Below are 144,179 nucleotides of genomic sequence, written 5' to 3'. Positions count from 1 at the left end.
TTGCAAAAAAAAACACATCCATATATAAATTTTTCGCAAAATTTTTTGTTCTACATGTCTTTGATAAAAAAAAAATGTTTGGGTAAAAAAAAAATGGTTTGGGTAAAAGTTATAGCGTTTACAAACTATGGTACAAAAATGTGAATTTCCGCTTTTTGAAGCAGCTCTGACTTTCTGAGCACCTGTCATGTTTCCTGAGGTTCTACAATGCCCAGACAGTACAAACACCCCACAAATGACCCCATTTCGGAAAGTAGACACCCTAAGGTATTCACTGATGGGCATAGTGAGTTCATAGAACTTTTTATTTTTTGTCACAAGTTAGCAGAAAATGATGATTTATTTTTTATTTTATTTTTTTCTTACAAAGTCTCATATTCCACTAACTTGTGACAAAAAATTAAAAATTCTAGGAACTCGCCATGCCCCTCACGGAATACCCTGAGGTGTCTTCTTTCAAAAATGGGGTCACTTGTGGGGTAGTTATACTGCCCTGGCATTTTAGGGGCCCATATGCGTGAGAAGTAGTTTGCAATCAAAATCTGTAAAAAATGGCCTGCGAAATCCGAAAGGTGCTCTTTGGAATGTGTGCCCCTTTGCCCACCTAGGCTGCAAAAAAGTGTCTCACATCTGGTATCGCCGTACTCAGGAGAAGTTGGGGTATGTGTTTTGGGGTGTCATTTTACATATACCCATGCTGGGTGAGCATGGAGAAATATCTTGGTCAAATGCCAACTTTGTATAAAAAAATGGGAAATGTTGTCTTTTGCCAAGATATTTCTCTCACCCAGCATGGGTATATGTAAAATGACACCCCAAAACACATTCCCCAACTTCTCCTGAGTACGGCGATACCAGATGTGTCACACTTTTTTGCAGCCTAGGTGGGCAAAGGGGCACACATTCCAAAGAGCACCTTTCAGATTTCAATTAATTTTTTACAGATTTTGATTGCAAACTACTTCTCACACATTCGAGTTCCTAGAATTTTTTATTTTTTGTCACAAGTTAGCGGAATATGAGACTTTGTAAGAAAAAGAAAAAAAAAATAATTCATCATTTTCCGCTAACTTGTGACAAAAAATAAAAAATTCTAGGCACTCACTATGCCCCTCACGGAATACCTTAGGGTGTCTTCTTTCCAAAATGTGGTCACTTGTGGGGTAGTTATACTGCCCTGGCATTCTAGGGGCCCTAATGTGTGCGAAGTAGTTTGAAATCAAAATGTGTAAAAAATGACCTGTAAAATCCTAAAGGTGCTCTTTGGAATGTGTGCCCCTTTGCCCACCTAGGCGGCAAAAAAGTTTCACACATGTGGTATCGCCGTACTCAGGAGAAGTTGGGGAATGTGTTTTGGGGTGTCATTTTACATATACCCATGCTGGGTGAGAGAAATATCTTGGCAAAAGACAACTTTTCCCATTTTTTTATACAAAGTTGGCATTTGACCAAGATATTTCTCTCACCCAGCATGGTTATATGTAAAATGACACCCCAAAACACATTCCCCAACTTCTCCTGAGTACGGCGATACCACATGTGTGACACTTTTTTGCAGCCTAGATGCGCAAAGCGGCCCAAATTCCTTTTAGGAGGGCATTTTTAGACATTTGGATCCCAGACTTCTTCTCACGCTTTAGGGCCCCTAAAAAGCCAGGGCAGTATAAATACCCCACATGTGACCCTATTTTGGAAAGAAGACACCCCAAGGTATTCAATGAGGGGCATGGCGAGTTCATAGAATTTTTTTTTTGGGCACAAGTTAGCGGAAATTGATTTTCTTTTTGTTTTTTCTCACAAAGTCTCCCTTTCCGCTAACTTGGGACAAAAATTTAAATCTTTCATGGACTCAATATGCCCCTCACGGAATACCTTAGGGTGTCTTCTTTCCGAAATGGGTTCACATGTGGGGTATTTATACTGCCCTGGCATTTTAGGGGCCCTAAAGCGTGAGAAGAAGTCTGGAATATAAATGTCTAAAAAATTTTACGCATTTGGATTCCGTGAGGGGTATGGTGAGTTCATGTGAGATTTTATTTTTTTACACAAGTTAGTGGAATATGAGACTTTGTAAGAAAAAAAATAAAAATAAAAATTTCCGCTAACTTGGGCCAAAAAAATGTCTGAATGGAGCCTTACAGGGGGGGTGATCACCCATATAGACTCCCTGATCACCCCCCTGTCATTGATCACCTCCCTGTCATTGATCACCCCCCTGTAAGGCTCCATTCAGACGTCCGTATGATTTTTACGGATCCACGGATACATGGATCGGATCCGCAAAACACATACGGACGTCTGAATGGAGCCTTACAGGGGGGTGATCACCTCATATCCACTCCCTGATCACCCCCCTGTCATTGATCAGTATGTGTTTTGCGGATCCGATCCATGTATCCGTGGATCCGTAAAAATCATACGGACGTCTGAATGGAGCCTTACAGGGGGGTGATCAATGACGGGGGTGATCAGGGAGTCTATATGGGTGATCAGGGGTTAATAAGGAGTTAATAAGTGACGGGGGGGGGGTGTAGTGTAGTGTTTTGTGGTACTTTACACAGCTACCTGGGTCCTCTGGTGGTCGATCCAAACAAAAGGGACCACCAGAGGACCAGGTAGCAGGTATATTAGACGCTGTTATCAAAACAGCGTCTTATATACCTGTTAGGGGTTAAAAAAAATCACATCTCCAGCCTGCCAGCGAACGATCGCCGCTGGCAGGCTGGAGATCCACTCGCTTACCTTCTGTTCCTGTGAACGCGCGCGCCTGTGTGCGCGCGCTCACAGGAAATCTCGGCTATCGCGAGATGACGCACGGATGCGTCCAGGAGGAATGAATCAACCACCTTCCGGACGCATCCGTGCGTTAGGCGGTCCGGAGGTGGTTAAAGGGGTATTCCCATCACAGAGAATGGGGCTTATTGCTATGATAGGCCCCATTGTCCTGAGCGCTGCAGTCGCCATAGCCTTGGGTGGCCGCCTGCTTCTTATAGCAGGCACCCACGGCTCATGTCCGCAATTGGCAGTAATGCCGATTGCGCACATTTAACCCCTCAGATGCCGTGGTCAATCCTGACCACGGCATCTGAGCACGCTGAAAACCAAAAGCGCGCGCTTCCGGTGGTGCTCTGGCTCCCCCGTGCGGCGATCGGAGGAGCCGGAGCTTGTGTGCAGCGGCCCCTGTCTCTGTGACTGACCGGAGGCTGCTGCATAGTGTTTCCTGTGGAGACCTTGCCTGTAATAGGCTCCATAGGAAAGTAGTCAAATCATCGTAGAGTCCAATGCAAGTGCCTGATAATAACAGATTACATCCCTATTGCCCTATGGGATCTATAAGAAGTGGGAAAAAAAAGAAGAAGTTTTTAAAAATTAAAAAACCATAAAAATTCTAATCACCCCCCTTTTCCCAAAATAAAAATAAAATAACTAATTTTTTTTTTTTTAAATACACATGGGTGTCGCCCATAATATAAAATATATTCCCCATACAGCAAACAGCAAAGCAAAACAAAAAGGGTCCAAATGGCTGATTCACCGTTTTTGGTCGTTTCATTTTCTACAATTTTTTTTTTTATAAAAAGTGATCAAAAAGTCATAGACACCCCAAAATGGTATCAATGAAAAGTTCAGATCACCCCACAAAAAGTGACGCCCTATATACTCCGTACACGTAATTACAAAAAAAAGTTATAGGGGTCAAAATATTGCGACAAAAAGATAAAAAATGATTTTTTTCCCACTTTTTAATTTTTTTCCATCAAAACGCAAGAAAAACTATACATATAAGGTATCGCCGGATTCGTACTGACCTGTAGAATAAAAGTAACTAGTCATTTTTATCGTATATTAAACGTCGTAAATACAAATACAAAAGACAAATACAAAAGTTATGGCTCTGGGAAGGCAGGGAGGGCAGAACGATAACACCCCGAAAAAAATTTCCGGGTGAAAGGGTTAAGAAAAAAAGGCTTTCATCCAGCAGACACACGCTGAAGATCCGTCCCTCACACTACCCGGCATGGGGGGGGGTTCCCGTCTCCAGCAGTCCGGCAAGTTTGAATTTGTGCTGTGGAGGTGAGCTGCCGGTGGAGGTGAGCTGCCGGTGGAAGTGAGCTGCCGGTGGAGGTGAGCGGCCAGAGAGATGTCAGCTGGCGACGCACAGAGCTCTCGCACAGCCCACGGCTGATGACACGAGACACACAGATTTATTAGTGTGTTTTCTAGGACTGGGCCCCATGAGGTCACAAGGAGAGATGGGTAAACCCTGTTAGAACATCTATAAGCACCGGCTGTGCTAGTTTCACCCCACAGTATGTCGGTGGAATCCCCCGTCCTCGCCTGCGTAGTACTAATCAGGTCGCATAGCATTATATTGACTTATGATGCTATGTAACCCTTAGAGGTCTGGAGTGTACTGGATATCACTGACATATTGCTGTCAGTGTTATCCAATACATTCCAGGACTGTAAGGGTTATTGTCACGGCAGGTGGGGATAAGAGGAACACCAAGTAAACAAACAGGTAAACAGACTAGGCCCCAAAGCTAGGGAGGAGAGAATGGTAACCTCCTAACAATCCCTGAGCCTCTCCCTGACTGCTGACAGTATGCGCAAGTCCTGATGGTGAACAAACTCATACGCTGGAACCTAAGCCCTGCTGACACTGAAGCAAACCCTAACTTAGGGAGCGGGGAATTAGACAGCCGGTACCTTCCACCGTGAAGTGACCAGCGTCTCCCTGAGACCTAGAAGCAACAAACGCACAAAGGAGAGAACAGGAGGACTTAACTTGAGACGAGCGGGAAGTAGAGGATCCACAAACAACCAGTCTAGAACTCCAGAAGGAAAATATCAACCGCAAAGTCAGCAGTAAGAGGTGGACTTAAATAGAGCCTCTTAAAAAGCAGCAGAACCTGTCGAGAGGTGGGAACCTGCCCACAACAACAAACAGAAAGGAAACACAGAAAGACCTGTCAGATAGACTCACGTGCTGCAAGTCTATCCGATCTTCTCAGATCCCTCACAGGGCAGGCAGTGACGGTTACAAAGCATCATAAATCACTGTAATGCTATGCGGCCCCGGCAGTGCTGGGAGGTCAGGACGAAGCTCCTGCAGGATCTAGAACAGGACGGCGATGTCGGTGCGCGGCTCCTCACTGACACAGGGGTGATGGCCGGACGGTTAGCTGCTCCTTTCTGGTCTAAAGACGTGGTGAAGTTAAAAAGATGGATAATGAAACTAAAGCAGCCTATAAGGGGTTTAGCACAGGCTAGTTCAGCTGCCAGAGGAGGTCTCCTACCTTTGCCACACCTCTGCTTGCTGGTAGTGAATGGAAACCTACAAGGTTGACATTCGCAGACTGAATGTCCATGTCCGGCCACAGTGACACAGTGAGCAACAGTAGAATATGGGCAATCGTTCCTCCCTCTGAGAGTAAACAAAGGTTTTCATTCACTGACAGGCAAGCAGAGGTGTTGAGAATAAAGAGTAAAGCTCCTGAAGTATTATATTTTTATCTGCTGTATTAGATTTTTTCTAAATGTGTCCCCAGCGCACTGTCGTGCTGGCCCCGTCCACACGTGATGCCTGCTGATGTGGTCACTGGTCGCAGTGGCGCCTCTCTGACGGAGTGCAGTGGGGATTGTTTATTTTAACCCATTCTGTGTCACATATAGAAGAATATTGGTTTGAAACCCCCTTTAAAAATAATAAACTCCTTAAAGCGTTTGTATACACTCACACTTACCTGATCCCCAGTGCGGGGTCCCGGCTCGTTTGCTCCCCAGCCCCCGTTGTTCGTCTTGAGTCCCTTCATGAAAACTTTCTGTTTGGACCCACTACAGCCAATAACTGATCACTGCTTCCCTTGCATTAAGGTAAATGGTCATGTGATGCAAGGGCAGCAGATCTCCACTGTAGCCAGCAATTGGCTGCAGCAGCATCAAGATAAAAATTTTCATGGAGAAGCCCATTTTTTGGGAAGACTACAGAAGTCATGTGGGTGAGAGTAGGTGGGGGGTGTAATGAAGGACTGTGAGCCTCAAGATTGATGTGGTTAGAATAACTAATCAAAAGGAAGGACAAATGGGCAACTAAGACTCGTCTTTTTATATTTTTTTATTTTTTTATTATACCATAATTATATGCATTTAAAATTTGTCGACTAAAAATATCATTTGGCTCCTAAATTTTTCAGGTTAGGAGCCAATGGCTCCTTGATATTATTTGTTTAGTCTGGAGCCCTGCTCTCCCCGCTCTGTTCTCATTGTAGGTGCGGGTCCTACCGATTTGCCCCCATTGTCTGTGATGGGAATACACCATTAATACATCTGTCCCGTTGGACGTCCTTCGTACCATCTAGATGACCTGCCTCCGCCATCTCTTTCTTAGGTATTACATCCCAGTCAGTCAGACTCTCCACCGCTCCTCTCAGTTGTGAGCATAATCGGCTCTACCGATGTGATGATGAGGCCAAATTAAGGATCCTCACAGGGAGGTGGATGCTCCATAAAATGACCTTCAGTTTTATTTCATCACTAGCTGAAGGACCCGGCTTCGCTCGGGTATATTTAATAAATTTCATTTAAAAGGGTTCTGCACTTTGTTTAAACTGATGACCTATCCACTGGATAGATCATCAGCATCTGATCGGCAGGGGTCCGCCACCCGGAAACCCCGCCAATCAGCTGTTTGAGAAGGCAGCGGCGCACCAGCAGTGTCGCGGCCTTCTCACTGTTTACCGCAGGCCCAGTGGCGTCACTACTAGTATCACTGGCCTGGTTGCGGCTAAGCTCCGTTCCCTTGAATAAGTGGTACAAGTTGTGACATCACTTGGCCAGCGGTAAACATTGAGAAGGCCGCGGCGCTGCTGGCTGATTTGCATACCAAATAAACTGGATTTTCAGAGGATAAAAACATCTATTGCTGGAACAAAGGCACATCTGGAAAAAAGGTACTAAGTGCTATAAGGCCCTGGCTTTACTTCAATAGCAATTATCCTGGTGACAGATTTCCTTTTAAGCTCTCCTACAGCAGTGAAGAAAAATGGCTGGGTTGTTATGGAAACCTGGAGTAAAACTGTGTATGTGGAGGCTGGAGGACCTGCGAGCTTCTATTGGCTGATAATGGTCATGTGACCAAGCTTCTATTGGCTAATGAATTTTTTGGGAGTATCTCAGGAACTAGAGAGCTGAGACCTGGTCTAAAACCTTCCCGGACACCTGATGTACCTGTGTGCCAAATTTTGTGATTGTAAATGCGACGGTGTGGATTCCTTTAGCGGACATACACACACACATACGCTCAGCTTTATATATTAGATGCGTGTCTATATACCAGGAGCATATCATAATGGCTTTAGACCAAAAAGGAGTGAAATTATTACAAAAGTTCTCACAGAAGTAAAGACAAAATTCTCAGCCTTGGGGTTAGAACATTCTAATCTAACGATAATGTGAAAATGTCAACTTCAGCATGAGAATAATGGAGTATGAGAAAGAAGGAGGGGAAGAGCCCACTGTGAGGAGAGAGGAGCAAAATGGAGGAAGTATCATTTCCTTCACACAGTCTTAGTTATGCCTCACATTTAGGTAAGAACCATGTGCTCTCTGGCTTTGTACTCCCCCAGGTCTTATATCATACAAGGCCTACCATTACACATCCCAAATAGTTCTTTTCTCCCAGTCGACTCCTCAGCAGCTCACCTAAGAGAAAGCCTCAGATAAAAAGGGAGGCTTTCTTGAGGGGGAGTCTCGTAAGAAGGATTGACCCAGGCAAAAAAGGTTCACATATCTGAACAACAGGAATAAGAAAGATAAAGGGAATCTGGGTCGATGGAGCCATAAAAAAGGGGGCAGAGGGAAGTCATTTCTCGTTAAACCTCCTATTGACAGAACCTCTACTCCAAAACAATGATGCCAGAAGCGTAGGGTGAGACTTTCACACTGCTTTGAAAAATGGAGGAAAATTGCAGCTTCAGAGTTGGTAATAAAGGTATTAGAGGAAGGTTACAGAACTGAATTCCTCGCTTCTCCACCAAGAAAGTTCCTCATCACAAATCCCCCTCTCACCTGCAGAGCAATATGAGGAGCAGAGTAGAAGACTTTAGATGCAGTCTGTCCAGTATTCAAAGAACATAGTACATAAGGCTGAAAAAAGACATCTGTCCATCCAGTTCGTTCTGTTATCCTGCAAGATGATCCAGAGGAAGGCAAAAAAAAACTGTGAGGTAGAAGCCAATTTTCCTCACTTTAGGGGGAAAAATTCCTTCCCGACTCCAATCAGACATCAGAATAACTCCCTGGATCAACGACCAATAATAATATTATAACACTCCAGAAATACATCCAGGCCCCTCCTGAACTCTTTTAGTGAACTCACCATCACCACCTCCTCAGGCAGAGAGTTCCATAGTCTCACTGCTCTTACCATAAAGAATCTTCTATGTTTGTGTACAAACCTTCCTTCCTCCAGATGCAGAGGATGTTTCCTCGTCACAGTCCTGGGGATAAATAGATGATCGGAGAGATCTCTGTATTGACCCCTGATATATTTATACATAGTTTAGAGTTGTTTCGATACCAAAATTTTGATTCGGTTTCTATACCATAAAAAAGTATTGTGATACTCGATACCATTCGATACCATGTGAAAAAAATAAAACGCCAAAAAAAGCTGCGTGCGTTCCGCATTTTATGTAATTTGCATATTCAGGCTTTGTTTACTAATAAACAAACACCATAGGGTGACAAGGTATGCACAAGAAAACTTTGAGTGTTGTACAAAGTCATAGGCACAACACTATTTTTGGGCGTATCGGGAATAGTTTCATTCCCCGGATCCAGTCATCATGCAGCCACGGATGCAGATTTACTCAAGTGAAGGTGCCTGGAGCTCCACAGAGGATTGGATATGCGGATGCTAAAAGGATTTTCCCTCGGCGCAAGAACGAACCGGCCAATGGGGGTTATTAGCAATCTTTAAATCTTTATTGGTTCACAGCGCGTTTCCGGATAACTTCCCCTTCTTCAGGTGAATACAATAGTATTCATGTCAGCAAGTTTATATACACACACATACAAAAACGCCCCAAACAGAGGTCAGGGCAGGGAATTTACCACATAATACACTATGTCTAGAACAGGGCCTAAAATACTTTTTGTCTGTATATTTTTATTTATTGATCTTGAAACTGGCTAAAAACACGGGAGCCATGACACTGATTGTCCAATACCGGCGGGGATCACTTGATCGCAAGTGCCGGGAGTCACATGTCACGTTACTGAAAAAACTGACCTGCCTGCGACATGCAAAGTCCCCACACCGCGTATTGGGTATGGCCTTGGGAAGGGGCGGTGGGAGGGAGAAAGCCTCCCGGAGTCTGGATGGAGCGGAGAGCCATGTGACCGCATACAGCTGACCACGTGACAAGCTTCGGGAAGGCTCCGGAGCTGGGGCGTTATGGCTCCCAAGGTGACGTATGTACAGGGCGGGACCGGTCGTCATGTGGCCGCGGTTGTCGGTCACATGACCCTATCCAAGTGAGTGGAAGCCAGAGGTTGCCTGGGTGTTCGGGACGCCAGCCGACCAGAGAGCTACTCAGGGTAATTTAGATTATGGAATTAGATAACTGCATAAGAAAGAATACTAAAGTATAAAAGTAAATAAATTGATAATTAGTTGGTTCCATGAGACAAGAATAATAAATAAAATACAAGTTGGTAGATCGAACATTAATAAACTATTAATATTAATAAGAATTCATATAATTTGATAAAACCTGAATAATTTCCCTATTCACACCTAAGCTAAAAACAGAAATTAATTTAATTCTTAAAAACAGATTGATATAAATAATACAGAAAACATAAGTGTAGAAGTTGTGCCAATCGGATGTTGTTAAAAACCTTATTTTCTTGGGAGAGCTTTTGCCGTACAATTGGGACCACGAGGAATCTACTAAGATTGCCCATCAAATAGTTTAAAAGAATTTAAAATAATTAAGGAATAATCGAAAAGATGTTACTGAATTTAATATAGGCGAATCAAAGCACAGGGTGCTGGAATCTTACTTTACCTTATTTCGCATGGGTGGGTAGTAAAGAAAAGCCCTATAGTGCCATTTTTTACCTGTCTAATAATTACCTTGAATGTTAACCAAAGGGGGCCCGCGCTTTCCTGGGCTGGTACAGTAAAGAGATAGAGAGCCCTACAGGTGGTACATAATATTGTGAAGGTGTCCCAGCACCACTATAACAGATTAAATTTTCACAGGTTCATTTCAAACGCCTCGCTAAGACCACTGGGATTTAGGCAATTTAGCCTAAAAATCCAGAACATTTCATGTCTTTTCAAGGTTTGGCTAATATTCCGACAGTCTTTCCAATCTTTGCAGGTTTTAAAGTAACACCTATTGAAAAGATCCCCTCATGGTGTTCTGCGGCATGTCGAGAGACACTATGCTGAAGGAATTTCTTCTTTATATTTGACCTGTGCTTATTACCGTATTTTTCGCCCTATAAGACGCACCGGTCCATAAGACGCACCTAGGTTTTTGGGGAGGAAAATGAGAAAAAAATATTTTTAACCAAAAGGTGTGCTTTTGGGGGGTTTGGAACTAATGGTGGTCTGTGGATGGCACTATTTCTGGGGATCTGTGGATGGCGCTGTTATGTGGGGATCTGTGGATGGCGCTGTTATGTGGGGATCTGTGGATGGCACTGTTATGTGGGGATCTGTGAAGGGCACTGTTATAGGGGGATCTGTGGATGACGCACTGTTATGGGGGGATCTGTGGATGACGGAAACTGTTATGGGGGATCTGTGGATGACGGAAACTGTTATGGGGGGATCTGTGGATGACGGACACTGTTATGGGGGGATCTGTGGATGACGGACACTGTTATGGGGGGATCTGTGGATGACGGACACTGTTATGGGGGGATCTGTGGATGACGGACACTGTTATGGGGGGATCTGTGGATGACGGTGTCACGGCGGACGTGCACTCAGTAAAACAGATAACGCACCAACCAGGCTCTGGACGAGAGACAGGGGAAGGGTCACCTCCTAGCTCACCCCTGACCTCTTTCCCTTCACTGCTCAGCCCACATGCAGACCTTGAAGGTAGGTGTGATGTGTCCTCCAGCCTGGGCTGACAAAACCCTCAATTCCCTGAGATGGTGAAGTGGGGAAATAGGAGCAGCCTGCTCGCACAGAACCTGGATGGGATAGATGACACAAACAACCAAACAAGAAATGACACTTATCTTCCAGAGCAGGAACAGACAGCCAACCTTCCCTCCAAGCTTCCCAGACCACAATGATTAGTATAATCCGCTCAGGGCACTGGGCAGGTGAGCTATTTAAACTAATGACTCCACCCAGTGCACCTGATGAGAGGCGGATCCAGCACGTCACCAAAACAACACTAAACTCGTGCTGCTATCCTGGCCGACCTCCGCACATCGTCAGAGTGGGGCATGACAGACGGACACTGTTATGGGGGGGATCTGTGGATGACGGACACTGTTATGGGGGATCTGTGGATGACGGACACTGTTATGGGGGGGGATCTGTGACGGACACTGTTATGGGGGGATCTGTGGCTTGCACTGTTACAGGGGGGATCTGTGGCTGGCACTGTTACAGGGGGGGATCTGTGGCTGGCACTATTACAGGGGGGATCTGTGGATGGCACTGTTAGAGGGGGGATCTGTGGGTGGCACTGTTATGGGGGATCTGTGGGTGGCACTGTTATATATATGCCATCCACAGACCCCCCCACCCCATAACAGTGCCATCCACAGACCCCCCAGCCCATAACAGTGCCATCCACAGACCCCCCACCCCTTAACTGTGCCATCCATGGATGTTCCCTATAAAACTGTCATCCACAGATCTCCCCCCGCTCTAGTATACAAATATAAAATGTCTTATTCAATTAAAAGTGATTAAACATGCCCCCTCACTCCTAATTAGGGATCGACTGATATTGAATTTTTTAGGGCCGATACCGATAATTTGTGAACTTTCAGGCCGATAGCTGATAATTTATACCGATATTCATATACAGGAGGCAGGAGCTGCAGAATCACATAGCCGGCTCCCGACCTCCTATGAGCGGTAGCTGCGATCCGCGGCACCTGAGGGGTTAACCGAGGATCGCAGCTACAGCTCATAGAGGTCGGGAGCCGGCTATGTGATCCTGCAGCTACCGCCTCCTGTTCAATTTGAATGAATGAGAGATTTCTCTTCATTGGTGGCGCAGTGGCCACAGCCCCTCCCCTTCTCTTGTCCCCTGTCCTCCCATTGGCTGCAGCGGCAGCAGCAGCACAGGGGGAGGGAGACACTGCTTCTTTCTCCCCTGTGCTGCTGAGGGAACACGGAGAGCGCTGTCAGCAGCGCGATCTGTGTTACCCATAAGTTATTGGAATATCGGCAAAATAAATGCCGATACCGATAACAGTCAAAATCCTCAATATCGGCCGATAATATCGGTAAAACCGATAATCGGTCGATCCCTACTCCTAATATTACTGTACATCCTAACAGCTTCTGTACAATGCAGGCAGGCCGGACGGCCAGAGCGTCACTCACTGACGTCACTTGCCTGCGCTGCCTGCTTCATTCATAAAGTAGGCGGTGCAGGCACGTGACATCAGGGAGTTACGCTGCCGCCCGCCCGGCCTGCCTTCTACAGAAGCTGGTAGGATGTACGGTAATATTAGGAGTGAATATTAGCACTGGAGCGGCGGGGCTATAGTACAGTGACTGAACCGCCCCACTGCTATTGCTGGCTCCCAGCTCCTCCTCCCAGTCCCTCCCCGCTCGCTCGTACATCGCAGCCTGCGATGTAAAACTGTCAGCATTCGCCCCATAAGACGCAGGGGCATTTCCCCCCCCCCCATTATTGGGGGGAAAAAGTGCGTCTTATTATTATTATTTTTATTATTATTATTTATTATTTAAGCGCCATTCATTCCATAGCGCTGTACATATGATAAGCGGTGCACATACATAACACAGACAATTGCACTAATCATAAACAAGATGAGTTACAAACTGGTACAGAAGGAGAGAGGGCCCTGCCCGTGAGGGGTTACAATCTACATGGTATGGGAGAAGGACACAGTAGGTGCGGGTTGAGTTGGTCATGGCGGTATAGAGGCAGCAGGGTCATTGGTTGTAGGCTTGTCTGAAGAGGTGGGTTTTCAGGTTTCTTTTGAAGGATTCCACTGTAGGAGAGAGTCTGATATGTTGGGGTAGCGAGTTCCAGAGTATGGGGGATGCACGGGAGAAATCTTGGAGTCGATTGTGGGAAGAGGCGATAAGAGGAGAGGAGAGAAGGAGGTCTTGTGAGTATCGGAGAGTGCGTGTGGGGATGTATCGGGAAAGTAGCTCAGAGATGTAGGGAGGGGACAGGTTATGGACGGCCTTGTATGTGTTTGTCAGTACTTTGAAGTGGATTCGTTGGGCAATGGGGAGCCAGTGAAGGGATTGGCAGAGGGGAGAGGCAGAGGAGTAATAAGGTGAGAGGTGGATTAGTCGGGCAGCGGAGTTGAGGATAGATTGGAGGGGTGCGAGGGTGCTAGATGGAAGGCCACAGAGGAGAATGTTGCAGTAGTCTAGGCGGGAGATAATGAGGGCATGTACGAGCATTTTCGCAGATTCGAAGTTAAGGAAAGCACGGATGCGGGAGATGTTTTTGAGTTGGAGGCGGCAGGTGGTGGAAAGGGCTTGGATGTGCAGTCGGAAGGAAAGGGCAGAATCTAAGGTCACTCCAAGGCAGCGGGCTTTTTTGACTGGGGATAATGTGCAGCCATTGATCGTGATAGATAGGTCTGTTGGGGGGGTTGAACAAGATGGGGGAAAGATTATGAATTCTGTCTTATCCATGTTAAGTTTAAGAAAGCGAGAGGCGAAGAAGGATGATATAGAAGATAGACATTGTGGGATTCTTGATAGTAAGGTGGTGATGTCTGGACCAGAAAGGTAGATTTGTGTGTCATCAGCATAGGAGTGATACTGAAAACCATGGGACTCTATGAGCTGTCCCAGGCAAAAAGTGTAGATTGAGAAGAGCAGGGGTCTTAGGACAAAGCCTTGCGGGACACCAACAGAGAGGGCATGAGACGAGGAGGTGGTGCGGGAGTGGGAGACGCTAAACGTCCGGTCTGTGAGGTATGATGTGATCCAGGAGAGAGCCAGGTCAGTGATGCCAAGAGATGAGAGAGTTTGCAACAGAAGGGTGTGGTCAACAGTGTCGAAGGCAGAGGACAGGTCAAGGAGAAGGTCTTATGGGGCGAAAAATACGGTAAGTCTATGTCTCAATGTCTGTATAGTACGGCCCACTTACTGCAACCCACATGGGCATTCCAATAGATAGACAACGTTTTGAGAACCGCAATCAAGATGGTCTTTGATCGGGAAGGAGACTCCGGTGGGATTACTACAGAAGGTGGAGGACCGGCTTATGGTGAAACAACAAAGGCATCTGGGTAAATTACATCTGAAGCTGCCTCCAGTTTCACGGATTTTACTTTCCCTCACAGCCCCTGTTTTGATGCATTTATTAGTTGATTTTAATTTCCTGGGTGCCAGAATAGTTTTTAGGGTTTTAGCCCTTCTAAATGTCAGGGGTAGTCAGGCTGGTATGGTATTTTTCAAATTGCCAATATATGCCAATATCTTGATAGTATGCCTCTAATGATATTGTGGTTATTACCATATGAGAAACTTATCCTACCAGGGTCTTCATCTCCCTCAACGGCTATTGACTTGGAGGTGGACTCATCTATCACCATTCATGCGATCTCCCCAACCCAATCTATGAGACCTACCAATAGTAACCACAAGAATCATCATAATCCGCCCACTCCATCTCAGGGGGATCAGTCAAGCAATACTTTCATATCCACCATCGATCCGGCTTCTTTTTTTTTCCCTTCCCCCAATCCTAACACCTACCACGTTATATCCAATTCTAAAGAGCCCAAATACAGTGACAGTCACCTAGGCCCAAGGCAAACAAAAAGAAAAAATGTAGAAGAGGATGCAGAGGAGGTAAAAATAAAAACAAAAACCCTAAGGAAAAAGTAGACGTATCAAGCAATGGTTTTCAAGAAACAAAAATATTTAATTTATCTACATATAAACTTACTCTCAGAGAACTCTTGCTCCTATCTAAGGGCCTCTCCTTCTGCCCTTTGGCTGACACTGGTGGTTTTGATCTTTCCCTAGATCTTCATAACTTCATTAGGAAACTAACCCTAAGAAGGCATCTCAAAATAATAGAAAAATCTAGAACTAGCGGAAAAATGCCGGATCAAGCGGGTATAATTGGAAAAACCCCACCCCCATATACGCATACAGGTTTAAAACCACCCTCTACCTATTACCCTGTTCAACACAAAGGGAATTTTATTGAGACTTTTTATAGTATGGTGATGGATGAGTTCAGCAGCATCCATCCATATCCTGTCCTGAATGAAAACTTTAGTAAAAAAGAGAGGGAAGCTATGAAAAGACTTCAAGATAATACCAACATTGTAATAGGCAATTCAGATAAGGGGGGAGGAATTATCATTCAAGATAGGGTGGATTATATTCAGGAAGCCAATCGAATTTTGTCAGACATGGAGTATTATTTACTACTGGAGACTTACCCTTCAGCCCAGTATAAATTGGAATTCAGGGCCCTAATAGAATTATTGGACAAAAAAGAAAAATAATTATTTTTAATACCTGATCCAACAATGGCCTTATTTTACCATCTGCCTAAGATCCATAAATATAACCTAAATCCACCAGGCCGACCAATTATTTCTGGTATCTCCTCTCTCACCTGTAATTTATCCCAATATGTGGATGTCCTTTTACAAAAATATTTGGTGACCCTACGCTCATACCTAAGAGACTCTACGTCTCTAATTCAGGCCTTGACGGAAATAGAGTGGAGAGACACGTACCGATGGGTCACCTTGGATGTCACAGCGTTGTACTCCAACATTTCTCATGAATTGGGTATCGATTGTATAAAGTGGTACCTTGATAATGATCCTGAGATACCAGAGGAACAAAAGTTGTTTGTATTTGATAGCATTAGATTTATCCTTACACACAACGTGTTTACTTTTGGGGACACACTCTATTTACAGAAGAGGGGTACCGCAATGGGGACGAAATTTGCGCCAAGTCTGGCTAATCTATTCATGGGGCATTTTGAAGATAATTGCATTTATGGATCCAAAAGCTGGACAGAAAACATTATTTTTAATCGAAAGTATATCAATGATTTGATATTCATACTGAAGGGTGAAGACACCACTATCACCACCTAAATAAGACCGATTGGGGAATCCACTTATCCGGCACTTATAGTACGCAAACTATAGAATACTTGGACCTTGAATTAAGTTCAAAGGGCCGAGAAATAACCACCTAGACCTTCTTCAAGACAGTAAACAGCAAAAGCTACCTGAACTACTCCAGAACACACTATAAAAAATGGAAGATAAACATTTCATTCAGCCAGTTTAAAAGAATTAGGCGTAATTGCACCTCGGACGAGGACTTTGGAGCTCAGAGTGAAATCATCTGAACTAGGTTTCTCCAAAAAGGATACCCTTCGAAGGTAGGAGAGGCTGCGTATACGAAAGCGAGTAGCTTAACCCAGGATGAGTGCCTCAGTAAAACCAACAGAAGTCAAGCAAATGCCAAGGAAAGGAACTTTAAAATGAATTTCGTGGCAACATATGGTAATAACCACAATATCATTAGAGGCATACTATCAAAGTATTGGCATATATTGGCTAATGACCCCCATTTGAGGAAGACCATACCAGCCCGACCACCCTTGACATGTAGAAGGGCTAAAACCCTAAAAACTATTCTGGCACCCAGGAAATGAAAATCAACTAATAAATGCATCAAAACAGGGGCTGTGAGGGAAAGTAAAATCCACTAAACTGGAGGCAGCTTTAGATGTAATTGACCCAGATGCCTTTGTTGTTCCACCATAAGCCGTTCCTCCACCTTCTGTAGTAATCCCACCGGAGTCTCCTGCCCGATCAGGGACCATCTTGATTGCGGGTCTCAAAACGTCATCTATCTATTGGACTGCCCATTTGGGTTGCAGTATGTGGGCCGCACTATACAGACATTGAGACATAGGCTTAATAAGCACTGGTCAAATATAAAGAAGAAATTCCTTCAGCATAGTGTCTCTCGACATGCCGCAGAACACCATGAGGGGACCTTTTCAATAGGTGTTACTTATTGATTCAAAAGATTGTCGAAATATTAGCCAAATCTTGAAAAGACATGAAATGTTCTGGATTTTTAAGCTAAATTGCCTAAATCCCAGTGGTCTTAATGAAGCGTTTGAAATGAACCTGTGAAAATTCAATCTGTCATAGTGGTGCTGGGACACCTTCACAATATTATGTACCACCCATAGGGCTCTCTATCTCTTTACTGTTCCAGCCCAGGAAAGCGCGGGATCCCTTTGGTTAACATCCAAGGCCATTAATTAGACAGGTAAAAAAATGGCACTATAGGGCTTTTCTTTAATACCAACCGATGTGAAATAAGGTAAAGTAAGATTCCAGCACTTTGTGCTTTGATTTGCCTATATTAAATTCAGTAACATCTATTCAATTATTCCTTAATTATTTTAAATTCTTTTAAACTATTTGATGGGCAATCTTAGTAGATTCCTCTTGGTCCCAATTGTACGGCAAAAAGCTCTCACAAGAAAATAAGGTTTTTAACAACATCCGATTGGCACAACTTCTACACTTATGTATTCTGCATTATTTATATCAATCTGTTTTTATGAATGTTTTATTATATGTTTTTAGCTTAGGTGTGAATAGGGAAATTATTCAGGTTTTATCAAATTATATGAATTGTTTTTAATATTAATCGTTTATTAATGTTCGATCTACCAACTTGTATTTTATTTATTATTCTTGTCTTATGGAACCAACTAATTATAAATGTATTTATTTTGTAAGTATTCTTTCTTATGCAGTTATCTAATTCCACAATCTAAATTACCCTGAGTAGCTCTCTGGTCGGCTGGCGTCCCAATCACCCAGGTAACCTCTGGCTTCCACTCACTTGGATAGGGTCATGTAACCGGCACCCGCGGCCACATGACGACCGATCCCGCCCTCTACATGCCTCACCCTGGGAGCCACAATGCCCCAGCTCCGGAGCCTTCCCGTAGCTAGCTACGTGGTCGGCTGTATGCGGTCATGTGGCTCCCCGCTCCGTCCAGATTCCGGGAGGCTTGGTGTGGAGACTTTGCATGGCGCAGGCAGGTCCGACGTCCGTTTCCTCAGTAACGTGACACGTGACTCCCGACACTTGCGATCATGTGACCCCCGCTGGTATTAGATAGTCAGTGTCATGGCTCCCGTATATAAACTTGCTGACATAAATACTATTGCATTCACCTGAAGAAGGGGTAGCTATCCCCGAAACGCGCTGTGAACCAATAAAGATTTAAAGATTGCTATAAACCCCCATTGGCCGATTCGTCCATGCGCCGAGGGATAATCCTTTTAGCATCCGCATTTTATGGAATGTCCGGCCCATAATAGAACAGTCTGATCCTATTTTTTGGGGGGACAAGGTGACAAAAAAAAATGGCGAATCGCGCAGTTGGAATTTTTTTGGGTTACGGCGCTCACCGAATAGGACTTTTTAAAAATATTTTAATAGTTTGGACTTTTCAGACGTCCCGATATGTAATATGTTTATTTATTTATTGGTTATATATTTTATATGTAAAATTGGGAAAGGGGGTGATTTATACTGATTTGATGTTTTTTTATTTATTTTATAACTATTTTCGCCTAAGGGGCCAGAACCTTGGATCTTTTAATCCCTTGTCCAATTCATCCTGATAGAGCTCTATCAGGGTGAATAGGACTTCGCACTCTCCCTGCTGCCCTGGGCTCTGTGCACACAGCAGCAGGGAGCTGACTATGGCAGTCAGGGCTTCAGTAGCGTCCTGGCTGCCATGGTAACTGATCGGAGCCCCAGGATAACACTGCTGGATTCCGATCGGAACTGCCACTGCCACCAATGAGGAGGAGGGGAGGGGACCCTGTGGTCACTGCCACCAATGATTTTAAAACTGGGGGGTTGGGGGGTCGCATTGCGCCACCAATGATTTTAATACTGGGGGGTTGAGGTGAGGGGGCGCCCTGCGCCACCAATGGTTTTAATACTGGGGGGTTGAGGTGAGGGGGCGCCCTGCACCACCAATGATTTTAATACTGGGGAGGAGGGGGGAGGACGTACTGCGCCATCAATGATAATATAATTAACATATAATAGAGGAGGCGGGTGCGGGACCTGAGGGGTTAACTGCCGCTAATCGCAGCTCCCCGCCAGCACCTGGATTTGTATTAAACATATTTACTCTCTCCTCATTGGTGGCAGCAGCAGCAGCGACACAGGGGGGAGGGAGAGACTGCTTCCTTCTCCCCTGTGCTGCTGAGGAGAACACTGAGCATGCAGGTTTCTGCAGCTTAGTGTCATGCCCCACTCTGACGATGTGCGGAGGTTGGCCAGGATAGCAACACGAAGTTAGTGTTTGTTTTGGTGCCGTGTTGGATCCGCCTCTCATCAGGTGCACTGGGTGGAGTCATTAGTTTAAATGGCACTCCAGCCAAGTGATCTGAGCGGATTATACTAATCATTGTGGTCTGGGAAGCTAGGAGGGAAGGTTGGCTGTCTGTTCCTGCTCTGGAAGATAAGTGTCATTTCTAGTTTGGTTGTTTTGTGTCATCTTTCCCATCCAGGTTCTGTGCGAGCAGGCTGGTCCTATTTCCCCACTTCACCATCTCAGGAAATTCAGGGTTTTGTCAGCCCAGGCTGGAGGACACATCACACCTACCTTCAAGGTCTGTATGTGGGCTGAGCAGTGCAGCGAAAGAGGTCAGGGATTAGCTAGGAGGTGACCCTTCCCCTGTCTCTCGTCCAGAGCCTGGTTGGTGCGCTATCTGTTATTCGGAGTGCACGCCCGCCGTGACACTTAGTTTGCTGTTCACAAAAATTCCTAAGTTCTTTCCCATGTCAGTGTTACCCAGTGTTTTACCATTTAGTATGTACGGGTGACTTGCATTATTCCTTCCCATGTGCATAACCTTACATTTGTCAGTGTTAAACCTCATCTGCCACTTCTCTGCCCAAGTCTCCAATCTATCCAGATCCATCTGTAGCAGTATACTGATCTCTGTAGTATATATACAGTGTACTGTCCTCTGTAGTAGATTTGTATATATACACAGTATACTGTCCTCTGTGGTATATCTATACAATATACTGTCCTCTGTAGTGTATATATACAGTATACTGTCTCCTGTAGTGTATATATACAGTATACTGTCTCCTATAGTATGTGTATATACAGTATACTGTCTGTAGTGTGTGTGTATATATATATATATATATATATATATAAATCCAGAAAAACAGACGGCACTCCAATGGATAAAAGTAAGTGAACCTTTATTCACCCTGGGTGAATAAAGGTTCACTTACTTTTATCCATTGGAGTGCCGCCCGTTTTTCTGGATTTATACATTGGGGTGAGAAGTCTTTTCCCCTTGGGACGTGCACCCTAACTTCGTCTGAGTTTGTACCAGTGCCGCCATTTTCCTTGAACTATATATATATATACAGACGTGGACAAAATTGTTGGTACCCTTTGGTCAATGAAAGAAAAAGTCACAATGGTCACAGAAATAACTTTAATCTGACAAAAGTAATAATAAATTAAAATTCTATAAATGTTAACCAATGAAAGTCAGACATTGTTTTTCAACCATGCTTCAACAGAATTATGTAAAAAAATAAACTCATGAAACAGGCATGGACAAAAATGATGGTACCCCTAACTTAATATTTTGTTGCGCAACCTTTTGAGGCAATCACTGCAATCAAACGCTTCCTGTAACTGTCAATGAGACATCTGCACCTCTCAGCAGGTATTTTGGCCCACTCCTCATGAGCAAACTGCTCCAGTTGTGTCCGGTTTGAAGGGTGCCTTTTCCAGACTGCATGTTTCAGCTCCTTCCAAAGATGCTCAATAGGATTGAGGTCAGGGCTCATAGAAGGCCACTTTAGAATAGTCCAATTTTTTCCTCTTAGCCATTCTTGGGTGTTTTTAGCGGTGTGTTTTGGGTCATTGTCCTGTTGCAAGACCCATGACCTGCGACTGAGACCAAGCTTTCTGACACTGGCTAGTACATTTCTCTCTAGAATTCCTTGATAGTCTTGAGATTTCATTGTACCCTGCACAGATTCAAGACACCCTGTGCCAGACGCAGCAAAGCAGCCCCAGAACATAACAGAGCCTCCTCCATGTTTCACAGTAGGGACAGTGTTCTTTTCTTGATATGCTTCATTTTTTCGTCTGTGAACATACAGCTGATGTGCCTTGGCAAAAACTTCGATTTTTGTCTCATCTGTCCACAGGACATTCTCCCAGAAGCTTTGTGGCTTGTCAACATGTAGTTTGGCATATTCCAGTCTTGCTTTTTTATGATTCGTTTTCAACAATGGTGTCCTCCTTGGTCGTCTCCCATGTAGTCCACTTTGGCTCAAACAACGACGGATGGTGCGATCTGACACTGATGTTCCTTGAGCATGAAGTTCACCTTGAATCTCTTTAGAAGTCTTTCTAGGCTCTTTTGTTACCATTCGGATTATCCGTCTCTTAGATTTGTCATCAATTTTCCTCCTGCGGCCACGTCCAGGGAGGTTGGCTACAGTCCCATGGATCTTAAACTTATGAATAATATGTGCAACTGTACTCACAGGAACATCTAGTTGCTTGGAGATGGTCTTATAGCCTTTACCTTTAACATGCTTGTCTATAATTTTCTTTCTGATCTCTTGAGACAGCTCTTTCCTTTGCTTCCTCTGGTCCATGTCGAGTGTGGTACACACCATATCACCAAACAACACAGTGATTACCTGGAGCCATATATATAGGCCCAATGGCTGATTACAAGGTTGTAGACACCTGTGATGCTAATTAGTGGACACACCTTGAATTAACATGTCCCTTTGGTCACATTATGTTCTGTGTTTTCTAGGGGTACCATCATTTTTGTCCATGCCTGTTTCATGAGTTTATTTTTTTACATAATTCTGTTGAAGCATGGTTGAAAAACAATGTCTGACTTTCATTGGTTAACATTTATAGAATTTTAATTTATTATTACTTTTGTCAGATTAAAGTTATTTCTGTGACCATTGTGACTTTTTCTTTCATTGACCAAAGGGTACCAACAATTTTGTCCACGTCTGTATATATATATATATATATATAAAAATGAAAAAATTGGACTGCACTCCAGGCGTGTCTTCAGAAAAATCTGTTTAATCACCCATAAATGGCAAAGCGACGTTTCGGCTCCAACTGAGCCTTTCTCAATATATATACAGTCAGGTCCATAAATATTGGGACATGGACACAATTCAAACATTTTTGGCTCTATACACCACCACAATGGATGTGAAATGAAACAAACAAGATGTGCTTTACCTGCAGACTGTCAGCTTTAATTTGAGGTATTTACATCCAAATCAGGTGAACGGTGCAGGAATTACAGCAGTTTGCATATGTGCCTCCCACTTGTTAAGGAACCAAAAGTAATGGGACAGAATAATAATCATAAATCAAACTTTCACTTTTTAATACTTGGTTGCAAATCCTTTGCAGTCAATTACAGCCTGAAGTTTGGAATCACTAATAAATACAAGAGAAGCAGTTCTATTGGCCGCCATACATGCCCACGCCATGACACTACCACCACCATGCTTCACTGATGAGGTGGTATGCTTAGGATCATGAGCAGTACCTTTCCTTCTCCATACTCTTCTCTTCCCATCACTCTGGTACAAGTTGATCTTGCTCTCATCTGTCCATAGGATGTTGTTCCAGAACTGTAAAGGCTTTTTTAGATGTCGTTTGGCAAACTCTAATCTGGCCTTTCTGTTTTTGAGGCTCACCAATGGTTTACATCCTGTTGTGAACCTTCTGTATTCACTCTGGTGAAGTCTTCTCTTGATTGTTGACACACATACACCTACCTCCTGGAGAGTGTTCTTGATCTGGCCAACTGTTGTGAAGGGTGTTTTCTTCACCAGGGAAAGAACTCTTCGGTCATCCACCACAGTTGTTTTCCGTGGTCTTCCGGGTCTTTTGGTGTTGCTGAGCTCACCGGTGCGTTCCTTTTTTTTAAGAATGTTCCAAACAGTTGTTTTGGCCACGCCTAATGTTTTTGCTATCTCTCTGTGATGGGTTTGTTTTGTTTTTTCAGCCTAATGATGGCTTCACTGATAGTGACAGCTCTTTGGATCTCATCTTGAGAGTTGACGGCAACAGATTCCAAATGCAAATAGCAGACTGGAAATGAACTCTGGACCTTTTATCTGCTCATTGTAATTAAGATAATGAGGGAATAACACACACCGGCCATGGAACAGCTGAGAAGCCAATTGTCCCATTACTTCTGGTCCCTTAACTAGTGGGAGGCACAGATGCAAACTGTTGTAATTCCTGCACCGTTCACCTGATTTGGATGTAAATACCCTCAAATTGAAGCTGACACTCTGCAGGTAAAGCACATCTTGTTTGTTTCATTTCAAATCCATTGTGGTGGTGTATAGAGCCAAACATTTTAGAATTGTGTCGGTCCCAATATTTATGGACCTGACTGTATATCAGGGTGGATTTGATTTAAATCAAACTGATTTAAATCGCGATTTAAAGGGAACCTGTCACCAGTTTTATGGTGTCCTAACTAAGGGCAACATAAATAAGTGACTGATTCTTTTAGCAAAATGCTGGGTCACTTTCTTTAATTGACTCAGTCAATCTGCCAACATCTTGTATTGAAAAGCTCCAGCTGATAATGATGAGTCCTGAATATTCATGAGCTCCTGACTCTCCCCGCCTACCTGCTGCTGATTGACAGTTTGTTTCCATATGAATCAGCAGCAGGTGGGCAGGGGAGTGGATATAGCTCTGAATTAAATATACGCTGGACTCAATGACATCACGCAGGACTCGAATCAGCTCGTTAGCATGCGGCATCTCTGTGTGTATATTATGAGGTAACCACCTGTCACACCAGTAAGTGAATACATCTAAGGTACTTTTTAGTAGTTAATGATTGTATATAATTAGTTAGATTATAATCAAATGTCCACATGACAGGTTTCCTTTAAATCACGATTTAAATCATAGTTTTCTACATAAAGACTAATTCTTGCTGGTATAACTTATAATATGCAAGTAGATGAAGATTTTTAGAATAACAATTTTTCATATTAGTTTGATTAGGTTGATTCTGTATTCATAGGTTTGTAGAAGTTAGGATTAAAGGGGTTCTGCACTTTGTTTTAAATGATGATCTATCCTCTGGATAGATCATCAGCTTCTGATCGGCAGGGGACCATTCCCTTAACTCTGACCTCCAGAGCAGCCTGCCTCTAGGTTGGCCAGAGGTCCGGTTTTAGGCCGGACAGTCCGGCTTCAGACTCCAGGTCCTGGACGGACACAGGGATGTTCTTTTGAACAGCTCACTCTCATACTGCAGCACTGTGCTGTCTGAGCATAAGCTGCAGGGAGAAAGTTGCCCTCCCTCGATCCCCTGCAGCTGACAGAAGTTGATTTTTGCCTTCATTTTTCAATCCCCGTCAGCTGCGAAGTGGGTGGGGAGCGTGGCTTAGTGGGACCTGAGGGCCAGGTTTTAAGTCTGTCTTTTGAGGGTTGCCTGAATGGACAACTTACCTGACCCCTGAACTGTCACCTCCACAGCACTCCGCTCCCTTAACAGTGTCATCCACAGTGCCCTGCCCCTTTTAAAGCTGACCTGCAGCAGTGAAGAAAAATGGCCGGGTTGTTATGGAAACCTGGTGTAAAAGTGTGTGTATGTGGAGACTAAGGACCTGCAAGCTTCTATTGGCTGATAAGGGACATGTGTATGGCAGTTGGGATATGAAGAGAAAGACCTGCAGTCTTCTATTGGCTAATGTAGGTCATGTGATGTGCCATATTTGCATTTTTGGGGAATATCTCAGGAACGGTACATGCTAGAGAGCTGTGACCTCCACAAGATTTCTTTCCAGGTAGCAAGGGATGTGTATACCAAGTTTCATTGAAATTGATGGTTGCGTTTTTGAGTGATAGTGGAACATACTTTCATACATACATACACATAAACGTCCTTCTTTGTATATATGGATAAGGGTCTGGCTGTGACATTACTTAATTCTCTTAGGATACGGGGGTCTATGCCATCTGGTACCGTCGATTTGTCTATTTTAATCTTTTTAAGACATCGCTGTACTTCTTCCTGGGTCAGACAGGGCACTTTTAATGGGGAACTTACTTTTACATTCTGCATTTCATCTTCTTCAGTGAATACAGTGGAGAAAAAAATATTTAATAGCTTACTAATATTTAATATCTCATTGCTTTCTGCCCCCCCCCCCCTTCCCTCATTACTCTGTAAAGGGCCGACACCTTCAGATTTATACTTTTTACCATTTATATAATTGAAGAACATTTTATGGTTAGTTTTACTCTCTTTGGCAATGAATCTCTGTCTCTAGTTTGGCTGCTTTTATTTGTCTTTTATATATTCTATTTTTCTTTATAGTTTTTCAATGCTTCCTCGCTACCCTCCTGTTTTTAGTTATTTTAAATGCAGGAGCAGGGATTCTACTCAAATCTATTTCTGGTGAAAAAGCCAAATAGGAGTCACAGGACAATAATAAATCTAAAAAAATGTAACGGGATCAGATACAGAAAATTCAAAATGGAAAAAATAAGATCAGCCATTCCAATGATATTCGAGGAGGCAATGATGGTGACATTAGATTTGAAGTATGAGTATTGTGATATCCCAATTCATCCAGACCACTAAAAGATTTCAAGATTTTGCAATGAAAAACAAGGGAAGGATACTACACTAGCAATTTACATGCCTGCCCTTTTGGGATTTTATCCTCCCCGAGGCTCTTCACAAAGGTGATGTCAGATCTGATTGCGTTCTGTTATGATAAGTCCATAGTTAGATGACCTATTGATTTTAGAGAATGACAAACAGGACTTTCACAGGCAGTTACCATTTGTATTGAAGAACCTACAGAAGTTGGGTTGGATGATCAACTTCCAAAAGTCATCACTGACCCTTTTACAAGGAAGGAACCATAGAGGGTCACATCTATTATTCCTGTTCCTGCCTGGTTGGAAGAGGGTCTCATCAGCGTAGAGCTGCCGTGGAGGACTCATGAAAAGAAAATTACCAGTAACTGTCATCCAGTTGTTCATTTAAGTGTCTCTCTCCATCCACAGGAGTACACAATAGTGAAGAAGACATTGGGGGACTGTGTGACTCCCATCATCCATCTCCAGGAGTCAGGAGGGCCGAGCAGGACCCCTCACCCCATCACAGAGCCTCCCCCTCACCCCCTGATACATGAGCAGAAGATCCTAGAACTCGCCAAAAAGATGTTGGAGCTGCTGACTGGAGAGGTGACGCTGCTGGGAATGCTGGGAAATTCTCCAGTAACAGCACTGGAGGGGTCTGGGTGATGACGGTGTCATTGTGTTGTCAGGTTCCTAAAAGGTGTCAGGATGTCACTGTCTATTTCTCCATGGAGGAGTGGGAGTATATAGAAGGACACAAGGATCTGTACAAGGAGGCCATGATGGAGGAGCACCAGCCTCTTATATCACAAGGTAAGAGCCATCATGTGCAGTGTATACACGTGTGTGCAGTGTATACATGTGTGTGATGTGTGTGCAGTGATATACAGGTGTCTTGTAAGGGAATGTTTTAATGTGAATTTGACCATTTGAAAATATTTAGGCTTAAGTAGGTTAAGTGATAAAAATATTTACAAAGTGTGATTAAATATATAAATATGAAAAGAGACAAATCACATACAGAATAGTTAATGTAAACAATAATTAATCACCTCGCTGCAGTACAATGGGAGGGGGGGGACTCCTGTCGTAGCACATGGCCAACACCCCATGGTTATACAAGAGAGAGATAGTAACCTACAACATCCTACCTGGATAATGTTCTCGGCGGAGTTCCAGTTATTTGTCTGTGTGCACAAAAAATGTATACATTTCAGCCCCTCCTCCTAAGGATGTCCAGTGTGCAGTATGTATGTCTCTAAGATAACTCAGTAATGCAGTCTTCTCAGCATAATGGAGGGTTTGTATATGTTATCTAACTATCCTTAATGCAATATATTACAAGGATTATAGAAGGTAATAATAAAAGGGGACAGAACAAATCAGTACTTTATTATGCATGTAAAATACCCTTACAACACAGGGGAGAACCCTACTTTTTAGATAAACAGGGAGCTCAGAGTCTCCTGCCTCCATACACTGCACTGCCAGGAGCTTAGATACACACGGAGCTCAGGGTTTTCCCATCAGTTCAGCTTTATGAGGGTCTGAGTTATGAGGATGAGTTTTACTTTTTCTCGTCCTCATTAGGGGGACATGGGACTCACTGATTAACCTTTTTATTCCTTTTTTTTTTTCAGGAGGGATAAAGAAAATCAGCCATACGACCCTTCTCCTGAATGAGCCACCAAGGATGGACAGTAAGGAGATCAGCAGAAGAATATTAGACCTCACCTTGGAGATCATCTCCCTGCTGAGCGGAGAGGTAAAGTTTTCTAGATTTCTCTCCTCTTTATTGTATTCTGTAACAAGTCAGACATCGGGAAGGAGAATCCATCATAGGGAGTGACTGGAAGAGTCCGGGGCCCTGGAGAACGGCCTCCAGACCTTCCAAGTTATGGAGAACTTGAAGATCAGCCCTCAATATGGTGAGTGATGTATCATGTGACCAGTGACTAATAGTCATGTTTTGGAAATATGAGGAGGTAAGTAGGCACGATTGTCCCTGGAGGAAAGGGCCGGAGGAGAACACATGGCCCGTGAAGGGTTTATTCCCTAAGTGTCTCTCTCCATCCACAGGAGTACACAATAGTGAAGAAGACATCGGGGGACTGTGTGACTCCCATCATCCATCTCCAGGAGTCAGGAGAGCGGAGCAGGACCCTTCCCCCCATCACAGAGCCTCCCCCTCACCCCCTGATACATGAGCAGAAGATCCTAGAGCTCACCCACAAGATGATGGAGCTGCTGACTGGAGAGGTGACACTGCTGGGAATGCTGGGATATTCTCCAGTAACCGCACTGAAGGGGTCTGGGTGATGACGGTGTCATTGTGTTGTCAGGTTCCTATAAGGTGTCAGGATGTCACTGTCTATTTCTCCATGGAGGAGTGGGAGTATATAGAAGGACACAAGGATCTGTACAAGGAGGCCATGATGGAGGAGCACCAGCCTCTTATATCACAAGGTAAGAGCCGTCATGTGCAGTGTATACACGTGTGTGCAGTGACACGTAATGGAGGAGCACCAGCCTCTTATATCACAAGGTAACAGTCGTCATGTGCAGTGTATACATGTGTGTGCAGTGAGATGTAATGGAGGACCAGTTACTAGAGAAGGGGGATAGGAGGATCCATTGTCTGTCTCTTCCAAAGGTGTCTTTACTGTAATGTGCTAGGGATTCCACAACTGGCGTTCTAGGTCTTCCACCCTGGAGCTGTGGACTTCATCTTCCTGCAGTGGGTCAGAATCTAAGGTAGTTGTCAGATGCTCACCTGTGCGTGCTCCAGCAGTGAGCCTGGCCTCTCTGTTGTGGTGCAGCCGGAGTTGTTTTGTTCCTTTAGCAGGGATGCAGAGCCAATCAGGCTCGGTGCCGGTGTCACATGCTTCCTGAGGTGGGCCATTTTAACAGTCGGTTGCTGGCAACAGGTGCCTGTGATTGGTCTTCTAAGCCTCACTGGTGTGTGTTGTACTACTGTCTAGATCCCTGGCATTCTGATTTTTACATTGTCCCTGACCTTGCTTCTGATTGCTGAATATTTCCTCTGAGGTTCTCTGCTGGCTCTGACCACATCTGGTATTTGACTCTGTGTTTGTTTCTTGTTTGTGCTGTGATGTATCTCTCCAGTTTGGACTGATTTTAACTTACTTTTGGATTCTGATCCAGTCTGGTTTTGACCTCTTTTGACTTCTGGTTTTGACCTCTTTCTGTCTGACTACTCTTTTACCCCACTAGGTTTAGGCTCCTGCAGTTAGGTAAGTTAGGGACCGTTGCCGAGTTGTGGGCTGCTAGTTAGGGTAGATCTTGCAAGTAGGTAGGTAGGGACAGGGCCGGTGCAAGGATTTTTGACAACGCAAGCAAAGCTACATTTTGGCGCCCTCCTCCCCCCCCCTCAGCTCAGCTGGCCCTGGTCCCGTCTGCATCAGCTGGTTTCTCCTCTGTGTGGTCCTGGTATCTTCGCTCTGCTTCAGATAATCGCTGGTTTGAGAACCGTATTTTTCACCCTATAGGAGGCACTGGCCCATAAGACGCACCTAGGTTTTAGAGCAGGATAATAAGAAAAAAATATTTTCCATTTCACCTTAGGTCAGACCAGCATTCAGACCCTTAATGTTAATCAGGCCTCAGATCAGACCCCCATTGCCTCTGATTAGCCTCCCATGTCAGCCATCAGCCCCCCATGTCACATTTATCCCCCTCAAGGCCTCCATGTCACATTTCTCCCCTTCCATGTCACATTTCTCACCCCTCTATGTCACATTTCTCCCCCTCCATGTCAAATCACCTATGTCACATCAGCCCTCACATTTGTTCCCCTCCATCCATGTTGTCACTTTTCTCCCCCCTCCATCCATGTTGCCACACTTATCCCCCTCCATCCATGTTGCCACATTTCCCCACCTCCGTCCATGTTGCCACATTTCTCCCCCTTCATCCATGTTGTCACATTTCTCCCCCCTCTATCCATGTTGTTACAATTCTCCCCCTCCATCCATGTTGTCAAATTTCTCCCCCTCCATCCATGCACAACCGCCATTAGTGCCCCTCACAGTGAAGAAACATTATGGCGTCAGGGATCTCATGGAGGTAAGATGTTGATCGCATTTGCATGACTGAAGCGATAAGATGTGATTAAGCTACCTGAGGAAAGCTAACAGAGACATCGGCAGAGTGGTGTCTCATTACGGAAGGAGACAGGCTTCCTTGTCAGACAAATGGGTGGCAGGCATCTCCTTACCAAAATCTGAGTCAAGGTGGGTAGAAAGTGTAACCTGGTAATACAATGATTTTGCCTTTCATTTTTCTGAGAGTATACAGGACGGATGTTGTTTTTTTTATTTCTTAAAAATAATGGCAGCTTTGCATCTTCCATCAATAAATAATTTGCCTGAAGGCAGTGAAATCCACTAAGTGGTGTGGCAGCGGCTGCACCACCAGCAGCTTCGCCAGGTGGATGTTCAGTTTGCACACAAGTGGATCACTGGGCACATACGGTTGTTACGCGCTCACACTTTATGTTATGGATGACTGACGATGAAGCAGCGAACAGGAAGGAGCAGTTGTTTGAGCAGGAGAAGCAATAGCCGATGATGTTTTTGATGATGACAACAACACTGTACTGCTTGTAGATGTGGCCTGGCTACTAGAATGATGATTGAGAGAAGGAGGACTGTCTTGCTTACATTGGTGGCCAGTGTTCTAGCCACATCTTATTTGGGCCTGCTGAGCTTGCTCACTGCAATGGTTTTGGTAGCTGGCACCAATGTTTCGAAAAATTCCCACACGGGAGATGGCCATGCAGAGTCACCACCATCCAAGCTTGACCTACAACTGCAGGTACATCGCCTTCTTCCGCCATATTTTATAGAAGCAAATGGTCATTTGGACAGTCTACTACAACAGATAGTAATTGTGACGAAGGAATATAAGTCAGGTGGTACATTAGCCTGTGCAAAATTGAATTTTTGTTATAAATTTAGTTTTTTTAGAAAAAACTATTTGTGGAATTGGAAAGATACTGCAGTATAACTGTGACATAGATAGAAAAACCATGTCACGTACACTAGGCTGACCGAGGAATGGAATCTTTGTAAATCAATTTTGAGAAATTTTTAAAGAAAAACTACAATGTCTGCCATCACTGTGCAGAAACATTCCCACAAAGTAGTTACCCAAACAGAGCCACCATCAGCAACACTAACATTTCTGCCACCAGCTTGCCCTACTTCTGACAGCTTTTGAACCTGTACCCACAGCAGCGGCATCGCCTTCTCCCGAGCATCAGTTTTGTAGTAAAAAGTTTGTGATTGGACGTAGTAAACTACAATATAACAGTGAGTGACACAGAATGTAATGTCCGGTACACTAGTCTGTGATTAATGGAATTTTTGTGATAACATTTTGAAAAAACTTTTAGAACAGTGAAGCCAAACACAGCTGGTCCACTTGTATTTTTTCTAATAACATTTTCAACAATTTCTTTTTAAAAAATGCCAAGTTGGAGACAGTCTGCAGCAAAAATAAATGCTGAAACTTAAAGAATCGGTGCAACAGCTTTCTGGAAAAAAATTGTAGTTGGACAATGTCCAGTGCAATGATGTTGACAAAAAAATCAGCAGCCAGTACATGGCTCCTGCACACCAGAAAAAAGGCATACTACAACAAAGCAAGCACAGGATTGCCCATGGCTGGAGGCAGCAAAGCAACACACAGAACCCTATATGACCCTTTTACTGTCACCAGCTAAAAACTCTCTCTATAAATGAATGAAATCAATCCATCTAAGTAAATATCTAAATGATTTCCCATCAGACCCTGAACTCGCTGATAACTTTTTTCCTTGTTTGTGATCATAGTACCTATGGGAGAGCCCCCCAGGGCAGGGACTCTCCCAGGGTCTTGTGATCCTCTCTATTAATCACCCCTGCTCTGCTGTGCTCACTACTGTACTGTGAAATGTAAAATGTTGGATGCCATTTTGAGCAATTTTATGAATCAAATTTGTAGAAGATGAATTTGTAGATTATTAAATTCATTCACGAAGTCTCCCACTAACGGGTGTTGCCCGCCCAAGAGCATATCACTCCCTCTCTTAATGCCTTGCACTGGCTCCCCGTCCAACAACGGGTGATGTTCAAGATTGGATGCTTCATGCATAGGGTATTCCATGGTGTGGGGCCCTTGTACCTACAACGTAAATTTGCTAGGAAATTGGTCTCTGGAATAGGTGCCTTATCCTCTAGGCCTTTGCGGCCTATGGTAAAGTGTCATGCCTTCTTCTTTTTCCTGCCTTGTTGAATCAGCCAGCTAAGCGCATCGAGGCCCTAAGAGTAAGACTGCGTGTACACAAGACTATACATCATCATCATCATGAATTTTGCCTATATGGAGGCAATACATTTTAATGCATTACAGAGACAGCATTAAAACTGAAGTGTTCCAACGAATCGACTTTAGATCTCTGATCCAAAGCTTGATTCACTCAACTCTAATTATCAGGAAGCTCTTATGTCATATGTGATTATTGTACAGACACAGACGTCACAGTGATGGCCACCTGCACTCACAGGACACTTCATTAGCTCCACCTTCCTAATTCTTGATAGGACCCTTGTTCCCCTTAGAACATCCTGAATTCTTAGTGTAATGGACCCAACAAGGTGCTGGAGACCTTTATTACAGGTTCTGATTGATGACCTCATTATGTCTATTCCACTGCATCCTACAGATGTCTATAAACCTGAGGTCTGGTGACTGTGCAGCCCCTAGGTCAAACAGACCGCATTGTCGTGTCCTTGAATTCAGCCTGAGACGTGCGCTTTACAGAACGTCATGACATATCATCTTGTTAAATGTAGATTGTGGCCATGATTAAATTGTTGATAACAATGTTAAAGAGGATCTCCCAAGATTTCACAATACAAACTGCTTGTAGTATTAAACAGATCTCTTAGACCTGATGAGGCCGGTGTACTTGTTTTGAAATTCCATGTCAGAATGCTAATATTAAAGTGAGAAAGTAAGATCGCTCATGAGTCCTATATTCACAAGCTGTACTCAGTCTCCAGTGTTCTCACATATCTCACAAATGCGCAGTATAGGCTGCAGTCCCCATAGCTGTGTAGTAAAGAAAAGCAGCAGATGCAATTAGAAGCTGTAATTTTACACTGAATCTCATGCTGGAAGACGGGCACATTCTCACTAAAGAGCGAGAGAGTCTGAAGCTTGTTCTGAGCATTGTGAGATTTCAGCAGCAGCAGACGAGGATGTACACTTAAAAGAGCTTGTGAATTAAGCTTTAGGTGGGTATTATGACATGGATTCTTCTAGTGAGGACATCAGCATCATGAGGTCTAAGATCTATTTATAATCATTACAGTTTGTGTTGAGGAACGTGGTGATGGATGCTTGTCTGTCATATATGTGTTGACAAAGTGCGAGGCTGGTGTCCAGACATGGGCTGTTCAAATTTAGAGTTTTATCAAATCTTGACTTACTGTATATAATAAAAGTTGTGATCAGGTGTAAACCAAAATCTTCGACTCTATCAGGACATCAGAAAATGTTATAGAAAGCTTTATAAGATGGAATAACAAATGCAGTTTTTGGGGCATTTTTTTTCCCACAATGAGTGAAATGAATTGATTTTACTGCTCCTTCCTGCTGGATCCACTTCCAGCCTAATAGGAAATTTATAAGTTTGTATTCTTAATAGTTTGGTAAAATATAAAACCGAAAATTTCAATTTTTATATTAACAGAAATTCCCAGTAAGAGTTCTGAGGAAAACTTCATGTTGTTACGAAATTATAAAGTAGAAGATGAAGATATAATGCAGCGCTCTTCAGGAGAAAACCTTAATGTTCATCCAGGACTTCACAGTACAGAATTATCATATAACGGGGAACCTTTTACTGAACAATCGCACGTTGTTATCACAGGTACAGCTCAGAAAGGTGGTAAAAGACTTCAGTGTGGTAAACAGTTCACAAAAAGCTTGGACCTCTCTACACAAAAAAGAACTCACACAGAGGAGAAGCCATACTCCTGTTCAGAATGTGGGAAGTGCTTTACATATAAATCTAATTTTATTATTCATGAGAGAATTCACACAGGAGAGAAACCATATCCATGTTCATACTGTGTGAAATGTTTCACACAGAAATCAGATCTTGTTAAACATGAGAGACGTCACACAGGAGAGAGGCTATTTTCATGTTCAGAATGTGGAAATACTTTTATACAAAAATCAGATCTTGTTAACCATGAGAGAATTCACACAGGAGAGAAGCCATATTCATGTTCAGAATGTAAAAAATGTTTTACACTGAAATCAAGTCTTGTTAAACATCAGAGATTTCACACAGGAGACAAACCATATTCATGTTCAGAATGCGGGAAGTGTTTTATACAGAAATCACATCTTATTACACATGAGAGAAGTCACACAGGAGAGAAGCCATATTCATGTTCAGAATGTGGAAAATGTTTTACCCAAAAATCAGATCTTGTTAATCATCATAGATTTCACACAGGAGACAAACCATATTCATGTTCAGAATGTGGGAAATGTTTTACACAGAAATCACATCTTATTACACATGAGAGAAGTCACACAGGAGACAAACCATATTCATGTTCAGAATGTGGGAAATGTTTTACACAAAAATCAGCCCTTGTTAAACATCATAGATTTCACACAGGAGACAAACCATATTCATGTTCAGAATGTGGGAAATGTTTTACACAGAAATCTCATCTTATTACACATGAGAGAAATCACACAGGAGAGAAGCCATTTTCATGTTCAGAATGTGGCAAATGTTTTACACAGAAATCTCATCTTATTGCACATCAGCGAAGTCACACGGGAGAGAAGCCATATTCATGTTCAGAATGTGGTAAATGTTTTACACAAAAATCAGATCTTGTAAAACATCAGAAATTTCACACAGGAGAGAAGCCATATTTATGTCCAGAATGTGGGAAATGTTTTATACAAAAATCAGCCCTTGTTAATCATCAGAGATTTCACACAGGAGAGAAGCCATATTCATGTTCAGAATGTGGGAAATGTTTTACACACAAATCGGATCTTGTTAAACATGAGAGAAGTCACACAGGAGAGAAGCCATATTCATGTTCAGAATGTGGGAAATGTTTTACGCAGAAATCTCATCTTATTACACATCAGAGAAGTCACACAGGAGAAAAGTCATATTCATGTTTAGAATGTGGAAAATGTTTTAGACAAAAATCTGATGTTGTTAAACATCAGAGAGTTCACACAGGAGAGAAGCCATATTCATGTTCAGAATGTGGGAAATGTTTTACACACAAATCAGATCTTGTTAAACATGAGACCAGTCACACAGGAGAGAAGCCATATTTATGTTCAGAATGTGGGAAATGTTTTACACAGAAAGCACATCTTATTACACATGAGAGAAGCCACACAGGAGAGAAGCCATATTCATGTACAGAATGTGAAAAATGTTTTACACAGAAAGTACATCTTATTACACATAAGAGAAGCCACACAGGAGAGAAGCCATATTCATGTTCAGAATGTGGAAAATGTTTTACACACAAATCAGTCCTTGTTAAACATCATAGATTTCACACAGGAGACAAACCATATTCATGTTCAGAATGTGGGAAATGTTTTACACAGAAATCACATCTTGTTACACATGAGAGAAGTCACATAGGAGGGAAGCCGTATTCATGTTGAGAATGTGGGGAATTTTTTAGAAGTAAATCACATCTTGTTATTCATGAGAGAATTCACACAAGAGACACACTATATTGATGTTCAGAATGTAGGAAATGTTTTACACAAAAATCAGGTCTCGTTAACCATGAGAAAAGTCACAAAGGAGAGAAACCATTTTCACATATTTTAACATATCAATTTATTGATGGACCTTAAACAGCCAATAAGAATATTTTTTATTTTTGGTTACAATTATTCTGGGTCTCCCAGATGACCAAATTAATATTTCTCTGATGTAAACTGTGACTGAGATCCACAAAGGAAAAGTGTTGTGGATATAAGGAAGAGAAGAAGAGCTTTGTTTACTTCCAGAGCAGTGAAGATGAATTGTCCCCATGATGCTTCTTATCGCTGTATTCACACCTCCACCCACACTGCGGGAGAGTCCAGAGTGACATGGGGAGAAGTAACAATGCTCCATGGAATTGTTTTAAAAGTAATGGACTCTCCAGACATTTTGGGGAGATCAATCCTTTCTTCTGTCCTGTGGAAGAAAGATGTTTTAGTTAGCACTTGTCCACTAATATGCTGCAGTCTCTGCTTAGCTCACACAGGCTGCGGGCTCTTCCTTCTATGTCCTGACCACATTATATTAACCAAATAATATTAAATGCTAATGAACAGAAAAGGAACATATCCAGTCATGATCCTCAGCCTGTGGGTTTGCATCAGAGTCTGCTTTTCAATGAGCAGGTACGCACTAAAGTGTCTTCCATGGCACAGAAGAAAAGATGGGTTTTCTAAAAAAAAAAAAAAACAGGAGAACCCTTATAAAGATAAAAGGAAATCTTATATTTGTGCCAGGAAATGTTGATGAATTATTGATATTTTGTATGTCTTAGATAAGTACTGGCCGGTAGGTCGCCTGCTCATTTATGCTCTGCTTGATGAAGATCTAATGCATGTAATACAATTTCTTTTTTAACAACATATTGTATTAGATTTTTCTTCTTTTTAACAACATATTTTATTAGATTTTCTCAATACAATTCCGACCCAGGGTGTGAGAAGTAATAAAAGTATAAGAAAAGTATGTAAAATATACAACTGCACAAGAGCAACATCGTTATACAGCTATATGGTCACAATATAATCAAACTATTTATTTCTGGGGGATTCACAGTTTTTATTTCAGGTTGTATATGTCACGTAGTGATGTTGGAGGGAACACCACACCGACCACAGGATGGAAGGGAAAAGCAACTAGGCCTCAAAGCTAGGGAAAGGAAAACAAACAGACACCACCTATGGAAACCCTAATCCTTGCCCTGACTCCTATCCGTATGAACAGACCTTGAGGGTAGGAATGTTCATACACTGGAACCTAAGACCCTGGAAACCCTGAATCGCCCTAGTCTGGGCTTGAGACGGTCTGTTCCTTCCAATATGAAAGAATCAGCGTCTCCCTGTGGCCTAGTAACAAAAGACAGAGGGGAAACCACAAAATATGAAAGGGAAGTAACACTTAACTTCTGAAGTACCGTATTTTTCGCCCTATAAGGCCCATAAGACGCACCTTGGTTTTTGAGGAGGGAAATAAACAAAATATTCTGAACCAAAAGGTGTGCTTTTGGTGGGTTTTCAACTAATGGTGGTCTGTGGATGGCACTGTTATGGGGGATCTGTTATTGGCACTGTTATAGGGGCATCTGTGAATGGCATGACACTTCTATGGGAGGGAATCTGTTCATAACACATATATAGCACCTTATGCTATGTGTCATCCACAGATCCCACCCATAACAGTGTCCCTGTATAGTGAATGACCCCCAATACAGGGGGTGGGGGTCAGCATCTGGTTTTGTAATGGCAGCGGGGCCCGGTGCAGTCACTGTATTCTATTACACCGGGCCACGCTCTCTGTAGTAATCATATCTAACCTGTAGGCACTGTTAAACTATAGAAATCATGTGCAATCCAGCTTGTAGTACTTACTACAATCTTCCGTAGCACGCAGGAGACCCGGCGACAACGTAACTCACTACGTCACACGCCTGGGAGGAGCAGGCGTGTGACGTAGTAAGTTATGCTGACGCGCGCCCGGCTTCCTGCCTGCTACAGAAGATTGTAGTAAGTACTACAGGCTGGATTGCGCATGATTTCTATAGTTTAACAGTGCCTACAGGTTAGATATGATTACTACAGAGAGCCGGGCCCAGTGTAATAGAATACAGTAACTGCACCGGGCCCCGCTGCCATTACAAAACCAGATGCCGGCCCCCAGCCTCTTCTCCCTCCCTGCTGATACACCCGCTGGCTGCGCTCTGCAGCATCATGGCAGAGGTGTAGCAGTTTAAAATTGCAGGATTCGCCCCATAAGACGCACTGACATTTTGCCCCCACTTTTTTGGGGGAAAAGTGCGTCTTATGGGACGAAAAATACGGTAAATGGACGAGCAGGAACTCAGAAGAGGACAACACACCAGCACTTCCAAAACCAAACTGAAGCTATCAACCGCATAGCATGATGGGTGAAGGCACACTAAATAGAGGAGTTGTAATGACCACTAAGCTACAGCTGAGACAAGAGTTGTGGTCATTACCAGCAACAACACTGAAAACAAGTAAACCAAAGAGGTTGTCAGATAACATCACGTGCAGCCAATCTCTTCCAGAAAACATCTGATAAATCCTGTATAGGAAGATGTATAGTTTCTTGACCAAACGCTGGTGCTGGGCTTTAATCTGGAGCACTGTGCATGTACACTGCAGGATTAAAGTATCTGCTTCTACAATTTAGCCAGGAGCAGGCCCTGTCTTTGCCCGTCACTGACAGCCGAAGACCAGGAGGAGTAGACGGAATTGATTTATTACCGTTTCCGCCGTCTCCTTTCCTTACTACATAGCGTTTAATGAGTTCAGTTTCACATCTACTGCAGCAATTCCGGCAGGCTGTTCCTGCATAGAAGAGCCTGCTTGAGTTCTCTGAATCCGGCACTGCCCAATGCAACCATAATGTCCGCTGGCCCCATTAACTATAGTGGGGTCCGGCAGATATGCAGAGAATTGGCTGGACATAAACCGCTGCACACTGCAGTATTTGTCCGGCCGATTCCTGGCATTCTCTGCGAGAACTGGCAGCCATGTCACCCTGTAACAGATGTGAAAGTAGCCTAAGCCACATTTTTCATTTTCCAAGTATCAAAATATGAAGCAAAATCTTCCACAGACAACATGACTATAGTAATGTAGCCAAAATATAAGATTACATAATAACAGCTGTTAGAAAAAATCGATAGAGTCGATCCATGTAGATAAGGGTAGAAACAAAAAGAAAGGGGAAGACCAAAGAAGGGAAGGGGGGGGGGGGGGAGAGGAAATAAGAAGCTAGGAGTTCTCTCCCTCGTTATAAGCGGAGCTCTTCATGGTGGAGATCCCAACAGGACCAAGTCTGTAGGAACTTGTCCACAATTCCCCTTGACAAAGCCATATAATATTCTAAAGAGCGAATATCCTGGATACGGGAGCAATATTCCGCCTTAGACGGGGGAGTGGTTCTTTTCCAAAAGAGGGCTATCAAACCCTTTGCTGCAGTGAGAAGATGCAGGAGCAGCCCGGAGTTATGACCCCTCATATCCGTAGGTGGGCCATTCAACAAGTATGAAACCTCACTGAATGCCCTCACTGAATGCCCTAAAACGTCCAGCAGTACAGAAGCTACCATCCTCCAAAAGGGTATTACCAGGGGACACGTCCAGAATATGTGGTATATAGAAGCCCCGTTGCTGAGCATCTCCAGCAAACATTAGGGATATTCCTATTTAAGGCATGCAGCACCTCTGGTGTGTGATACCAGTGCATCAGTAATTTTATTTGAGTTTCTTTATAAGTTATGCAAGATGAGCTAGTGAAAGCTCTTGACCATATCACCTGCCAGAGGTTTATCGGGATTTCCCTATCCAGCCATTTCTACCATTTTAACATATTTAAGTGCTTTCCCCCTTGTAAGTAAGTCTGGGTGAGAAGCAGATCATATACACTCACCTAAAGAATTATTAGGAACACCTGTTCTATTTCTCATTAATGCGATTATCTAGTCAACCAATCACATGGCAGTTGCTTCAATGCATGTAGGGTTGTGGTCCTGGTCAAGACAATCTCCTGAACTCCAAACTGAATGTCAGAATGGGAAAGAAAGGTGGGCTACAACAGCAGAAGACCCCACCGGGTACCACTCATCTCCACTACAAATAGGAAAAAGAGGCTACAATTTGCACAAGCTCACCAAAATTGGACTGTTGAAGACTGGAAAAATGTTGCCTGATCTGATGAGTCTGGATTTCTGTTGAGACATTCAAATGGTAGAGTCCGAATTTGGCGTAAACAGAATGAGAACATGTATCCATCATGCCTTGTTACCACTGTGCAGGCTGGTGGTGGTGGTGTAATGGTGTGGGGGATGTTTTCTGGGCACACTTTAGGCCCCTTAGTGCCAATTGGCCATCGTTTAAATGCCACGGGCTACCTGAGCATTGTTTCTGACCATGTCCATCCCTTCATGACCACCATGTACCCATCCTCTGATGGCTACTTCCAGCAGGATAATGCACCATGTCACAAAGCTCGAATCATTTCAAATTGGTTTCTTGAACATGACAAAGAGTTCACTGTACTAAAATGGCCCCCACAGTCACCAGATCTCAACCCAATAGAGCATCTTTGGGATGTGGTGGAACGGGAGCTTCGTGGCCTGGATGTGCATCCCTCAAATCTCCATCAACTGCAAGATGCTATCCTATCAATATGGGCCAATATTTCTAAAGAATGCCATCAGCACCTTGTTGAATCAATGCCACGTAGAATTAAGGCAGTTCTGAAGGCAAAAGGGAGTCCAACACCGTATTAGTATGGTGCTCCTAATAATTCTTTAGGTGAGTGTATATCTGAGATGAGACCTCTAACTGATGGGCCACGGACGCACAATTTCTCAAAAGAGGTGAGTGGGGATATTGATCCGGAGGTGGTGAATGAATGGCAGAAATGTGCTATTTGGTTGTAGTGATAGTTGGAGGAGGAGGGTAGGTTATATTTAGTTTGTAAATCTGCAAAGGATAAAAGGCCGTTTGTTAGGGGATTACGTAAATCATGGAGACGGAAGAGTCCACTCCTGATCCAGGGGTTAGCCATATTTAATTTGTTACTATTACCTAAATGCAGAGTAAATAAAAACGGTGTAAGAGAGGAGTTTAATGTAGAGAGGCCGAATACAATCCTACAGGTCAGCCATAGGTTTCTAGTGAATGTCATTGGGCTTAGCAGTCTCTGGGGTGTTATGTCCCCCGGACGTCCCCAGATCATAGCTCCCATATGAATTGGGGCTAACCGAAGCCTCTCTATTTCTGTCCATTTATTGAAGGAATTTAAGGTAGTCCAGGAGGCTAGGTGTCTGAGATGTGTGGCCTGATAGTATAGGGCTATATCAGGTAGGGACAGGCCGCCCTGAGATTTCTTCGAGGTCAGTACAGATTTAGCTATACGGTTTTGTATGAATTCCAGAGTTTCCCACAAACTCTGGAATTTGGGGCTCATAATCCTCAGGGGGTGTGGTCCATAGGGGATCACTGGGGGGGGGGGGCCTACTTCATCTCTCCTGGGGTGTCTCCTTGAGGGTCCCTCATCACCGAATGACAATGATGATGGAGTAGAGGAATGTGGCATCCTCTTCTCCCTCACTTGCAGACTCCGTTTCAGAAGCAAGGCTGGAGTATGCTTCATTAGTGGAGTGCATTCTCTGGGATGTGACATTTTTATATTTGTATTGGTGTATGTAAAATGAAAAGTGTTAGGGGGGTGTATTAGTAGTGATTTAACACATGAGGGGGCTTGTAATAAATTGAATTAAAATAAAATTTATGATAAAGGAAAAAAGAGAAAGAAAGAAAACATAAAAGATAAGTGAAAGAATAAGATAAAAAATATAGAAAAAAAGTCTCCCAAAAAAAATTAAAAAGGCACTAAACCTGAGCAGACACAGTCAGTAATTGACAGTACTAACTGGTGCTCAGCAGGTGCAGGTGCAGGTTTAAAAATCTAAACTAGTACTAACTAAAATTGACATATATATATATATATATATATATATATATATATACACAGTTGCTAGAAAAAGTATGTGAACCCTTTGGATTGATATGGATTTCTGCACAAATTGGTCATAAAATGTGATCTGATCTTCATCTAAGTCACAACAACAGACAATCACAGTCTGCTTAAACTAATAACACACAAAGAATTAAATGTTACCATGTTTTTATTGAACACATCATGTAAACATTCACAGTGCAGGTGGAAAAAGTATGTGAACCCCTAGACTAATGACATCTCCAAGAGCTAATTGGAGTAAGGTGTCAGCCAACTGGAGTCCAATCAATGAGTCGAGATTGGAGGTGTTGGTTACAGCTGTCCTGCCCTATAAAAAACACACACCAGTTCTGGGTTTGCTTTTCACAAGAAGCATTGCCTGATGTGAATGATGCCTCGCTCTAAAGAGCTCTCAGAAGACCTACGATTAAGAATTGTTCACTTGCATAAAGCTGGAAGGGGTTATAAAAGTATCTCCAAAAGCCTTGCTGTTCATCAGTCCACGGTAAGACAAATTGTCTATAAATGGAGTACGTTCAGCACTGCTGCTACTCTCCTTAGGAGTGGCCGTCCTGTAAAGATGACTGCAAGAGCACAGCGCAGACTGCTCAATGAGGTGAAGAAGAATCCTAGAGTGTCAGCTAAAGACTTACAAAAGTCTCTGGCATATGCTAACATCCTGTTAGCGAATCTACGAGAAAACACTAAACAAGAATGGATTTCATAGGAGGATACCACAGAGGAAGCCACTGCTGTCCAAAAAAACATTGCTGCTCGTTTACAGTTTGCACAAGAGCACCTGGATGTTCCACAGCAGTACTGGCAAAATATTCTGTGGACAGATGAAACCAAAGTTGAGTTTGGAAGAAACACACAACACTATGTGTGGAGAAAAAGAGGCACAGCACACCAACATAAAAACCTCATCCCAACTGTGAAGTATGGTGGTGGGGGCATCATGGTTTGGGGCTGCTTTGCTGCGTCAGGGCCTGGACGGATTGCTATCATCGAAGGGAAAATGAATTCCCAAGTTTATCAAGACATTTTGCATGAGAACTTAAGGCCATCTGTCCACCAGCTGAAGCTTGACAGAAGATGGGTGTTGCAACAGGACAACGACCCAAAGCATAGAAGTAACTCAGCAACAGAATGGCTTAAACAGAAAAAAATACGCCTTCTGGAGTGGCCCAGTCAGAGTCCTGACCTCAACCCGATTGAGATGCTGTGGCATGACCTCAAGAAAGCGGTTCACACCAGACATCCCAAGAATATTGCCGAACTGAAACAGTTCTGTAAAGCGGAATGGTCAAGAATTACTCCTGACCGTTGTGCACGTCTGATCTGCAACTACAGGAAACGTTTGGTTGAAGTTATTGCTGCCAAAGGAGGTTCAACCAGTTATTAAATCCAAGGGTTCACATACTTTTTCCACCTGCACTGTGAATGTTTACATGGTGTGTTCAATAAAAACATGGTAACATTTAATTTTTAGTGTGTTATTAGTTTAAGCAGACTGTGATTGTCTATTGTTGTGACTTAGATGAAGATCAGATCACATTTTATGACCAATTTGTGCAGAAATCCATATCATTCCAAAGGGTTCACATACTTTTTCTTGCAACTGTATATATATATATATATATATATATATATATATACATATGGAGTTTTTATCTATTCCTTCATTGCTTGACAGCAAGAAAAGGTATAAACGAGAGACTAAACGCTGTATTACTCTAGAGCAGGCATCTCAAACTGCGGCCCTCCAGCTGTTGCAAAACTACAACTCCCAGCATGCCCGGACAGCCTACAGGTATCAGCCTACAGCAGGGCATTGTGAGAGTTGTAGTTTTAATACAGCTGGAGGGCCGCAGTTTGAGATGCCTGCTCTAGAGTTACATTCTACAATTTGGTAGAGTATGTAAAGACCAACCGTATCCCTAGAGGTATGCGTGTACAACCACAGCCATCAATGTTTACCCATGACCCAGATTTTCGTGCAAAATATGAACAGATCTCAAATAAGTATGCACATGACCTAATGTTATTGAATTCATGCACAAGGATTTATCTACCACTCTGTCTAATACTGAATTATTTATGTGAATAAGGATTATTAAAATGTAACGTTTACTAGGTCATTTAAAATAGAAAATTACTAATGGGTGAAAAACAACAATTATTACTCGCGCATCTTACGTTCACGCTCCAGTGACGGAATTAAGGACGGTACATTGTCCTTGTAACGTGGATCCAGCAGCGTGGCCACCCAGTAATCAGCACTAGTTAGAATGTGGGCAACTCGGCGGCCGTTGCGGAGACACTGCAGCATGTAATCGCTCATGTGTGCCAGGCTGCCCAGAGGCAACGACAAGCTGTCCTCTGTGGCAGGTGTATCGTCTGTGTCCTATGTATCCCCCCAGCCACGCACCAGTGATGGCCATGAGCTGGTTTGGGTGCCACCCTGCTGTGAACATGGTTCCTCCTTCTCCATCTCCTCCTTCTCATCCTCCAAAACTGTGTCCTGGCCGGACAATTGTGTACCTGGCGTTTGTGGGTGCAGGAACCCACCCTTGGAGCCACTTGTGAATGATTGGCCGGAAACCCTATGAAATGATCCCTCTTCCTCATCCTCCTCCTCCTGTGCCACATCTTCTTCCATCATCGCCAGAAACATTTTTTCAAGGAGGCATAGAAGTGGGATAGTAACGCTGAGAATGGCGTCATCGCAATGGCCATGTTGGTGGAGTACTCAAAACAGCGCAACAAGGAACACAGGTCTCGCATGTATAAGCTCAGTGGCCACTTCCATCTGAGAACATCCTGCTTAAAGCCTCGCAATGGCGAAGTACTGCTGATGAATTGTTAGGTGTCATTTTTGGTCTCATGATGGTAAAATGTGAACAGCATGATGAGGAGGACTGTTTAAATACTAATTCTTATTGAACCAGGACATTTATTAGGCGATTCATGGATCAAACACCTTTTGTGTATTTTGCCATTAAGCTCCTTGTTAGAGAACAGCAAGTTGTGCAAAAAGTCCTGAAAACACTGAACAGTTGGACATGTGCATTCAAAGGTTTAGAGAAGGTCACATTAAGTTCTCCAGTAAAGGTTAGAGGGCATTTAAGGTTCATCCTGATATTTCACCCACAAGCCAAGTGAGTGGTGTCCATAGTGTGAGCAATGTAGTGTGTGAATACAAGCGAATAGTTATTTAAATAATAGCTGGATAGATTTAGGGATAGTGAGAATATAGAGAGTTCAGGGAGGGAGTCATTCACACTGTGACACAGACAACCTATCTGTGCAAGAGAAACGTGAGCATTGAGTGACGGCACATTCTGTATTTAGCGCAGTGTCAGCTAAAACTGGATTTTTCTTTTTTATTGACCAAAACCTGCATTTTGTACAGCAGACAATCACCCCACGGCATTTTGGTGCGTATTTGAGAAAACTTACATTTCAATATTGCATTTTCTAAGACAATTCAATTTCTTGCATCACTCTCTGTACAACCACCATTTATGTGTGTATTTAAATAAAAACATCCACTGGAATATTGCATGTAGGACGGGAAAAGAATTTCTTGCATCACAGACGGCAGTTTGGTGTGTAGCTGATGAGGATATGTTTGGCAACAGGAAATGAAGGAGGACGGATAATGGAGGAAAAACCACATCACCCACCAGTAATGTCAGTGGCGGTGGCGGCACTGTCAGACTCGGCACCAGCCTCCCAGTCAGTATTAACCAGTGACTCCACTAACTGTTGGGCGACTGTTATTATGGATAAAGGAGATGCGAATGTGGAAAGGGCGACTGAGCCATCAACTACACCATCTGACAACAGGATGATGTCACCTCTGACAGTGACGTCACCCTCATTTTTGCCTCTTCCTACTATTCAGACTTCACTGACATCTCATCTCACTGCCCCCGTCCACTAGTAACGTGTCAGCTCCGTCCAGGATCTGCCCCTCCTAAAGGGATGCATTTTGAAAGACCATTAAAAAAAAAGCTGCTTCTTTATTTCTGAACCACGATCATGATCACTGTATTTGTATAAAGTTTGTGTAACAACTTCCTTGTTAATAGATGGAAAAGGTCCTTTTGGGGGTAAGGAACATAGTCACTTCTATGTAAGTAAGCTAAATCCCAGAAAAGGACCTCAGCAGGAAAAGGACCTAGTACATAATGGATGGAATCGGTCCTTTTGGGTTACGGGAAATAGTCACTTCAATGTGAGTCGGCTAAATCCTATCCCTAAAAAGGACCTCAGGCTCAGGAATATGAATCCTACAAACTCCATAATAGAGGGAAAGGGTCCTTTTCGAGTACGGGAAACAGTCACTTCAATGTGAGTCGGCTAAATCCTATCCTTGAAAAGGACCTCAGCAGTATGAATCCTTCCTAGTACATAATATATAGAAAAAGTCCTTTTGGGGTACGGGAAATAGTCACTTCAATGTTTTGTCTTGTTGGAGCACCCATTTCAAGGGCATTTCCTCTTCAGCATAAGGCAGCATGACCTCTTCCAGTATTCTGATAGATTCAAACTGATCCATGATCCCTGGTCTGCGATAAATAGGCCCAACACCGTAGTCTGAGAACATCCCCATATCATGATGCTTGCCCACCATGCTTCACTGTCTTCACCGTGTACTGGGGCTGGAATTCAGTGTTTGGGGGTCGTCTGACAAACTGTCTCCGGCCACTAGACCCAAACAGAACAACCTTTCCTTCATCAGTCCACAGAATGTCTCTTTAGGCCGTCACTGTGCTGTTTGGCAGATTGTAACCTCTTCAGCACATGTCTCCAGCAGTGGGACTGTGCGGGGGCTTCTTGCAGATCACTCGGCGTCACATCGGCGTCTTCTCATTGTAACAGGACTCACAGGGAACTTTACACCTTCTTTCATCTTCCTGGAGCTGATTATTGGTTGAGTCCTTGCCATTTTGGCTATTCTTCTATCCATTCGAATGGTAGTTTTTTGCTTTCTTCTACGTCTTTCAGGTTTTAGTTGCCATTTTACAGCATTTGCGATCATTTTAGCTGAGCAGCCTATCATTTTCTGCACTTCTTTATATGTTTTCCCCTCTCCAATCAACTTTTTAATCAAGGTACGCTGTTCTTCTGAACAATGTCTGGAACGACCCATTTTCCTCCGAATTTCAGAGAGAAATGCACTGTAACCGGCATGTACAACATTTGCTGCCTTCCTTTCTTAAATAAGGGCAATAATTGCCACCTGTTTTTCATAGAATGAACCTCACTCATTGAACTCCACACTGCTATTATTTTGAACATGCCCCTTTCAATTAGTGATTGAATTACAGAGAATCGGCAGCATGCATGTCATGACTGTTGGGTCAGTTGGGTTTCTATTACTCTACTACACCTGCTAGTAAATATTTTGCCATGGAGAAATATAATTTCTACCAAAAACAGTGATTGCTCAGGTTAGTGATGTCTGACTGCTATTATTTTGAACACAACTGTACGTGCTCAGAGCACCAGTGCCGCTCTAGATCCGTCATGGCCACCGCTGCATCTCCCCGTTACTCTGATCAAAATATCCGGTTACAGGGAGAGCAGACAATAGCAGGCCGGGACTGGGACGAGCCCTCTTGGGTCTGGTCACCGTTACGGCCTGCGATTGGCTGCTCCCTGTCACCAAATCCCCCGTCACTGGATGTTTTGATCTGAGCGACAGGGAGATGCAGCCGCGGTCATGCAGGGATCCGCAGCGATGTGGGTGCCACTGAGCAGGTAGGTATAATCCATACAAGGGGCCCGGGCATTGGCGGGGATATTTTCAATATCGGAACCCCTTTAACTTCTATGAAAGTACAGAGATCACATGACCAGATGTTTCTGCAAAGCGCTTTACCATGAATATGACAGGACCGGACAATTCTGCAGATACAAGTGCTCAGAAGTCACATGATAGTTTTTTCATTGTTTATTGTAAAGATTTGTCAGAAATAAAAATAAACATAAAAGAGGCTTATTCTACGATAGTCACCTATAGAACGTTACTGTATACTGTAACACTGCGTCCACGTAGAAGATGTTACTATAGTTACTGAGCAGGTCCTGAGAGACAGGGGGACAGTCATTGAGAAGCAACTAAATCCCAACACAGTTCAGTAACCAGATCAACGAGGCAGAAGAAGAGGTCCCTACAGATGATGGGAAACAGACAGCTCCTGTAGAGTCGGCCATCTCCTATCACTGCTGAGGACCAGGTCCTTATGGAGGAGAGGATTTAGTCACAACCGTCCAGAACTCCTAGAGAAGAGACCAGGACCTGCCCAGTATCTGCTGCACTGCCAGAGCTGAAGGACCTGGGGTGACGTCACCGTCATGTGATCAGTGCAGGGGGCGGGGCTCAGCAGTAAAGAAGATATTAGGTGTAGAAGGACTTGGGAATGATGTCAGCGTCATGTGATCAGTGCAGGGGGCGGGGCTCAATAATGGAGGGATTAGAAGTTGAAGGTCCTGTGATGACATCACTATCACGTGATCAAAGTAGGGGGCGGGGCTCAGCAAAATGGATCAGATGACAGTGACATCACCCCAGGTCCTAGAATACCGGAAACCTCCATCTCCTCCAGTTCTCTCCTCTTCTCATAAAGGCGCCTGCAGTACTAGAAGCCTCCAGCTCCTCCAGGTCTCTCCTCTTCTCCTGAATGACCACCAAGGATGGACAGGAAGGAGATCAGCAGAAGAATATTAGACCTCACCTTGGAGATCATCTCCCTGCTGAGCGGAGAGGTAAACTTTTCTAGATTTCTCTCCTCTGTATTGTATTCTGTAACAAGTCAGACATCGGGAAGGAGAATCCATCATAGGAAGTGATAGGAAGGGTCCGGGGTCCTGGAGAACGGCCTCCAGACCTTCCAAGTGATGGAGAACCTGAAGATCAGCCCCCAGTATGGTGAGTGATGTATCATGTGACCAGTGACCAATAGTCATGTTGTAGGAGCCATGAGAAGGTAAGTAGGCACGTTGTACCAGGAGGAGAGGGCCGGAGGAGAGCACATGGCCCCTGAAGGGTTTATTCCCTAAGTGTCTCTCTCCATCCACAGGCGTACACAATAGTGAAGAAGACATCGGGGGACTGTGTGACTCCCATCATCCATCTCCAGGAGTCAGGAGGGCGGAGCAGGACTCCTCACCCCATCACAGAGCCTCCCCCTCACCCCCTGATACATGAGCAGAAGATCCTAGAGCTCACCCACAAGATGATGGAGCTGCTGACTGGAGAGGTGACACTGCTGGGAATGCTGGGAAATTCTCCAGTAACAGCACTGGAGGGGTCTGGGTGATGACAGTGTCATTGTGTTGTCAGGTTCCTATAAGGTGTCAGGACGTCACTGTCTATTTCTCCATGGAGGAGTGGGAGTATATAGAAGGACACAAGGATCTGTACAAGGAGGCCATGATGGAGGAGCACCAGCCTCTTATATCACAAGGTAAGACCCGTCATGTGCAGTGTATACACGTGTGTGCAGTGACATGTAATGCAGGAGCACCAGCCTCTTATATCACAAGGTAAGAGCCGTCATGTGCAGTGTATACACGTGTGTGCAGTGACATGTAATGGAGGAGCACCAGCCTCTTATATCACAGGGTAAGAGCCGTCATGTGCAGTGTATACACGTGTGTGCAGTGACATGTAATGGAGGAGCACCAGCCTCTTATATCACAAGGTAAGAGCCGTCATGTGCAGTGTATACACGTGTGTGCAGTGACATGTAATGGAGGAGCACCAGCCTCTTATATCACAGGGTAAGACCCGTCATGTGCAGTGTGTACACGTGTGTGCAGTGACATGTAATGGAGGAGCACCAGCCTCTTATATCACAGGGTAAGACCCGTCATGTGCAGTGTGTACACGTGTGTGCAGTGACATGTAATGGAGGAGCACCAGCCTCTTATATCACAAGGTAAGAGCCGTCATGTGCAGTGTATACACGTGTGTGCAGTGACATGTAATGGAGGAGCTCCAGCCTCTTATATCACAAGGTAAGAGCCGTCATGTGCAGTGTTTACACGTGTGTGCAGTGACATGTAATGGAGGAGCACCAGGCTCTTATATCACAAGGTAAGAGCCGTCATGTGCAGTGTATACACGTGTGTGCTGTGACATGTAATGGAGGAGCACCAGGCTCTTATATCACAAGGTAAGAGCCGTCATGTCCAGTGTATACACGTGTGTGCAGTGACATGTAATGGAGGAGCACCAGCCTCTTATATCACAAGGTAAGAGCCGTCATGTGCAGTGTATACACGTGTGTGCAGTGACATGTAATGGAGGAGCACCAGCCTCTTATATCACAAGGTAAGACCCATCATGTGCAGTGTATACACGTGTGTGTGCAGTTACATGTAATGGAGGAGCACCAGCCTCTTATATCACAAGGTAAGAGCCGTCATGTGCAGTGTGTACACGTGTGTGCAGTGACATGTAATGGAGGAGCACCAGCCTCTTATATCACAAGGTAAGAGCCGTCATGTGCAGTGTATACATGTGTGTGCAGTGACATGTAATGGAGGAGCACCAGCCTCTTATATCACAAGGTAAGAGCCGTCATGTGCAGTGTATACACGTGTGTGCAGTGACATGTAATGGAGGAGCTCCAGCCTCTTATATCACATTTTCAGCATCTGGTCAGTAATCTATCATTATTGTTAATGCAAAAAGAAAACAGGAGTGGATGTAAAACAGAGATGACACGTGAATGGAATATTTGGATGTCTTCTGTGTTTTGTACACGCTCCTGCTTTTGGCTACCAAATCATAAGCCAATTCTGATGGGACCACACAGGCCTTACAGCTGCTACACAGAGAGGATCCGTTGTGGGTCTTAGTTTTCCTTCCTTCTGACAGATCACAAGAAGGGTCAAATAAATGATGATGTCCGCCAGGCCGAAAGGCAAGATAGTGTCGGAGTCATGAAGTAGGGAGGGTGGGAACAGCAAAAGAAGTCCACAGAGTGGACCTATGAAATAGTGGTGAGCTATAAGCATCAGGAGGAGGCCACAGAGTGGCCCAATGACACAGTCTGAAGGTGGCAGCAGTATGAGGAGGCCTACGAGTGGCACATTGACAGTGTGGAGGTGGCGGCAGCAGCAGCATTAGGAGGAGGCCACAGAGTGGCAAGGTGACATAGTGTGGATAAGGCAGCAGCATCAGGATGCCAGATACTGGCAAGGTGACAGAGTGGGGCGGTGGGTGGCTTTACCAGTACCTTCTGATAAAGGTAGGTGAAAGAAGGAGCGCTTGGCATCAGATGTGTGGCATCAGGCGGGTGGCAGCATCAGAGTAATTGCTGAGTCAGGTAGAAAGAAGAAACCAGTATCCTTTACCAAAGTGTTGGTGTGGCACTATGAATGATCTAGTCTGATGCATCTGGAATTGGTGGTTGGAAATCCTGGCCCAGTAGTCCAGCGGAACTTCAATGTGCGTTGGCAGGGTGCTGTCCATGCCACCACCTGCTGGTTCAGGTCCTGCTCCAGGTCTACCTGCTGCTGCTAGTGAGTATTTTTTTCACTATGCGGGTGAAGAAAACTACTCATCAGCGACTGTAGACTTAGGCTGCTGCTGATGGAGCTGGTACTGCTCCTTCCACCCCACCCCTCCCCAGCAACCATGGCAGTGGAACGGGAGTGCAGAGGGCCCCCCCCCCCGCTCAGACCTGCGAGAGGATGGATGATGGCGCAGATAGGCAGCGGCCAACTGACTACATAGAATGTCTCTGTAGTAGTTTTGTTTGTCCTCCCTCTCAGTAGGTGTAAAAAAAAAAGCACACATTCTTGACCAGTAGCGAGGGTCTAACAAGGTGGAGAGCCAGAAGTAATGTCTGCCAAATGGTGACAATTCGGCTGTCACTACACAAGCAAGTGAGCATGCATCGGGCCATTTGTGCTAGTGACACGGCGGAAATCACTGCCTCCATCTCCACTGCATACTGCCACGGTGTGTCTGGGTCCTCTACCTCGTCTTCCTCATCGCTCTGTAGCTCCTCTGACTGACAAAAACCACCCATTTCGCTAAACATTGCCTGTGCTCCAATGTTCTCCTCCTCTTCTTCCAGTTCAGTCCCCACAGGGTTCATGTGGTCATGAGATCTAGGCACCACGTCTCCTGTCCCCTGACCAGCCATTGCTACCAGCATCTGTTCCAGGACATGAAGCAGTGGAATGACATCATTCATCCCGTACTCCTGGCGACTGACAAATAACGTGGCATCCTCAAAGGGCCTGAGCAAACAGCAGGTGTCACACATGAGCTGCCACTGGCTGACATCGAAGTTACACAGGGGAGTACTCCTGTCCGCTTGGATCATCAAGAAATCGTTGATGGCCTTTCTCTGATCGTACAGTCGGTCTAACATATGGACGTCGCCTATCAGCCTATGTTGGGAGATGCCATTCTGCCGCTGCAGCTCAAGAAGGCTGTGCTTTGCGGTGTACGAGTGGCTAAAGTGCATGCAAAGTTTCCTGGCCAATTTTAGGATGTCTTGCAGATGGGTGGAAGTCTTCAGGAACTGCTTGACAACCAGATTGAACACGTGTGCTATGCAGGGCGCATGGCTCAGCCTTCCTTGACGCAGCGCCGACACAATGTTCTTCCCATTGTCAGTCAACATGGTTCCAATTTTCAGTTGTTGCGGAAAAAGCCAGGATACGATTTCTTGATGAATCACACAGAGCAGTTCCTCCTCTGTGTGACTCTGTTCGCCAAGGCAAACCAGGTGCAGAACAGCGTGACACCGCCGTGCGCTGCGCGTGTGGTATGCTGGTCGGGCACTGTGACTTGTCCCGGTAGTGGAGGCTGAGGACACAGTGGAGGATGAGGAGGCAGAGGTGGACATTGTCGCAGGACCAACGGCGTGAAAACGTGGAGGCAGAAGCGATGTGACCTGTCCAAGTTGCTGGTGTGGCTGTGCAGGAACCACATCCACCCAGTGTGCCGTAAAGGACATGTATTGTCACTGACCGTAGTTACAGCTCCACACTTCGGCGCTGCCGTGCACTTTGGCAGACACCTATAGGCTCCAGGACTGGCCCACCTTCTGTTCTACATATTTGTGCAGGGCTGGCACTGCCTTTTTGGCAAAGAAATGACGGCTTGGGACTCTCCACCTCAGCTTGGCACAAGCCATCAGTTCTCTGAAAGGTGCAGAGTCCACCACTTAAAAAAAGGGAGGGACTGCAGCACCAGCAACTTGGACAGGAGCACGTTCAGCTTTTGCGCCATTGAATGCGTGCATGCATACTGCTGTCTCTTGGCAATCGCTCAGGTGATCTATTGCTGACGGAATGCGTGATGAGGAGCAGGAGCATCTGGACCAGCGGAAGATGGGAATGACAGACAGCTCCCTTCGGCTGAGGTGATGGAGCCTTGACTGGCTGAAACCGGGTGCGTGCCAGTGGGTGATGCAGCAGTTGCTGCGGCAGGCTGGACCACCACATCGGAGCCATGATTCTCCCAGGCCACTGGATGGCGACGCTGCATTTCTTGACGCAGCGCCGTAGTGCCAACATTGGCCTCCTGGCCACGCTTCACTTTCTGCCCACAGATTCTACATATGGCATACGTTCACCTCCTCTGGTGGCTTCACAAAAAACTGCCACACTGTTGAGTAGATGATTTTCCCCCCAACACTCCCCACTGACTGACTGCTACCACCGCTGCCTCTGTGATCCCCTGCACCACTACTTCCCGGGCAGGTAGGCTGCTGCGAAGCAGGTGGTCTGCCCTGTGCCCATTTGGCTCCCAACCTCACACTGCTGCCACCCTGCTGACTCGTGGCCACCCTATCGACTTGCTGGCTCACAGGCAAGCTGCCACCCTCTTCTGATGATGATGAAGCCCCTTTGTCAACCATCTCCCAAGTGCGATCATCATCGAGTAGTGTCTGCATGTCACTGATGTCCTCCTCAACACTCTCTGGGTCAGGAGCCTGACCGCTTGAAACACCACCTTCTACGCCACTCTCCTCATCACTACTTGCCCGCCTAGCAGAGGAAGCGGCGAAAGTCTCCTCCATATCTTGGCTGGGCAGTAGCTGCTGACCGTCCTCTAGTAGCTCATCCTCGCTGGATAGTGGAGCTGAGCCCACAGCATGCAATACTTCTGTTGGTAATGGAACAGCAAAGGACAGATGCAGGTTGAGGACAGGTGAGGGCAAAGGGCCTGCTCCTGGGCCATGTCAACTAAGGGTTGTGTCTGACGTACCCACCGACTGTTGGCTGGGGTTGTCTGAGGTCACTTGTGATGATGTAGATGACCAAGTTAACCAATCAAGAACCGCCGGGTTGCTGGTCAAGACACGCTCGCTAGATGACACTAGGAGCTCAGGCAGCTTGCTGCGACTCCTGCTGCCACGACCACTTACTTTGCTGTGACCTCTGCCTGCTCCAGAAACATTTAGGCCTCTGCCACTCATCTGTGCAGGGCCGGGCACTTCTCTGCCTGACATACTTTTAGCTAAACTAAATCAATGAAAAGTAAATTGAAACATCCCTAAAAGCTACAAATATATTTTTCTTGTTTTACTGAAATAGCAGTGAAGTGTGTATAGATTTTTCTTTCTGTTACTGAAATAGGCCAGCAAACTCTTTCAACGGGTAAAAATTAAGCAGTGAGGTGTGTATAGGTTTTTCTTGTTGTTAATGAAATACGCCCCTATAGGATTTCACCAGAAAGCACTTGCAAATCACTTTCCTATCACTGTCCCTAGCGCCTTCTGACATCTCTCCCTGCACTAAGATGCTGTGAAATGATTCCTCCCTATCCTTTCCCTGCACTTATAAATCGTTTTGTCTGTCTTTTTTTTTTCACAATAAGGTTTTTCCAATCGGTGTCCATAGCACCTTCTCCCGTCTGTCCCTGCACTCTGAAAGCTGGAAAATGGCAGAATCTAAAGTGGCTGCCGTATTTATAAGGCTGTGACATCACAGTGCTTGCTGGCTGCTGATTGGCTGCATGCATGTCAATCTGGGTGATCCCACCTTACCAGAGTTCCTTGCCCCATGTCCTCAGTCCTCACATGTGTAGCCGCCATTTTAGAAAAAATGTGATTCGTTACCAAGAAGCGCGATGAAATTCGCATTTGTTGCGAATCAAATTTTTCCTGAAATTCGGAATGAATTCCACTTCATCAGCTTCGATTCGCTCATCTCTAACTATAACCATTCCAATTTGTAACCAGGCCTGTTTCCAATTCTTAATCCAGTTTTCGAACCAACTCTCCCATGAATTGTCTATCCCAGAATTTCTCTTTAATTCTTCTGAGAGGTAAGGAAGCCCCTTCAGGGCATTCTTAACCTGGCCATTTGATCCTAAGTTATCGGGAATTACAGTGCAGCAGGTCTTGCCAATCATTTTTCACACACACCCTTTTTCTGCCAATAACATGTCTAGGGCCATTCTGTTTTGAATTGCCATAACACTAGTGGGCCCCAGCTGTTCGATTATACCCTTTAGTAGATCCCTGGTATAGTTGATTATAATAGATGTAGTTGATCCAATCCACATTTTTGTTTATAGTGACTATAGGGATTAGAGATGCAAACCCTGCTGCCACTTGACTCCTGGCTTTGAATTTATCTGGGGCCACCCTGGGCACTCCTATGGCATCTATGTACACATGGGAATCAAGGCTGCCTCTTGGGCTGGTATCCCACTTTCTCAGTATTCCTTAATTTTCCTACAGTTATTTTCCAGTCAAGGAGATTGAATACATGGAAAGGCATCAACACTAGGGCTAAGGCACATTGTCCATGCCAGACAAATGCCAACTTTCTCCTCAGTTTCATATCTGCACACAACCATATTACATCTCCCAATGCTTGTGTCTGATTCATCGAATGGCTTTGGTAGGTTTCCCCAGTGGTATTCACCACAGTTTTACAATACCATCCCGGAAACGTACCCATGTTTTTTTGGCCGCTACTTTAAAGCAGGTGTAATTCCCTTTGTATATGGTTATCCCTCCTCCAGGCTCAGGGGTTTCTCTTAAGATTGGGAATTTCCCTTCCCAAACCTTGCATTCAGTCTTGGCAGTCTGATTCACATACATGCTTGTAAAACATGAATATTGACTAGGCTTCAGGTGGAGAGGCACAGTTCCTAAGTGTGGTCTAGCTGTAGAACAAGTGATACACCCAGATCTGTTTACCTGTGATGCTGTGTATTTCATCCATTCCAACCAAAAGTTGCAGTTAGAGAATCCTGTTTCCACTGCCAGTGTCTCCTCTACCGTAAAGAGGGGTCTAACTACTTTCCCCGGTAACAAGGGGTTGAGCTCTTGTGTAGGGCGTAAACTAGGTTTGGTTTTGGGACATTGTGACGACCACCCGCCAATCCCGTTGTACTAAGCCACAGTTGCCATACAGGTCTCCACTAGAGACTTCTGGAGGCGAATCCACTGTGAGCACAGAAGACGTTTAAGATTGGTTGGTGGGCCCAGACAGGATGCAATCACGACTGTATTTATAATCGGTAAAAATAAAATTACTGATTTCATGCTGGAAATCAAATTAATTTGCTGCCACCACTCTTCGTATTGAATCGGGGCGAAGAGACCCCGTCTAGCTAATCCTAAAGGGACGAAACGGTTATGTGCAACCTAGCTAGTACATTAACAATTTATAAAAATAACACAATTTGGTAGTATGTCTTCTGAGGACAGAGTTCTTAGCATAGATCAGGTCATCAAGTAACAAGGGCAAAACTGGACGATGAAATCGCTAGTTTTTATTCTAAAACTACACACAAAAATATATATATTAAAGCTGACAGATAAATATACCGGCCAGGTGAACAGATTGGTTTGGATAGAAATAGGTAAGAGGTGGAAGGGAATAGAATGTCTGTAAGTTCAGAATTACCGTGGTAGTGTCCAGTAATAGGCAAAGTCTTTGTAGAATAATCCAAGATGGTGGGGTGCCCGTGTCCCTGCGGGCGGTCGAGATGTTAGACGACGTCAGATGGTAGGTGAAGGACGCAGGACCTGAGTGTGTCACTGTTTTTACCTACTCTGAAGTGGGGAGTGGTTATGACACGTTCAGGTCCAGCCTTGTGTAATTGGAACAGGGGCAGTCCTTTGCCCCATAGGGAGAAAACCTGGCAGCATCTTTGCTTTGCCCATTTCTCCATATCCCGTAAGTCCAATCAAGAAATATAGTTGATATTGATAATCAGTACAATTTTACGTATTATCTGATAACAAATACGACTAGAAGATAATACAGGGTGCCTGAGAACCTTTATATCTCAGAGCGGGAATCTCTGATTTGTCCACGGGTTTCCTAGAAGGTGGGTTAGGAGAACCAAAACCATCTCTGAAAAGATGGTTCCTTTCACATTTCCATAACCCTTGAAATATTAGGAAAATATGGGAAAAATATGAAGCTTATGGATTGAAGAGGACTTTCAGGTCATCTTCCTTCCTGTACCAACCAGCTGTGTGATAAGGATCTGTCCTTTTCTTCTGAAGCTCGCTGCCCAGGCTAAAGGTGTGAGACCCCTGCTGGTATTAGAGACACTATGGCTGCAGAAAGGAAGTTTTTATGAGGTTCTGTCAAGAGAATACCAGATTGATGGGTACTCAACCTGGCATGGGGCAGGAAGATTCTTTGGCAAGAAGGTGCTAATTGTACCTCTGATCTGTGAGTTACTCCTTTTAGTGAAAGAGAAGATTCTTAGTGAAGGCTCTTTTGTCTTTGTGATTGAGAAATATGGCGCATTTGTGATTTCCTAGTATTGCTGTGGATCGCAAAGCGTCACACCTCCCCCCCTTTGGAAGATTGGGGAAGAAGTGGTCAGCAAGACTGGGACTGAAGCAATCCCAACTCCCTATTTGATCTCGTTACAGCGGGAAAGTCCGTCAGCATTCTGATGGCGACTTCCCGGTTTGTGCTGAATCGTGAAATCGTACTGTTGGAGCGCTAAGCTCCAGCGGAGAAGTTTTCCGTTGGTACCAGAAGTACGTTTCAGCCAGCTGAGAGGGTTGTGATCTGTGATGACCATGAAGGATCGTCCGTATAGGTACGATTGTAGTTTCTGTAGGGCCCATACGATCGCTAGGCACTCTTTCTCAGTGGTGCAGTATGCGGTTTCCCGCGGGAAGTAGTTTTCGGCTCAGGTAGAGGACAGGGTGCTCATTCCCGGTTGCGTCCACCTGACTAAGGACGGCTCCCAGACCGTGGTCTGAGGCGTCAGTTTGTACTAGGAACTGACGGGAGAAGTCGGGAGCTTGAAGGACAGGAGCGCTAGCTAGGGCTTCCTTCAGGGCCCGAAATGCCTGTTCTAGTTCCGAGTTCCATGTGACCGTGTTGGGTTGTTTTTTGCCCGTTGCATCGGTCAGCGGTTTAGCCAGAGTACTATAGGATGGAACAAACTTCCTATAGTACCCTGCCGTTCCCAGAAATGCCTGTATTTGTTTTTTGGTGTTAGGCCGTGGCCATGCTACAATGGCATCGACCTTCCCTATCTGAGGTTTCAGGGTCTGGCTGCCTACTCTGTGTCCTAAGTACTGAACCTCTGTCATGGCAATCTGACATTTGTTGGGCTTAACGGTCAGATTGGCAGCGGACAGTCTTCCCAATACCTGTGACAGATGGTCAAGGTGATCTTCCCAGGTTGGACTATATATGGCTATATCGTCCAGATATGCTAGGGCATACCTTTGCATTCCTTCCAACAGTTCATTCATTGCCCGCTGAAAGGTGGCGGGCGCATTCTTCATCCCAAAGGGCATACGAGTAAACTCATAGAGGCCAAAAGGGGTGATGAATGCGGATTTCGCTCTCACCTCTGGCGCAAGCGGAATCTGCCAGTATCCATGGCTCAAGTCCATGATTGTTAGATAGCTGGCGGATGCCAGCTGATCCAGCAATTCATCAATTCGAGGCATGGGATACGCATCGGTTATGGTGATGTCATTCAGTCTCCGATAGTCGACACAGAACCGGGTGGTCTTGTCCTTTTTGGGGACTAAAACAACCGGGGCGGCCCATGGACTAGAGGATTTCTGGATGACCATTAACTGTAGCATCTCATCAATCTCTCGTTTGATCTCAGCCTGCACTTCGGGTGAGGTGCGATAGGGGCCCTGCCATAAGGGCTTGTGGGTCCCTGTGTCAACTCTGTGAGCGGCTAGGTTGGTTTGGCCAGGGATGCCTGAGAATGTGGCGCTGTGCGCACTCAGGAGAGTGGTGAGCTGAAGCTTCTGTGGGTACGAGAGGTGGGGGTTGATGTTCCAATCATCTGCCACGTCTCGTAGCTCTGCTAGCAAGTCTATCAGTGGATCTGGCTCTTCGGGTTCTAGCTGGCTACACACCGCTAATACATACTGCTCTCTTTCCTCATGTGCTTTTAACATGTTCACGTGGAACAGTTTCTGTCGCTTACCCCCGAGACTCACTAGGTAAGTGACTGGGTTCACCTGTTTCAGAATGGTGTATGGCCCGTCCCAGGCAGCCTGCAATTTGTTCTGCCTGACAGGGAGTAGGGCGTATACCTTCTGACCTGCTTGGTATGACCGCTCTCTGGCATGCTGATCATACCAAGCCTTCTGTTTGGCCTGTGCCTTTGCAAGGTTTCCCGTCACTATGGTCATGAGGGACTCCATCTTGTCCCGAAATTTTAGGACATATTCAACCACAGAGACTTCTGAGGGGTCACCTTTTCCCTCCCAGGTCTCCCGAATCAGTTTTAAGGGCCCTCGGACATCTCGTCCATATAGGAGTTCAAAGGGTGAGAACCCAGTGGACTCCTGTGGCACTTCTCTGTAAGCGAACAGCAAATGAGGCAGGTGCCGCTCCCAGTCCTTCCCCTGCGATTCCACGAACGTGGCCAGCATTTGCTTTAACGTTCCGTTGAAACGTTCGCAAAGGCCGTTGGTTTGCGGGTGATACGCACTGGAAGTGGTGTGCTTGATTTGCATCCTCTCACAGAGGGCTTCCATTAGCTCCGACATGAAGCAAGAGCCCTGATCAGAGATCATCTCGGCGGGGAAACCTACACGCGAGAAAATCCCGATCAAGGCGTCTGCCACCGTGGCCGACCTAAGGGAAGACAGTGCTACCGCCTCTGGATAACGGGTGGCATAGTCCACGACCGTTAAGATGTAGCGCTTGCCAGAACTGCTAGGAATGGGAAGGGGACCAATTATATCCACTGCCACTTGCCGGAAGGGCTCTGTGATCACGGGCAGTGGCTGCAAAGGAGCTTTGCGGGGTCCTCCAGCCTTCTTAACCCTCTGGCAAGTGGTACACGATCGGCAGTACTTCGTTATGTCCGTTCCCATCGTGGGCCAGTAAAAATGGTTCTGAACATGTTTGTGAGTCTTTCTGATACCCAAATGTCCTGCAAGTGGAATGTCGTGGGCTGCTTTGAGCACCTGTGCCCGAAACTCCCTAGGGACTACCAGCTGTCTCGTGTTCTCACCTGCGTCACCTTTTATAGGCTGTACAGCTTCACAGTACAGTCGGTTGTTCTCCCAATAGATTTTATATGGAGTGCCCTCCCCTGGAGGCTGGTTGGCTCGGACCCTAAGTGCCTCCAGACTAGGGTCACCCTTTAAGGCCTGCACGAATGCAGCGCCACCGGTCTCCTCCAGCTGACCAGTGACATATGAAGTCAGCTGTGGAGAGTTACCGTCAATGCTGGGGTCAGAGGTGGGTGGAGGGACGGCTGGTTCTGTCCCCGCAGCCCCATCTGAGCCCAGGTTACTGGCGACACTGGAAGCGTCTACCAGCGCAGTGACACAATCATCATCATCACATGAAACGGTCTTTCTCGCATTGTCATCCGCCTGAGGGTCAGAATCGCCCGAGGGGGTCCCTTCGGTCGGTTCTGAGTTCAGGCGGCTGGCCATGGAACGTGTAATGGCCAGAACAGGTACAGCATCATTTATATCACCATTGCTAACACTAACACACGCATTCGGATCAACAATGACAGGTGCAGAAGTAGGCAAATGACATTCAGTTGCTTGTACATTTAAATCTGATACCTCCCTAGGTGCGTTAGGGACAGTAGAAATAGCAGGCAAAGTGTCCCCGTCTCCCTGTTTCCCCAAAGGGCTGTACAGTACCTGGTTTTGGTCAGGGAGTCCTGCTTGGGCCTCCTGCGCGCTTGCAGGGTATTCGTAATGGGAAACAAGGGTGCCCAAATCAGTGCCAAGCACTGTGGCAACAGGAATATCATCCAGGACCCCAACAACTCGCTTTTGCCGTCCCATTCCCCAATCAATGGTGACTTGGGCTTGGGCCACATGGGTGCGAGTGCCCCCCAACTCCGGTCAGAGCGAGGTACTTTCCCGGAAGGATATCCTTCTCCGTAACAAGATGTGAACGGACCAAGGTGATATCTGCACCGGTATCACGGAATCCGATGACAGTCTGGCCGTTCACAGTGACAGGCTGGTGATTCTGGGATCCGCGGTGCACCTCGGGTCCTCCGACCAGCAATACAGCAGATGAGGTAGGTGTGGAAACGTTGGCCCCCTTATGGCTTGGCGTCGTCGCGGTACTAGGAGGTTGGGCCGGCTTCCCTGCGTAACAGGTTTGCTTGGTGTGACCGGGCCTGCGACACAGCTCACACCAGGGCCTGGTTGTCTCACGGTTCACAGGGCCAGCGGGCCTGCCTTCTCTCCAGTTCTGGGACATGGCTCTATCCTGGTTGGGTACTGGAGTTTTGCGGCTGTCAGGTACCAGGGGTTTGCGGATGTCTGATACCACCGGCCTGCGGGTGTCCGTCATCACAGGTTTGCGAATGTCCGGTACCCGGGTTGCGACAAACATGTCTGCCAGCTCAGCAGCTTCTTTCACAGACTGGGGCTTGCGCTCCAGCACAAACTGTCTCACATCTGTAGGGCATATTGCAAGGAGTTGGTCATGGATCATCAAATCCTCAAGGGTAGCATAAGTCTTTTCTTTAAGAATTCTAGTCCATTGGCGGAATGTGGTGCATAAGCGGCTAGCCACATCCGCGTAAGAGTCTGTGGATCCTTTCTGGATGGCACGGAACTTTCTCCGGTAAACCTCAGGGGTTAACTGGAACTTAGCAATTATGGCATCCTTGATAGTCTGATAATCGCAATCTTGGTCTGTGGGTAGTTCCGCAAAAGCATCCAGCGCTTTACCAGTCAGCTGAGGCGTCAGGTGTAGAGCCCACTGATCCTCAGGGATGCAGAACTGGCGGCACGCTCTCTCAAACGAGTGTAAATATAAATCAATGTCCCCGTTTTTCTCCATAACTGGAAACCTTGCTTTGGGGACCACGGGTAGAGGAATGCCTCCTGCAGCAGGAGTGTTAGGAGAGGAAGACCGCTCGGCCTGTCTCACTTGGGCCAGTTCTAGTGCACGCTGGTGCTGCAGCGCTTCTCTCTGAAGCTGGAACTGCTGCTGTCGCTCCTCTATTTGCTGCTGTCGTTCCTCTCTTTCGAGCTGCATCTGAAGTTGGAACTGCTGCTGTCGCTCCTCTTTCAAGCTGCATCTCCAGGTATAAACGCAAATCCACGCCAGTCAGGCCCGGTAACAACTGCTGGCTCATAGGGCCCAAGGCAGTGAAGTTCAGTCCAGAGCTGCTTGTTCCTTGCTGAGGGTTAGCAGGAGCTGTGGACATGCTGTTATCCAGGGTACCTGCATCACCCGGAGCTGAAGTAGCAACATCAGCACTCCCATAGCTGGCGATGCTGGGTGACGTTGAACGAAGGGGCAGTGAAGCCTCCCGCACGGGATTGGAATTCTCCATCGCTTGGCCGTCTCTCTCCGTCAAAGCTTTGATCAGCTGTGATCGATTTTTGTTCAGAATGGCAATGCCTTGCGACTCACACACGGCTTGTAAGTCGGCGACAGACCAACTTTGGTAATTTGGAACTGAATCAGACATTCAGAAAAGAAGAGAAAAAGAATAGGATATAGCAAAGAAAAGGTGGGGAAAATGTAAACCAATCTATTCCTATTAATGTGTACCGTTTTGCGCCCGGAACACAAGTTCCGCAGGACAGGATACTAAGTAACCACTGTCCTATTGTTATGATTGCGCAAAAAGCTGCACTTGTCAGTTCTTTGTGCTCTGATCTCCCAAAAGCTGACTTCTGCCTGGTTTTGGGTTCTGCTATCCCACCGCTGCCACCAATGTGACGACCACCCGCCAATCCCGTCGTACTAAGCCACAGTTGCCATACAGGTCTCCACTAGAGACTTCTGGAGGCGAATCCACTGTGAGCACAGAAGACGTTTAAGATTGGTTGGTGGGCCCAGACAGGATGCAATCACGATTGTATGTACAATCGGTGAAAATAAAATTACTGATTTCACGCTGGAAATCAAATTAATTTGCTGCCACCACTCTTCGTATTGAATCGGGGCGAAGAGGCCCCGGCTAGCTAATCCTAAAGGGACAAAACGGTTATTTGCAACCTAGCTAGTACATTAGCAATTTATAAAAATAACACAATTTGGTAGTATGTCTTCTGAGGACAGAGTTCTTAGCATAGATCAGGTCATCAAGTAACAAGGGCAAAACTGGACGATGAAATCGCTAGTTTTTATTCTAAAACAAAAATATATACATTAAAGCTGACAGATAAATATACCTGCCAGTTGAACAGATTGGTTTGGATAGAAATAGGTAAGAGGTGGAAGGGAATAGAATGTCTGTAAGTTCAGAATTACCGTGGTAGTGTCCAGTAATAGGCAAAGTCTTTGAAATAATAATCCAAGATGGTGGGGTGCCCGTGTCCCTGCGGGCGGTCGAGATGTTAGACGACGTCAGATGGTAGGTGAAGGACGCAGGACCTCAGTGTGTCACTGTTTTTACCTACTCTGAAGTGGGGAGTGGTTATGACACGTTCAGGTCCAGCCTTGTGTAATTGGAACAGGGGCAGTCCTTTGCCCCATAGGGAGAAAACCTGGCAGCATCTTTGCTTTGCCCATTTCTCCATATCCCGTAAGTCCAATCAAGAAATATAGTTGATATTGATAATCAGTACAATTTTACGTATCATCTGATAACAAATACGACTAAAAGATAATACAGGGTGCCTGAGAACCTTTATATCTCAGAGCGGGAATCTCTGATTTGTCCGCGGGTTTCCTAGAAGGTGGGTTAGGAGAACCAAAACCATCTCTGAAAAGATGGTTCCTTTCACATTTCCATAACCCATGAAATATTAGGAAAATATGGGAAAAATATGAAGCTTATGGATTGAAGAGGACTTTCAGGTCATCTTCCTTCCTGTATCAACCAGCTGTGTGATAAGGATCTGTCCTTTTCTTCTGAAGCTCGCTGCCCAGGCTAAAGGTGTGAGACCCCTGCTGGTATTGGAGACACTATGGCTGCAGAAAGGAAGTTTTTATGAGGTTCTGTCAAGAGAATACCAGATTGATGGGTACTCAACCTGGCATGGGGCAGGAAGATTCTTTGGCAAGAAGGTGCTAATTGTACCTCTGATCTGTGAATTACTCCTTTAGTGAAAGAGAAGATTCTTAGTGAAGGCTCTTTTGTCTTTGTGATTGAGAAATATGGCGCATTTGTGATTTCCTAGTATCGCTGTGGATCGCAAAGCGTCACAGACATGCCTGTGTGTGATGTCCTTAAAGTAGAACTGCCTCCATGGTCCATATTTATCAGACAGATACTTTCTCAAGACATACATTCGGAAGTCAGTTGGTTGGGGGTATTCTATTGTCAATATTAAGGGATGACAATCCAGGGGACCCCATTTGTCTGTGGGATATTTTTGACGTGTTTTGAGCTGGGTTTTTCCCATATTCTTCCTACTCAAATGCATTCTGGTCACAAGAGGTTTTCCCCTTTTTATCTTTCCTTTGCATCCCCTCAACTGGTTTGTATCCCCAGCTAACTCCTGTATTAGGGAGTACATCTGACCAGGATGCACAATACTCATTATTGGTCCTGGTGACACATATGTAATATTGCAATGAAGCAAAATCGAACATCCAACTGTCAGGACAAAAGCAATCTGCAACATCACAGAAGTCAAATTCACATACCTGCATCTGCTCTGTAATGTCTACCCAGAATATCCATGTACCGGTGTCTGAGGCCCAGTATAAACATTGGGCTGTATCTGCTCCCACAAGATCCACACACCCTCCCAACAGAAAGACCAAAAAGGATATCATTATCAGCAGGTCTCAGTATGGGGGGCTGAAAGCTTCTTGCAGTGGGAAGCATGTGTCTCCTTCCCCTTGAGTTTCACTGAAGTGGGGGTAGTTAGCAGAACCTGGAATGGGTCATTTAATCTGGGCTCCAGAGTCTTTCTGACGTGCCTTTTCACCAGTACCCAATCTCCTGGTTGAAAGGTATGACTTCCAGGAATCTGGCTGGGATCTGGAAGTGAAGAAAATACTGGGAAATGTAGGTCAGTCAGATGTTTACACAGATTAGATACATAAGCAGACAAGCAATCATGTTGTAAAGCAATTTCTTGGGGAAAATACCATCCTAACTTGGGGGCACTGCCAAACAAAATCTCAAGGTCTCCTCCTTTTTCACACCACACTTCCTTCTCCTCTTCTGATGCTGCTTCTTACATATCTTCCAGCATTTCCTTGGTGAGAGGGAATCCACGTGGTATACCTGCCTCGCTCCTTGCGACCTTTGATCATGTCTGGGCTATCATTGTCTTCACCGCCTTCCTTTTCCTCATTGCAGCCTCTTTTGCCGCTTTATCAGCCCTCGCGTTTCCCTGGGTTTCTGGAGTATCTGCCTTTGAGTGTGGCTTGACTTTGAGTATGGCCACCTGCTTAGGGAGTGTCAGGGCCTCCATTAACGCTTGCACAGCTTCAGCATGTTTTACAGGAGTTCCACTTGCCATGATGAAATGCCAGATGGGGCCGAAGTCATGAGCTACTCTAAAGGCGTATCTAGAGTCTGTGTATATGTTGGCAGTCTTCCCCTCAGCTATCTTGCATGCCTCAGTGAGGGTTTTCATTTCAGCCTCTTGGGCAGACTTGTCAGGAGAAAGAGGGTAGGCTTGTAGCACATCATCGAAGGAAGTAATCGCATATCCAGTATGATATCTGCCTTGATCATCTGCGTATCAAGATCCATCTACAAACAGATTGAAATCAGGTTTGTCCAACATTGTTTGAGTCACATTCGGGAGGGTCTCAGTCTCTTTGTTTTACTAACTTTGGCATGCAAATTATGTAAATATCGAAGAGCAAGCGCCATCTTGTAATGGCTTCTTTACTAAAAGCAGAACAGCATACGTCATATGTGACACATCAGGAAGGCGGGTCCTCTTGGGGAGGGTGAAACCTTCATGCTTTGGAGAAGATAAGGCGCTGTCTGAGAGCTGGAGTATATGGGAGCCATCTTGTAAGGTAAAGGATGATATCCACATCTCCATCACAAGCACGACCTCTGCTGATGGACTGTATGGTGGTTGTAGCCATGGAAACTAGCAGTATAATGTAAAGGAAAAATGAATCCAGCCAGCAAAGGAAGCAATATGGATAATAACAATTAGTAAGTGGCTTGTATAATAAATGCTATTTACTGAAGTGAGACAACCCCTTAGAACCACAAGGAATCTCCGGCACTAAATACTGCTTCAGCATAATCTGTTTATCATAATCAACACAAGGTCAAGGATCTCATGTTGATTGCATTTGCATGACTGAAGCGATAAGATGTGATTAAGCTTCCTCAGGAGAGGAAACAGAGACAGCGGCAGAGTGGTGACTCATTAGGGATGGAGACAGGCTTCCTGGTCAGACACATGGGTGGCAGGCATCTCCTTACCAAAATCGGAGTCAAGGTGGGTAGAAAGCGTAACCTGGTAATACAATGATTTTGCCTTCCTTTTCCTGAGAGTATACAGGATGGATGTTGTGTTTTTTTTTTTTTTTGTTTTTTTTTAAATAATGGTGGCTTTGCATCCTTCATCAATAAATCATTTGCCTGAAGGCAGTGAAATCCACTAAGTGGTGTAGCAGCGGGTGCACCACCAGCAGCTTGGCCAGGTGGATGTTCAGTTTGCACACAAGCAGATCACTAGGAACGTATGGTTGTTACCTGCTCACACTTGAATGGATGACTGACAATAAAGCAGCGAACAGGAAGGAGGAGTTGTTTGAGCAGGAGAAAGCCAATTATGTTTTTGATGATGACAACAACACCTTACTGCTTGTGGATGTGGCCTGGCTACTAGAATAATGACTGGGAGAAAGAGGACTGTCTTGCTTACATTGGTGGCCAGTTTTCTGACCACGTCTTATTTGTGGCCTGCAGAGCTTGCTCACTGGAATGGTTTTGGTAGCTGGCACCAATGTTTTGAAAAATTCCCACAAGGAAGACGGCCATGCAGAGTCACCACCATCCAATCTTGACCTGGGTCTGACAGCTGTTGAGACTGCACCAACAACTGCAGTGACATTTGCCTTCTTCCACAATAGTTTTGTAGAAAAAAAATGGTCATTTGGACAGTCTACTACAATAGATGGTAATTGTGATGCAGGAATATACACTCACCTAAAGAATTATTAGGAACACCATACTAATACGGTGTTGGACCCCCTTTTGCCTTCAGAACTGCCTTAATTCTACGTGGCATTGATTCAACAAGGTGCTGATAGCATTCTTTAGAAATGTTGGCCCATATTGATAGGATAGCCTCTTGCAGTTGATGGAGATTTGAGGGGGGCACAAAGCTCCCGTTCCACCACATCCCAAAGATGCTCTTTTGGGTTGAGATCTGGTGACTGTGGGGGCCATTTTAGTACAGTGAACTCATTGTCATGTTCAAGAAACCAATTTGAAATGATTCGAGCTTTGTGACATGGTGCATTATCCTGCTGGAAGTAGCCATCAGAGGATGGGTACATGGTGGTCATGAAGGGATGGACATGGTCAGAAACAATGCTCAGGTAGCCCGTGGCATTTAAACGATGGCCAATTGGCACTAAGGGGCCTAAAGTATGCCCAGAAAACATCCCCCACACCATTACACCACCACCACCAGCCTGCACAGTGGTAACAAGGCATGATGGATACATGTTCTCATTCTGTTTACGCCAAATTCGGACTCTACCATTTGAATGTCTCAACAGAAATCGAGACTCATCAGACCAGGCAACATTTTTCCAGTCTTCAACAGTCCAATTTTGGTGAGCTCGTGCAATTTGTAGCCTCTTTTTCCTATTTGTAGTGGAGATCAGTGGTACCTGGTGGGGTCTTCTGCTGTTGTAGCCCATCCGCCTCAAGGTTGTGCGTGTTGTGGCTTCACAAATGCTTTGCTGCAGACCTCGGTTGTAACGAGTGGTTATTTCAGTCGCTCTTCTATCAGCTTGAATCAGTCGGCCATTCTCCTCTGACCTTTAGCATCAACAAGGCATTTTCGCCCACAGGACTGCAGCATACTGGATGTTTTTCCCTTTTCACAACATTCTTTTTAAACCCTAGAAATGGTTGTGCGTGAAAATCCCAGTAACTGAGCAGATTGTGAAATACTCAGACCGGCCCGTCTGGCACCAACAACCATGCCACGCTCAAAATTGCTTAAATCACCTTTCTTTCCCATTCTGACATTCAGTTTGGAGTTCAGGAGATTGTCTTGACCAGGACCACAACCCTACATGCATTGAAGCAACTGCCATGTGATTGGTTGACTAGATAATCGCATTAATGAGAAATAGAACAGGTGTTCCTAATAATTCTTTAGGTGAGTGTAAGTCAGGTGGTACATTAGTCTGTGCTAAATGGATTTTTTTTAAAATAAATTCAGTTTTTTAGAAAAATAATTGTGTAATTGGAAAGAAACACCAGTATAACTGTGACACAGAATCACATGTCATGTACACTAGGCTGCCTGAGGAATGGAATCTTTGTAAATCAATTTAGTAATATATTTTAATTTTTTTTTACTACACTATCTGCAATCACTGTGCAGAAACATTCCCACAAAGCAGTTACCCAGACAGAGCCACCACCAGCAACACTAACATTTCTGCCACCAGCTTGCCCTACTTCTGGCAGCTTTTGAACCTGTACCCACAGCAGCGGCATCGCCTTCTCCCGAGCAGCAGTTTTGTAGTAAAAAGATTTTGATTGGACGTAGTAAACTACAATATAACAGTGAGTGACACAGAATGTAATGTCCGGTACACTAGTCTGTGATGAATGGAATTTCTGTGATTACATTTTGAAAAAACGTTTAAAACAGTGAAGCTAAACGCAGCTGGTCCACTTGTATTACTGATTAATGGAATTTTTGTAATAACATTTTTAACTTTTTTTTTTTTAAATGCCCAGTTGAAGACAGTCTGCTGCAACAGCTTTCTGGAAAACAAATGTGTAGTTGGACAATGTCCACTGCAATGATGTTAACAAAAAAATCAGCAGCCAGTACATGGCTCCTGCACACTAGAAAAAAAGGCATACTACAACAAAGCAAGCGCAGGATTGCCCATGGCGGGAGGCAGCAAAGCAACACACAGAACCCTATATGACCCTTTTACTGTCACCAGCTAAAACCTCTCTCTATAAATGAATGAAATCAATCCATCTAAGTAAATGTCTAAATGATTCCCTATCGGACCCTGAACTCGCTGATAACTTTCTTTTTATGAGTTGCTGGGAGGTCCTGCCTCATCCATGTCCAAGCTTATAGTAATTTCCTTGTTTGTGATCATAGTACCTATGACCTGTCCATATCGTTCTTTCTGATTGGCTGAGGCTGACTGCAAGGCATTATGGGAGGACCCCCCCCTCCCAGGGCAGGGACTCTCCCAGGGTCTTGTGATCTACTGTATTATCACCCCTGCTCTGCTGTGCTCGCTACTGTACTGTGAAATGTAAAATGATTTATGCCATTTTGAGCAATTTTATACTTTATGCACTTTTTACTGTATATAATAAAAGTTGTGATCAGGTGTAAACCAAAAGCTTGGACTCTACCAGGACGTAAGAAAATGTTATTGAAAGCTTTATCAGATTGGAATAACAAATGCAGTTTTTCGGGCATTTTTTTTTTTGGGCCACAATTAGTGGAATGAATGGATTTTACTGCTCCTTCCTGCTGGATCCACTTCCAGCCTAACAGGAACTTTATAAATCTGTCTGCTTAACAGTTTGGTAAAATAAAAACCTAAAATTTTCATTTTTTTATATTAACAGAAATTCCAAGTAAGAATTCCGAGGATAACGTCATGTTGTTACGAAATTATATAGTAGAAGACGAAGATATAATGCAGCACTCTTCAGGAGAAAACCTTAATTTACATCTAGGACTTAACAGTACAGAATTATCATATAATGAGGAACCTTTTCCTGAACAATCGCACGTTGTTATCACAGGTACAGGTCAGAAAGGGGGTGAAAGACTTCCGTGTGGTAAACAGTTCACAAAAAGCTTGGACCTTTCTACACAAAGAACTCACACAGAGGAGAAGCTATACTCCTGTTCAGAATGTGGAAATACTTTTATACAAAAATCTGATCTTGTAAACCATGAGCAAATTCACACAGGAGAGAAACCATATTCATGTTCAGAATGTGAGAAATGTTTTACACAAAAATCAGATCTTGTTAAACATCAAATTTTTCACACAGGAGAGAATCCATATTCATGTTTAGAATGTGGGAAACGTTTTACACATAAATCAGCCCTTTATAATCATCAAAGATTTCACACAGGAGACAAACCATATTTATGTTTAGAATGTGGGAAATGTTTTACACGGAGCACAAATCTTATTGCACATGAGAGAATTCACACAGGAGAGAAGCCATATTCATGTTCAGAATGTGGGAAGTGTTTTACAAATAAATCGGATCTTGTTAAACATCATAGATGTCACACAGGAGACAAACCATTTTCATGTTCAGAATGTGGGAAATGTTTTACACGGAGCACATATCTTAGTGAACATAAGAGAATTCACACAGGAGAGAAGCCATATTTATGTTCAGAATGTGGGAAATGTTTTACAAGTAAACAAGCTCTTATTATGCATAAAAGAATTCACACAGGAGACAAACCATATTCCTGTTCAAAATGTGGGAAATGTTTTACACGAAAATCACATCTTGATGCACATCAGAGAAGCCACAATGGGAGATGTCGTTAGATCACTTTAATTTCAGCTCTCATTGAAATGACCTTCCTGAGATGTAATTTAATAGCGAAATAAAGGTACTGCAACTATCTCTCTGCTGGATCAAGTAAAGTGGGGAGTTGGTTAGATGTTATACTATAATCTAGCATTCATTCTGCAGTGTCCTGTATCCTTATAATAACATGTATCTGTTTTTCTTTTCTGTACTACGATGCTTTCATGTTAATATGGTGACACTCTCATTATATTGGAAAGACTCTGATGTATGGACTGACGAGATATTTGTTGTTGTATACAAAATCTTTATTTTGTTAATACCTTTATTGAAAATCAATAATAAAGATTTTGATTAAAAAAACAACAACAAATAAATCACATCTTATTACACATGAGAGAAGTCGCACAGGAGAGAAGCCATTTTCACATATTTTAACCGCTTCACATCCGGGCCATTTCCCCCTTCCTGACAGAGCCATTTTATGCAAATCTGACATGTGTCTCTTTATGTGTTAATAACTTTAAAATGCTTTTTACTTATTTAGGCCATTCTGAGATTGTTTTCTCATCACATTTAGTACTTCATGACAGTGGTAAAATTGAGTAAAAATTTTTAATTATAACAAAATACCAAATTCACCAAAAATTAGCAAATTTCAATTTCTTTTTTTATAATAGATAGTAATGCCTCCAAAAATAGTTATTACTTTACATTCTCCATATGTCTACTTCATGTTTGGATCATTTTGTGAATGTCATTTTATTTTTTGGGGACGTTAGAAGTTTAGAAGCAAATCTTGACATTTTTCAGAAAATTTTTAAAACCCACTTTTTAAGAACCAGTTCAGGTCAGAAGTCACTTTGTGAAGCTTACATAATAGAAACCACCCAAAAAGGACCCCATTTTAGAAACTACCCCCCTCAAGGTATTCAAAACTGATTTTACAATTGTTGTTAACCCTTTAGGTGTTCCACAAGAATTAATGGTAAATGGAGATGAAATTTCAGAATTTCACTTGCAGAAGGAAAGGAACGCCATATGGTTTTTGGAAGGCAGATTTTGCTGGACTGGTTTTTTGACACCATGTCACATTTGAAGACCACCTGATGCACCTCTAAAGTAGAAACTCCAAAAAAGACCCCATTTTTGAAACTACAGGATAAGGTGGCAGTTTTGTTGGTATTTAGGGTACATATGATTTTTGGTTGCTCTATATTACACTTTTTGTGAGGCAAGGTAACAAAAAATAGCTGTTTTGGCACAGTTTAAATTTTTTTGTTATTTACAGTGTTTATCTGACAGGTTATATTGTGATATTTTTATACAGCAGGTTCTTACAGATGCTGCGATACCTAATATCTATACTTTTTTTTATTTATTTAGGTTTTACACAAAAAAAATCATTTTTTAAAGAAAAAAAATCATTTTAATGTCTCCATAGTCTGAGAGCCATAGTTTTTTATTTTTTATTTTCTGGGCGATTGTCTTAGGTAGGGTATCATTTTTGCAGGATGAGATGACGGTTTGATTGGCACTATTTTGGGGTATATTTCACTTTTTGATCGCTTGCTATTACACTTTTTGTGATGTAAGGTGACAAAAAAATTGCTTTCTTGACACCGTTACTTTTTTTTTTTTTTACGGTGTTCACCTGAGAGGTTAGGTCATGTGATATTTTTATAGAGCAGATTCTTACGGATGCGGCAATACCTAATATGTATACTTAATATTTACTTACCTTTTACACAAAACAGCATTTTTGAAACCAAAAAAATTATATTTTAGTGTCTCCATATTCTGAGAGCCATATATATATTTTTTTTTTTGGGCCGAATGTCTTTGGTAGGGGCTCATTTTTTGCGGGATGAGGTGACTGTTAGATTGGTACTATTTTGTGGGGCATACGCCTTTTTGATCGCTTAGTGATGTAAGGTAACAAAACAAGTGTTTTTTTTTTAGCACTGTTTTTATTAAAAATAATTTGACGGTGTTCACCTGATGGTTTAGGTCATGTGATATTTTTAAAGAGCCGGTCGTTACAGACGTGGCAATACCTAATATATATACTTTCTTTTATTTATTTAAGTTTTACATAATAATATCATTTTTGAAAAAAAATAAATCATGTTTTAGTGTCTCCATAGTCTGAGAGTTTATTTTTTATTTTTTGGGCGATTGTCTTAGGCAGGGTCTCATTTCTTGCGGGATGAGATGACGGTTTGATTGGCACTATTTTGGGGTGCATATGACTTTTTGCTCGCTTGCTATTACACTTTTTGTGATGTAAGGTGACAAATTTTTTATTTTATTTATATATATTTTTTTTTTTTTTTTTTACGGCGTTCACCTGAGGAGTTGGGTCATGTGGTATTTTTATAGAGCTGGTTGTTAAGGACGCGGCGATACCTAATATGTCAACTTTTTTAATTTATTTCACGTTAACCAAATAATAGCATTTTTGAAATAAAAAATTATGTTTTAATGTCTCCATTTTCTGTGAGCTATATATTTTTTTTTTTTTTTTTTTTTTTGAGCAATTTTCTTATGTAGAGCAAATTTTTGGCGGAATGACGTGACTGTTTGTTTTATTGGTACCTTTTTGTGGGACGCCTTTTTGATCACTTGGTGTTGCACTTTTTGTGATTTAAGGTGACAAAAATTTTTTTTTACACAGTTTTTATTTTTTATGGTGTTTATTGGATGAGGTGGATCATGTGATATATTTATAGAGCCGGCCGTCATGGACGCGGCAATACCAAATATGTCTATTTTTTTTTTTTTCCTATTTATTTTCATTACTTATTAGGGAATTATCATTTTTTTACATAATTTTTTTTTTTACACTTTGTGTCCTCCATAAGGTCATACAAGACCTCTGGGGGACATTTAACTTCACTTTTATTTTTTATTTTTTCACCATTGATTTCTCCTGTAACTGGGGCTGACATAGGAGCCCCAGTTACAGGGGAAATACACCCCCCAGAGAGGCTGTACAGCATTATACTACGCTGTACAGCCTCAGTGCAGGGCTGATCGAGGTCTATGGAAGACCCGACAGCTCCTGCACTCTCCTGGCCCCGGCGGTCACATGACCACCAGCATAGCGCTTCCTGATCTGTATGCAGCGATCTAGAAGGCAGGGACACCTGGGAACTGTCCCTGCCTTCTCTCTGGGTTGCCCTGCTGTCACTGACAGCGGGCCCCAGGCACAGCAGTTACACGATTAGCGGATTGTGGATATAAGGAAGAGAAGAAGAGCCTTGTTTACTTCCAGAGCAGTGAAGATGAATTGTCCCCATGAACCTTGCTTCTTATCTCTGTATTCACACCTCCACCCACACTGCGGGAGAGTCCAGAGTGACATGGGGAGAAGTAACAACGCTCCATGGAATTGTTTTAGCAGTATTTAAATGGACTCTCCAGACATTTTGGGAGATCAATCCTTTCTTCTGTCCTGTGGAAGAAAGGTGTTTTAGTTAGCAGTTGTCCACTCGTTGTGCCGCCAATGTTGCAGTCTCTGCTTCGCTCACACAGGCTGCGGGCTCTTCCTCTCATGTCCTGACCAGATGTTTTCCTGTCTATTCCTGTTCTTCTGCATAATATTAAATGCAAGTGAACAGGAAAGGAACCTATTATCATGACCGGCGTGCCGATCACATACGTGACGCAAAGGGAGGGAAAAGGGAAGGCCATGTCCAAGGGAGAGGGAAAGTTGGTGACCCCTAACTCGCCTTGAGGCTGGCACCTGACTGCCCTGACGTCCCTAGATGGGTTTCTCACCCATACGCCGATCGTGTGCCTAAACCCTGGCTTTCCCTAAGATGAGCCCTAAGTAGTGAATAGGGCGGTGGGAACACTAGTCCGCACCACTAACACTAAAGGAAAACACCAAGGGGAGGACAGACAATACAGACAACATATAATCCCAGGTGGGCGACAACAGAAGACAACAAAAAGCCCAACAGGGATCCGGAGGGTAGCACTCTGGAACAACAACCAGGATTCACAGCTCCAGTGGGTCAGTATAGATGTCCAGGCAGGAAGCTCTATATCTGGCAACCAGAGAAGTGGGAGAGGGGAATATAGGGAGGTTGGGAGTGACAGACAAGAAACAGCTGAGGAGAAGAATCTACGGATCCCTGAGTGAGACAAAAAGGATTGCAAGGCAAACACAGAAAGCTACCATTAAGAAGCAGCACGATCTTTAGACATAGAGCGCGCAGCCACCCGCTGCGACTTCCTGACCCCGGGTATAACTGAGTCAGACGTGGCTCTTGACACCCTCGGGACACCTATCCTGTCGGGATCCCCCGCCTGTGGGGGTGCAGCGGAGTCTGCTTTTCAGTGAGCAGGTACGTACTAAAGTGTCTTCCATGACACAGAAGAAAAGACGGGTTTAATAAAAATAAAAAAAACAGGAGAACCCTTATAAATGTAAAAGGAAATCTTATATTTGCGTCAAGACATGTTGATGAATAATTGGTATTTTGAATGTCTCAGATAAGTACTGGCCGGTAGGTCGCCCGCTCGTTTATGCTCTGCTTGTTGAAGATCGAATACATGTAATACAATTTCTTCTTTTTACCAACACATTTTATTGGATTTTCTCAATACAATTCCAACCCCGAGTGTGAGAAGTAATTAAAGTATAAGAAAAGTATGTAAAATGTACACCTGCACAAGAGCAACTCAGTTATACCGCTATATGGTCACAGTATAATCAAACTATTTATCTCTGGGAGATTCACAGCTGGTGCTGGGCTTTAATCTGGAGCACTGTGCATGTACACTGCAGGATTCAAGTTTCTGCTCCTACAATTTAGCCAGGAGCAGGCCCTGTGTCTTTGCCCGTCACTGACAGCCGAAGACCAGGAGGAGTAGACAGAATTGATTTATTACCGCTTTTGCCTTCTCCTTTCCTTACTACATAGCGTTTAATGAGTTCAGTTTCACATCTACTGCAGCAATTCCGGCAGGCTGTTCCTGCATAGAAGCATGGAGTTCTCTGAATCCGGCACTGCCCAATGCAACCAGAATTCCCGCTGGCCCCATTAACTATAGTGGGGTCCGGCAGATGTTCAGAGAATTGGCCGGACACAAACCGTTGCACACTGCGGTATTTGTCCGTCCGATTCCTGGCATTCTCTGCCAGAACTGGCAGCCAGGTCACCCTGTCACAGATGTGAAAGTAGCCTAAGCCACTCCGGGTCATCTTTTGCAATATAATTGGCTGAACTGGGGGAATAAAGTTAGAACTGTTAAACCATCACATCCGCACTAAATCACAAAAATAAACTGTCCAGTCACAAAGACCTTTTTAGGCCTGGTCATTAAAGGGTTACTGACTTTTATATTTAAAATTTTACAATTAAACAGTTATTCTCGTCTCAGACATTTGTGAAGCTGCGAGAATAGGTCTGGTTTACGTAAACAATAGGACAGTAATCTTGGCTATTTCTTGGAAACCTGGATACAGTGGGCTGGATGAGGGGTTCCCCGTTCTACAGATACCTGCAGGTCCCAAGGACGCAGCGTATGCCATACGTTTCTGAGATTGCTGTTTTAATGATATTGAAGATAATGTCATGTAGCATTGCCCTGAAGTGAAATCCTGTGTGACTATTTCTCAGACTTGCTCCATGTTCTCCCACCTGAAGCCGTGTTCAAGGAAGCCTGTAGATTAAGGACACTCCGAGTTCCCCGAAGTTCTCTGTAACAACCATTGATTGTATTGTTGAATTGTCATAGACTGGACTATTTTTGTTCTCGACCAGTGTTTAACAATAAAAGGTTTTCCTTTGTCAAATAAGTTTTGCTGTTTCGGTCTGTTGTTCCACGTATGCCATATCTAGACACAACAATTTCTGTAGCTGTAATACTAGTTTTCTTCAAATTTGTTGTCGATGGTGGACAGTGTTCATTGATGAAGAACACCACCCTGATTAAAGGGATGATTCCTCAAGATAAATTAGTGGTTTGAAGGCAACATTACATAGTAAAGGTGACAGGGAGCAATCCCGAGTCATCCCCTTGGTTAATTTAAATGATTCCGAAAGAAGCCTTGAGTATAAATTCAAACAGTTTTTTTTTTATATAGGTCCAAGATGAAGACTCTGAAATTACCCCAAACGCTCGTCTTGTCTTGTACCTTCCCCAGCCAGCTCAACCTAACAGTAATAAAGGCTTTTTGTGTGCAGTGCTAGCAATGTGATATACTCACCCATCAAAGGATGGTTCCAGAAAGGGGCAGATTGGCCATAGACCCTACAGGGAATTTTCCCAGTGGGCTGATGCCTAGGAGGGCCACCCAAGCCCTCCTAATGATCTGATTCTCTCCTACACACCTGTTCAGCAGCCACAGGTGCCCTCCTGAGTTCAACTGAATCGATGTCCTCAGGACAGTGATACCGTTCAATGCAGTGGTGGCAGTATTTTGTGCTGCACTGTGGTATTTGGATCAGTTGGGAGGCGGTATATTGCTCTGCACTATGGTATTGCTGGCGCTGCCTAGTTCTTTTGTCCCTGCCGACATATGTTGTCACTGACTAATTATGTTGCTTTGCCTTCTGTCGATTTCGACCCTCCTGCAATATGGGTCCACTTTTGTTTTTATTTTTTTCCAGGGCTACTTTTAGTTTCCAGTCCGTCCCTGGTTCCAGACCTTGTCTAGAGCTTTCAGGATCTTGCAGGGTTTCATAACAGCCACTCTTCTGCCAACAAACATATTAGCATTTTTGACTATAGCTTCAAGTCAGTTTATATCAAGGAAGTTTTCCGCCTTTTTGTAGCAATTTTATATAGGCCACCTTTAGGAATCCGGCATCAAAACCTATGCGTAAAATATTGTAATAGCTCAACAGAGGAGTGTAATCAGTTCTGACAGCATTTTATAAATTCCCAATGTATAGACACCAGGAACAAGTGATTTGTTATTGTGTAGGCCTTTAATTGTTGCCTTAATTTCCTTACTAATATCTTCTACAAGTCATAGACTACCACCCCTAAAACATAGCCTTTATTATATACTATAAAAAAAAAAAAAATAACCCATACTATACTATGGGCTCTGACTCTAGAACTGGCCATATATTCATCATGCCCTGCCTACAAACGGAATAGCCACCCCGATAGGGGGTGATCCCATATTGGAAGCCTCCTTAGCGCCCTAGGATGGCCTTGAATAGGGGATATACTTATCGGCTGATATATGCAGACCAAAGAGAATTGTCTCTACAGTGATGAGTAGATAAACAAACCAGAAGAAGTTTCCAGTTTAGATGACAAGAGAGGATATCGTATAGTATATCCTCTCTTGTCATCTAAACTGGAAACTTCTGTTTTGTTTATTGTGTTCTCAGATCTAAGTTTTGATCTGATCCTGTTCAGGTATTTACCTAACATGTCCCCTGATGAGCCCAACGATAGTACAGGTGAAACGTGCCGGGACGATGACGTGATAAATCAACATGGCGTCTTCTTGGTATAATATGAATTTTCCCTCTATCTGTAATCAGGATCGGTTTACAGGATTGATGCACAAACCTGGATTTGTATTTACTTTATTGTCTGGTATATGTTATAATATATTGTGCTACTCATCACTGTAGCGACGATTCTCTTTGGTCAGCATATATCAGCTGATAGGTATCTCCCCTATTCAAGACCATCCAATAATTCTAGTTTAATTATATGCAAATTACTGTGAGCCAGCCATTCTTAAATGTTGACAATGCTGGAGCCCAGAGGAGCAGAAAGAGTGGGCCTCATGAAATTTGGGCTATAATTCTGTTTGGGAGGAGTCCAGGAAAAACTTTTACAATTTCAGGGTAAGTTGCCCATACCACCTCCGCTCCAATGCTGTACTTGGGTTGGACCTGTTATCTCCCTCCCACTCGGACCTCTACTCCATCCCCTCAGGGGAACCTGACTTCTTTGATTACCTCAATATCTTAGTTTGACAGGTTGAGGTGGTTTGTTCTGGGATTACTATCAGTTTGTGTGGAGGTTCCCACTGCAGCTTCCACAGGAGTCAATGGTGTCATCTGCTTTTGCTTATTTCTGTCCTTATCTTTCTCTCCTAAGAATAGAGACAAAAGAATGATGAGGAGACAGGTGGATTAGTCAGGAAATGGAGTTCAAAATAGATTGGAGGGGTGCAAGAGTTCTAGATGGAAGGCTGTGAGAAGTGGGAAACAGCTCTCATTGTTTGAACACTATTTGTGTGGATAAAATTAAATGTTCTGGACTGACATTCTGCTGTTTGGCCACAAGATGCTGCTATTTCCTAAAACAGCTACAGACTGCATATATATCTCCATATTCATGAGAGAGGTGGAGTTACACACAGAGCCTGGAGAGGAAGAGTAAGGAGACAGCAGCCATCTTAGAGTGAGGCTGTGAGAGACACTGAGGAACTGTGTGAGCAATGAATCTGACGGCATCCAGGTGAGGGAGGATCCCTCAGTGACGACCAGAGCTGCAGCTAAGTGGAGCTGATCATGTCCAAGACCCTGATCCTGTCCAGAGGAAGGAAGATTTCTGCCAGGAGTGCTGATAAGAGCAGAGGAACAAAGCAACATATACTGCGGTACCGCATGCTTGTTGGAGAGACATTTTTTTCTGTTCAGAGTCACCAGCGCATGCAAAGCAGACCCGGGTCGGTAAGATTGTGCATGCACCTTATTACAGTGTTGGAGCCTAGAGACTGAGACCAGGCCTGTAGTTAGTTAGTTAGAATCTCTGTTTGTGTCAGGCCACAAGTGTTACTACTGTTCATTGTAAGGACTCCATAACTTAAAGTGACATAAATTATTGGACAGGTGATAAAATTCCCACAAACTCAAGCCAGGCTGGCATTTTGCTCAGAAGGAATCCTCAGACACATGCTACAGGACCAGTTATGGGAGGGGGAATCCTGTGGAACTTATTGTAAGCTGTTGTGCTGCACCGCAGGCTAGCCCGTACCACACACCCATACAGTTATTATTGTTTTTAAGGTAATAATAGGTAAGGTGTGGCAGTTTAGTTGTGCCCTCCAGTAGGTAAATTACGGCACTTTCTCCCTGCATCCATCTGAGGGCGCTGTGCTGCTCAGCACAAAGGCCTCAGCTTTCAGGCTGGGTGTATGTAAATTGATTGTATGTTCCCAGCATTTGTGGTTGTGTTTATAACCACATTTAAGTAAAATTCTGTTTTGGCAAAACCTGGTGTTGGGGTTGCTTTCCTAGTTTGTGACTTCTCTGTATCCTGGGGAGCCCACCCCGGTACACGGCTTACATCTTGGTGTAGTCTGCAGGATACAGCAACCATTATGGACGGGAAAGCGGCAGGACCTAGCTCAGGGTGCGCCAGTGTAAGTCCAACTTGCCCCAACACCGCTAATACAGCTCCCCCCGCCATGCCCATACCAGTAGGGTACATCCCCATGGGGGAGCTGTTGCGTCATCTGCCAAAATTTGATGGTAAAAATATGATGTTGCAGGACTGGACTGAAAGGGTGTGAAGTGCGTTTAGAATGTGTAACCTGACTCCCGAGCTGGGGGCAGAGGTTGCATTGGGGGCTCTGGAGGGTGACGTCAAATGGACAATGATGGTAATGCCTGAATCCAAGAGAGCAACCGAAAGAAAATATTCTCTCCTCTGGAGAGAGCCCAAGGGGGGCGTGCTAAAGTAGTGCAGCTGTGGAGCCACTTCTTCAACCAACCACAACGAGAGGGCAAGACCCTGATTTAATACTCCAATGCCCTACAGGAGACGCTAAATGAAATACAGTGGCGAGATCCAGAGGCCATGGAAGGTGGACCACCGGCTACTACGAGGCCAGTTTATAGTAGGGCTCTCCAACAAATTCAACAAATTGCAAGAGATGACCCGGACGACGCCCGACATGACATTCTACAATGTCTACCTAGCTGCCGTGGAGAGAGAGGAAGAATACATGCCTGTGGCGGCGATAGTAGTGAGTAGTACCCATCCTACAAGAGGTCGGTCTGCATCTGAAGAGTCCTTAAGGGATGTGGTCCAGGCCCTACGGACAGAATTGAGAGAACTTCGGCTGGAAGTGTCCCAGATGAAGGCAGAATCTCCACAGCCTCCAGAAATGACCCCAGCACCCCGTGTCACTCCACCTAGGATAACTCGGGTGCGGGGGCATGTCAAAAGGGGACGCCTCTGTTGGGCTTGTCGACAGTATGGCCATATGGCCAGAGAGTGCCCAGAACAGATGAAGTCTGAGCCAACATTAAACTTCCGACCGCCGCAGTAGCTGGGCGTCCTGTATATAAGACCTGTATGCCAGCAGCCCCGTTATGGAAGCCGAGTAGGAAGGCCAGAAGGTACGCTGTGTAGTTGATAAAGGGTTGGAGTGCACCCTTATGCCTCTGGAGTTCTTCGAAAGACACTTTGGACATATAATGGAGCCGGAAGATGGAAGCGTAATCAGTCTGATGGCTGCCAATAACAGTGAGATGGATGTTCGAGAGATAGTCTGGAAGCGGGTCCGGCTGTTTGGGCAAGATGTCGGCAAGAAGGGGGTCGTGCAGGTGGACCATTCGTCCTGGAGAGGGATTGACGTGGCGCTAGGTATGAACGTGCTGAGAGACCTAGACCATCAACTTTATGCCACCACACACCAGCCAACCCAGAAGGTTGTGAGAAGCTGTAGTCTGCAAAAGGGCAACATGTCCGGTCAGCCCATTGGACACATGAGGGTGCCGTGGAGGACCCCCGGTGAAGATCCCACCTTGATAAGAACAAATATTGATGCTGCTGGTGGGGCCTAAACAATGATAGAAATGGCTGCAGCTCTCACCTCTGACTTTAATCCACGAAGCACGGAAAAAAGGCCAGAACTGGGCCTAATGGAATATCCAATAGAAAGACAGAATCCAGCTTCTTGTGCAGTAAAAAAAATGTTCTTTATTGGCTCATTGTATAAAATCCACCAAAATCACAAGAAAAAGGTGTACAGTAACATGTTTCGGGCTACAGAATCCAGCCCTTCATCAAGACATAACACACATATTAAAACCATTCCTTTTTATGTCCAACCCCCTCTAATCAGCAAAATGTCCGCACCTGGAGCCTGGAATGGGAACCATTCAGCGGTCCAGGGGAGCAGATCCAGTGGGGCCTTGATGACAACTGAATGAACTGGAGGTCCTGATCAAGCCCTTTTACCAGGAAACGCAGACTTGCCCACTGATAGTCCGGGCACTCGCTATTGTGAAGGATGGATGTGTGCCTGTACCCTGCCTCAATATTGAAGACTGTGAGTTAACCTTTCCTGGGAATACCTTGCTGGCCAAAGTTTATGTGTCCGAAGGGGATATCCCTTGACGAAGGGGCTTCACACTACAGGCAGATAGGAGATTAGCCTGGACCTATGCTGTAGAGGTCCATCAAAGGGAGACCCCGACAGTGGAGTGGAACAGTCAAGTGATCATGGCCCAGATGAGGGTGGACTGCAAGACCCTGACTCCAGGACAACAGAAGTTGCTGGAAGACACACTTTGGGAATTTCAGGAGGCATTCTCGAGACATGATGAGGACTTCGCGTGTGCTTCCACCATAAAACACGAAATCCCCACCGGCGATGCTGCACCAATCAGGGAACGTTACCGGCAAATCCCGCCTAAAATGTACCGGGAGGTGAAGGATATAGTGGCCAGCATGTTGGAAAACCAGGTGATCCAGGAGAGTCAAAGTCCTTGGGCTGCTCCAGTAGTCTTGGTGCAGAAAAAAGATGGGAGTTTCCGGTTCTGCATGGATTATCAGAAGCTGAATGCCCATCATTCGAGGATGCCTACCCTCTTCCCCGGATTGAGGAGTCTTTGTCTACCCTGAGTCATGCAAAGTTCTTCTTGACTCTGGACCTGGCCAGTGGCTATTGACAGGTACCGGTGGCCAAGAAGACAAGTGAAGACGGCCTTCATCCCACCTATGGGACCCTACGAGTTCAACCAGATGCCATTCGGCCTGTCCAATGCCCCGGGAAAATTCCAGCGGTTGATGGAGCACTGTCTGGGAGATCTCAACTTTGAGTCGGTATTGATATACCTAGATGACATAGTAGTGTTTGGGGCCTCCTTTCAGGATCACCTCCCAAAGCTGCGACAGGTCCTAGGATGGCTGCGAGATTAATCCTACGAAGTGCCAACTGTTTCGACAGCAGATAGAATATTTGGGACATTTGGTCACCCAGCAGGGGGTAAAGCTGCCCCCCAACAAGGTGGAGGCCATCCAGAAGTGGCCCCAGCCGAGTACACTACGAGAGGTGTGGGCGTTTGTGGGACTGGCCAACTACTACAGGAGGTTTATACCCAAATGTGATCATTTGGTGAGCCCGCTAAATGAGTTATTAAGGGGAACTGCACGGGGCCCAAAGAATCGTCCCATCGAGTGGGAACCCCGGCAACAAGAGGCCTTTGAAGCAGTGAAGGAGGCGCTGACCAGTACACCGATTCTGGCTTATGCGCGGTTCGACACCCCATTTCTGCTGTATACTGACGGAAGTCTACATGGTCTGGGGTAGACGTGAGAGAGTTATTGCCGATGGCAGCCGGTCTCTGAGGGAGTCAGAGCACAATCCTGACATCAATAGCTCTTTTAAATTGGAACTATTGGCACTGGTGTGGACCATGACCGAAAGGTTCGCTGAGTACCTGGCAGGTGCAGAGGTGACCGTGAAGACGGAGACCAACTCATTAGCACATCTGGAGAATGCCAAGCTCGGTTCGGTTGAGCAGAGGTTGTTGTCTATCATTTATAAGTACCAATACCGCATCAATTTCTAGTCAGGTAGGGAGAATGGCAACACCGACACACTCTCCCGAGTCCCTGTGGGGTTGTCGGCTCAGAGTGTCGATGAGGAGCTAGAGGACACTGAAACTCCTTACCTTGGTCGATTACCCATGGCACATTCAAGTGGGGTGGCGTCCGGTATTCCAATGATGCTGGGAAAGACGTTGGCTAATTGGGAGAGGGTCCAGAATGGCTGCCCGGACCTGTGGTAGGTGAAAGAATGGGTCCGAACCAAGAACTGGCCTCGGCCAGAAGAGCAGGCTCGTCTGACTTCAGAGGGCCAAAAGTTGTTGAGGCAGTGGGATAAGCTGACTGTTACCCAGAACCTCCTGTGTCGGACCAAATATTTACAGTCAGAGCTGCAGTATCAGCAACAGATTGTCATCCCAATGTCATTGGGACTGGAGGCCGCCTGAGAAGCCTATGAGAGGGGTGCCCATTTCGGAAGTGACAAAACGTTCAAGTGGCTCCAACGGCTGGTATACTGCCAAGATATGGCCGACATGCTGGCCGAGGCATGTCTTAAGAGTACTGAACAGCAGGCTCCTGTCCAGGCCTTCCGGACCTCAGCGCCCCTAGAGCTCCTTATGATCGATTAGGTACAGATTGGGTACTCTACCTCGGGACACTCATACTGTTTAGCCATGACAGATCATTTTACAAAGTATGTGGTGGCTGTACCCACCAGAGACCAGACAGCAGAGTTGGCCGTGAAAGCGGTCTGCAAACACTTTATACAGGTGTTCGGGTGTCCACAGAGGATACATTCGGACCAGAGGGCATGTTTTCAGGGTACTCTAATGAATGAGTTGTACCAACTGTATGGGATCGAACGTTCCCGCATCACCCCGTATCACCCCCAGGGAAACGGGGCATGCGAGCGTTTCAACCCGCACCTTGCTCCAGATGCTGCAGACTCTGGAGGACCACCAAAAGGCTCAGTAGCCTATAGAAAATAGACAATATTCATCTTTTAGCAATTAGCTAAATGTCTATAAATTCATACGTTTGTTCATCATAGATCCATGTATATTCTGTGAAAAAAACGCACCCATGCATGTTGCGTTATTGATGCGGCATATGTTCGTTTTTTCTCTTACCATTGGTTTGGTGAACAATATCATGGATAATTAATAGAACATTGGATATGCACGGTCTGATTACACTAAACTCAAACAATCCTGTGTAGAATATGAATCAAGGGTACAATAAGATTAATATAAAAATGATACTTTAAAATCAAGTATAGATCAATATAAAAGCAATAAAGATAAAAATATCAAAAAATTTTAAAATATTGAAAATATTTAGGTGCGTTTTTTTCACAGAATATTGTCACGGTGGTGAGTGGGGAAAACCCCCCACCGTGCAATAGCTGCTGCTGCAACGCCAGATAGCAGGGAACAGGGAGCTGGTCACCTCCTCACGTAACCCTAAGCGCTCTCCCTGGACTCCTAGCGTATGAGCCGCCTCATAAGGTAAGGGGGCTCATACTCTCCAACCTAGGACCCTGCTATCCCTGCTACACCCTAGGCCTGATGACAGGGCAGAGAATGCCTGTGCATCCTCGACACGGATGACTGGCGTCTCCAGAGGCCCAGTAGCTGACAGGATGCAAGGCAATGGGGGAAGCCGTACGGCAGGTAAGACACAAAGCACAATAACAATGTTATCTACTCTTACCTGCCGCAGCCAAGATGGAAAGAGGCTCCGGGCTGGGAAACCCACGGTCTTGCCTTCGCTTAACCCCTCCGGGTAAGCACGCCCCTTTCGGAGCCATCACACACCATAATCAAACCTCTCAGACAAAACCCACACCACAACTACATACACCAGGTGGGGAGAGGAATGACAAACACACCGGAGGGGACAACAGACACAGCAAGGGAAACAGAATAATAAATAAGGGTGGCTCACACAGACAGGATTACAAACAGCCCAGGAGCAGAGCTCCACACCAAGCTGAGCCAAATCCCAACTGAACCTTCAGACTCCAACACACCAACCTTATAAGGAGGCCTGAGGTCACACCCACACAGAGACACACCCAATGTTCACAACACACAGAAGGGGATTAACCCTTCCAACACCAGTGGAAGGGAAGACAGCAACTAAAAGGGGAAGTGCATACAACTCAAACCCTGTGGACACCAAACAGGGAATGTGCACACATATAAAACACGTTGCCAAGGGCAACCGCACGCATGACTGTTGTCCGCGACAACCGCACCTGAGGCAACCACTAAGTGCCCCCAGCTGCGGTTGACGAACTCCAAAACGCGGGCAACCGCATGCGGCTCCCAAGGAGTCACAACCAAGACCGAGGGTCGTGACACTCCCTCCCCTGAAAAAAGCCCCCCCCAACCGAAAAGGGAGGCTGGTGGGACCAAACAACAGGGAGGGGGGGGAGGGGCAATGCCTAAAAACCACCAGTGTCTCCCTCCAGAGCTGCCGCCAACAAACCTGGACCGTACACAACAGCCCCAGGTTGCCAGCCAACAAAGCAGACTGGAAGGGAGAACAACTGAAGGCACTGCCGGATAGATGCCCGTAACTCCCCCCGGAACTGCCGCCAACAGACCTGGACCGTACACAACAGTCCCCAGGTCGCCAGCCAACAAAGCAGTCCGGAGGAGGAAAACAGGACACCGCGTCCAACTCAGGTGGACGTTCCTACTCCAGGTCGCTGCCAGCAGACACTCCCCAACCAGCACACCTTCCGGAACACCGAAGGAATGCTGCCAGCAGACGACCAGAGATAGGAACCCTGAGAGGGACGAGGGGTCACCAACACGGACACGGTTAGCAAGGTGGCGGGGGAAAGCCACCAACCGTGCCGTTAACGGCGAACCCCATAACGCTCTCCCTCCGGAGAACGTGCATGCACCCCAACGGCCTATGGAGGTGCATGCTCCACCCTCTTTCGAGGGACCTGCGACTGCGGAGCCATTATTTATTATTATGTCACGGTGGTGAGTGGGGAAAACCCCCCACCGTGCAATAGCTGCTGCTGCAACGCCAGATAGCAGGGAACAGGGAGCTGGTCACCTCCTCACGTAACCCTAAGCGCTCTCCCTGGACTCCTAGCGTATGAGCCGCCTCATAAGGTAAGGGGGCTCATACTCTCCAACCTAGGACCCTGCTATCCCTGCTACACCCTAGGCCTGATGACAGGGCAGAGAATGCCTGTGCATCCTCGACACGGATGACTGGCGTCTCCAGAGGCCCAGTAGCTGACAGGATGCAAGGCAATGGGGGAAGCCGTACGGCAGGTAAGACACAAAGCACAATAACAATGTTATCTACTCTTACCTGCCGCAGCCAAGATGGAAAGAGGCTCCGGGCTGGGAAACCCACGGTCTTGCCTTCGCTTAACCCCTCCGGGTAAGCACGCCCCTTTCGGAGCCATCACACACCATAATCAAACCTCTCAGACAAAACCCACACCACAACTACATACACCAGGTGGGGAGAGGAATGACAAACACACCGGAGGGGACAACAGACACAGCAAGGGAAACAGAATAATAAATAAGGGTGGCTCACACAGACAGGATTACAAACAGCCCAGGAGCAGAGCTCCACACCAAGCTGAGCCAAATCCCAACTGAACCTTCAGACTCCAACACACCAACCTTATAAGGAGGCCTGAGGTCACACCCACACAGAGACACACCCAATGTTCACAACACACAGAAGGGGATTAACCCTTCCAACACCAGTGGAAGGGAAGACAGCAACTAAAAGGGGAAGTGCATACAACTCAAACCCTGTGGACACCAAACAGGGAATGTGCACACATATAAAACACGTTGCCAAGGGCAACCGCACGCATGACTGTTGTCCGCGACAACCGCACCTGAGGCAACCACTAAGTGCCCCCAGCTGCGGTTGACAAACTCCAAAACGCGGGCAACCGCATGCGGCTCCCAAGGAGTCACGACCAAGACCGAGGGTCGTGACAAATATACATGGATCTATGATGAACAAACGTATGAAATTATAGACATTTAGCTAATTGATAAAAGATGAATATTGTCTATTTTTATACCTATGTATGTTGTTGTATAGCAATTATAGTCACCTGTACTAACATACCAATCTGAGTGACTCCATATGCCCTACAAACCGGATCTGATGCTCGACAATTAGCCAATGAGACCATGAATCACGTAAAAGTTCTACTATAAAAGAGGGGATCTGAGAGGGGGATGTTTACCACTGAGGAAGGGGTGAACGCTAGTACCCCAAAACGCGTCTGGTGCCACATCCCCCGCTATCTTCTGCTTAGAGATACATTACCTACTATCGACTGCCATTGACCAGAAGTACGCTACCTTATATCGATGAAATTTACCAACATAGTCTTTTCGAGGACAAACGAACAGAGGGCTGGCAACCATTGGCCCACGTGTCGATTAAAAAGTTCTTCAGCGTGGTCTTCATCTGTAAGAATCTCCCGATAATAGAGTGCTACAACAACGGAGCCACGATTAGGGAGTGGAAATATCCTGAGGTCTGGCAGAAGTTTGAAGTCGTTTCAGAGGCAAATAATTACTTGCAAGTTGTTTAGTAGCGGGACACGCTACCTACCCTGTTTTAGCGGGACACCGCTACCTACCCTGTTTTAGCGGGACGCCGCTGTATTCAGGTGTGGGCACATAATGACATGAACTTTCATCCATGCTCCAGGACAGATTGGTCTCGATAATATCTAAAGCTAATCCATCGATTTTTTACAGTATCGATTTTTCCCAGTGGACATTTATCTTTTCTACAAATATTGGGTCGATTGTTTTAAAGGTTTTTTATGCCGAATTCTGGCATTCCATGGTGACTCCACACCAGAGCCAATACCATGGGGATTGCCTCCATTTTGATTGTTGTAAACTATTGACTTATTGTATTGATATCTATTGTTGCCAACATACAGAGGCAACTGTTTTGCGCTGTTGACATTTTATGCTGCTGTCCTTTACCCTTTTATTGATTGCTGACCTATAGCATAAATAAATATAATCTTCTTTGTAACTACACGGTCCCGGATTTCTTTGAGTGCCCTGTCCACATTTTATATATTATCTCTTTTATTCGAGTGAGTGTTCTCGTTTGAACAGGAGCACCTTCTTTAGTGTCCGAGTTTCCTAGTGCGATATCTTAACCACTGATCGGAAGATGCGCGACTACAAGTGCACGCTGCTGATGGCATTCCCACCTGACAGCGGGGGCACAGTGGAAGCACAAGACGAAGGCAGAGGAGGAGGAAGAGGTCGCCAACGCAGCTAGGGCACCACCAGCACCTGAGAAGGCAGGGTTAGCATGGCCAACATGTGGAAAAGCTTTGTCAGCCTTGGAGGTGCTGACCTGCCCTGCAGCCAGTGTATAGTGTGAACGTGTGTTTAGCACGACAGAGAGCATTATCACAGGCCGCAGCCAATGTGGACAAGCTTACGTTTATTAAAATGAACCAGGCATGGATCCCACAGGACTTGTCCGTACCTTGTGCAGAATAGACATTTATACCAGCCTCAACCATCCATTCTTGTACTCAAGTGCACTTATTCTTAGTTTTATTTTGTTATATGTCCCAAACACAAATCAGTGTTGGCTACCTATTCCTCCTTCTCCGCTGCTTCCACCTACACCGCCATGTCAACCTACACCGCCACATCCACCCATCCACCGCCTCCTCAACCTCCTACTCCTAGATCCAGATTATTTTTAATTTTTCTGTATTTTATGTTATTTTAAGTCATTTCCCTATCCACATTTGTTTGCAGAATACTTGCCATGCTCTTAAGCACATTTTGATGCCTTTTGCAGCCCTCTAGCCCTTTCCAGGACTATTTTAGAGCCATTTTAGGGCTCTAAAGTTCAGGTCCCCATTGACTTCAATGGGGTTCGGGGTCAAGTTCGGGTCCCGAACGCGAACATTTTTTTCAAGTTCAGCCGAACTCGTGGAACCCGAACATCCAGGTGTCCGCTCAACTCTACTCAGGAGGTGAGGGGCGTCCATGATACGGATTTGGGTTTTACGGTGATATTAAACTATTACAAGGATTAAATATGAAATACACATAAAAACCTTACTCATCTGTTTCAATTTATTGGGCAAAATTAATTGTAGCTGATCCCATACCACAAAGGGTTAAGCAGGTCCTTAGGGAGAATGGAGCTGAGACAATTCACTGTGAATCAGATAAATCCCATCATAGTTCCGGACCTGACCACCAGGGGGCGAGAGGTCCGTACCGGGCATGGGAAACAGACTGTAGAGTCCGCTATTCCCCATACTGGGCAAGGAACAGGTCCGTATGGTGCATGGAGTTTAGACACAACCCTGGAGGAATGGCTGATACCAGAGAGAACAAGAGCCCTGACTACCGACCAGGACCTGCCCAGTATCTGCTGCACTGCCAGAGCTGAAGGACCTGGGGTGATGTCATCGTCATGTGATCCGTGCAGGGGGTGGGGCTCATCAGCAAGGATCACATGACAGTGACGTCATCCATTTCCGCTTCTCTCCACTGCTGAGCCCCGCCCCCTGTACTGATCACATGACAATAACATCACCCCAGGTCCTTCACCACCTGGTATCTTTGCCACTGCTGAGCCCTGGCCCCTGGCCTGATCACATGACAGTGACGTCACCCCAAGTCCTTCAGCTCTGGCAGTGCAGCAGATACTGGGCAGCTCCTGGTCGGTAGTCACTGCTGAGCCCCGCCCCCTGCACTGATCACATGACAGTGACGTCACCCCAGGTCCTTCAGCTCTGGCAGTGCAGCAGATACTGGGCAGGTCCTGGTCGGTAGTCAGGGCTCTTGTTCTCTCTGGTATCAGCCATTCCTCCAGCCTGCAGGTAAGATGAGCTGTGAGGAGACAGTGTGGTGGAGAGCTCAGACATGTCACCTCTGGAGAGTCTCCTCCATTACACACAAGGAATCCTTCTCCGCTCCTCAGCTTAGTATGATGGGGGAGGAGTAGTGGGGATAGTGGGGGTTGTCATCATTCGCTGCTGAACAAAAGAATCTGCTCCGTGTGAATGAGGGTTTTCACTGCCAGGATCTTAGATATACACGGAGCTCAGAGTCTCCTGCCTACACACACTGCACTGCAAGGAATCCTTCTCCGCTCCTCAGCTTAGTATGATGAGGGAGGAGTAGTGGGGATAATGGGGGTTGTCATCATTCGCTGGCCCCTGACTGTCCTGGTGAGGGGCCCCTGCCTCCAGGAGGAGAATGAATGGAGCGGGGCCCGGCCTGAGCTCAGCTCTCTCCAGTCTCTTCTCTAGGAGTTCTGGACACAGCTGAGCACAGCCCAGAGGTGGGACCTGCATCTATCAGACATTTATCTCCTGTGGAGCCACCAGAGATCTCCATGTTGGGGCCCCTGGAATCCATGTGGTGGGGGCTCTGAGAAGCGGGCCCCTCCAGGCTCAGGAAGTGCGGTTCTGGAGGTGACATCTGGTCTTGTCCCCTGGATGATTTCCTCTCCTCTTCTCATAAAGGCGCCTGCAGCACTAGAAGCCTCCAGCTCCTCCAGTTCTCTCCTCTTCTCCTGAATGACCACCAAGGATGGACAGGAAGGAGATCAGCAGAAGAATATTAGACCTCACCTTGGAGATCATCTCCCTGCTGAGCGGAGAGGTAAACTTTTCGAGATTTCTCTCCTCTTTATTGTATTCTGTAACAAGTCAGACATCGGGGAGGAGAATCCATCATAGGAAGTGATAGGAAGAGTCCAGGGTCCTGGAGAACGGCCTCCAGACCTTCCAAGTGATGGAGAACCTAAAGATCAGCCCCCAATATGGTGAGTGATGTGTCATGTGACCAGTGACCAATAGTCATGTTGTAGGAGCCATGAGGAGGTAAGTAGGCACGTTGTACCAGGAGGAGAGGGCCGGAAGAGAGCACATGGCCCCTGAAGGGTTTATTCCCTAAGTGTCTCTCTCCATCCACAGGAGTACACAATAGTGAAGAAGACATCGGGGGACTGTGTGACTCCCATCATCCATCTCCAGGAGTCAGGAGGGCGGAGCAGGACCCCTCACCCCATCACAGAGCCTCCCCCTCACCCCCTGATACATGAGCAGAAGATCCTAGAACTCACCCACAAGATGATGGAGCTGCTGACTGGAGAGGTGACACTGCTGGGAATGCTGGGAAATTCTCCAGTAACAGCACTGGAGGGTCTGGGTGATGACGGTGTCATTGTGTTGTCAGGTTCCTATAAGGTGTCAGGACGTCACTGTCTATTTCTCCATGGAGGAGTGGGAGTATATAGAAGGACACAAGGACCTGTACAAGGAGGCCATGATGGAGGAGCACCAGCCTCTTATATCACAGGGTAAGAGCCGTCATGTGCAGTGTATACACGTGTGTGCAGTGACATGTAATGGAGGAGCACCAGCCTCTTATATCACAGGGTAAGAGCCGTCATGTGCAGTGTATACACGTGTGTGCAGTGACATGTAATGGTAGAGCACCAGCCTCTTATATCACAAGGTAAGAGCCGTCATGTGCAGTGTATACACGTGTGTGCAGTGACATGTAATGGAGGAGCTCCAGCCTCTTATATCACAAGGTAAGACCCGTCATGTGCAGTGTATACACGTGTGTGCAGTGACATGTAATGGAGGAGCACCAGCCTCTTATATCACAGGGTAAGAGCCGTCATGTGCAGTGTATACACGTGTGTGCAGTGACATGTAATGGAGGAGCACCAGCCTCTTATATCACAGGGTAAGAGCCGTCATGTGCAGTGTATACACGTGTGTGCAGTGACATGTAATGGTAGAGCACCAGCCTCTTATATCACAAGGTAAGAGCCGTCATGTGCAGTGTATACACGTGTGTGCAGTGACATGTAATGGAGGAGCTCCAGCCTCTTATATCACAAAGTAAGACCCGTCATGTGCAGTGTATACACGTGTGTGCAGTGACATGTAATGGAGGAGCACCAGCCTCTTATATCACAGGGTAAGAGCCGTCATGTGCAGTGTGTACACGTGTGTGCAGTGACATGTAATGGAGAAGCACCAGCCTCTTATATCACAAGGTAAGAGCCGTCATGTGCAGTGTATACATTGTAGATTATACATGGAGCTTCTGGGCAATGTCCGCCCCTGTGTGACTGTATAGAGCCTGACGTCGGAGCTTCTGTCAGAGGGAGATTTCAGGAAACCCTCCAGTGTTATCTCCTCCGATCACTAAACCTAGAAGTGAAGGAGCTGAGAGAAGAGTCTGATCTATAGACAGATCTACAGGAGGCCATGTATTCAGTCACTGTGTGCTTGTGTCTCCACAGATGGATCCAGGAGGAGAAATCCACCAGAGAGATGTCCCCGTCCTCTGTATTCCCAGGACTGCCCAGAGGAGAAGGTCCCAGAGAACCCTCAGGTAGATGGAGCTGAGCCCTATACACATCTATATAGGGGGGTCCTGCAGTCATAGAAGGGGTCATAGATTGTGGGGGTCTCTTATGTGGATCTGTTAGATTTTCCACCTGTCTGCTGTATTGTACTGAATTGTTACAGATGACAAATCAGGGGGAAGATCTGACTGATATTAAAGTGGAGGATGAAGAAGAGAGGATGGTGGGCGATCCCCCGTGTAAGAGTGAGGTGGAGGAGGACATTCCAGGAGATGTCACCACAGGTATGGAATCATGAATGGGGAAAGTGACTTCAGGTTCTGTCCTTGGTGCCTTCAGGGCAGGAGGAGAATCTGATCACCGGCTGCTGCTCTTTGATTGGAGATGTCTCCATCACATCATGGAGTGTTCCCCTTATCCAGCTGACGGCGATCTCTGATCAGATTCTTCTCTGATCCCGGCTGTTCCTGCAGGACATGACGGTCAGTCACATCCACACACCCACTGGGCATTACGGGGGCACAGATTTTGTGTCTGCGCTATCCTGGTGGATACATGTACGCCATTGTGCAAGAATTACATGACATCAGTGACCTACGTGTACCTCATTGTGCAGGAAAGGGTTAAGCGTCATGTTGGGATCATTTGGATGTGGTTCTACATCCTAAGTTATAAAATCACTACAGCGGATACACAGGGGACAGATCCCGCTAGTTGTTCTGCTCACAGGATATTCACATCACCTGAGGAAACATCTGACTGGTTTCACCTTCTGCCTTGATAAGAAGTAGTTGTTCCTTCCATCTTTCAGGCCGTCTACAGTCTGCTATGTGACTGCCTGGTACTGATCCGATATGGCGCCCAGACCTGTCATTAGGCCAGAGGCACGGCTTAATAGGCTGCCGGTCAGTGTACTGCTTCCAGGCTGTGCTGCTGTGGAGAGCGGCACAATCCAAAACATTAATATATAAAAGTGCGGGGGGCACGCAATGTCAAGGCCATATGGACCCCTGAAATCTCTTATTGCATATACTCCAATATAAATATAATAAAACCAAGCTCGAATATACTAAAAACACTAGGCTCAAATATTATATGAGCATGCCCATAAACGGTGGTAGACAGTGGTTGTGCTACAGTACCGCGAGCATAGACCGCTATATTCCTATCTCTATAGTTCACTATTCATGTCCATAGACGGTAGTAGACAATCATTTATAGGTACGATGCTGATCCAGATCATAATCTTACATTATTCCACTTGATTAGAGTCCTCCTCCTCTTTTAGTTCTCAAACTGTGTCCACAATCTCTAACAGTCGGTTAATGCTGTGTCCGACCGCGCATTCACCTCATGAGTCCCGATATATAAGCCGCCATTTAGCTGTATGCAACAGATCGATAAAATGAGATTTCAGCGCCAGTGTTTGTACTTTACCTCTCTATGTTGTGCTTGTTCGTGTTCGGTCTTGTGTCGTCTCAGGAGTAGTTCTTCCTCTTTTTACCTACGCGGCGTCCCACATGATCCCGCCGTCTCCTCGCGGCGTCCCACGTGATCCCGCCGTCTCCTCGCGGCGTCCCACGTGATCCCGCTGTCTCCTCGCGGCGTCCCACGTGATCCCGCTGTCTCCTCGCGGCGTCCCACGTGATCCCGCTGTCTCCTCGCGGCGTCCCACGTGATCCCGCCGTCTCCTCGCGGCGTCCCACGTGATCCCGCCGTCTCCTCGCGGCGTCCCACGTGATCCCGCCGTCTCCTCGCGGCGTCCCACGTGATCCTGCCGTCTCCTCGCGGCGTCCCACGTGATCCCGCCGTCTCCTCGCGGCGTCCCACGTGATCCCACCGTCTCCTCGCGGCATCCCACGTGATCCCGCCGTCTCCTTGTGGCATCACACGTGACGGAGGCAGGTAGCAGAGCGTATCCTCTGGGTCCTAACTTTTCGCCGCTCCGCTGCAATAATAAACACAATCGGTGTGCCGGACTTCTTAATCTCCGGATTCCCACAAGCTATCCCTATGTTGGGGCCACACGAGTGGAGTATAGGTTCCTTACTGTCCCAAACGCGTTTCGGGGCTACAACATGCCCCTTCCTCAGTGGTTAGATAGTAAATGAACCGGCATTCCTTTTATAGGGTAAATACCCAGTATCGCAATCTTCGCTGGGATAGTCAGCAGTCCTCAGGATATGGATCCTAGGTCCCGATTCTGGCCCACGTTCACGGCTATAGCTCCATCTTTCTCACTATATTATTTACATAATTTGCTCTCTTTGTCGGGCGTGATCAGTACACATTACTGCAGTATACAATGTGTATAAAAGTCATATAAGGTTCACATAAAATCTGTTCACATAAAATGCAGTTCTTGACAGGATTCCTATATCACCGATCATACAATTATCAGGATTCGTGATCAAACATACATTTAATAGGTTCTAATTAGACCTAAAAGCAACAATGTCGACGAAATATAATGACACGTGATCTCGAAGATGTCTGCATGGAGAGATGAGGCGGAGAAGAGAATACCAGTGTTTTATTGTAATCCTAAAACACACAAGGCTTTGAATACACCGCCGGGAAGACCCACTGTCTCGGGTATCAGTTCGATATCCTGTACTTTGTCTCGATACAGCCGGCCGTGAGGAGCTCACCGTCATATATCAGGGATACTACAGATATAGTTAGAATTCTGGAAGAAATGGAGTGGAATGAAGAATGGATTCTTGGCACGTTGGATGGAAGTTCTCTCCATACGATCATAGATCGCTCATTAGGCCTAGAAGCCCTTCAGAAACAATTTCCGACAAACAGCCCAATAGAAAACAGCAATTCTCCTTTCTGCTTTAACCACTTTCCGTCCGCCCATAGGATATAAACGTCCTATCGGTGGACCTCTATTTCTGAAAGCACGTTTTAAAACGTCCGTTCAGAAATAGCAGCTGCACGCTAATCGTGCAGCTGCTGATCGGGTTGCCCGCTGTCAGTGACAGCAGGGCAACCCAGAGATAAGGCAGGGACAGTTCCCAGGTGTCCCTGCCTTCTGGATCGCTGCAGACACAGCACTCACCGAGCGCTGTGTATGCAGAGCAGGAAGCGATATGCGCTTCCTGTTCCGGCCCGGCGGTCATGTGACCGCCGGGACCGGAGAGTGCAGTAGCTGTGTGAGGTCTCTCACAGACCTCGATCAGCCCTGCTCTGAGGCTGTACAGCGCAGTATTGTGCTGTACAGCCTCTCTGGGGGGTGCAATTTCTTCTGTAACTGGGGCTACTATGTCAGCCCCAGTTACAGGAGAAATTAACAGTGAAAAAGAAAATAAAAAGTGAAGCAAATGTCCCCCAGAGGTCTTGTATGACCTTATGGGGGACGAAAAGTATAAAAAAAAAATAAAGGGTTGAAAAAATAAAATAAAAAAAAGTTTCACATTTAAAAAAAAAAAGGTCCCCAAGTAAGGAATAAAAAAAAAAAATTTAAAAATAAAATAAAATAGACATATTTGGTATTGCCGCGTCCGTAAAAACCAGCTCTATAAAAATATAATGAGCTAACCCCTCAGATGAACACCGTAAAAAAAAACTGTGTCAAAACAAGCAATTTTTGTCACCTTGCATCATAAAAGGTGCAACACCAAGTGATCAAAAACGCATATGTCCCACAAAATGGTACCAATAAAACCGTCACCTCATCCCGCAAAAAATGAGACCCTACATAAGAAAATCTCTCAAAAAATAAAAAAAACTATAGCTCTTAGAACATGGAGACACTAAAACATAATTTTTTTGTTTCAAAAATGCTAATAAATGAGAAAAAGTATACATATTAGGTATCGCCACGTCCGTAACAATCTGCTCTATAAAAATGTCACTTGACTGAACCCCTCAGGTGAACGCTGTAAAAATAAATAAATAGAAACTGTGCTAAAACAACCAATTTTTTGGTCACCTTGCCCCATTTAGTGTTATAATGAATGATCAAAAAATCATATGTACCCAAAAATAGTACTAATAAAACTGGCACCTTATCCCCTAGTTTCCAAAATGGGGTCACTTCTTGGGAGTTTCTACTGTAAGGGTGCATCAGGGGGCTTCAAATGGGACATGGCATCTAAAAACCATGTGGAGTTCCTTTTCTTCTGCGCCCTGCCGTGTGCTCATACAGCAGTTTATGACCACATGTGGGGTGTTTCTGTAAACCGCAGAATCTGGGTAATAAATATTGAGTTTTGTTTGGCTGTTAACCATCGATGTGTTAAAGAAAAAATTGGATTAAAATGGAAAATCTGCCAACAAAGTGAAATTTGATCTCCATTTTCCTTTAATTCTTGTGGAACGCATAAAGGGTTAACAAAGTTTGTAAAATCGGTTTTGAATACCTTGAGGGGCGTAGTTTCTACAATGGGGTCATTTATGGGGGTATCCACCATGTAGGCCCCACAAAGTGACTTCAGACCTGAACTGGTCCTTATAAAGTGGGTTTTGGCAATTTTCTTAAAAATTTGAAGAATTTCTTCTAAACTTCTAAGCCTTCTAACGTCCTAAAAAAATTAAATGACATTTCCAAAATGATGCCAACATAAAGTAGACATATGGGGAATGTTAAGTAATAAATATTTTATGAGGTATCACTTTCTGTTTTAAAAGCAGAGAAATTGAAATTTAGAAAATTGTGAATTTTTCAAATATTTGGGTAAATTTGGGATTTTTTCATAAATAAAGGTGAAATATTTTGACTCAAATTTATGACTATCATGAAGTAAAATGTGTCACGAGAAAACAATCTCTGAATGACTTGGATAAATAAAGGCGTTCCAAAGTTATTACCACATAAAGTGAGACATGTCAGTTTTGCAAAATTAGGCCTGGTCAGGAAGGGGGCAAATGGCCCAGATTGGAAGTGGTTAAGGAGTGAGGTGTGAACTCGCCCACAGTTAGTTTGTGTTTGACAGAGAGTTTTACGTACAGCAGAAAGGACGGCCATGGGGACCAGATTCGCCCCCAGCTATGCAAATTTATTTATGGCGTAATGGGAGGCGGATATGATCCAACCGAGGCTGGGGACGGATCTGCTCCTGTGGCGTCGTTCTAGGGACGATATAGTGTTTATTCGGACGGACACGGCGGAATCGCTGGACTGTTTCTTGCAGGATGTTAATAGGAATCTAAAGTTTACGTCGACCATTAGCAAGACAGATTTCAGGCATGTAGAGCGGCGCCCAGGGACCCCCCTGCACTTACTGTTATACCTGGGCGCCGCTCCGTTCTCCCGGTAAAGCCTCCGGTATCTTCACAGTTAGGCTCCACCCAGGGGAACCTGCCGGCGCCTCCTTCTCCCATGCTGTAGCGCTGGCCAATCATAGCGATCAGCTCATAGCCTGAGAGGCTTTTTTTTTCTTTCAGGCTATGAGCTGAGCGCTGTGATTGGCCAGCGCTACAGCCTGGGAGAAGGAGACGCCGGCAGGTTCCCCTGGGTGGAGCCTAACTATGAAGATACCGGAGGCTATACCGGGAGAACGGAGCGGCGCCCAGGTATAACAGTAAGTGCAGGGGGGTCCCTGGGCGCCGCTCTACATGCCTGTATAGTTAGTTTAGATGTTTTATTCTGGTGAAAGGTCCTCTTTAAAACGAATTAGTACCTATTAAATGTATGTTAGATCACGAATCCTGATAAAGAGAAAAGTAGAAACGCAAATGTATCGCTATATGAACAAACGCATGAAAAACGCACAGATTTATATGTGATATTGTGTATGATCGGTGATATAGGAATCATGTCAAGAACTGCATTTTATGTGAATATAGTCTTATCTGGATTTTATGTGAACCGTATATGACTTTTATATACATTGTATAATGCAGTAATGTGTACTGATCACGCCCGACAAAGAGAGCAAAGGATGTAAATAATATAGTGGGAAAGATGGAGCTATAGCCGTGAACGTGGGCCAGAATCGGGACCTAGGATCCATATCCTGAGGACTGCTGACTATCCCAGCGAACATTGCGATACTGGGTATTTACCCTATAAAAGGAATGCCGTTTCATTTACTGTCTAACCACTGAGGACGGGGCATGTTGTAGCCCCGAAACGCGGTTGGTAAAGGACAGTGAGGAACCTATACTCCACTCGTGTGGCCCCAACACAGGGGTAGCTTCTGGGAATCCGGAGATTAAGATGTCCGGCACACCGATTGCGTTATTGCAGCGGAGCGGCAAAAAGTTAGGACCCAGAGGATACGCTCTGCTACCTGCCTCAGTCACGTGGAACGCCACGAGGAGACGGCGGGATCACGTGGGACGCCGCGTAGGTCCTGGCAGGCCAAAAGAGGAAGAACTACTCCTGAGACGACACAAGACCGAACGCGAACAACCACAACATAGAGAGGTAAAGTACAAACGCTGGCGCTGAAATCTCATTTTATCAATGATCTGTTGCATACAGCTAAATGGCGGCTTATATATCGGGACTGATGAGGTGAATGCGCGGTCGGACACAGCATTAACCGACTGTTAGAGATTGTGGACACAGTTTGAGAACTAAAAGAGGAGGAGGACGCTAATCAAGTGGAATAATGTAAGATTATGATCTGGATCAGCATCGTACCTATAAATGATTGTCTACTACCGTCTATGGACATGAATAGTGAACTATAGAGATAGCGGTCTATGCTCGCGGTACTGTAGCACATTGACTGTCTACCACCACTCAGGTAGTGATCAGCCGGCACTCCGTCAACAGGCGTGGTGCACGCGTCCGAGATAACAATCTCACGTGTACTGGAGGAAAAGATCTTCTTGCGCAAGAAGATACAGTGAGTGCCGGTCTTTTCCTCCTGACTACCACCACTGTCTACCACCGCTTATGGGCATGTTCATATAATATTTGAGCTTAGTGTTTTTAGTATATTCGCGCTTGGTTTTATTATAATTATATTTTTATATAGTTGAGTATATGCAATAAAAGATTTCAGCGGTCCATATGGCCTTGATATTGAGCGCCCCCCGTACTTTTATATATTTAGGTTTGTTGGTTACAGGCGTGGGGTGAGCCAGTGGGGTGTGCACCTTCTCCATTCCCGTTTTGGCAGGTGAGCCACTTATATTTCAATTTTTACATCCAAAACATTATACAAACAATCAAAGAATGGCAGCTTCAGGTCCCCTGGAGGACAAGAAATAAGATTCTCTTCATATTAAAAGTAAATTAGAATCTTATTAAAAAGAGGAAACCCCCAAAATGTACATAAAGTAACCCCCTTTCTAAAATGAAAATATTTCTGTTCTATAAAAAAAATCTAGGTACCTTGTTCTGGTGCAATCAAAACGACTGGACATGAACAAATGACTTTTATTTCACGTCCAATTCTGACAAATCAGAAGAGTCGATAGGAACAATAAATTCACCCCAAATCTTCAGATTGCTCTGAAAAGTTGTGTCTGACACTCTGGGGTCTCCTAGGACAGCATCCAGCCCTTCCAAGCTCTCTGCCGGCGTAGGCAGCATACTGACTCATCGTACAGAGACCAGTGCTGTATGGAGACTTACTGGAAGTACTCCATGGTATGGAGATCTATTGGTAATGCTACATGGGAGATGAATATGCAAAGAGACATCTCCCAAGGAAGAGAACCATCTCACCATCGCTACTTCTTGGAAGTGTCTCTCTAGGAGTCAAAATCTGACTTTACAACAAACCTTGTAATTTGATGGGGAGATATAGCAAGCCTGATATCCATCCATAGGTATCTTCCATGGGAGAAACCTCTTTGCATATTTGTTACCGATTAAGCATTGCCAATAAGTCTCGATACAGGCCTGGTCAGTTTATGGAGATTCAGCGACCTCCCTACGCTGCATTTTTAAGGCATCGCACCCAGCCAGCCAGAATCCTACTCCGTATTGATGAAGGACAAGCACCCAAAACAACTGTCTACAGATGGATATCTGACCTGGCTATGTTCCCTTGTCAAATCCCAAGGCTTGTTGTATAGTAGGATTTTGACTCGTAGGAAGCCACTTCCAAAAGGTAAAAGGTGGCGCTAGCGAGATGGTTCTCTCCCTTGGGAGATAGATACCTGTTTGCATGTTTGTTTCCCATTGCATATTGCCAATACCAGTAAATCTCCATACAGAACTGGTCACTTTAAGGAGATTTAGCACCTACCTAAGCCACGTTCAAGGTATCGCACCCATGTTCAAAAACATTTAAAAAATTATCCCTTATTGGGGGAAGATACCTACCCCGGCTCATACAGTAGTAGCAGAAGACGCAATAACACTCAGTACTCAGTACAGTATGGAACCTGACGGACAGGAGATGTGAATCTGCATAATTGGCATTAGCCAGGGATGTGTGTGGATATCCTCACCAATCCATGCTCGATTTATTTTTTATTTTTTTCAAAGATTTTTTTTCTGCTCCGGTATGAAGACACCATCTGCAGTGCTGCACACTCTCTGACCGTACACTGGAGGCTGCACAAGGCAGTACACTAATAGCAAACTAGTCCAGTTCCAGCCCTGTTACAGTCTGCTGACCCAGATGTCCATGGGGTTATCAAACAGGGTATTTGACAGGGAAGGGGCAGAGCCCAGGTACGAGTGAACCTGGTTGTTCAGGCGGTTTGTATCCGTTTCCTGATGTGCATCAGGTTGGCGCATCAGGAAACGGATTAAGCTACCTCAGGAGAGGTAACAGAGACAGCGGCAGAGTGGTGACTCATTAGGGATGGAGACGGGCTTCCTGGTCAGAAACATGGGTGTCAGGCATCTCCTTACCAAAATCCGAGTCAAGGTTGGTAGAAAGAGTAACCTGGTAATACAATGATTTTGCCTTCCTTTTCCTGAGAGTATACAGGACGGATGTTGTTTTTCTTAAAAATAATGGTAGCTTTGCATCCTCCATCAATAAATCATTTGCCTGAAGGCAGTGAAATCCACTAAGTGGTGTGGCAGCGGCTGCACCACCAGCAGCTTGGCAAGGTGGATGTTCAGTTTTCACACAAGCGGATCGCTGGGCACGTATGGTTGTTACCTGCTCACACTTTCTGTTATGGATGACTGACGATGAAGCAGCGAACAGGAAGGAGGAGTTGTTTGAGCAGGAGAAGCAATAGCCGATGATGTTTTTGATGATTAACACCATACTGCTTCTGGATGTGGCCTGGCTACTAGAATGATGATTGGCAGAAGGAGGACTGTTTTTCTCACACTGGTGGCCAGTGTTCTGGCCACGTCTTATTTGTGGCCTGCAGAGCTCGCTCACTGCAATGGTTTTGGTAGCTGGCACCAATCTTTTGAAAAATTTCCACACGGGAGATGGCCATGCAGAGTCGCCACCATCCAAGCTTGACCTGGGTCTGACAGCTGTTGAGACTGCACCAATAACTGCAGTGACATTGCCTTCTTCCGCAATAGTTTTGTAGAAACAAATGGTCATTTGGACAGTCTACTACAATAGATGGTAAGTGTGATGCAGGAATATAAGTCAGGTGGTACATTAGTCTGTGCTAAATGGAATTGTTGTAATAAATCAGATTTTTAGAAAAAAAAATTGTGCAATTAGAAAGAGACTGCAGTATAACTGTGACATAGAAAAACATGTCATGTACACTAGGCTGACCGAGGAATGGAATCTTTGTAAATCAATTTTGTAATTTTTTTAAAGAAAAATGACTATCTGCCATCACTGTGCAGAAACATTCCCACAAAGTAGTTAAACAGAGCCGCCACCAGCAACACTAACATTTCTGCCACCAGCTTGCCCTACTTCTGGCAGCTTTTGAACCTGTACCCACAGCAGCGGCATCGGACGTAGTAAACTACAATATAACAGTGAGTGACACAGAATGTAATGTCCGGTTCACTAGTCTGTGATTAATGGAATTTTAGTGATTGCATTTTGAAAAAACTTTTAAAACCGTGAAGCCAAACGCAGCTGGTCCACTTGTATTACTGATGAATGGAATTTTTATAATAACATTTAAAAAAAAAAAATTTTAAATGCCCATTTGGAGACAAAAAATATATGCTGAAACTTCTGGGGAAAAATGTGCTGTTGGACAATATCCACTGCAATGATGTTGACAAAAAAAATCTGCAGCCAGTACATGGCTCCTGCACACCAGAAAAAAGGCATACTATTACAAAGCAAGCACAGGATTGCCCATGGCGGGAGGCAGCAAAGCAACACACAGAACCCCATATGACCCTTTTTACTGTCACCAGCTAAAACCTCTCTCTATAAATGAATGAAATCAATCCATCTAAGTAAATATCTAAATGATTTCCCATCAGACCCTGAACTCGCTGATAACTTTCTTTTTTCAAGTTGCTGAGAGGTCCTGCCTCATCCATGTCCAAGCTCAGAATAATTTCCTTGTTTGTGATCATAGTACCTATGACATGTCCATATCGTTCTTTCTGATTGGCTGAGGCTGACTGCAAGGCATTATGGGAGAGCCCCCCAGGGCAGGGACTCTCCCAGGGTCTTGTGATCACCCCTGCTCTGCTGTGCTCACTACTGTACTGTGAAATGTAAAATGTTGGATGCCATTTTGAGCAATTTTATGAATCAAATTTGTAGAAGATGAATTTGTAGATTACCGAATTCATTCACGAAGTCTCACACGACTCCGGGTGAGATGAATTTTGCCTATACGGAGACAATACATTTTAATGCGTTACAGAGACAGCATTAAAACTGAAGTGTTCCAACGAATCGACTTTGGATCTCTGATCCAAAGCTTCATTCACTCAACTCTAATTATCAGGAAGCTCCGATGTCACATGTGATTATTGTACAGACACAGAAGTCTCAGTGATGGTCACCTGCACTCACAGGACACGTCATTACCTCCACCGTCTTAATTCTTGATAGGACCCTCGTTCCCCTTAGAACCTCCTGAATTCTTTGTGTAATGGACCCAACAAGGTGCTGGAAACCCTTTATTATAGGTTCTGATTGATGACCTCACTCTGTCTATTCCACTGCATCCTACAGATGTCTATAAACCTGAGGTCTGGTGACTGTGCGGCCATTAGGTCACACAGACCACATTGTCATGTCCGTAAATTCAGCCTGAGACGTGCCCCTTAAAGAGCGTCATGACATATCATCTTGTTAAATGTAGACTGTGGCCATGATTAAATTGTTGATAACAATGTTAAAGAGGATCTCTCACTAGATTTCATAATACAAACTGCTTGTAGTATTAAACAGATCTCTTAGACCTGATGAGGCCGGTGTACTTGTTTTGAAATTCCATCTCAGAATGCTAATATTAAAGTGAGAAAGTAAGATCGCTCATGAGTCCTATATTCACAAGCTGTACTCAGTCTCTTCCCACTGTTGCTCCTGATATCTCACACATGCGCAGTGCAGGCTGCAGTCCTCATAGCTGTGTAGTAAAGAAAAGCAGCAGATGCAATTAGAAGCTGTAATTTTACACTGAATCTCCTGCTGGAAGACGGGCACATTCTCACTAAAGAGCGAGGGAGTCTGAAGCTTGTACTGAGCATTGTGAGATTTCAGCAGCAGCAGCAGACGAGGATGTACACTTAAAAGAGCTTGTGAATTAAGCTTTAGGTGGGTATTATGACATGGATTCTTCTAGTGAGGACATCAGCATCATCAGGTCTAAGATCTATTTCTAATCATTACAGTTTGTGTTGAGGAATGTGGTGATGGATGCTTGTCTGTCATATATGTGTTGACAAACCGCGAGGCTGGTGTCCAGACATGGGCTGTTCAAATTCAGAGTTTTATCAAATCTTGACTTACATAGAAACATAGAATGTGTCGGCAGATAAGAACCATTTGGCCCATCTAGTCTGCCCAATATACTGAATACTATGGATAGCCCCTGGCCCTATCTTATATGAAGGATGGCCTTATGCCTATCCCATGCATGCTTAAACTCCTTCACTGTATTTGCAGCTGCCACTTCTGCAGGAAGGCTATTCCATGCATCCACCACTCTCTCAGTAAAGTAATACTTCCTGATATTACTGTATATAATAAAAGTTGTGATCAGGTGTAAACCAAAAGCTTGGACTCTATCAGGACGTCAGCAAATGTTATAGAAAGCTTTATACGATGAAATAACAAATGCAGTTTTTGGTGCATTTTGTTTTTGCCACAATAAGTGGAATGAATGGATTTTACAGCTCCTTCCTGCTGGATCCACTTCCAGCCTAACAGGAACTTTATAAGTTTGTCTGCTTTTTTTTATTTTTATTTAAAATTGTTTTATTTTCAATTTAAGAAAACAATACACGGTACACGTTTGACATTAAGGCGTCTAACATGACGCATTCAGTAGTGCATATACAATACATTATGAATGCAAGGAGATTCCTGATAAGTGACAGTACAAGTAACATTTTGGTAAAATATAAAACTTGAAATTTACATTTTTATATTAGCAGAAATTCCCAGTAAGAGTTCTGAGGATGAAGCTATAATGCAGCGCTCTTCAGGAGAAAACCTTAATGTTAATCCAGGACTTCACAGTACAGAATTATCATATAATGAGGAAACTTTTCCTGAACAATCGCGCGTGGTTATCACAGATATGGCTCGGGAATTGGGTAAAAGACTTCAGTGTGGTAAACAGTTCACAAAAAGCTTGGACCTTTCTACACAAAAAAGAACTTACACAGAGAAGAAGCCATACTCCTGTTCAGAATGTGGGAAGTGCTTCACATATAAATCTAATTTTATTATTCATGAGAGAATTCACACAGGAGAGAAGCCATATTCATGTTTAGAATGTGGGAAATGTTTTACACACAAATCAGATCTTGTTAAACATGAGAGAAGTCACACAGGAGAGAAGCCATATTCATGTTCAGAATGTGGGAAATGTTTTACACAGAAAGCACATCTTATTACACATGAGAGAAGCCACACAGGAGAGAAGCCATATTCATGTTCAGAATGTGGAAAATGTTTTACACACAAATCAGTCCTTGTTAAACATCATAGATTTCACACAGGAGACAAACCATATTCATGTTCAGAATGTGGGAAATGTTTTACACAGAAATCACATCTTATTACACATGAAAGAAGTCACACAGGAGAAAAGCCTTATTCATGTTCAGAATGTGGGAAATGTTTTACAATTAAATCAGTCCTTGTTAAACATCATAGATGTCACACAGGAGACAAACCATATTCATGTTCAGAATGTGGGAAATGTTTTACACAGAAATCAAATCTTGTTACACATCAGAGATTTCACACAGGAGACACACCATATTCATGTTCAGAATGTGGGAAATGTTTTACAAATAAATCACATCTTGTTACACACGAGAGAAGTCACACAGGAGAGAAGCCGTATTCATGTTCAGAATGTGGGAAATGTTTTAGAAGTAAAACACATCTTGTTATTCATGAGAGAATTCACACAGGAGACACACCATATTCATGTTTAGAATGTGGGAAATGTTTTACACAAAAATCAGGTCTCGTTAGCCATGAGAAAAGTCACAAAGGAGAGAAACCATTTTCACATATTTTAACATATCATCAAGTTATTGATGGACCTTAAACAGCCAATAAGAATATTTTTATTTTTGATTACAATTATTCTGGATCTCCCAGATGACCAAATTAATATTTCTCTGATGTAAACTGTGACTGAGATCCACAAAGGAAAAGTGTTGTGGATATAAGGAAGAGAAGAAGAGCTTTGTTTACTTCCAGAGCAGTGAAGATGAATTGTCCCCATGAACCTTGCTTCTTATCACTGTATTCACACCTCCACCCACACTGCGGGAGAGTCCAGAGTGACATGGGGAGAAGTAACGACGCTCCATGGAATTGTTTTAACAGTATTTAAATGGACTCTCCAGACATTTTGGGAGATCAATCCTTTCTTCTGTCCTGTGGAAAAAATATGTTTTAGTTAGAACTCGTCCACGAGTTGTGCCGCCAATGCTGCAGTCTCTGCTTCGCTCACACAGGCTGGGGGCTCTTCCTCCTATGTCCTGACCAGATTATATTAACCAGATAATATTAAATGCAAGTGAACAGGAAAGGAACATATCCAGTCAAGATTCTCAGGCCTGTGGCCGTGCAGCAGAGTCTGCTTTTAAATGAGGGGTTTTCTAAAAAACCAAAAACAAACAGGAGATCCCTTATAAAGATAAAAGGAAATTTTATATTTGTGCCAAGAAATGTTGATGAATTATTGGTATTTTGTATGTCTCAGATAAGTTCTGTCCGGTAGGTCGCCCGCTCATTTATGCTCTGCTTGTTGAAGATCTAATACATGTAATACAATTTCTTCTTTTTAACAACATCTTTTATTAGATTTTCTCAATACAATTCTGACCCCGGGTGTGAGATGTAATAAAAATAAAGGAAAAGTATGTAAAATATACAACTGCACAAGAGCAACTCAGTTATACAGCTATATGGTCACAATATAATCAAACTATTTATCTCTGGGAGATTCACAGTTTTCATTTCAGGTTGTATATGTGACATAGTGATGTGGGAGGGAACACCACACCGACCACAGGATGGAAGGGAAAAGGAACTAGGCCTCAAAGCTAGGGAGAGGGAAACGGGCACGACCTATGGAAACCCTAATCCTAGCCCTGACTCCTATCCGTATGAACGGACCTTGAGGGTAGGAATGTTTATAGACTGTAACCTAAGACCCTGAAAACCCTGAATCGCCCTAGAATAATGTCTGGGCTTGATACGGCCTGTTCCTTCCAATATATAAGAACCAGCGTCTCCCTGAGGCTTAGTAACAAAAGACAGAGGGGAAACCACAAAATATGAAAGAGAAGTAACACTTAAATTCTGAAGTACCGTATTTTTCGCCCTATAAGGCCCATAAGACGCACCTAGGTTTTTGAGGAGGAAAATAGGAAAAAATATATTTTGAACCAAACTGTGTGCTTTTAGTGGGTTTTGAACTAATGGTGTTCTGTGGATGACACTATTATGGGGGATCTGTGATTGGCACTGTTATCGGGGTATCTGTGGATGGCATCACACTGCTATGGGGGGAGATCTGTGGATGACACATATATAGCACCTTATGCTATGTGTCATCCACAGATCCCACCCATAACAGTGTCCCTGTGTAGTAAATTACCCCCAATACAGGCATTTGGTTTTGTAATGGCAGCAGGGCCCTGCCCTGAACAGTCACTGTATTCTATTACCCCTCTGCCATTACAAAACCAGACGCCGGCCCCCAGCTCCTCCTCCCTCCCCGCTGGCCGCGCTGTGTAGCATCGCGGCAGCAGTGTATCAGTATAAATTGCAGGATTCGTCCCATAAGATGAACTGCCTTTTGCCCCCACTTTGGGGGGTGGGGGGGGCGTCTTATAGGGCGAAAAATACGGTAAATGGACGAGCAGGAACTCGGACGAGGACAACACACCAGCACTTCTAATACCAAACTGAAGCTATCAACCGCATAGCATGATGGGTGAAGCCACATTAAATAGAGGAGTTGTAATGACCACTAAGCTACAGCTGAGACAAGAGTTGTGGTCATTACCAGCAACAACACTGAAAACAAGTAAACCAAGGAGGTTGTCAGATAACATCACGTGCAGCCAATCTCTTAGATCTTCTGAAATCTGTCACGTTAGAGACCACGACATTTAGATTCAAAATTGATGCTGGCGGCTTCCAGGAAACATCTGATAAATCCTGTATAGGAAGATGTATAGTTTCTTGACCAAACGCTGGTGCTGGGCTTTAATCTGGAGCACTGTGCATTTACACTGCAGGATTAAAGTTTCTGCTCCTACAATTTAGCCAGGAGCAGGCCCTGTCTTTGCCTGTCACTGACAGCCGAAAACCAGGAGGAGTAGACAGAATTGATTTATTACCGCTTCTGGCTTCTCCTTTCCTTGCTGCATAGCGCTTAATGAGTGCAGTTTCACATCTACTGCAGCAATTCCGGCAGGCTGTTCCTGCATAGAACAGCCTGCTGGAGTTCTCTGAATCCTGCACTGCCCAATGCAACCAGAATGTCCGCTGGCCCCATTAACTATAGTGGGGTCCGGCAAATATGCAGAGAATTGGCCGGACACAAACCGCTGCAACCTTAGGTATTTTTCCGGCCGATTCCTGACATTCTCTGTCAGAACTGGCAGCCAGGTCACCCTGTCACAGATGTGAAAGTAGCCTAAGCCACTCCGGGTCATCTTTTGCAATATAATTGGCTGAACTGGGGGAAATAAAGTTAGAACTGTTAAACCATCACATCCGCACTAAATGACAAAAAATAGTGTCCAGTCACGAAGACCTTTTTAGGCCTGGTCATTAAAAGGTTAGTTACTTTTTTATATTTTTTAAATTTTACAATTAAAGAGTTATTCTCATCTCAGACATTTATGAGGCTGCGAGGTCTGGTTTACGGAAACAATAGGACAGTAATCTCGGCTATTTCTTAGTAATCAAGACTCCACTGAAACCTGGATACACTGGGCTGGATAAGGGTTTCCCGTTCTACAGATACCTGCAGGTCCCAAGGACGCAGCATATGCCATACATTTCTGAGATTGCTGTTTTAATGATATTGAAGATAGTCATGTAGCATTTCCTTGAAGTGAAATCCTGTGTGACTATTGCTCAGACTTCCTCCAGGCTCTCCAACCTGAAGCCGTGTTCAAGGAAGCCTGTAGATTAAGGACACTCTGAGTTCCCTGAAGTTCTCTGTAATAACCACTGATTTTATTGGTGGATTGTCATAGAGTAGACAATTTTTGTCCTTGACCAATGTTTAACAATAAAAGGGTTTCCTTTGTCAAATAAGTTTTGCTGTTTCGGTCTGTTGTTCCACATATGCCAAATCTGGACACAACAATTTCTGTAGCTGTAATACTAGTTTTGTTCAAATTTGTTGTCAATGGTGGACAGTGCTCATTGAAGAAGAACACCACCCTGATAAATATAGGAGAGAAAAAGAGACAGGAGGCAGCGCCTCGTGTGAGTTGCTGTTTGCCACAAATAGATAATGAGTTGCTCTTACCATATGATGTTGTGATGAATCACAACAACTTTATTTTGCCTTGCTGGTATTTTCCCGTCCAGTTTGCGCGGGATCTGCTCTGCTGCCAAGGTCTTTACCCTTACCACTGCAGCGGTCTCAGGGATGAGAAACAGTAGTAGAAAGGAAGAAAAACAGGACCTTTTCCCGGCGCTGATGCAGAAGACGTGGGACCAGATTAGTATTGGTAAAAAAGTAACAATTCTCTATTCCAGGTCCACGCGTTTCAGGGACTAACAGCCCCCTTCATCAGGACAATAAAACATTTACAGTGTGCATAGTTGTGTGTTTTATTTATGCTTTGTTTGGGCGTGCTATTCTCGGGCGGTGGAAGGAGAGGGGAGGATGTTTGTGAGCGGTGTTATGCCCGAGAGACAGCGCTGCTACATCGTGGTCGGAGAAGGCTGAGGGCTGAGTGCGGGCTGGATGATCAACTTGCTGGGTTGTGAAACAAAGAGCTGGTGAGCGATGATTTACGTAAATGTCAGCGCTCATTGTGTGATTAGAAGGTAACGATTAAGGGCGAAAAAAACTGTCCGGGTTGCTCTCACGATTGGTGCTATGGACAATTTGACAGTGGGCGGAGTCAAGGTCCGGATGACAGACGGAGCCGTGTCGAGGCTCTATCTTCTATGCACCATCACTACGGGCAGGATATCAGCTGAAATGCAGCTTATTGGGTGGTAGGAGTTGATGAGACATTAACACTATGTCAGCGCTCAGTGTAGCTGAGGGGGAGCGATCACGGGCGGATGTTTTGCCCGAGTTGTTTCTGTGAAATCATATGAGAAGTTTTAGCCGTGAGTGGGATCAAGGTTAGATGACTGCCGGGGCGATGTCTGGGCTCTATCTTTCTTCTATGTACGGACCTGTTAGGGGGACATAGAACCTTCTTGTAACAGTGGCCATAAATTTGCATTGATCAACATTTACCCACAATTTTTGTTGTCTGTGAGTATTCTTTAAAGCATTGGTTGCTATGACGCCATGCGCTTTGTGCCACCGCCGCTGTACAGTAATACACTGGCATACATCATACGAGTGTATTACTGTACTGCGGCGGCGGCACAAAGCGGACGGTGTCATAGAAACCAATGACGCCATGCGCTCCTGCAATGCCAGTCCGGTATCTCATGGCAGGATAACATCATCCACTAAGCCACCAACGATATTATTTTTTATAACCATCAAAGGGTGTTATCTATTTAGTGCAGGGACGCTGGGGACAAATTTATTTTGTGCTGGGAGCGCTGGGGACAAGTTTATTTTGTACTGCCCTGCTGTAGACAGAAACACACCAATACTCCAAAAACTAAAGTAAGGTGCTACATCAGCATACCCAGCTCAGAAAGTGCAGCAGTACTGTGTATTGTGATGCAGCACCTTACTTTACTAGTAAGTAGGTTTCTGTCTATAACATAGAGCAGGGCAGTATTTGTAGCTATAGCTACAAAGCCATACTGCTGGTGGTGGAGGGGAATGCACAGATGTAGCAGAGCTGTATATGAAGCAGTTAATCCACAGTGCTAGTGGGGGAGGGGAAGACAGATGTAGCAGAGCTATATATGAGGAGGTTCAGCCACAGTGCTGGTAGGATAGAGAAATAGACAGATGTAGCAGAGCTGTATATAAATTGATTCCAACACAGTGTTGGTAGTAGAGGGGAAGACAGATGTAGCAGAGCTGTATATGAAGCATGTCATCCACAGTGCTAGTGGGGGAGGGGAAGACATGTAGCAGAACTGTATATGAGGAGGTTCAGCCACAGTGCTGGTGGAATAGTGAAATAGATAGATGCAGCAGAGCTGTATATGAAGCAGTTCATCCACTGTGCTAATGGGGGAAGGCAAGACAGATGTAGTAGAGCTGTATATGAGGAGGTTCAGCCACAGTGCTGGTGGAATAGAGAAATAGATGTAGCAGAGCTGTATATGAAGCAGTTCAGCCACAGTGCTAGCGGGGGAGGGGAAGACAGAGATAGCAGAGCTGTATATGAAGCAGTTCAGTAACACTGCGCTAGTGGGGGGGGGGGGGTGGAAAACAGATGTAGCAGAACTGTATATAAAAAAAAAAAAACGAGGATGACAGGCAAATTTATAAGATTATTTACAGAGAGGCCAAACAAGTTATAAGAGCTTCTAAAGCACAGGCAGAAGAGAAATTAGCTCAGTCAGTGAAAAAGGCGATAAGACATTCTTCAGATACATAAATGAAAAAAGGGAACTAAAACAAGGAATTACCAAATTAAAAACAAAAGAAGGAAGGTATATGGAAGAAGATAAAGAACTAGCTGACTGCCTCAATGAATACTTCTGTTCAGTTTTTACAAAGGAAAATGAAGGAAAAGGACCTCAGTTAGGAAAGAAGACTAATGAATCTTTTGACGCATGTGTCTTTACAGAGGAAGAGGTTCTAAGTCAGCTGTCTAAAATTAATACAAATAAGTCACAGGGGCCTGATGGGATACACCCAAAGCTATTAAATGAGCTCAGCGGTGAACTAGCTAAACCATTAACAGATTTATTTAACCAATCATTGGCAACACGCAGTGGAAGTATCATGACCGGCCAGCCACTCAGCTTGACAAAGGGCACCGACCTGGGCTGAAACGTTGCTATAAGCAATAAATGTCATGAGATTATACCACTGGTAAAATAAAGATTATATACAAAGCTACTTGCTGACTCTGATGTGCTGTCTCCAAACCACTAATATAAGCTACTTATTTACTCCGCGGGTGCAAGGAGCTTGTCAGGAGACGTGCACCCACAAAAGCCACTTGACAAAACGTGTGCTGAGGTCTCATAGCAATCAGAAATACTTAAGGAGAGGATTGTGGAACATCTAAAATCCCATGGATGGAAAGATGAAAACCAGCATGGGTTTACTTCAGGGAGATCATGTCAAACTAATCTTATTGATTTTTTTGATTGGGTGACTAAAATAATAGATGGCGGAGGTGCAGTAGACATCGCTTATCTAGACTTTAGTAAGGCTTTTGATACTGTCCCACATAGAAGGCTTATCAAAAAATTTCAGTGTTTGAGTTTGGACTCCCATATTGTCGAATGGATTAGGCAGTGGCTGAGGGACAGACAACAGAGGGTTGTAGTCAATGGAGTATATTCAGACCATGGTCTTGTTACCAGTGGGGTACCTCAGGGATCTGTTCTGGGACCCATATTGTTTATCAGCGAAATTGCAGAAGGCCTCGATGGTAAGGTGTGTCTTTTTGCTGATGACACAAAGATTTGTAACAGGGTTGATGTTCCTGTAGGGATACACCAAATGGAAAAGGATTTAGAAAAACCAGAGGAATGGTCAAAAATCTGGCAACTAAAATTTAATGTTGATAAGTGCAAGATAATGCACCTGGGGTGTAAAAACCCAAGAGCAGAATATAAAATCAGTGACACAGTCCTAACCTCAGTATCTGAGGAAAGGGATTTAGGGGTCATTATTTCAGAAGACTTAAAGGTAGGCAGACAATGTCATAGAGCAGCAGGAGATGCTAGCAGAATGCTGGGGTGTATAGGGAGAGGCATTACCAGTAGACAGAGGGGGGCGCTCATGCCGCTCTACAGAGCACTAGTGAGACCTCATCTGGAGTATTGTGCTCAGTACTGGAGACCATATCTCCAGAAGGATATTGATACTTTGGAGGGAGTTCAGAGAAGAGCTACTAAACTGGTCCATGGATTGCAGGATAAAACTTACCAGGAAAGATTAAAGGACCTTAACATGTATAGCTTGGAAGAAAGACGAGACAGAGGGGATATGAGAGAAACTGCTAAATACATAAAGGGAATCAACAAGGTAAAAGAGGAGAGAATATTTACAAGAAGAAAAACTGCTACAAGAGGACATCGTTTTAAATTAGAGGGGCAAAGGGTTAAAAGTAATATCAGGAAGTATTACTTTACTGCGAGAGTAGTGGATGCATGGAATAGCCTTCCTGCAGAAGTGGTAGCTGCAAATACAGTGAAGGAGTTTAAGCATGCATGGGATAGGCATAAGACCATCCTTCATATAAGATAGGGCCGGGGGCTATCCATAGTATTCAGTATATTGGGCAGACTAGATGGGCCAAATGGTTCTTATCTGCCGACACATTCTATGTTTCTATGTATATGAGGAGGTTCAGCCACAGTGCTGGGGGGGAGACACAAATAGACAGATGTAGCAGAGCTGTATATAAAGTGATTCCAACACAGTGCTAGTAGTGAAGAGGAAGACAGATGTAGCAGAGCTGTATATGAGAAGGTTCAGCCACAGTGCTGGTCGAATAGAGAAATAGACAGATGTAGCAGAGCTGTATATGAAGCAGTTCATCCACTGTGCTAGTGGGGGAGGGAAAGACAGATGCAGCAGAGCTGTATATGAAGCAGTTCAGCCACAGTGCTAGTGGGGGAGGGGAAGACAGACGTAGCAGAACTGTATATGAGGCAGTTCAGCCACAGTGTCGGGGGAAGAGATAAATAGATGTAGCAGAGCTGTATATGAAGTGATTACAACACAGTGTAGAGCTGTATATGAGGAGGTTCAGCCACAGTGGTGGTGGGATAGAGAAATAGACAGATGTAGCAGAGTTGTATATGAAGCAGGTCATACACTGTGCTAGTGGGGTAGGGGAAGACAGATGTAGCAGAGCTGTATATGAAGCATGTCATCCACAGTACTAGTGGGGGAGGGGAAGACAGATGTAGCAGAGCTGTATATGCATCTATACAGATAAAAGGTCTAAGGTTTATACACAACTGTAGTAGAGATGTATTGGATAAAAATCTGCATCAGTGCTGGTCGGTGGGGATTGGTCATGTTTTATGGGAGTCAAAAGCACAGATCATATGGCTACTGGCTGACATGCTTGTGAACTAATGCATAGTAGTGAATTATTGTTTTGCAGCACAGGTTCTGTGTGTAAAACTGTTTTAGGCTACTTTCACACTAGCGGCACGGACCTCCGGCAGGCTGTTTCGTCGGCTGTCGGATACGTCCTGAGGCTAGTGACCATGTGCCCCCGGACTGCCGCTCCGTCCCCTTTGTTTATAATGGGGGCGGGTGTGGAGTCCTGGCAGAGGCACAGCAGCGAGAGACTGCCGGAATAAAACTACGACACGTCCGACATTTATTCCGGCAGTCTCTCGCCGGAACTCCGCCCCATTATAGTCAATGGGGACGGAGCCGCAGTCCGGGGGCACACGGTCACTAGTGGCAGGACCTATCCGGCAGGCTGTTCCCCTGACGGAACATCCTGCCGGAAGTCCGTGCCGCTAGTGTGAAAGTAGCCTTAGACTGCAGGAGTCCCCAGCAGGGGGGAGGAGCCTCACAGACACTGCAGGCTCCCAGACTGAAGACTCATACTCTCCACATAAACGAGCACGCAAGGACTGAGTTCTCAGTGTGATGTCATAAAGAGCCGTGGCCGGCCTTCACTCAAACTGCCAAAGCCCACCCAGCCTTAGAAGCTGGAAGCCAGGAAGTAAACAGCAGAGCCGGCTGCAGGTGAGGAGGAAAAAGCAAGATAGGAAAAACCCTTTAATCATTACAAAAGCACCTTTCACAAAATTAGAAGAGTGAGGTGGTTTCATGTGTTGCATTTTGGATGCTGCATATGGAAGAATTGTACTTAAATTCTCCTGCAATAACTGTAACCACCTGGAGTTTTCGATTGCATCTTTTTGAGGAGTAGACAAGAATGGTTCGCTTGGGAAAATGAATAGCATTGTTCTTCCCGTCATCAATTTAAATGGAGTATACTGTGTCGTAGAGGAAACAGTTCCTCTTATACTCATCAGTACAAAGGACACTTCATCAACCCATGTATTCCCTTTGTCTAATAACATTTTTACAATCCTTGTCTTAATTGTTCTGTTCATTCTTTCCACAATTCCTGCAGATTGTGGGTGATACGATAGATGGAACCGTTGTTGAACTCCTAGAATAGCACAAACCGTTTGCATGATTTTCCCTGTAAAAATGATTTTCCGGTAATCATTCTTGGGATCCCCCAAGTACAAAACCCATGATTCACCAATGCCCTCGCTGTAGACAGAGCATCATCTTTCCTGACAAGTAAGATCTCTACCCATTTTGAAAATACATCCACCACCACTAATGCATACCTTAGTCCATGTTCACCTGAAGGTAGAGGACCTATGTAGTCTATCTGTAATGTAGACCAAGGACCGTCTGCAGGTGCAATTCGTAAAAGTGGAGGCTTTTGTCCTTTAGGTCGCGGGTTGACTTGAGCACAAATGAGACATGACTGAACAACATCTTGAAACGTTTTCTCCAATTTGTCCCAATAAAATTTCTCTTTGAGAACTCCTAACAATTTTTCCTGACCCAAATGACCTAAACTCTCATGACTGTATTTGGTGAATTCAATTTGTGTTTTGGGACAACAGGACGCATATCCCCCTCACAGTCATGACACAAAACCCAGTTTTCACAAACAAAGGGAGGTTTTGGAACAACCTGAGTAGCAGCAATGGGCGAATCCTTCGCTTGTTCTTCTGCAAAAGAAGACAAATGCGTGTCTGTTTTCCTAACGGGTGAAGCTTTCAAAGATTCAGTTTCTCCCTCCAACTCTCCTGTCATAGCTGCTTCCTTCGCCATTGTATCTACTGTGTTGTTTCTAATAATTAGCTCCTGTTTGCCTTTCTTATGTGCTGGGACTTTGACTACAGCATAGCCATTTGGATTTTTCGATGCTAATTTGAATACTTCTTTGAGTGTATCAGTATGAATCAGGACCTTGTTAGAGGAATCTACAAAACCTCTTTTCTCCCACACTGGTAAATAGTCTGTCAGTGATCTCATGACATATAAGCTGTCACTATAAATAACCAAGGGACTCTTGTTTTCTTTCTCTTCAATTGTCAGTACTGTCTTGACAGCTTCTAACTCTGCTCTCTGAGCTGAATAGTGTCCGGGCAGCCTATGCTGAACTGCATATCCCCTCTCAGGATATCAGATAGCATAACCTGAATAGTATTTTCCCTCTGAACAATATCTGGAACCATCAACGAACACTGGTTCATCAAGGTTTTCTGCAGCTCTCCTAAAAACAGAAGAATTTGGTTCACAAAATGTCTCTAAGCACTAATGTGCTTTCCCTTCATACTGCATTAGTTGAGGAAGGACATACTTGGCTTTGTGATCAATCTCAATTTGCTTTGACGATAAAGACAACAACCAATGTGTAAATCTTTGATGCGACACACCGGGATGTTTTTCTCAAGCAGAAGTTTTAATGTGGAGTGAGGAGTCTGCAGAATGATTTTGTTAAATCCAAGTATGTGTTCTGTTGCCTTGACAGCAAAATGAACACCCACCAAATGTTTTGCACAAGTTTCAAACCCTTTTTCTACAGGTGTGAGGAGCTTGAAAAAATAGCCCAAAATCCGCCATTATCCCCCTTGCAACTGCAAGAGTACAGCTGACACAGCAGTGTCTGAGGTATGAACCTGCAAAGCAAAAGGTTCCCGAGGCATAACTATTAACAACGCTGGAGAATTTTGCATATTCTGAAGTTCAAATGCCTTCTGTTGTTCCTCTTCCCATGGTCCAAAAGAGTTATCATCATTATTTTTCTAGAGATTATATAGGGGTTTAGCTTTTTCTGCAAATCCTTCTATGAATTCTCTGGAAAAGTTTACCAGACCCAAGAAATGTCTTAGAGCCTTGTGTGATGTTGGAATGGGAAGAGAAGCAATGGCTTCAATCCTTTCTTGAAGAGGCTGTCTCTTTCCTGGACTGATTAACACTCCAAGATATCTCACTTCAGTTTGCACCAGCTTGACTTTCTTGGTGTTCAATTTCAAACCTGCTTCGTGCAACAATGAAAACAATTCTGCTAAGAGAGACAAATGCAACTCTCTATCCTCAGTGGCTAGAAGAATGTCATCAACATATTTCAACAGACAATCTGGTCTTGAAAACTTGAATCACTGCCTGATGAAAAATGCTAGGTGATAAATAAGCTCCTTGAGGCAATCCGCAAAATACATACTTCTCATCCATGAAAGAAAATGCAAACTTTTATTGACAACTCTTTGCAAGAGGAATGCTGGAAAAAACATTACTGATGTCTAAAACAGAGAAAAACTTTGCCTTAGCATTCAGTCGCGCCATCATGTCATGAGTATCTGCAACAATGGGTGCCACATTTGGGGTATACTTATTCAGCAGTCTTAGGGCAGTCTTAGGTCCAATAACATTCGGTATGACCCATTAGGCTTCACGGTACACCACAGAAGATTGTTCATTACTGAATTAGCCTTTCTAATGACACCTTGATCAAGCAGTTCCTGTATGATTTTAGACATGGGACCAATTGATTCAGGTGGCAATTTGTACTGAATCCACATTAACAAGTAAGTCTTTCATTGTGTCAACTTCATTTCTGAATTGTGCCCATGAGTACATTGTACAATTCCTTTTAAAGATAGCCTGGTATTTCCAAACCAACTGTCACGGATGGTGTAACAGAAAACAAGAAGTTACAAATAAGGATCCGACTGGCTTGATCAGAAACTAAGGAACAAAAGGGAGACCTCTATTTAAGCCCTGAAACTCTCCCTGTCTTCTCAGCCCATGCAAAGATCTCTATGATGGAAAATTGCATGCCCTCGTGCCTCGACTGTATGACACCTGAACACCCTATAATAGTGAGGGGACACGACCACCGGCTCCCTACACTTAATATGGAGGGAGTCAGGATCACCTAGGATCAAGCAAACAGGAAAACACAAATAAATAAACAGACTTATCTGTAGAAGCATCAGTTGTAGCATCCAGCATGTACACACTCCAGGAAGTTGTATAAACCGCAAAGTGATGCAGTATGGGAGGGGATTTAAAGGGATGCAATCAGTGCAACTAGATGACAGCTGAGAGAAGGAAATGAGATGACAAAATGAAAGCAAAACAAAAGAACCTCAAGCAGGAGGTTCTGAAGAACGTCTGTCAGAGCTTTTCAGATGTCTGGCGGTGACAGTACCCCTCTTTCTACGAGTGGATTCCGGACACTCAGAGCCCACCTTCTCAGGATGGGACCTATGGAAAGCCCTGATAAGACGAGTGGCCTTAATGTCCGTCACTGGGACCCACATCCTCTCCTCAGGACCATAACCCTTCCAATGAACGAGGTACTGGAGAGAACCGCGGACAACACGAGAATCCACAATCCTACAGACCTGAAATTCAAGATTACCATCAACCACAATCGGAGGAGGAGGTAAAGAGGAGGGTACAATGGGTTGGACATAAGGTTTTAATAGGGACTTATGAAAAACATTATGGATCTTCCAAGTCTGAGGAAGATCAAGACGGTAGGCAACAGGATTGATGACAGACAAGATTTTGTAAGGCCCAATAAACTTAGGACCCAACTTCCAGGAGGGAACCTTCAATTTGATATTCTTAGTAGACAACCACACCAGATCACCAACATTCAGGTCCGGACCAGACACACGTCTCTTATCCGCCACACGCTTATATCTCTCACTCATGCTCTTTAGATTATCCTGAATCTTTTGCCAAATAGATGACAAAAACGAGGAGAATCTCTCCTCATCAGGTAAACCAGAAGACCCCTCTCCAGAGAATGTCCCAAACTGCAGATGAAACCCATATGCACCAGAAAATGGTGACTTATCAGAGGACTCCTGACGACGGTTATTTAAAGCAAACTCAGCAAGGGACAAAAAAGAACACCAATCCTCCTAATTCTCCGCCACAAAACAGCGCAGATATGTCTCCAGATTCTGATTGACACTGATTGCCTGGCCATTCGACTGCGGGTGGAAAGCAGAAAAGAATGACAACCAAACCCCCAAGCGAGAACAGAAAGCCTTCCAGAATCTAGAAACAAACTGCGTGCCCCTATCAGAGACTATGTCTGAAGGAATACCATGCAATTTGACAATGTGATCAATAAATGCCTGCGCCAGCGTCTTAGCACTGGGCAACCCAGGAAAAGGAATAAAATGCGCCATTTTGCTAAAACGGTCCACCACCACCAGAATCACAGTCTTTCCCTAGGAACGAGGCAGGTCCGTAATGAAGTCGATGGACAGATGTGTCCAAGGACGGAAAGGAATGGGTAACGGAAGAAGAGGACCTGATGTCCGTGAATGAGGGACTTTGGCACGAGTGCAGGTCTCGCAGGCTGCCACAAAACCCTCAACCGACTTACGAAGCGCCGGCCACCAGAATCTCCGAGCGATGAGATCCATTGTGGCTCTACCCCACGGGTGCCCAGCAAGGACAGTATCGTGGTGCTCCTTAAAAATCATGTGTCTTAAAGCGAGAGGCACAAACAACCTCCCAGGAGGACAAAGATCAGGAGCCTCTGCCTGGGCTGCCTGAACCTCTGCCTCCAATTCAGGATAAAGAGCAGAGACCACCACACCTTCAGCCAAAATGGGAACTGGGTCTTCAAAATTCCCACCTCCCGGAAAACAATGTGACAGGGCATCCGCCTTCACATTCTTAACCCCAGGGCGGAACGTGACAACAAAATTAAACCTTGAAAAGAACAAAGACCATCTGGCCTGTCTCGGGTTCAGACGCTTGGCTGACTCCAAGTAGGCCAGATTCTTATGGTCGGTAAACACGGTAATAGGGTGTCTGGCTCCCTCTAGCCAATGGCGCCATTCCTTGAAAGCTAACTTGATAACCAACAACTCCCTATCTCCCACATCGTAATTTCTCTCTGCGGAGGAGTGTTTCTTCGAGAAAAAGGCACACGGTCGCCATTTGGCAGGAGAGGGACCCTGAGACAAGACCGCACCCACACCCACCTCAGAAGCGTCCACCTCAACTATGAAGGGCAGAGAGATATCAGGTTGTACCAAGATGGGAGCGGAAGCAAAACTCTCCTTGATACTAGAAAAGGCCTTACGCACCTCTACCGACCAGGAGGAAAAATCTACCCCCTTTCTAGTCATATCAGTGAGTGGTTTAACAACAGAGGAATAATTCAAAATAAACTTCCTGTAATAATTGGCAAAACCCAAAAAACGCATCAGCGCCTTCTGATTCTCAGGAAGCTCCCACTAAAGCACAGTGCAGACCTTCTCAGGGTCCATGCGAAAACCAGAAGCGGAGAGAAGAAACCCCAGAAATTGATTTTCTGGAACCGCAAACACACATTTTTCCAGTTTAGCGTACAATTTATTCTCCCCAGGATGAGCAAGACCTGACGTAGGTGGTCCTTTGAAATCAGGAGAAAAAATCAAAATGTCATCTAGATACACTAGTACAAATTTCCCCATTAAATGATAAAAAATGCTGTTCACTAAATGCATTCATCAAACCAAAAGGCATAACCAAATTCTCAAAATGGCCCTCAGGGGTATTGAAGGCCGTCTTCCATTCGTCTCCTTCTCTGACCCTGACCAGGTTGTATGCCCCTCTTAGATCCAACTTGGAAAAAAACTTTAGCCCCAACAACCTGGTTAAACAGGTCCGGGATCAGAGTAAGCGGATAAGGGTCACGAATTGTGATACTGTTCAGCTCCCTGAAATCCAGACAAGGTCTTAAAGAACCATCTTTTTTCTTAACAAAGAAAAAACCAGCGGCAACAGGTGACTTCGAGGGTCGTATGTGTCCCTTTCTCAGGCTCTCAGAGATATAAGCACGCATAGCGACCCTTTCAGGTTGGGAAAGATTGTATAAACGAGATTTAGGCAGCTTGGCGCCTGGGATGAGATTAATAAGGCAATCGTACTCCCTGTGAGGGGGCAACTCCTCAACACCACTCTGAGAAAACACATCCGAAAATTCAGAGAGAAAAGATGGTACAGTCTTAGTAGAAACCTCTGAAACAGATGTTGTGAGGCAATTCTCTCTGCAAAAGTCACTCCAACCATTTATTTGCCTCGCTTGCCAATCAATGGTGGGGTTATGTTTAGTGAGCCAGGGTAGCCCCAACACTAGAGGAGTAGGCAACCCGCTTAGGACGAAACATGACACATCCTCAACATGAGTATCACTCACGGATATTGTGAACTATGCCCTTTAACGATTTCTGAGAAAGTGGAACGGAATCAATAGCAAAAACAGGTATATCCTTTCCCAAAGTGCCTATCTGGAAACCATTTGTTATAGCAAATTGATTATCAATGAGATTGACAGCTGCTCCACTATCTACAAAAATCTCACAAGAAATGTTCTTGCTCTCTAGCGCCACCCTGGCAGGTAGGACAAAACGGGAACTACAAGCAAACGGAAAACCTTCAATTTCTGCATCAACCTTGCCAATAGTAACAGATGGAACGTTTTTAGAGGATTTTTTTCTTTTTGTTTCTTTATTACTCTCAAAAAACTGCCTGAATCTCCTAAAAGGACAAACATTTGCCAAATGATTTATACCTCCACAACAGAAACAAACCCTCCTCTGAGAGCTGAATCTTCTATTGTCAGAGGCAAGCAAACCCAGCTGCATGGGCTCCTGCTCAGAGGGGATTGTAATGTATTGCAGAGGGGATCAATCCCCCAAAAGTGAACATCAGAAATAAAGTTAAAAAAAAAATAAATATATCACATGATCCACCCTGTCCGATGAACAACATAAAAAAATAAAAATAAAACCAGTGTAAAAAAAGCAATTTTTTGTCACCTTACATCACAAAAAGTGCAACACCAAGCGATAAAAAAGGCCTATGTCCCACAAAATGGTATCAATAAAACCGTCACCTCATCCCACAAAAAATGAGCCCCAAGCTAAGACAATCGCCCCAAAAACATGGATAGCGGGCATTACAGAGCCGAGACTATGTTTACAACAAACATTACACCGTCTCCCACACTAGGTCTCGGTGCATCTTGTTAATTACACTGTGTAGCTAGCCGATCTCAAACCTGTGTCATCGGCGTTAGGCAGTCTAGGTGTAGTGGCTACTTGGCTCCTGATGACGTGCATATATCAACTGCACAGAAACGCGTAGAGCCGTAGCTCAGTGTGTTTAGACCGGCTGGTTGTTGGAGTGTTATTGCCAACATCAGCAAGCGTCTATGTGGTTTACTCACCTATGGTGGTTAGAGTTTATGAGTCGGCATAGTGCACGGCCGCTCCTATTACTCACCGCCGCTGCTCAGTGACTCGCTGGTCATTGGTCAGCTCATTGTTTGCGTTGTGTGTCAATCCCTGTGATTAATGTGGGATCTCTATACATTGATAATCCTCACAGGGTTCATAACACACCGCATCTATCTCCGCTAGCGCTTTAATCTAATAGACTGCAATTTGCCTTCCGGAGCACCGTATCCGTGTATTAGTGGGGTGGATTTTAGATTATTAGTCTGTCAACCCCCCTATGATATTTATAATAAGTCCTCCTATTAGGTAGTGATACCTTCTTTGTATGAGGCTGGATATATCAGGATAGATGGTTTTGGTCCTAACTGATTTAGATAGGTTTCACTCCCTTCCTACATGAGCACATTAAATATTTATTATTTTGCTCCATTTTAAGCGTCCTTTTTTATTATATTTGCAAAAACATGGATACACTAAAATATCATTATTTAGGTTTCAAAAATGCTATTATTGTATAAAACTTAGATAAATAAGAAAAAGTAGACATATTAGGTATTGCCACGTCCGTAACGATCTGCTCTATAAAAAATTCTCATGATCTAATCCCTCAGGTAAAAGCTGTAAAAATAAATAAATACAAACTGCGCCAAAACAACCAATTTTTTGGTCACCTTGCCCCATAAAGTGTAATAATGAATGATCAAAAAATCATATGTACCCAAAAATTGGTACCAATAAAAACTTTAACCCTGCAAAAACGAGCCCCTGCATAAGACAATCGGCAGAAAAAAAAAATAGAGCGTTCAGAAAATGGAGATACAAAAACCTAATTTTTGTTTTCAAAAATGCTTTATTATGTAAAACTGAAACAAACATTATAGAAAGTAGACATATTTGATATGATTGCACCTGTAACAAACTGCTGTATAAAAATAGCACATGATCTAACCTGTCAGATGAATGTTGTTAAAAATAAAAACGGTGCCAAAACATCCATTTTTTTGTTACCTTGCCTCACAAAAAACGTAATATAGAGCAATTAAAAATCATATGTACCCCAAAATAGTACCAATAAAACTGGCACCTTATCCCGTAGTTTCCAAAAAGTGGTCATTTTTTGGAGTTTCTACTGTAAAGTGCATCTGGGGGCTTAAAATGGGACATGGCATCTAAAAACCAGTTCAGCAAAATCTGCCTTCCAAAAACAATATGGCGTTCCTTTCCTTCTGCTCCCTGCCATGTGCCCGTACAGCAGTTTACGATCACATGAGGGGTGTTTCTATAAACCGCAGAATCACGGTAATAAATATTGAGTTTTATTTGGCTGTTAACCCTTGCTTTGCTACTGGAAAAAGTGGATTAAAATGTTAAATCTGGCAAAAAAGTGAAATGTTGAAATTTCATCTCCATATTCCATAAATTCTTGTGGAACACTTAAAGGGTTACCAAAGTTTGTAAAATCAGTTTTGAATACCTTGAGGGGTGTAGTTTCTAAAATGGGGTCATTTTTGGGTGGTTTCTATTATGTAAGCTTCACAAAGTGACTTCAGACCTGAACTGGTCCTTAAAAATTGGGTTTTGGAAATTTTCCGAAAAAATTCAAGATTTGATTCCAAACTTCTAAGCCTTCTAACATCCCCAAAAAATAAAATTTAATTTTCAAAATGATCCAAAGATGAAGTAGATATAACGAAAATGTACTTACCGAAATTTTTGTTTCCTGGAGTCTGTAGGCAGCACACACCAAAGGGTTAAGTCCCCTAGGTACAACGAGAATAGAGACCAATTAGCAAGCAGTAGATTGATTAATTACTTAGTACCTCCCAGTATAAAGCACCACAGAACACACAGAGCCATGTATTGTATGCAGCAATAATTTATTAAGGGTGGGCATATTGTGCTGCCTACGGACTCCAGGAAACAAAAATTTTGGTAAGTAAATTTTCGTTTTCCTGTTTGTCCTTGGCAGCACACACCAAAGGGATTTCTAAAGCAGTACTCAAAGGGGGGGGAGCACTGGCCGCCAACTGTAGCACTCGTTTGCCAAAAGAAGCCTCTTCTGCTGCCTGAATGTCTAGCCTGTAGTGTTTAATGAAGGTCGATGATGTAGACCATGTTGCGGCTCTGCAGATTTGTTCCAATGGGACTTGTGCCAGTTCAGCCCAGGACGAGCTGTAGACCTTGTTGAATGGGCCTTTGATAATAATGGACATTGTAAATCAGCCATTGAGTAGGCTAACTCTATAGTCTGTTTGATCCACCTCGCTAAAGTTGCTTTACTGGCCCTTTTACCCTTATTAGGGCCCTGGTGCTGTAAAAAGAGACTTTCACATCCTCTGAATGATGAAGTGACTTGTAGGTAGAACAGAAGTACTCTTCTGACATCCAGGAGATGAGTTTGATCCTGGTCTTGGGTGTTGGACTGGATTACTGGGAGTGATATCTCCTGGTTAATGTTGGTAGTCGAAGCAACCTTGGGCAAAAAACGTGGCATCGTGCGTAGAACCAATGAGTGGCCTAAGTCCCTGAAATATGGTTCTCTGCAGGATAGAGCTTGTAGATCACTTATACGCCTTGCTGATGTGATTGCTACTAGGAATAAGGCTTTTCCAGACAGATGTTTTATGGAAGCTTCTTCTAGCGGCTTGAATGGAGGTTTACACAAGGCGGACAACACCACCGACAGGTCCCATGATGGAATTGGAGAATGGAAGGAAGGATTAATATTCTTCAAGGCTTTGAAGAAAGTGCAGATTAATGGATTGTTTGAAAACTTTCCTTGTTGCTGCGCATTTATTGAAGTAAAGTGAACCTTCAACGTATTCGTTTTCAGACCTTTTTTGAAGCCCTCATGAAGAAAGAGAATGATCGTATTTAGTGATTCTGGGTCTTCTGAGTTACTTTGACACCATGTTTTAAAGATGCGCCAAACTCGATTGTAAACTTTCACTGTAGCCGGCTTTTTCGAGCAGCTAGGAGAGTATCGATCACTTCCGTGGGAAGACCTAGATGAATTAAAGAATCCCGCTCAGTCTCCAAACCGATAACTTGAGGTTGTTGGGATTCGGATGAAAAAACCCGTTCTGACTGAGGAGGTCCCGTCTGGGTGGAATCTTCCAAATCCTCCCTTTGGCTAGACGGAGAGCTAGGGAAAACCACGTTCTTCGTGGCCAATAAGGCAGGACCACAATTGCTTCTGCTTGGTCCTGCTGAATCTTCTTGAGTACCTTTGAGATCATTGCAACTGGTGGAAAGACATATATCAGATCTTCCTTCCAGCTGACTGATAATCCGTCGATCGCAAATGCTTGACTGGAGCGGTAAATGGAACAGAATATTTTGGTCTTTCTGTCCTATTTCGTTGCCATTACATCCATAAGAGGTTCTCCCCACCGATTCTTGATCTCTGCAAAAACAGCCGGATTGAGACTCCATTCTCCCGGATGCATCTTCTTGCGACTGAGTAGGTCGGCAATGACATTCAATGCACCCTTTATATGGACTGCTGTTATTTCTTGTGTCCACACTTCGGCCCACGCCATCAGAAGACTGCATTCCCTGGAGAGACTGCTGTTTCTTGTCCCTCCCTGTTTGTTTATGTAGTACACCGTGGAGACGTTGTCTGACTGGATTATGACCATGCAGCTCTTTAGTTGATCCTAGAAATGAATCAAGGCTAGGCGTACTGCCTTTAGTTCCCTCCAGTTGGAGGACCTTTTGGAATCTGCTGTATTCCATTTCTTCTGCACCCACAGATTGTCGACATGGGCACAGGAGGAGGCATCTGTAGTGAGGAGAATCTGGGTTTGAGATTGCAGACTTCTGCCTTGTTGAAGGCATTTGGGTGACATCCACCACCTGAGATGATGACGCGTCGACACTGGTATTACAAACTTCCTGTCCAGGGAGTGATAACTCTTGTCCCACGCTGTGAGGATGGCATGTTGTAGCTCTCTGAAGTGAGCTCTTGCCCATGGAACTGCATCCACTGAGGAAGTTAACCGACCCAGTAGAGACATGGCCTGACGAAATGTTACCCTGGAGGCAGATATCAGGTGTGAAACATGTTTCTGGATAGCAATTATCCTTTCTGCGGATAGTCTGACATTCATTTTCTTTGAATTCAGAATGAATCCCAGAAACTTTATCTCCTGAGAAGGAACAAGTTGAGATTTTTTGTGGTTTACCAGAAACCCATGATTCTGAAGCATTAGTAGAGCTTCTTTCAAATGTGTCTATAGTTGAGCCGCAGAGTTCGCTATCAGAAGCCAGTCGTCTAGATACGGTATGCAACATATGCCTTTGAGGTGCAATGCTTCTGTCAGGACCACTGCTACCTTTGAGAACACCCTGGGTGCCGATGATATCCCAAAGGATAAACAGGTGAACTGAAGATGCGATGTTCTGTGTTGAGTTCGAATCGCTATTCTTAGATACTTCCGATGCTCGGGAAGGATTGGAATGTGTAAATATGCATCTTGGAGATCTACCGATGCCATGTAGCTGTTCTCCTCTAATAGCGAGATCACTGTTCGGATTGATTCCATTCTGAACCTCTTCTTGGCAATATACTTGTTTAGGTATGTTAGATCCACTACTAGCCTCCACTTGTTCCCTGGTTTGGGTACCGGGAAGACTTTGGAATAAACGCCTTTGCCCGCTTCCACATAAGGCACTGGCTCCAATGCCGCCTTCTCTATGAATTCTTCTAACAGTTGAAGGATGACTGGATTTGTCTGGTTTATAACAAACCGGTCTGGAGGGTAATTTGAAAATTCCAGGACATAACCTCTCTGAATAGTGGAAATGACCCAGGCGTCGCTCGACGTGTTCTCCCATGCTGCGGTGAAGTCTTTTAATCTCGCTCCTACCCAGGGATGAGGCCTGGCGCCATTGTTCTGCGGGCTTCTTATCTTTTTTCCTGAAGTCAGGTCTCTCTTGTCTGTTACGAAATCTTCTTTGTCTGTCAAACTGCTGTTTGTTCCGAAATCTAGGGGATCTTCTTCTCTGAAAACGAAAGGATCTGGAAGGCTTCCTTCTTGTTTCCGGAAATTTAGAAGCTTTGCCGTCATTTAATGACTCTAGAATTTTTTCCATCTGAGGGCCAAACAAGGATGTGGGCTGAAATGGAAGATTACAAAAATGGAATTTTGACAAGAGGTCACCTGACCATTGCTTAATCCATATGGCCCTTCTGGCGGAATTAGTGAGAGCCAAAGAACGTGATGCAAACTTTAATGAATCTAATGGAGAATCACACAAGAACTCAGATGCATGCTTCATAACCGGGATACTTTTTAATATTTCTTCCCTTGGAACCCCCTCTTCCAGGTCATGGGATAATTGGGAAAGCCAGTTTCGCAGAGATCTTGCCACTGGCACGGAGGCTAGGGCCGGTACACAGGAAGAAGCAGTGGACGCATATGCTTTTTTCAAAAAAGACTCTGCCTTCTTGTCTACCGGACCCTTAATAAGGAAGACTCTTCAGATGGAAAAAGCACCTTTTTTGACAATCTGGCCACTGGAAGGTCTACTTTAGGGATTGACATCCAATCTTTACATATGTCGTCCGCTAATTTATATGTATGCTTAAATCTGGGATACGTTTTTTTATCCGGTTTATCCCATTCCTGCCTTAGCCAATCATTGAGCAGCGGGTGCCCTGGAAAAGCTTTGCATCCTGATTTAGGAAAATAAAACAGCTTGTCACATTTTTACTTATTAGAAATATCTCTATTGGATTCAATAGTGTGCTTGACTGCTTTGAGAAGATCCCCTAGGTTCTCTTTATGGAACAACATGGTGTCCTCCATATCCTCAGAATCTGAGTCTATTTCTCCCTCAGATAAGGAACTGTCAGAGGATAAGGCAAACTGTGGCTCTAAAGTCACATGCAATTTTTAAAACATTTTTTATTGGAGGCTCTGACTTCATTAAAAACAGATGATAGCTGATCCTTAAACCAGTGCAGAAAGTCATTAGTCTGGGAGGGAGGAGACTCAGAATGTACAGAAGTGCAGCCCTGACAGATCAGAAAGGGCATCATCTGGCATAGGTTGTTCACAATTCCTGCAGGAGCGGTGTCTGGATTTTCTTTTTCTCTTAAGAGATTCCTCTGGGGAGGCAGACATCTGATAATAGATAAGGAGTATCAGTAAAAAAATTCATTCCTATACCCCAACACCACCGAGGAGTGTGCACAGAGGAAGGGACAGCCGCATCCAACCTATGCCAGATCTTGCCAACATGTTATCCCCGTACGCTAACCTTACTTACCTCAGCAAGCAGTAGGAGTAGCGTCCTGGCGAGCGCCCATAGTAACTGTACCACGGAGTTTAAATACTTCCGGGACGCGCCAGCGGGAGTGCGCATGGGAGAGACGTCGCGATTCCCCAGTATCATCTCGCGCCTCCGCTATAGCGCGCGTCTCTGCTGCCCCAACCTCAACCCACACTATGCAGAGGGAGGCAAGCAGAGAATAGAGCGAGGTGCTGCCGACTGCACTGGGGAAAAACACTCTCGCATCCATCTTCAGGGTGAGGGACTTAAAAGTATCACTCCTGGGAGGGGATAACTGTGGGAGCCGGTCTCTTCAGGTTACCTAGAGAAAATAAAATACATGGCTGTGTGCTCTGTGGTGATTTATACTGGGAGGTACTAAGTAATTAATCAATCTACTGCTTGCTAATTGTTCTCTATTCTGGTTGTACCTAGGGGACTTAACCCTTTGGTGTGTTCTGCCAAGGACGAACAGGAAATGGGAAATGTATAGTAATTACTATTTTTGGAGGTAATACTATCTATTATAATAGTAGAGAATTAGAAATTTGGAAATTTGCTAATTTTTTAACATTTTGGGTAAACTTGGTATTTTTTTATGAATAAAAATGATTTTGTTTTACTTATTTTTACCACTGTCATGAAGTACAATATGTGACGAGAAAACAATCTCAGAATAGCCTGGATAGGGCGTGGCCTGATCGGCAATGTAGGAAGCCGCACTTCGTTGAGCTCCTGACTGCTCAGGGCTCCATCCTGCTCTATCCTGCGGTTGGACTTCTAGTTTTGACTTCGGACAGCTGCTGCAGCTTCAGTGGTGCCTTCTCGCTCACTATACCACTACATGATCATGACCCGATCCGGTAAGAAAGATCGGGAGGCGGCGGGGCCTACCCCGGCGAAACAAAATGGCGCCGCTGTGCCAGCTAAAGCCGCGGAGATCGCGGCATGACTAATACCTTATGCCCGAGTCTCCTCTCCTGCAGGCAGTACTGAGGATGCGGGCTCCCCTCCTGTCTTAGCGGCCCCTGATGAGACGTTGACCGCTGATTTTGTTGAAATGGCCCCTGACATCCAAGATGGCGGACACCATGAGGGCCAGAAGGAGTGAGCCCCAGAAGCCCATCTCGCAGCTCCAGCTCAGGCCCATGCGGCCCAGGCAGGCTCTCCCTGCCACAGATCCAGGACCCTACTAGCAAAGATATATATGCTGCAGTACAGCAATGCAGCTCCACGTGGCTTACTTTGAATACTTCAGTGGGATCACTGCAGGAAAATATGTCATTTATCCGACAAGATATGCGGAAAATAACAGAAAAAGTTACCGAAATTGAGGACCGGGTGGGTCGCCTAAAGGATCAAGTTCTACCGCTAAAACCTGACTTAGCCAAGGTCATACATAATATTACACTTCTGATAAATAAAGCAGACGACCTGGAGAATAGGTCCCGTTGTAATAATCTTCGCTTAATAGGAATCTCAGAAAGAGCTGAGGGGCAGTATCCTGTCAGATTTTTTGAAGATTGGATCAGAAATATGGTTACTAAGGACTCCCTATCTCCTTTTTTTGCTATTGAAAGAGCGCACAGGGTGCCATCTCGTCCTCAGCCTCCGGGGGGGCCTCCCAGACCAGTCTTGATGAAGCTTCTACATTTCCAGGACAGGGATATTATTCTTCGTAAAGCCCGGGATCATCCGAATCTCTCCATTAATGGATAACGTTTCCATTTTTCCAGAATTCTCGGCAGAACTGCAACGACGTAGAGCCCGCTTCCTGGATGTGAAACATACCCTAAGATCCCATGGAATACAATATTCTATGCTTTACCCGTCTAAATTACGTGTGCAATTTCAGGGTAAAACCCATTTTTTTGAATCGCCGGAGGAAGCCTCTCGTTGGACTGAACAATCGGGATGTCTTTCAGCTACGCCGGGGGATGCTTCGTCGTCGCAGACCTGAAGATGCCCTTCTTCTGCAGCTATGATGGACATTTGCTTCCACATTTGGACGGATGAGTATTCGGCCTACTATTTACACTAATCTGACTTTTTCTTGAAGGATAAGATCCGTTGTTAAATTGTTTTTTTTTTTGCCCTTTCCTGATGTAGGTCTATATACATGTTTTCTCAGGGGCGCTGCTTGCTGCTGTGGTGGTATTTTGATACCGCACAGGACTAAACAGCCGACTGTCATGTTTACTTATTAATGGCTGGGGTCGCTGTTTGGGAGTTCTGATGGTTCTTTTTATGTCTACTTCTCATATGGGCTTGTTCTTGCTTTCTATGTTGTGGGTTGCACTCTCTGTGCCTCACACTCTCCATTGGGACTACTGAGAGTGTCCCTTTTTGTGTATTTTACTCTTATGTTTCTCTGGTCAATTATCTGAGCAGAGAGACAGCATTTCTTACTATACTATTGTTGGGGCGCTGGGCTCTGGAATAACGGATTGCTTATTATCCTTCTTCTATACGTACCGTTGAGTGATGGAGGGTAAAACTAATATCATAGAGTGGAATGTTAGAGGCTTGGGTAGTCCAATCAAGCGTCAGGCGGTCTTTACAGCTGTTCAACATTATCAACCAGCCATTTTATGTCTTACTGAGACCCATTTGTCACGCCAGCACCACAGACTGCTTGCTAAGTCCTGGATTTCACAAGCCTTTCATTCCACCTTCTCTTCACAAGCTAGAGGGGTTAGCATCCTAGTTCATAGAGCCATCCCATTTGTATGTCATTCTAGCAAATTAGACACGGAGGGGCGCTATGTTTGTAAGAGTACAATTCCTGTTGATAGCTGTTTATGTTCCACCTCCGTATTCCACTGTGGCAATCAAGGAGATTTTGGACTGGATCTCTCATAACCCACAGATTCCTATTTTATTGGTAGGTGATTTCAATAATTGTCTTGATCCTGAATTGGACAGGTTTTCGTCGTCTCAGTCTTTGGCGCCTTCTGGAGAGACCTCATTGACAAGACTATTGAGGGAGGTAGATATTTGGAGGATTAGATTTCCTGTGGAGAGACAATTTTCATGTTTTTCAGCCTCTCACTCCTCCCTGTCCAGGATAGATTTGCCTATTGGGTCTCTGGATGCCTCTGCTTATGTGTCGGTAGTGGAGTATTTACCCTGTAGCCTCTCTGACCACTTCCCCATTCATCTTGAAATGAAGCTTGAAGAATCTGGGAGTCGCCAAGGCATGACACTCTGGAAGCTTAATCCATTCTGGATCCAATTATTGGATGAGGAGGAACCACTGACCAGACTTATTGTAGAATTCTTTGATAATAATGTAGGGTCCACGTCTCTGAATTCAGTTTGGGATGCCATGAAGGCGTATGTGTAGTGTCCCACTACGTAAAGGTGGGTACTACTCAAGGGTCAATTGGGTCATGTTGTTCTCCACCTCCTGTGGAACATGTAAATGGTATTTTGTATTGCATTGTAATGTATATTGTCATGTTATCTCCTGTGTACCAGGCCTGCTAGGGGTGTAGTTTCTCCTCCCAAGCTGTAGAGGGAGCTGTGGAACCCCCTAGTATATACAGTTAGGCCCAGACAGGAAAGTGTCAGTTCAGTCTAGTCCAGGAGGCTAAGTAGTTCAGTCTAGCCTGCCTGAATTCCTGAGCAAGTGAAGCTCAGAGGTTAGTCCAGGAGAAGAAGTTTCCTCCTGAAGTTATACTGCATCTTGCAAAGTACAGAACAGTGCTAATCTTATCCAGCCAAGTAAAAGCTGAAGGGCAGAAGTCTATTGACAGCAAGAGGATTTATACCAGAGGAAGGTTTCCCTACCTAAGGATAAAGCCAGCTATTAGGCATACGGGCCTTGGAGAAAGCCAGACAGGATTCTGCAGAAAGTACAGCCTGATCTGTGAGTTTATCTTGCTAGGATTCTACCTGCCATTGATGTAAAGCCTGCCTGTTACTAAATATTCTTCATATGGAACTGCCTGAAGATTGTACATAGTTGAACTGTTCAGTAAAGAGGAATTCTAGTTCACTATAATCGTGTGTACCTCCATTATTCCTCCTAACAATCGGTGTGTCACCGTTACTGGCACTGGGGTCACGAACTGTAAGGGATCTTGCCACAGGCACGCTAAACCTACAACACCCAGGGCACCTCACCTATCACCCGGCCTGGTCCCTATATCCAGAGAGTGCCCCAGAGGATCTACGTGCCAGCCTCTTCATCACTGCTGTATGCCTGCCCAGGGTATACTACAAACTGTGAGTACTAAGAGCAACCCTCGGTCTGCTAACTGACCCCCGTGACCTCACATTCGCTCACCCTGAAGGACTGGCGGACTGCATATTTACGAGGCCTCTTTATTCAGAGGATCCAGAGGCGCAAAACCAAATCTAGAGCACTGACTAGAGGTACAGACATGGGAACACAGGTTCATAGGTGCCCCGTCCCCACATGTGGAGGCCAAATAGAAGGAGGCGCAAGCTAGGCTTAATGAGCATTTACTACATATAGCTAATAATACGCGTTTTTTTTGTCAACAAAAATATTTTGAGGCGGGTGAGAGCACGGGTAGTTTATTAGAAAGGGTGATTCGTTCCCAAGAGGGTCCTTCTAGAATCGCGGCAATACGAACTCCTGACGGAGATCTTTCCGTTGAGGATGATGTTATACTAAATGTATTCCATGGCTTTTATAGGGAGTTGTACTCCTCTAGAATAGCATTAAATAAGGAGGATATTCAACAGTATCTTGCCCATATATCGCTTGCTAGGCTATCCCCGGAATCTGCTGCTCTCCTGGAGGAACCCCTAACACTAGGAGAATTAGAGATGGCCTTGAGCTCCTCTACTAATGAGAAGTCCCCAGGTTCAGATGGACTTCCGGCGGAATTCTTTAAGCGATATAGGGAGTGTCTTCTCCCTCACTTATTAAATACGTTTAATGAAACCTTGCAGGTTGGTATCTTGCCCGCATCTATGCGTAAAGCTATAGTTGTAGTGATTCCAAAGCCAAATAAGGATTTAACTCAACCCGAATCTTACAGGATTATTTCTCTTTTACCAAACAATGTCAAAATACTAGCTAAAGTACTGGCCAATAGGCTAAATAAGGTCATATCTCCGTTAATACACAAAGACCAATCTGGGTTTTTGCCAGATAGAAGCACGGCCGTTAATCTTAGGAGATTGTTTCTCAATATACAAAGACCGGTACACACAGGGGGCTGTCGGGCCGTGGTGTCCTTAGATGCTGCTAAGGCCTTTGACAGTATAGAATGGAGTTATCTGTGGGAAGTCCTAGCGGCTATGGGTTTTGGTAATGGTTTTATTTCCTGGATACAGTTATATCATTCCCCAGTTGCGAGAATTAAGGTGAACGGGATGCTCTCTGGATATTTCCCTCTACATAGAGGTACTCGGCAGGGATATCCCTTGTCACCCTTGCTATTCGCAATCGCCATTGAACCTCTTGCTTGTTTGCTGCGCACATCGACACACTGGCAGGGTTTTCAGGTGGGTCATCGGGAAGAGAGAGTTTCGTTGTACGTGGACGACCTATTATATGTGGGAGAAGTGCAGAATTCCATAATGCAGGAAATTGTTGGATTTGGGACTTACTCCGGACTCACCATTAACTGGGATAAGTCCACATTCCTTCCATTAGATCCACTACCAGCCTCATTAGATATTGGAGGTTTACCTTTACAAGTGACTGACAGATTTAAGTATCTAGGGGTGATGGTGACTTCATCTCCGACGGACTATATTAAGCTGAATATAGAACCACTGATTGCCAATTTTATCACTAAATCTAATACTTGGTGTAAATTGCCTCTATCGGTTATTGGTCGCAGTAACCTCATAAAAATGGTACTTATGCCTCAGTTGTTATATCTTCTCCATAACTCTCTAGTCTGGATCCCACAACGTCTGTTTTTTAAAATTCAGGGGATTTTTAGATCCCTAAGGCCTCATGCACACGACAGTATTTTTTCACTGTCCGCAAAACGGGGTTCCGTTGGTCCGTGATCCGTGACCGTTTTTTCGTCCGTGGGTCTTCCTTGTTTTTTGGAGGATCCACGGACATGAAAAATGAAAAAAAAAATCGAAGTCAAGTTTGCCATTGAAATGATAGGAAAAAACGGACACGGATCACGGACACGGATGACAATCTTGTGTGCATCCGTGATTTTCACGGATCCATTGACTTGAATGGGTCCGTGAACCGTTGGCCGTGAAAAAAATAGGACAGGTCATATTTTTTTCACGGCCAGGAAAAACGGATCACGGATGCGGCTGCCAAACGGTGCAGTTTCCGATTTTTCCACGGACCCATTGAAAGTCAATGGGTCCGCAAAAAAAAACGGAAAATGGCACAACGGCCACGGATGCACACAACGGTCGTGTGCATGAGGCCTAATTTGGAGGAAAAAGCAACCGAGGATAAGTATTGAAAAGTAAAAGAGGGTTGGTCTATCTTCACCATGGTTTTATTTCATAGCTGCCCAGCTGCAACACTTTAAAGGGTGGCTTCAAACTGATGAGCTGGGTTCTTCGGCTGCTATTATTTCATTTATCACGAAACAAAGGGCTCCTATTGCTACAGTGGAATTAGGTTCCTCCCGGTCGGTTCATGGAACACTTCCCACATTGTCCCTGGCGTCCAAAGTATGGTCTAAATTCTAAAATCTGATAGGTATTACTGGCTTCGGTGATGCTACCCATTTATGGCGTAACCCTCAATATTTTGTCTGGATAGTTTTTCTCCATGGGAGAGGAAGGGTCTATTGTTCTTGGGACAACTTCAATCAGGTGGAGTTTTTAAATCCTTTACACAGTTGCAGGAAGAGTTTAGCTTGCCCAACACGGCATTTTTTTCAGTTTTTACAATTGAGGCATGCGTTTCAGACACAATTTCCCAAGGGAGTGCGGATAGCTGACTCTCCCTCCGTGATTAAGCATTTATTAAATGGCTCCTCCACTAAAGGCCTCATTTCTTTGCTTTATAGATATATTATTGATATTACCTCCTCTTCTACTCCCATTAGGGCAAAGGCCCAGTGGGAAAAGGACCTTGGAATGTTGTCCCAGGAACAATGGACAGATATCCTGGCCCTCACTCCCTCTTTGACGGTTAGTGATTCCCAGCGACTGTCACAACTGTTCCTTATCCATCGAGTATATAGGACCCCACAATTTCTTTTCAGGATTGGTGTTCCGGGACACGGAGACTCCTTATATATTCACAGACTCCTGTTCCAGGCTAGGGAACTGATAGCTAAACACTGTATATGAGAGGCTCTGCCCACAAGGCAAGAGTTTATTAATAGGATGAATGTAATCCTGAGATTAGAAAGGGAGTATATGCTAAACGAAGTTGTCCAAATAAGTTCTTATCTCTATGGCAGGGGTGGGTTGAGTCCGCGCAACTAGCTTCACAGGCGCTAGTTCAGGATTGTGTACGGGGACAACTGTCCTTCTTACACTCCCTCTCCAGGTGATCTACATAGTTACTGTGTAATGTTTGAACGGCTGAGCCACCATACTTAGACAGAACTGTCTTGATGCCCAAACGTATGGTTGTCCTTAATGTGCCGACATTGCTGTCTCTCTGCTCAAGTTGGGAAGGGGTGGGTGGGAGGGTGTTATTGTGCTATTGACTAAAATGTTACAGTATTTTAATCATTTTATTGTGGATTGTTCATATAAATCTTGACTTCCCATATTTGTCTTAGGTGTCTGCGTACACCACTATCTTTGTGTCTTTTTGTACTTATTTTCAACTGTACAAAAACTAAGAACTCCTTCTTGGTGTTCACGTGATAATGTTTATTTCAATAAAAATAAACTGATAAAAAGAATACAAGAATGGCCTGGATAAGTAAAAGCATTTCAAAGTTATTACCACACAAAGTGACTCTGGGCAGGAAGGTGAAAACAGGCCCGGGGTTGAAGGGGTTAATTGTTTATTGTAAAGATTTTCTACGATAGTCACCTATAGAACGTTACTGTATACTGTAACACTGCGTCCACGTAGAAGATGTTACTGTAGTTACTGAGCAGGTCCTGAGAGGCGGGGGGATGTAGCCGAGTCATTGAGAAGCAACTAAATCCCAACACAGGTCAGTAACCAGATCAACGAGGCAGAAGAAGAGGTCCCTACAGATGATGGGAAACAGACAGCTCCTGTAGAGTCGGCCATCTCCTATCACTGCTGAGGAGCAGGTCCTTATGGAGAAGAGGATTTAGTCACAACCGTCCAGAACTCCTAGAGAAGAGACCAGGACCTGCCCAGTATCTGCTGCACTGCCAGAGCTGAAGGACCTGTGATCAGTGCAGGGGGCGGGGCTCAGCAGTGGGGAGAGGAGGTGGTGAAGGACCTGGGGTGACATCACCATCATGTGATCAGTGCAGGGGGCGGGGCTCATCAGTGGGGAGAGGAGGTGGTAAAGGACCTGGGGTGACATCACCATCATGTGATCAGTGCAGGGGGCGGGGCTGAGCAGTGAAAAAGATTTTAGGTGTAGAACAGGCATGATCAACCTGCGGCCCTCAAGCTGTTGCAAAACTACAACTCCCAGCATGCCGAACAGCCTACAGCTATCAGCCTACAGAACGGCATTGTGGGAGTTGTAGTTTTACAACAGCTGGAGGGCCGCAGGTTGAGCATGCCTGGTGTAAAAGGACTTGGAATGATGTCAGCATCATGTGATCACAGTAGGGGGCGGGGTTCAGCAAAATGGATCAGATGACAGTGACATCACCACAGGTCTTAGAAGTACCGGAAGCCTCCAGCTCCTCCAGGTCTCTCCTCTTCTCCTAAACGACCACCAAGGATGGACAGGAAGGAGATCAGCAGAAGAATATTAGACCTCACCTTGGAGATCATCTCCCTGCTGAGTGGAGAGGTAAACTTTCCTAGATTTCTCTCCTCTGTATTGTATTCTGTAACAAGTCAGACATCGGGAAGGAGAATCCATCATAGGAAGTGATAGGAAGAGTCCAGGGTCCTGGAGAACGGCCTCCAGACCTTCCAAGAGATGGAGAACCTGAAGATCAGCCCCCAATATGGTGAGTGATGTGGTATGTGACCAATAGTCATGTTGTAGGAGCCATGAGAAGGTAAGTAGGCACGTTGTACCAGGAGGAGAGGGCCGGAGGAGAGCACATGGCCCCTGAAGGGTTTATTCCCTAAGTGTCTCTCTCCATCTACAGGAGTACACAATAGTGAAGAAGACATTGGGGGACTGTGTGACTCCCATCATCCATCTCCAGGAGTCAGGAGGGCGGAGCAGGACCCCTCACCCCATCACAGAGCCTCACCCCCTGATACATGAGCAGAAGATCCTAGAACTCACCCACAAGATGATGGAGCTGCTGACTGGAGAGGTGACACTGCTGGGAATGCTGGGAAATTCTCCAGTAACAGCACTGGAGGGGTCTGGGTGATGACGGTGTCATTGTGTTGTCAGGTTCCTATAAGGTGTCAGGACGTCACTGTCTATTTCTCCATGGAGGAGTGGGAGTATATAGAAGGACACAAGGATCTGTACAAGGAGGCCATGATGGAGGAGCACCAGCCTCTTATATCACAAGGTAAGAGCCGTCATGTGCAGTGTGTACATGTGTGTGCAGTGACATGTAATGGAGGAGCACCAGCCTCTAATATCACAAGATAAGAGGCGTCATGTGCAGTGTATACACGTGTGTGCAGTGACATGTATTGGAGGAGCACCAGCCTCTTATATCACAAGGTAAGAGCCGTCATGTGCAGTGTATACACGTGTGTGCAGTGACATGTAATGGAGGAGCACCAGCCTCTTATATCACAAGGTAAGAGCCGTCATGTGCAGTGTATACACGTGTGTGCAGTGACATGTAATGGAGGAGCACCAGCCTCTTATATCACAAGGTAAGAGCCGTCATGTGCAGTGTATACATGTGTGTGCAGTGACATGTAATGGAGGAGCACCAGCCTCTTATATCACAAGGTAAGAGCCGTCATGTGCAGTGTGTACACGTGTGTGCAGTGACATGTATTGGAGGAGCACCAGCCTCTTATATCACAAGGTAAGACCGTCATAGGCAGTGTGTACACGTGTGTGCAGTGACATGTAATGGAGGAGCACCAGCCTCTTATATCACAAGGTAAGAGCCGTCATGTGCAGTGTGTAAACGTGTGTGCAGTGACATGTAATGGAGGAGCACCAGCCTCTTATATCACAAGGTAAGAGCCGTCATGTGCAGTGTATACACGTGTGTGCAGTGACATGTAATGGAGGAGCACCAGCCTCTTATATCACAAGGTAAGAGCCGTCATGTGCAGTGTATACACGTGTGTGCAGTGACATGTAATGGAGAAGCACCAGCCTCTTATATCACAAGGTAAGAGCCGTCATGTGCAGTGTATACACGTGTGTGCAGTGATATGTAATGGAGGAGCACCAGCCTTTTATATCACAAGGTAAGAACCGTCATGTACAGTGTATACATGTGTGTGCAGTGACATGTAATGGAGGACCAGTTGATAGGAGGATCCATCGTCTGTCTCTTCCAAAGGTGCCGTCCTGTAATGTGCTATGGATTCCACAACTGGCCTTCTAGGTCTTCCACCCTGGAGCTGTGGACTTCATCTTCCTGCAGTGGGTCAGAATCTAAGGTAGTTGTCACATGCTCACCTGTCCATGCTCCAGCAGTGAGCCTGGCCTCTCTGTTGTGGTGCAGCCGGAGTTGTTTAGTTCCTTTAGCAGGGGTGCAGAGCCAATCAGGCTCGGTGCCGGTGTCACATGCTTCCTGAGGTGGGCCATTTTAACAGTCGGTTGCTGGCAACAGGTGCCTGTGATTGGTCTTCTAAGCCTCACTGGCGGGTGTTGTACTACTGTCTAGATCCCTGGCATTCTGATTTTTAGATTGTCCCTGACCTTGCTTCTGATTGCTGAATATTTCCTCTGAGGTTCTCTGCTGGCTCTGACCACATCTGGTATTTGACTCTGTGTTTGTATCTTGTTTGTGCTGTGACGTATCTCTCCGGTTTGGATTGATATTAACTTACTTTTGGATTCTGATCCAGTCCTTGTTTTGACTGTCTGGTTTTGACCTCTTTCTGTCTGACTACTCTTTTACCCCACTAGGTTTAGGCTCCTGCAGTTAGTCAAGTTAGGGGCCGTTGCCGAGTTGTGGGCTGCTAGTCAGGGTAGATCATGCAAGTAGGTAGGGATAGCGGTGCGGGCGGCATACAGAGCTGAACTGTGTGTTGCTATTTAGCCACAGTTTTGTAACGCCCTTATGGTCCTTATTGTCCATCCTGTCTCAGACCTACAGTCAGTCAGTGGCGCCTCCTGTGTTTCTCCTGCACCAACATCTCTGCGGCCCGACGACATGTGCACAGTAGACCAGAAATCCTCTCCAGCTCCCGAGCAGCTGTAGATTTTCTGCCAGACAGAACCTCAGAAGATGCTCCAGACTTATTACCTCTTAATAATTCGGGCGCATCGTACACCAGCGGGGTTCACTATTTAGACTGGTGTAAGAAGCGTCAATCTTAATACATCCCCCCCACTCTGTCTATGACACTCCACACCTAATGGAGCCAAAACAGCCCCTTTATAAACTCCTCCCAGGAATAGTGTGGGTCCGTTATGTGCTGTCAGGTTACAAATGTTGTGACGCCTTCCCCTGCGCAACCGCCATCAGTGCCCCTCACAGTGAAGAAACATTATAGTGTACAGGACAGAACAGAAGGTGTAATAGACAGAACAGAAGGTGGACCGATTCAAGCTGAGCAGACGACGGAGAGCGATAGGTAAAAGGAATCCCATAGTAACTGCCTCAGATACAAGTCCATCAGGATGGGAGCTACCTGCATCTTTCCCACTTCAGGGGAGGTAGAATACGGCTCAGGAGGAGGATTCTCACCATGGGAGAGAGTTTAGAGCCATTCTCCTCACGTTCCTTCAGTGACCATAGCCTATGTCTACAGACAAGGGGAGACTAGCTTCTAAGGCAAGTTCTGCAAGTTGCTCGGTGAGGCCTCCATGGGTTGGACTTGTTTTCCAGCACATCCCACAGATGACAAACGGACTGAGATCTGGGAATCTGGAGACAAGTCATCATCCTGATCTCTTTGTCATGTTCCTCAGTCCCACAATTTTTGCAGTGTGGCCGGACATTATCCTGCTGAAAGAGGGCACTGCCATTAGGAGGCATCTATGAATGGTGGTACTTGGTGGTACATGTCACATACGTTTGTCTTCTTCCCATAGTGAACCTGGTGCCATCTCTTCCCCGGGTAAGTGACGCAAAATCTCCTGGCTGTCCACATGATATAACCTGATTCATTAGACCAGGCTGTATTCTTCGGTTGCTCCTTTTTTGATGCTCAGGCGCACACTTTTGGTGGACAGGGGTCCTTGTGGATACTGTGACCCTTCTGCGGCTACACTGCCTCCTACACTACAAGTGATGTCCTGTATCTCCTAACACCTTTCTATCACCACCAGCAGTGATGTTGTCAGCTCTTTTCTGTACAGTAGATCTTCTGTGGGATCGGACCAGATAATAAACACAGAATCCCCGCTCCAGGGATACCGCCCGATCCTAGGGTTAGGTATCCGGACGGGGTCGCCCCTTTCGTGGCGGGTGCTCTGTATAGACAGGCCAGGGTTGAATAGGGATATTTGTTCCCTGCTTTGTCTATGCATGAAGATACCCGGCTACATCATCACAGTATCTGACAAGACTTTCTGAGCTTGAACTATTGCCTGGTCTGTCGTGTACGTGGTACGTCTGAACTGGCAAGGACGTTCCGATTCATTTCTTGAAGAATTTTCCTTCACTGGGGGGTTTTGTGTTTATGCAGATTGTTTATTTACTTTGGTGCTATTATCATGTTTTAGTGATTTTAAGTATAGGTTACGTTTTAGCTCCCTTTCTCCAATCCCCTCGGGGATTCTGTGTTTATAGTCTTGACTCTAAATTCAGCAAGGAGATGGGAATTTAGCCGGAACATAAAGTTGGGTCTTTCCGAGGTTTATGGATCAGTGTAATGTGGGCGTTTAACGTTTGAGGTGGAAAGGGAGAGTCTATTAAGGCCAAATAAAATGTCTAAAGGCGAAACGGCGACAGAATATCTTTAAGGAATATAATATAGAAGTGGTAGACCATCTGGTCCCGGGCACTTCCCTGTGGCCATTTGTTTCAGTGTTAAGGTTATTTCTTTTATTGTGATAGGTGTGCATAATTTAGAAGCTTGGTCAGTAGTTATAGAAGGTAGGTGTATCTTTTTTAAGAATTCTTTCATTAATTCAAGTTTTTTAGCCGTAAGATTCTCAATATCTGTCTCATTGATATCATAAAGTTCAGAGTAGAAACTTTGGAAGGCTGCCTCTATACTAACATCATCTCTTAGTAGCAGGTTGTTTGTGTGTTTGATAGCAGGATTCTTGACTTGCGTTTGCGATGTTGCAACATTGCTAACATGAATATTGTGGGTTTGTTCCCATGGGCAAAGAACTTATGTTTGAAAGATAAATATAATTTTGCAGACTGCGCATTCAGGATCTTTTGAAGTTCAGCTCTTGCCTCTGATAATTCTTCTAACCTGTTCCTATTCCGAGTGCGTTTGTGGGCACATTCCAGTCCGGAAATCTTGTCATATAATAGTGCTATCTTCACACGTCTTTCTTTATTGAGATGAGAGGCTACAGAGAGAAACTCTGCTCTTATAGCCGATTTATGGGCTTCACATAATATATGAGGTGATATATCGCCTGTCTCATTAGTGGAGAACAATTCCTTCAGCCTTCTTTCTACTCTCTCTAATAGTGTCTCATTTAAATGCCAGATGTAGGTCTTGAGAGAAGAGTCTGGAGGACAGTATGTAACGTATACTGGGTGAGGGATCTGAATGGATTATTAAGCCAATTCGCGCCTCTGTGCATAGGTGTATTTGTTCAGCCGAGGAAAGAACATAGTCTACTCTGTGGTAAGAGTTATTTTGGGGGATAAAAATGTGTATAATCTCTTATATTTGGATTAAGTGTGCGCCAAACATAAATAAGAGTGATTTTATGTATTAGTTTTTTTATACAGTTCAGTGTTTTCTTGGGAATATCAGATCTACCAGAGGAGGCGTCTACACTAGGGTTTAATGACGCATTAAAATCTCCTGCTAGGATAACTAATCCCTCTCTGAACTCCTCCATTTGTTGCCAAAATTCCTCAAACCCTTGTTTATGTGCTACATTTGGGGGCGTATACATTAACAAAGGTATACAGTTGTGTATTGATTCTCCCTTTTACCAGTTTGAAGCGTCCATCTCTATCAGTTCGTACATCAACCAACGTAAAGTCAGTATGTTTGTGGATATCCACACTCACCCCAAACCTTAAGAGCTATGAAACCAAAGGTTATAAAGGGAGCGTGAGAGATTTGGAATCTTGTTGTGTTTAAAATGGGTTTCTTGGCTAAATATAATGTGGGCTTTTTCTTTATGTAACTGCTGAAGAATTTGGCTCCTCTTTGCAGGGGTCTTAAAGCCTCTTACATTATAAGTTGCTATTCTAATTTAAGCCATGACATATAGTGAGGAAAGTAAGGAGTATCGCCTACATACCTTCTCCTGGTTTGTCCTTTTACAGTATGTCTACCCTACAGACAAGTAGAAATGCTTGATGCTTGGACCCAATGAAACATGGAAAGGAAAGCGGGGGAGGAGAAGCGCTAAGACACATAAA

The 144,179-nt window shown here is 44.7% G+C and overlaps 3 protein-coding genes across 4 annotated transcripts in view; all 3 read left to right on the top strand.

Moving 5' to 3' along the window:
• The first annotated feature begins 26,719 nt into the window (after positions 1 to 26,719).
• Positions 26,720 to 36,837, top strand: LOC122925027 (oocyte zinc finger protein XlCOF6-like). Its single transcript, XM_044276563.1, has 2 exons — positions 26,720 to 26,780; positions 33,727 to 36,837. Exons 1-2 carry the CDS (start codon positions 26,747 to 26,749, stop codon positions 35,697 to 35,699), a joined length of 2,007 nt encoding a protein of 668 aa, XP_044132498.1. The 5' UTR covers positions 26,720 to 26,746; the 3' UTR covers positions 35,700 to 36,837.
• A 12,414-nt stretch (positions 36,838 to 49,251) lies between these two features.
• On the top strand, positions 49,252 to 108,026 carry LOC122930529 (zinc finger protein 569-like). Its single transcript, XM_044283998.1, has 7 exons — positions 49,252 to 49,303; positions 70,003 to 70,950; positions 78,300 to 78,421; positions 82,300 to 82,613; positions 82,836 to 82,986; positions 93,347 to 93,398; positions 105,539 to 108,026. Exons 1-7 carry the CDS (start codon positions 49,270 to 49,272, stop codon positions 106,666 to 106,668), a joined length of 2,751 nt encoding a protein of 916 aa, XP_044139933.1. The 5' UTR covers positions 49,252 to 49,269; the 3' UTR covers positions 106,669 to 108,026.
• Positions 108,027 to 138,982: 30,956 nt separating this feature from the next.
• LOC122925036 (gastrula zinc finger protein XlCGF17.1-like) overlaps positions 138,983 to 144,179 on the top strand; it is a 20,559-nt gene continuing 15,362 nt past the window's right edge. The window contains exons 1-2 of one of the 2 annotated variants that reach the window (XM_044276573.1): positions 139,002 to 139,040; positions 140,004 to 140,103. Coding sequence is in view for 1 of the 2 variants with exons in the window: in XM_044276572.1 (XP_044132507.1) it covers positions 139,007 to 139,040 (34 nt within the window). In the remaining variant the exon portion in view is untranslated. Of the gene's footprint in view, positions 139,041 to 140,003; positions 140,104 to 144,179 lie in introns of both variants that reach the window. The other variant, XM_044276572.1, reaches the window with a different exon arrangement.

Source organism: Bufo gargarizans, chromosome 1 (assembly GCF_014858855.1).
Source record: "Bufo gargarizans isolate SCDJY-AF-19 chromosome 1, ASM1485885v1, whole genome shotgun sequence".
Classification (NCBI taxonomy): Eukaryota; Metazoa; Chordata; class Amphibia; order Anura; family Bufonidae; genus Bufo; species Bufo gargarizans.
Note: the sequence above shows the minus strand (reverse complement) of the source record. Positions and strands in the feature narration are given on the sequence as shown.

What these genes read in the sequence shown, in the direction of transcription:
- LOC122930529 (XM_044283998.1), top strand. Translation starts at nt 49,270, where the DNA reads ATGATGGAGGAGCACCAGCCTCTTATATCACAAG. An exon ending in AAGGATATAGTGGCCAGCAT is followed by an intron (nt 82,614 to 82,835) that starts GTTGGAAAACCA and finishes GGCTATTGACAG; the next exon opens with GTACCGGTGGCCAAGAAGAC. An exon ending in GAGATCTCAACTTTGAGTCG is followed by an intron (nt 82,987 to 93,346) that starts GTATTGATATAC and finishes ATGGTGGGCGAT; the next exon opens with CCCCCGTGTAAGAGTGAGGT.
- LOC122925027 (XM_044276563.1), top strand. Translation starts at nt 26,747, where the DNA reads ATGATGGAGGAGCACCAGCCTCTTATATCACAAG. An exon ending in CCAGCCTCTTATATCACAAG is followed by an intron (nt 26,781 to 33,726) that starts GTAAGAGCCATC and finishes TTATATTAACAG; the next exon opens with AAATTCCCAGTAAGAGTTCT.